Source organism: Vulpes lagopus, chromosome 6 (assembly GCF_018345385.1).
Source record: "Vulpes lagopus strain Blue_001 chromosome 6, ASM1834538v1, whole genome shotgun sequence".
NCBI classification, from domain to species: domain Eukaryota; kingdom Metazoa; phylum Chordata; class Mammalia; order Carnivora; family Canidae; genus Vulpes; species Vulpes lagopus.
In genome coordinates this window covers 129,916,192-130,060,370 of record NC_054829.1, presented here as the reverse complement: position 1 = coordinate 130,060,370, position 144,179 = coordinate 129,916,192, and the positions used below count along the sequence as shown (strand labels likewise).

At 36.6% G+C, this 144,179-nt stretch overlaps 1 protein-coding gene across 1 annotated transcript; it reads left to right on the top strand.

Moving 5' to 3' along the window:
* The first annotated feature begins 35,883 nt into the window (after nucleotides 1–35,883).
* SLC7A11 (solute carrier family 7 member 11) lies at nucleotides 35,884–112,621 on the top strand. The gene is made up of 12 exons (XM_041759376.1): nucleotides 35,884–36,512; nucleotides 40,056–40,182; nucleotides 43,580–43,695; nucleotides 51,736–51,861; nucleotides 55,545–55,644; nucleotides 63,149–63,193; nucleotides 92,131–92,254; nucleotides 94,334–94,437; nucleotides 95,455–95,551; nucleotides 97,093–97,242; nucleotides 98,461–98,638; nucleotides 111,938–112,621. Exons 1-12 carry the CDS (start codon nucleotides 36,236–36,238, stop codon nucleotides 112,003–112,005), a joined length of 1,512 nt encoding a protein of 503 aa, XP_041615310.1. The 5' UTR covers nucleotides 35,884–36,235; the 3' UTR covers nucleotides 112,006–112,621.
* The last annotated feature ends 31,558 nt before the right edge of the window (nucleotides 112,622–144,179 follow it).

The window sequence follows — 144,179 nt, the reverse complement described above, 5'->3', positions numbered from 1 at the left end:
GACATTTTATCAAGCTCTGAGCTTTAATTGCCTCATTCAGCAAACCTGAAATTGGTAGGGTACAAAACATTAATATGTTTTACTTTTTCTCCTTGTCACCATTTAAAGAGATTTATGTAGACTCTAGAACTTTCCCAGTATCATAGAAAGGTCCAATCTGATCTAGAATAGTTTAGCAATTTAATCTGGTTTCTGATCTAAAACTCTCTTTTCTCCTCTGCTTACTGATTAGCCTAAAAAATGGTGTGTGAGGGTAAGGGTGGGAAAGCTCTGATTCTGAGACACTGTAATTCTTCAGCTTAGGTTGGGCTGTTAAATTTATAAAAACTCTAAACAAAAAAAGCAAAATGTCTAGTTATATTTGAGTTTTGGATAAACAAATTATTTATTTATCCATGAGATATACACCGAGAGAGGCAGAGACACAGGCAAGGGAGAAGCAGGCTGCCCACAGGGAGCCCCATGTGGAACTCGATCCTGTGGAACTCGATCCTGGATCAAGACCTGAGCCAAAGGCAGAGAGGCTCAACCAACTGACCCAGCCAGGCATCCCTGACATTCAAATTTAACTGGGCATTCTATATTTTACCTCGTGACCTTATTGTTATAACCTCTGGGTCTTCCAGAGTGTTGGTGCTTGGAAAAGCGGGAAGAGAAAAATATCTGTTGTGTAAGTGAGCACGTGATTAGCAATTTCTTCTAGATTGCTTCCTTTGGTTCTACTTTGCATCCCTGAGTGGCCGAAGCTCAAATTGGGATCCTCTCACAGGAGCAGATGCATAGTTCTTAGGAGGCTCCCCTGGCGACTTCCCAGTGTTCAGTACTGTGACCCAGGGAATGTGTTCTTGTGTGACCTCTTCTAAGTCCCCTCAGGTCCTGCCTCTGACAGGAGACCCCACAGGAAAGACAGCAAGTCCACTGAAAAATCAGAAATCCAAAGTCATTCAAAAACCCATTTCCCCTATTGACTGATATCTAATCCCTTTGAGTAGTTTTCTTGGAGACCTCCTCACTTGGTTTTGGTAGACATTAGTTTAAGTGACAATAAGAAATAGATATCACATTCAAAATGATCAAGTGAGAAGTTTACAAAATTTCAAAAGGGACAAAATAACTTTCTTTTTACTTTCAATTTTTTATATTCATGTAGATATGTATATACACCACATTTTGTAGTATTCATCTCTTGATGGGCATGCATTGCTTCTATGTTGTAGCTATTGTAAACAATGTGTTAGGAACATGGGTGTATACACATCACTTGGAGACCTTGCTTTAAATTCTTTTGGGTGTATGCTTAGAAGTGGAATGGGTAGATCATATGGCAATTTTATTTTTAATTTTTTAGGAGCTGCCATCCTGTTTTCCACTGTGGCTGCACCATTTTATATTTCTATCAACAGTGCACAGGGTTCCAATTTCTCCATGTCTTCACCTGTACTTTTAAATTATTTTTGGTAGCCATTTAATGGGTTGTAAGGTGATATCTCATTGTGGTTTTGATTTGGATTATCCTTAGTGATTACTGATGTTGAAGAGCTTTTCCTGTGCTTGTTTGGTCGCTTGTATATCTTCTTTGGAGAAATGTCTATGCAAGCCTTTTGCTGTTTTTTGAATTGGAATGTCTGTGTTTTTGGTGGTGAGTTTTTGTAGTTCTCCAGATGTTCTGGATATTAATCCCTTATTGGATATATGATTTATAAATATTTTATACCATTGTATGAATTGCCTTTTTAGAAACAGGAAGTAAAGTGGTGGTTGCCAGGCAGTGGGAAGAGAGAGAAGAGAAAGTTATTGTTTAGTGGGTATAGGGTTTCAATTTTGCCAGATTTTATGTAAAAGGTTCTGGAAATGGATTATGGTGATGGTTGCACAATGATACAAATGTACTTGAAACCACTGAAATCTATACCTAAAAGTGGTTCGGATAGTCAATGCTGTGCATTGTACCACAAACAAGAAATTAGAAAACAAAGCCTCACCTGGGTAAACTTATGAATGAGAAAGTAAAAATTTAACTTGTTATAAGATAAGCAATAAATTTCATGTATTATTTAAAAAATGAGTAAAAACATGTGGGAGGGATATGAGAAAATCAAAAAGAAAAAATTCAATAATTTTGAACCCTTACAGTCACTATCCCTTAGACCGAAATACTAGGGAGAAAGTGGTTCTTGAAGCTGGAGACAGCTGTGTGTAGAGGAGGCTGCCAAACATGAGTTGTGTCCTTCACCCGCTAGGTACCGTCAGCTTTTGGTAACACCATACCTCTCCTTCCCTTGCCAACCTCCTGTCCACTAGCCTCAAGAGTGGCACCAGCAACAGCCAGAGGGCATGAGAACTCATCCATGCAGCCCACACTGGTCAGCCTCTCCAGGGTGGGGGTTTTGAGGGGTGGGAGTGAGTAGGGTGGGGTGGAGAAGGTTTGGAAGGTGAACCTGATGGGGAGAAGAGCAGCACATTACATTCTCTCCCTAGGTGCATGACTCTGGATTCTTCTTCATGCACTTTGAATTTTTTAGTCTGCTTTTATAAATGTCTGTAAGGGTGCGTAATGTTTGGAGCTACAGACAGAACCTTTAGTGGGCACATGGAGATGTGCATGTTGGCAGTCTCTATAATGTGTGACATAGAGCTCTGATAGTCCTCAGCTTTGGCATATTAGTAGAAATCTCAAGCTATTGGAAGAGCTATTCAGCATCCTGATTCAGGTATACATTAAAAATATATATATATATTATTAACATGCCACTTGGAGGAAGATGGAAGTTTTGCGGAGCCTGAAATTTATCTGATTTGGTAGAAACTCTTTACAAAAAGGGTACAAAACTATGAATACAAATTTAGCTAAGACAGAAACTATTGGTATAGAATTCAGAAACCACAACGCATTTCAAAAAATTGACTAATGCCAAGGACGTCACAAAATCCCCATACCATTGAGATATCGAGCTGAATACTCTGAACACATCTTTATGCGCGAAATATTATACAGGATTTTCTATAAAATATTGAAAGATAATTCAGCCCTTTCTCTGAGATAGTCGCTTAAATTTTGTTTTATTGATATTTTCACCACTGACTATTGATACTGTCATGCCAGTTTTTAGAATTTAAGAAAACCACCATAGTGTATTTATAATTGTGTACATGGATCCATCAAGCACGTTCTCAACATAATCGATTCTTTTTTGACTAGATGTCAATGTGAATCCAATTCTCTGCTTACGATTTTAATTATCAAAGGATCAGAAAATTTCCTACAGTTCTACCTTCTGTGTACATTTCACATCTTGCTTCTTCTCTGCCCAAATGCTCTGGTTCCAGGTGCTATAGAATTTGCTCACATTATGACTTGACCTTTGAACCTGTATGTTTGTGTTAGGAAACTGGGTGTGTCGACATAAGGGTGTGTTCCGAAAAGTCTCTCCCGGCTGGTGGTAACCTAACCATCTAACCACACGTAAATGACTGAGAACCACAGAAATATATCTCATTAAACTCCATGTAAATGTGTTCCTGACTCAATTTCTATTTACTATATTTCAAACCTGCCTGTGGCTACTCCAACTCCAGAGCAGCCCGGGATGGAAAAGAGGTGATAGTCTCTAGTGGTGGGGGCTAAATATCTTATTTGTACTAAATTTCCAAAAATTCATGACCACATAAACAGTTCTTTAGACCCGTTTAGTCAGTTAAGGGCCCTTGAAGCTTAAACCTCATTTGCTTCATGATAAACCAATCTCTGTTTCCCGATCCTTTCATCCTGGAGCACTCAAAGTTCTTCCTGTGTGGTTGGATGTGGTGAGTTCTCCTGTCACGCTCAGGTCATCTACTGAAATCCAGCGTCCTGTGCTTTTTTGGCCTTTATAAAATAAGCTCTCTCAGGGAATTCGCATCTGTGAATATTGGGTCCTTTTGCCCCCCTGGTCCCACTCCCATAGGCTTTCGTAGGCATTTAGAAAGACAAAGTTATGTTTCATTTTTCCTTCAGGAGGCATCTCAGCTCTCAGGTAAACCTACAAGTATAACTTGATGCTTGGGGGTGAAGTCACCTATACATTTGAGTCCTAATCTTCTGTTGTCCAGGAAACCCAGACACATGATTAACATAGGAAACCTCAGTTTGACTGGGATCAGGATGGCTCAGACTGTGTCTCTGCTCACTTGAAGACCATCAGTAGTGCCCTCAGAATAATAGTGGCCAACATTGCTTATATATTGCGCATTTTTATATTAATTTCACTTTTAGTCATCTGGATGCAGATTTAAATCCTGCAATCACTTTTGGACTGCTGATAATTTTACCGTCAAGTCACTTAAATGAGCTGATGATGCTTGTAATTTTAAATGAGGCCAGCATCTAAGGAACCTCAGATTAAAATTGTTGTTTCTTTACTCTGCCAAATTATGGATGGAATACCAAAGTCAAAAAGACATGTCTTCGATTCTGGGAATAGCATGTCCTCATCATATTGAGTTCTGCTGCTGCTTATTTTGCATTTTTAAATTTGTAATTTAAATAGTGATATCATACATACATATGCAGATATGTACTGCATAAATGATATGCATATAAAGGATTTCTATTTTTTCAGGCATTTAAACAAAACCAATATCATGTCCTTACTAGCAGTGTAGTCTTCCCATATAACTGGCTTTACTAGTGTTCAAGTATTTAAAACAGAGATCAAAGTTAGATTCTAATACTTCGACTGTAACTTGAGACACATATAAATATAAAGTGAATTTTTTATGACTTCCCTACCAGGTTAAGTTTAGACTTTTTACTTTCATTGTCATGAGAAAAGAAGCAGCACAATGCTAGATGACAGCAGGGAGAGAAATTGGAATATAGGGGATGCTTAAGGCATATGATAATCATTAGCTTACCTGTAATGTATGGGTATTGTGACAGCCTAATAAGGTGGAGTACATTAAAACATTTTGGAAAATGTAAAATGCTATAGCCAAACATAATTGCATTTGTGTTTTACAATTCTATTTCTCTCTATTTAAATATAAATATTGACCCAATAATCTGTGCATAGCAGGAGTTCTTATTTTAAAAATGCACCAAGATTTAAATGGATTAAAAAATTTCTTGGAAGTCTCATGGTTCTAATTATTCCCATTAAGTTGAATAAGTTTTCTAAAAATAATTCACTTTAGAACCACGCAGATTTTAGCAAATAGTATGTTTGAAGACAGTTTTTACTGGAAAAAAAATAAGGCCAATAAAGAAATACTCCTGAACAGGCTTGAATAAACCCAGTGGAATAAAATGCAAGATAAAGATTTAGCTTAGGTTTTACCTTCTTCTCCCTCCCCATTCTTATCTCTCTGTTTGTTATAATACTGACGATGATATTTACCCATACATTTTATTTAAACTTTTTCCTCTACTATGGAGGCAGTGTACCTTTTCTTTCCAAACTCTAATATTCTGAATGAATTTCACAGGATTAATATTAGAAGAAATAAAGAAAAAAACTCTAATGCTGATTATTATATATGTTTACTTGTGGCTCATAAACTTATAAATTATTAAACTTTCTGTTTAGCTTACAAACTTTGAATAACATACACACTATATAACTTTTAGTGTGCAAATAATTAAAATATTTAAATGTGAATGAATATATATAAACAAACAATAAATATCAGTATATTTGTGTATATATGTTTTTAAACATTGAACCATAAAAAGACTAGACCTCTATTTTGCTATCCTAAGATGATATCCCAGTTGTAACAATAAGGTATAGTTTATAAACAAAGCATCTTATTTATAAGATTATTTGAATTGTTAAGAAATAATCCCTTTGCTTAAAATTATTGAGGTCTAACACCTGTAAATACTTTTTAAACCATAAAAAATATAACAGAGTTGCTCTCACAGCTGAAGATCAAGGGCATGTATCAAACTAAAAAACAGACATCACATCTGATTTTTAATTCTAGCAAGACACAGTCCATATTTCAGTTTATGTCTTTTCTGATTGATTCAGCAGGCCTGATGCTGAACAGCATATAATATCACAGGCTTGATGAGGTGTGACCTGTCCTAAGGTCACTGAGTAAATGAAAAAAAAAAAAAAAAAAACCACACACAAAAAAAAAAACCGTGCACATACGTTCCTAAATCCTGGGCTTCAAAATTGGACCACGTTACTTGGAAATATATTAAAAAATAATGTTGCCAAATGCTATGCACTTTTAAGGTTTACTTTGCTGAAAAGAATATTCTTTGGAATAAACAGCGATATTAGAGTCAGAATCAAGGAACATTCGTAATAGGAAATATTGAATTACCGCAGTGCAGCAACCAATTTTGCATTTCATTAATGAAACAAAAGTTCCTTTGCTTTAAAATAGACAGTTGAGTTAGATAAATATGTCATTTTGTTTCTAAGTCTAAAAGTCTATAAGTAAACAATAAAGATCAATACCGTAAAGGGATTAGCAGTAGAGCCAAATGGAGGCTTTCTTCTCATACTTTGTGATTTGGATCTTTGTTCTGGCCTTTCTTTCCAATCATGTTTTCATTCAATGTATTAAGTATCCTAAACAGGAATCATCAAGCTTAAATCAAGCAAAAACTTAGTAGTGAGATAAACCGGGAAATATCCAGAAAGGTAGCTGATGTGCTTATAGTCATATCATTCTTGTTCATTCTACTTTGAAAATGGAGTTATTTATATGTCAGTAGCAAATTCCTTAGCAAAATAACCTCCGAATCTGTTTTAAAGCGGTTGAAAGGGAAGAGCAAAAAATAATTTGATTTCCACTCTCTGTTATTTTCCCTTCCATTAAAAAAATCCATTAAAAAAGTGTTTAAAAGCTCTTGTTTTTGACAGCCACTGCAAAGGCAGATCCTATGGCTGCACTCTTGCATGACTGTCAGACAGCAGAACCCAGGAGCATCTGGTTGAATAAATCTCCAGAATTATCCAAAATGATTATTTGCAAGAAGTCATTTTTCCTCCCTGGCATCCTGGTCTTCAGTGTTGAATGACTTTCCTGTCTGAATATGTTTTCTAAAAGCATTGATAAGCAGAGGTGATGTGGGCAGAGATCATTATAAAGAAACATAACCTTCATAAAAACTGTGCCAATATCCATGCTTGGAAATGGGTATGATTTATTCTGATATATTTGTGTTTGCTTTCTGGTATGTCTCCTAGTTCATGCAGCATTTCTAAGTTGAGAGTAAAAAATAGAACCCCAGAAGCAAAAGGGAGGAGAATTTGGTAGGAAAATTTGCATCCTAGTAAATAGAGTAAAACGCCTCTGCCTCTCTGAAATGTGTTTGAATTTTTGTAATTATTTTAAAGAAAGAGTTAATTAAAAAAATACCCAATGGAAAGTTATGTGCAACATTTGTCCATTATCAGTTTTTTCTCCAAAATTTTCTTAATAAAGAGATTATTTTTCTATAAAGATCAAGGAAATACTTATAAAAACATTGAGTTGGATCAATTATAGAACTATTAGAGTAGCATAGCTCAAAATACAATTTTATCAAGAATGTAGCACCGTAGCATTAATTTTCGATTATGAAAGTTTCACATACCGTGTATGAACATCATAGATATTAAATATACAACCTAATAACTAAAGTCATTTTTGGGATATTATTTCCCAAAGATCCAAAGATCCACCAATCTTTGGAAAATTATACATAATATTTAGGAATTTTTGATAGGATTTAGAAAGGAGTCTGGATTGTGTCAACCCACCCATTTTGTAGATGTGAAAATTGACATGAAGACAAGAGAAATCATACGCCTCATATCCCATCAGTACTTGGTGTCGAATAGGCAGCTGGGACTGTTGTTCATGGATCACACTCACTCCCTACCGCAGGAATCCTTCTAGGATGTAAGACTGACCCTATAATATGCATCATATGTAAATCCACTGCTGGGAAATTTCTACCTAACTTCGTATTGAGAATGTGTGTAATATTTCACAGTCACTCTGATGTACCATGGGCAAAATATCTCATGATTCTAATGAAGGTTTTGATTCATGGCACAATACTTTCTAAATATTGAGGTGATTTATGATTTGAACATTGTGTACTCTCGTGTCGTTGCACGCTCTACTTCAGTTATCAGACACACAGCATATAATGTATTAGCGGATAGAAGGTATGCTTTTGCTTTTGAACTTCACACCTGTTCAAAGGAGAGAAAAGAAGTAATTTCACAATTATACACTATTTAGTATAGTTAGGAATTCAAATATTGTAATCAAATTTTAAAAATCGTTTTGTTTGATAAGAGTATCATTTTGGGAACATACTGGCCAAATGGTAGCTTCCTGATGCAGGCATTGTCAGAGACTTACAGTCTATAATAAACTGGGGCCTTGTGGGGAACAGCAACTAAGACTTCACACAGTTGCTACTTCCTAAGAATTTCATCGAGAGACTAACAGATGTGTTTCCAAGCATACTTCTCAAGACAAAGGGGAAAAATGAAGAATATTAAGAGGTCAGGGACTATGGTAGGTAAGAGATTGAAAAGAGATGAATTAAGCTTCAGAAAATAGATGGATGTTGAAACCAACAATTAGATATAAGATGCAATATGCTTTCCTGGCAGTTGTTCCAGAAGAAAGGAATAGTTTCTGCACAGGCTCAAAGGTCTCTGAAGCCAGGAAACGTATTGTCAGAAAGGGTACAAGATGGAGATCAGTGAGGAAAAAATATCATGGGAATAGAATTAGATATTAAGGAGATGCGTGTCCTCTATTATGCTCATGATTTCTAATTTCATACAATTCACACTAGACACAGAATTGTGGACAAGAACATGGATTCTGGTAACTTAAGGTTTCTCTCTAACTTTAAAATGTGGATAATAATTCCACTTACCAAATAGCACTTTCTGACATCTTGTTATGAGTCAGGATCTAAACATTTTATATACATCAACCCCATTAGACCTTAGGATGACTCCATTAGGAAAGTTCTACTACTCATGTTATGAGGATTAAAGGGACAATTAAATGCCATGCACATATATGAACATAGCAAAATTGCCCAAAAATTAGCAGTTGGGATTCTCTTAGTGAGATGGTCTTCAAATTAAAATGGATGTCACCTGCACCCCGATGTTTATAGCAGCAATGTCCAAAATAGCCAAACTGTGGAGGAAGCCTTGATGTCCTTTGACAGATGAATGGATAAAGAAGAGGTGGTCTGTATTTACAATGGAATATTCCTCAGCCATCAGAAAGCACAAATACCCACCATTTGCTTCGACGTGGATGGAACTGGAGGGTATTATGCTGAGTGAAGTAAGTCAATCGGAGAAGGATGATCATAATATGGTTTCACTCATACAGGGAGTATGAGAAATAGTGAAAGGGAATAGAAAGGAGGGAAAATGAGTGGGGAAAATTAGAGAGGGAGACAAAACAGAGGCTCCTAACTCTGGGAAATGAACAAAGGGTAGTGGAAGGGGAGGTGGGCAGGGGGATGGGGTGACTGGGTGATGGGCACTGAAGAGGGCACTTGATGGGATGAGCACTGGGTGTTATACTATACGTTGGCAAATCGAACTTCATTAAAAAAATAAAATAAAATGGACATACGTTTAATCCAAATCTAGTAAGTCATTGATGGTGATATCGCCAATGAACAGTTACAGCTGGAATTATTTGTGAATTTGAGCTTCATTACAGTATCTGAAGATCAAAATAAATCATCCCATCAATGTCATGATGCTTCACATTTGTAGGTCAACTATTTTTATTTTTTGGTCTTTGTTTTTCAGGAGGTGCCTATTTTCACTGTGTACAGATAGGCCTTAAGGGTAGGTTTCTAATGAACACATTTCTGCTTTTGGTTAGTTGGTTCTGTTGAAAAGAAGCGTAGCTCGTAATAAAATCTGTTAACATTCTGGTGGAATTTAGTTGATCCTTTAAGGATTTCCACCCCTTGCCCACAGTAGTTGTGATCGTCTTTTCTCACTGTTGCAAGGCCTATCAGAAAATTCAATCGTCATAACGGAACTTTGCAGAAATCATTTGGGCCAAGGTTCTTTGATATGTTGGAACAGGTGCTGGTTCTAAGGGAGTGGAAATTAATGTCTTTAGCTGAAGCTGAGACTCGCTTCCACATCTCCCTGGTCTGTGGCATAGAGCAATTCGGATTAAGTACGATTGGTATACTGATTCTCCTGGAAGATATATGAACTGGGGCCTCTATCAATTGCAAATGAAGAAAAGGGCAAAGGTCAGTTCCTTCTGAATAGTCACCCTAGATAAGAAAGAAATAGATTTGTCTTCTCGTGTTAGATTTTGTGGTTTTTGATTGAGGTATAATCCTTACCTTAGAACCCTTAGCTTTTTGTAGTTTTCAGATATCTGTATATTATCATTTAGTCAACTAAACAGTTATTAATCAGTAAGTGTGGTGTGAAGTACATGATGAAGTGATTTGCCAATTAGGCACATGATTACTATCCTCAAGAAAACTATAATTGGGCAAATGTTAGGGATATATTTTAGATTTTTTTTTTTTTAACTAGGGGAATGGTATGAATTCCTGGTTACAAAATATCCTTGGAGATTTTGGGAAGTGAATTTATGCAATACATTCGACTCAACATAATGGTCTATTTCTGTTATGATTAGGTTGCACTGTTTTAGACATAACTATTAAAGATAACATGCTAACCTGAAGAGCATATTATAAAAGTGGAGAAGTAGAGGTCTGATGCTTTTCAGAAAGTCAAAAAAGGGAGAAGTGGGAATACATTTTGAAAAATGTTTGCAAGACTAAAATAATCTCAATAAAAATGCAGGAATAAAATATAGGCTATGCTCCTATAAACTAGTAACCCCCTTGGATGCTCTTTCTGATTGAACATTTTTTTCTTTTTTTAAGATTCTACTTTTTTATTCATTCACGAGAGACACACACACAGAGAGAGGCAGAGGCATAGGCAGAGGGAGAAGCAGGCTCCATGCAGGGAGCCCGATGTGGGACTTGATCCCAGGACCCCGGGGTCAGGATCTGAGCCGAACGAAGGCAGACACTCAACCAGTGAGTCACCCAGGCATCCTGAGCATTTTTCTTTAACAAGATGCAATATAGACATTGACTTCAACCCCTCTAGAATCCACTGGTGGCGATTCAACTCTTAACTCAGAGCATTATATGACGTCTAGTATTCCTCATCCTGAGGCTTCTTTTTCACACACAAGATGTTTTCTCCATTTTTATTTTAGTTTCTAACTCAGTAGAGGGAATCTATGTTAACTCAAGTGGGCTTTTTTCTACCCTTCTTTTGTTTTCAGTGTTGTTTATATTCTTTTGAGAGTGACTTTCTTCCAGATGTTAACTCAATAACTTAGTTTTACAAATCAGTTTCTACTTGGATACAACTTAAATTTTAAATTCATATCCTGATTATTTTTATGCCATCCCTTTAACAGCAGAACTGATGACCACCTTCTTCAGTGATATATTTTGCTGCAAAGCTCCATTTCCAGTTTGTATATAAGAAACAGGAAAACAAAACTTTTGTCTTTATGGGAAACCATGCAGAATAGTAATACTTTCACACATATTTCAAATACGAATTTGTCTCTAAGGATTTAAAAAATAATGTGGTTTTAGAATTCAAGCTTCTTTGAAAACAATGTCTAGTCTCTTCTACAGTTGAAGAGGCCATACAGCAGAGTACCAAGAACTTGGACTTTGGAGGGAGACATCTGTAAGTTCAAAACATTCCCCATGGGACTTCCTGGCAGGTTCCTTAAACTCTCCAAGACCCTACTCCATCGTATGAAAATAGAGATTGTAGGATATCCTCCATAAAGTCATTGTGAGCATCACTTAGCATGAATTAGAAACCAAAGGAGAGACCTAATAGGACTCCACATTTTAACTACAATCACTCTAGCTTCAAGTTCTCAGTGACCTGTGAGAGTGATAGGACAGATGATTTATTTAAAATCTTAAAATCTGTGGGGCACTTAGGTGACTCAGTGCATTTAAAGTCTGACTCAGGATTTTGGCTCGGGTCATGATCTCAGGGGCATGAGACTGAACACTGAACTGGGCTCCTTGCTCAGCACAGAGTCTGCTTGGGATACTCTCCCTCCCATGGGATCCCTGCCCCTTCCCATGCTCATGCTCTCTCTTTTTCATATAGATAAATAAAATAAATCTTAACATTTGAAACTGAAGAGTAAATGATGAGAATAGTAGCACATATTTGTTGAAAGATGTACCCTCTGGTTAAATCTTGCATTGATTTATTGTTACATAATCTCATTTAATCCTCACTAATGTAAGAGGCAGTACATACGTTTTCCCCATTTTACAGATGGGAAAATGAGTTAATAGTTCAAGCAACTAAGATCACAGAGCTAATGAGTCACAGGGAGAAGGTTTGCTTCTAGAATCAAGACTTTTTTTAAATTTTTATTTATTTATAATAGTCACACAGAGAAAGAGAGAGAGGCAGAGACATAGGCAGAGGGAGAAGCAGGCTCCATGCACCGGGAGCCCGACGTGGGATTCGATCCCGGGTCTCCAGGATCACGCCCTGGGCCAAAGGCAGGCGCTAAACCGCTGCGCCACCCAGGGATCCCTAGAATCAAGACTTGAATATGTCTCTGTTCCTAGGACATTAGGTGAGATTTTAAAACCTTATGTGTGTGTATGGATTTATGTGTGTTTGTATTTGAAGTTTTCTCTTTAAATTTTATCTTCTTCATTCTATGAGGACTGTTATTAGTTTTTAATAAAATACATTAATGTCTAAAATACATTAGCGACCATGAGTATATGAGAATATCTTCACATTTCCACCTACTGTATTCTGTAGCAAGGACTGAAGGCTCGCAAACAGTTTTCTGTAAATCATATATTACTTAAACTAATGTATGAATTCTCAGCAATGGGAAAATATGTAAAATATTGATTCTTTAATATATGCTTTTTATGTCTTGACAGTTGTTAGCTAGTACAGGTGAAACAGACATGCTGGTTTTTGATGTAAAGTGTATTCTTTTTTTCATTTTGACACACAATTTGGCATCCTAATTAAGCCTTTCCAGGAAAACAGCAGATTTTGAAATGGATTGCAATGAATAGATGTTTGCCTTTAATCTAAACTTCTCATCTTTCAAGTGTCTCTGCTCAGGCTCTAGTGATATAGTTAAAGTCCAAAGTGTAGTGACTGTTTACAAAACACTAAACATTTTTGGAGAACCCCTAGAAACTGGTTTAGTTTATGTCCTAGTGAAAGCATGAACTTAATAACCAATCATTAGCTTTAAGCAAGTGGAAGGCGTATCTTACTTTGCCTGTCATACAGAAAGGTTCGTCTTCGTGTGCTCCCTCTGGTAGGCTGCATGATACCCCCCCAAAGATGCCCATATCCTAGTCTGACCTTGTAAATATGTTACCTCACACTCCAAAAAGAACTTTGAAGATGTGGCTAAGGATTTTAAGATGGGAAGATGATCTGGGTGTATGTAGGTGGGACCAGTGCAATCACAAGGGTCCTTACAGGAGGGAGGCAGGGGATCAGAGAGGAGTAGTAGATGTGAGGACCAAAGCAATGGAGTGAGACACAGAGTAGCCACGAGCCAAGGGAAGCAGGTGGCCACTAGAAGCTGAACAAGGTAAGGGAGATGGATTGTCCCTTGCAGCCTGCAGAAAGAACCAGCTCTGCTGACAGCTTGAGTCTAGCCCAATGAGGATGTGGAATTCACTTCTGGCCTCCAGAAACGTGAGAGGATAAATTTGCATTGCTTTAAGTCAGTAAGTGTGTAGGAATTTGCTACAGCAATCCTAGGAAACGAACACACTCCCGTATTCCCTCCAGCTTCCGTTCCAGTGTTCTCTTGCAAGTGAAGCTTTCCCTGAACCCTCTGTGTAGAATAGTCACGCTCTTCCTACCAACCCACCACCTCTGTGGCACCCTTCCTCTTCGTGTGATACTCTGCTGTTGAATCTCTCCTTGGTGCAGGGCCTCATCTTGGAAGGCAACTCCAATTGGTTAGTTTGAGGAGTCCGTGAGGTGTGGGTAACTCAGCACAGTCACACCTTACTATGGTCCCCTTGTTCTCAGCCATAGACTGGAGCCTGCAGAACCCACTCGACATTTTGGAGGCTGTTTATAGCTGGCCCTACAGAGTGTTCCAGTGACTACTTCTGGGTAATATTTGGTTTCTCCAGTTCTCAGGGCCCTCAGAAATCCCCTGTGCCTTGCCTCTTATCTTCTTAACAGTTTCTGATGCTATGTGATTCTTTCCACGTATGGTGGCTCGCAGCCACTGACTAATATTTTGGGGTTTGTAGGGATACTCTGTTACTTAATTTTGCTGTTGATATCGTCTGTGGGTTTTAAGTCTTTGCTTGTTGATTATAGGGGATTCAGGGAGATTCCAATGCTATGCCTCCAATGCCATCCCTTCCCAGAATCTTCTAGTGTCATTATAAATATTCACAAATCTGGGAATGGAGCTCTTTGTTTTGTTTTTATTTTTTTAAAAAACCGTTTTTGGAGAAACAAGAAATAACAATGATACATTACTTAGGGATTTTTGAAACTAGAATTTTTAATTGACATTTACTAAATAAACTATTGGCCCAGTATAAACTTCTACTTAACACTTTCTCAGGATAGACCTCTCTTATTTAGAAGGGAAGTCAAAGCTATTTCCTTTACTATATGTTAGGCACCTTGCTGAGTAATTGGTGCACGTTTGGTCAAGTATTCTACGTCGCCTTATAAGGATATGTTAGCTACGTGAGACAGATAAAGAAATTTGGGCTGAGTATGTTTGGTTTGCTCAAGGCGCTCATAGAACACAGGTTTCCGAGTGCGATGCAAAGACAAGGGCTCCCAAGAGAGAGATAGTCAAGGTAGGACTCTCTAATTATAGTAGAGAAGATGTGGAGAAACAGGCAGAAAATTATTCCCATGGGCTGGGGGAGCATGTTATGGGTTTGGAACTTTAGAAACAGGATGGGTAAGTGAATGAGCAGGAGCTACTTTTGCTGGCCTTTGGGGGAAATAGGACAAGGCTTTCTCATCCTATCTCCTGAGTGAGTGAGGCTGAAAATTCACTACCTGTCTTCGGTAGCACCAGGGTCAAGAGAGGGAAGAGTGCTCTAGAGACAAGACAAGGCCAGTATGCTTCAGAATGATACAACCTATTAGAAAACCTATTGATTTGGAATAAGACTACTCTTCCCAGAAAAAGCAAGAGATGCTTTGAAAGTTTCCATGCCAAACAGACAAGCAAAACAAAAACAAAATGAGTCAAGTAGACAAAAACATCTTCCTACACATTCCATACCATCAATTGATTTTAGTTAGAAAATATGCCTTTGACCTTTGGGCTTGTATCAGCCCCATGCATACTTAGTATGTCTTCAGTGAGATTGCTTTTTTTTCCAAAACATAACAAAAATATTCAGCTAAAAATATGGAAAAGGATGACCAAAGGATGCTAGCAATAAATTTTTCCTAATTTACCATTTTCCTAAGTGTGTTATTGGAAATGTTCTCTTTGGAAGACTCTGCATGCCACAGATTGCCTGTACTTCATCTTTGAAACCAAATTAATTTGGTTCTTCTTTCTTAAAATGCAAAAAAATGTACTGACTCTGTTAGAAAATGATACATAACACCAAAAGATACAATTTGAACCCTTATTTCTTTGGCATTGTGAATACCAAAACTTCAAAGCTATAATTGGTCAGATTTCCTAATCATTCTTATCAAGAAATCCAAGACACCCAAATGGGTCAAATAACGAGTTATACACTGAATGTTGCAGCTGGGGACTTCATTGAAATGGCTGCATTCTGACTTGATGTCAGTGGAAGGAAAAGGCCTGTTTGCCAAATTAAAATCTTGCTTCCAATTTAGAGCTTTGCAAATTTAAGTCATTGTCAATCATGCTGCATTTGAGTATGTAGTCCCTAAGCACAGATAACTACCTAGGTTAATTCAAAATTTCTAACACGCCCTGAGTCAGTTTTATTTCTCATCTTCCTCTCCTCTTCAACTTTCTTAAAAACACCTATCAGGTCTTTAAACATTTTTCTTTTAACATTTTTCAAAAAGTATTGGTTCCAGATTCATTGACACTTTCCCAGGGCATGATATATGTTTTTGGTTAATTCCAGCCTGGCTTGCTTTCTTGGTTCTTTCCCAAGACATTGTGCATTTGATCATTGTAGAGTTGGAGGGGACAGACTGCTAGGTTGTAGTTTGCTCATTAACTTGGCCAATTAATCAATTCAGAGTTTCCATGGAAGGTAGAACAAATGTATCAGATTGATATGTTTTGTATGGTTGTCACTTGAGTGGCTACTTTAGTTATTCTCACATTTACTATTCTCACTTTTTCAACCAACACCTCTCTACCAGCCACCTCCCCCGCACGCCCCACAGACTTGCACCATGTATTTAACTTCCGGGAGGCATAACTATGCCTGCATTTGTTAGGTTTCTGCTTGCCTGTTAGCCAAAGTCTTAACATTCTTTTTCCTTTGTCCGCTTGCTGTGTTTTGCCATATATTAGACTTTTCATTACTATTTTAGAAACTAATAGACACACACAACACACACACACACACATATATATATAGTGTTAGATATAAACTTGTATTTATTAGAGGGAATTCTATGATGACCATTTTAATAAAACACTGTTACTCTATGGCACTGGGCCGGAACTTTTAGACATATTTATTTCAGCACATTTTACCTTTCAATATTATTCCTTTCAGATTGATTTGTTTGCTTTTGTTTGATTTTTATTTACAATTATGCTTTCACAATTGTAACGAGGAGGAAAAAAGAATCTTTTAGCTTCAGAGCAAGGAAAGAATTCCTCTGCAGTGAAACAAATGAATTTCTTGAGCATTGTGAGGGACCATTTGGTTTCTGGAATGATGTATTTCATACAAGAATAGTCTAGGCTGGGGGGGGGGGGCGCATAGGCGGCTCAGTAGATTAAGCATCCAACTCTTCAGTTCAGCTCAGGTCATGGTCTTAAGGTTGTGGGGTTGAGTCCCGTGTCAGACTTTGCTCAGTGTGGAGTCTGCTTCACATTCCCTCTCCCTCTGCCCTTCCCTGCTCAGATGCTCTTTCTCTCTCTCTCTCTCTCTCTAGTCTCTGAGGTGAATAAGTGAAATCTTACAAAAAAAAAAAAAAAGTCTGGGCTAGGAGTGAGGCAAAGGCAAACCAGTTGCTCTGAATGGCAAAATAAGAAGTTTGAGTTTCTCTAGGCAGCATGAGAAGGAGACAGAAGATGAAAATAGGTGAGGGAAGATAGAACAGTTAGCAACTTCCTATATGGAAGGAGGGTGGCCAGACAACGTCCCCAGTGTCAGGAATGGCTACGAGATTTGAAAAACCAGTATGCCTAATGTTTAATTTCAAACTGTTCTCTATATTGCCCTGGTCGGTAACCCCCACCTCCAACTCTGATTGCACCAAAATTTTACCCTCGTCTGCTGGACACATGTAAATAGATGACTTTAAGTGGTTGTTATTTGAAAAGGTGAGGGGAGTGTCCAAAAGGGATGAGGTAAAGAGGGGAGGAAAATCAAAATAATAAGCAAAGGCAGAACAGGGATATAAAATTGAGCAGAAGTAAACAGTGGCAATGGCAGTTGGCAGAAATGTGAGTGCTGCCCTCTTCTCCCGCCAAATCTGTAATAGACCTGAGATGAGCGGTTTGGCCAGCTTCGCTTAAGGGACAAGGCAACCTCAATACCATGGAGCATTTATTGCACTGGGGGCTGACTTTTGCATTATGGAGGGAAGATATCTGATTCTATTAATGACCATGATACAGGTTTTAAATTGTGCATGTATGTGTACTGATAGCCACAGGAGATAAAAAGGAACACAAGGAGAAAGGTGAAAGGAAGTAGGAAACGAACAATGGGAGGGAGAAAAAGGCATGTCAAAGTTCTCCTGTGCTTTGAAAATTGATCCTGAACTTTCTAGTGATGCCTTTCTTTCCTTCTCCTTCTTCTTTTTTCTCTTCTTTCATTCTCTCCCCCTCCGTGCCCTTCTGCTCTCATTTTCTTCTTTGCAATAAAAGAGAACAGATTGAGAGGTGGGAGTGGCATGTGAGAATTTGGGGGAAAAAGGTAGCTTTCCATTGGCAACTGGTTTTACTTTTGATACAAGGAAACAACCACGTGAGTGCCCGGATGAGTCTTTGCACATTAAATGGATGAATGTATTTGCCAACATTTGGAGATGGAGGCCAAGGATAGGCTCATTACTGAAGAGTAGACCAGGATGTGGGGAAGAAAGGGGTAAGAGGGAGGAAAGGGCTGAGTAAAGTCCATAGGGGTACACCATTGACTTCCAGGGACAAGATGTTCTGGGCGACTGGAACAAGGTAAGGTGATTGCTAGAAACTGAGAATGTTTCTGTGCCTTCTCAGGAACATCATCTCTGACTCAGACCATCTCCCTGTCATTTTGACTCTCACAGGATTCCTTTTTAGTATTTATTATAAGTGTAACCAATTTATTAGTTGTTCCTTCCCTACTAGTTTGTAATCTTCATGAAAGTAGGGGTTGTAAAGTGCTTACACAATGCCTGGACATAACATCATCATCATCATCATCATCCACTAGATATTCCTGCCTAGGGTTATGTGTGGCACACAGTGAATATTTATTGAATATTTGCTGGAGGAAGAACTGAATGGATAGAGGTACAGGAGGAATGCATAGACGGAAGAGGTCAACGAGTTGGATTAGGTCTTCTGAAGTGGATGGTCCCCTGTAAGGGCTGTATATAGTCAGGGATGGAACCTTGCATAGTATTTATATGCCTTCAAAGGATGTTCAAAGTGAAAAAGGATTTGTTTAGCAAAATTAATTCAAATATTTACTAACACAAACATATTTGAAAGATAATTCAGTTTTGGCAAAAGAATTTAATATTCCATTGGTTTTACCATTTATTTGTAGTTCTTTGCGACACCTGAGAAGGTGAGTCAACCAATTTATAGAAATTGCTTTGGTGAACTCTGGTCCCGAATTTTACATTGAGATTTTCATACAGCTTGTGGCTGAATTAACTTGGTTTGATTTCACAGTTCATTAGTTGTTTTGCTTAATAGATAAAGCATGTAAATTTATTTATGTTAGAGACAGGATTCCACCCTTCCCTCCTTTCAGGAATGCTTTTATTTTGTTTGCAAGTATTCTCTGGCAAATTTCTTTAATAAGCTTTTTCCCCCCCAGTATGGAGTATGAAGTATAGAGCTTCTAAGAAATTATTGTAGTGAAATTTGACATAAACCATAGTGTCGAGATGCTGTCAGTAGTAATGAAGGCTGTATCCTTTACAGACATTATAAGATTTCCGGCTTCTTAAAAGAACAAGGAATGGAAATCCAAGTTGAGACTTGCCCATAGCTTTATTGTGATGACTCAATATCATGATTGAAATCAAGGCATACAATTTTTTTTATAGCATCAGTTCTTGAAATGGAAATACCATAAGAATCATGGTAGTTCAGTTGTACCTATGACCCATATTTAAATGTATAAGTTACATTAACAATTTTTCTTCACTGTTTCTGAAATTTTCTCTGGAGCTCATACATTTTCAAAAAAATCTCAGTACAAAAATTTGAAGATTTTAATTACTCTAAGTGTTCTGAAATTACTCATATAGGAATGATTTTAGTTTGTTTAGGTTTAATATAACTTCAACCATCTGTTACGAAAGAATACTTCCTGCCATTCCCTGATGATTGATAAAAATTTATCTTATAGGAGGGTAAGTATTCTTCCCAAAGTCTCTTTCATGTCACAACTTAGGCTAAATTGAGTAAAATAATTATAAGCAAAACTGGATATATCGTACCATTCCAAGGATTACAGTGATACCCTTATATGTGTGCTGTGAATTTTTACGGAGCAGATGGTGCTCCCTGGACTTTGGGTACAGTTTGAGATGTCAAATTATTTTGTTACAAAATTCAATTAAATTTTATTGTTGAAATAATTCAAACCTACAGAAAAAGTTTAAAAATGTAGTAAATACAGGGTACACAATCTGGATTCAATAGATATTATTTTGCCACGTTTCCTTAAGTTCACACCTTATTTTGTTTGAAAGAAATGAAATGTTAAAGATCTCCACAAAACCTCATCCTTGTAACCCTACTCTTCTGGAATTAGCTATATCCTCATATGTGCTTTGGTTTTTTACTACTCATGGAATAGATTCATTAAAAATATGTAAAATTGTATTGTATGCATTTACAAATATTTATTTATTTGAGAGAGAGAGAGGGAGAGTGTGTGCAGGGGGAGGGGCAGAAGGACAGGGAGAGAATCTCAAGCAGACTCCCTGGTGAGCTCAATGTGGGGCTTGATCTCATGACCCTGAGATCATGACCCGAGGTGAAGCCAAGAATCCACCTCGCAACAAACTGAGCTGCCCCAAGTACCCCTGTATAAATTTTACATAAATGGAATCATACTGTGTATATTCTACTGCAACTTCCTTTTTCTCACGTAAGCTTGTTTTGTAGCCTATTAATGCAAGCAAATTTAGTTCATATATCTTATCAGTTGTATTAATTTTATAGGGATAAATTACAATTTATCCATTTCCTTATGATGAATATATGGGCGTTGCCACACTTTTATGGTTGTAAACAGGAGTGCAGGGAAAGATCCTTGTACTTATCTCCTTGAGCAGTTGTATGGGAATTTCTTTAAGACTAGATATCTGGAAATAAATTTATTTATTTATTTATTTACTTATTTATTTAGATTTATGTATTTATTCATAGACACAGAGAGAGAGAGAGAGAGAGAGAGAGAGAGAGACAGAGACACAGGCAGAGGGAGAAGCAGGCACCATGCAGAGAGCCTGACATGGAACTCGATCCAGGGTCTCCAGGATCACGCCCTAGGCTGCAGGCGGTGCTAAACCACTCCACCACCAGGGCTGCCCTGGAAATGAAATTTATAACTTATAGAGCAAGTGCAACTTTCAAGCATTTTTAAGTATTTCTGCATAGTTCTCTAAAGTTGCTGTTGTATGCATTCATGCTCTCAGATCAACATTAAGGTTATTTTCCCCACATCCTCACCACCATGTGGATGTTGTCCATCTTAAACATTTGTCAGCCTGGGAGGGGTGAAACATTAACCCCTCTTTATTTCATTTTCCTGCATAAAATATCTGGTTAAGATTTGCTGCTATGAAAGCAGAAGATGCAGTTACTTTCCTTTATTTCCTTTAGGATCTCAGGCAGAAGGAATCACATTTATTATATTCCTGGGTTCATGATGCAAAAATCATTATCAGTCCATGCATGATCATATTTTTATTTGCCCATGTATGTATGAATAATGTCATGGACACCCCTGAACTTTTAAACCTCTCTCTTTGCCTCCTATAACCCTGAATTTTAAGGTGTTTATCATTTCCTCGCTTTTTAGGAATTGCGTATTCATGTGTGTGTTTGTTTTTGCTTTTTGAGCTTCATGAAGAGAGTATCGTACTGAATGATTTTGGAGCCTTTATGCTACTTAACATTATGTAAGATCCATCCGTGTTCTTTCATGGATGAATAGTTTCTTCATCCTCACACCCCACTGTGTGAGTAAAACAACTTTAAAAATATTCTCCATCAAAGGGAATTTGAATTGTTTGTAGTGTTTTGCTTTCTGATTGTTCTTGAGGACTTCTCATAGGGCTCACGTGAGAACAGTTCTCTTAGCTAAACCGCTATGAGTAGAATTGTGGGTTGTAGGGTATGCAAGTTGCCAACTCTAATAATCTTGGAGGTTTTTCTAAGACTCATCTATAAAACCATGTTGAAAATGTTGGAGAGGATGCGGAGAAAAGGGAACCCTCTTACACTGTTGGTGGGAATGTGAACTGGTGCAGCCACTCTGGAAAACTGTGTGGAGGTTCCTCAAAGAGTTAAAAATAGACCTGCCCTACGACCCAGCAATTGCACTGTTGGGGATTTACCCCAAAGATTCAGATGCAATGAAACGTCGGGACACCTGCACCCCGATGTTTCTAGCAGCAATGGCCACAATAGCCAAACTGTGGAAGGAGACTCGGTGTCCATCGAAAGATGAATGGATAAAGAAGATGTGGTTTATGTATACAATGGAATATTACTCAGCAATTAGAAACGACAAATACCCACCATTTGCTTCAACGTGGATGGAACTGGAGGGTATGATGCTGAGTGAAGTAAGTCAATCGGAGAAGGACAAACAGTGTATGTTCTCATTCATTTGGGGAATATGAATAATAGTGAAAGGGAATATAAAGGAAGGGAAAAGAAATGTTGGGAAATATCAGGAAGGGAGACAGAACATAAAGACTCCTAACTCGGGGAAACGAACTAGGGGTGGTGGAAGGGGAGGAGGGCGGGTGTTGGAGGGGAATGGGTGACGGGCACTGAGGTGGACACTTGACGGAATGAGCACTGGGTGTTTTTCTGTATGTTGGTAAATTGAACACCAATAAAAGTTAATTAAAAATAAATAAATAAATAAATATATTCTCTAATAAAAAAAAATAAAATAAAATAAAACCATGTTGATCTGTGTTACTCTCTCAAGCTTTTGCAACTCTCCAATTTCCTTAAAAGAGTGCCATTCACATATTTTATGTCTTCACAAGTTGGTTTCGTTAGGCTAACGTTCCCTAATAATTTGTTCTAGGTTCTCATTACATTTGAATAAAGTTGTTGGTCATATTCACTCATTATCTTTTTAATGTCAGTCGCATTATTAGTATTCTGTCTCCTTTATCAATCATACTATTTATGTGTCCCCTGTCTCTTCCTATCCCTCAGTGTAACCAGAGGTTCACTTCTATTTTGTCATCGTTCAAAGATCCTATTTACAGCTTATGGAACTTCTCTATTTCATCTTTCTAATGATTTCCTTTATATTCTTTGGGCTTATTGTTTGTTTCTAATTGTTTATGTTTATATGTTTGCCCTTTTAATTTTTTAGTCCTCTTTTCTAACATGAGTTAGTGAGGTCTTACCCAACATCCCTAAATTTAAATATTGTTTCTAATTTTTTATGTTTATATGTTTACCCTTTTAATTTTTCAGTCCTCTTTTCTAACATGAGTTAGTGAGGTCTTACCCAACGTCCCTAAATTTAAATATAGCATTTTGACTTTTATTAATCTCTACAAATTTTAAAATTTCTTGTCACTTGTTTTGTGACCAGTGAGTTCTTAATGGGCATTTTATTTTTCCTATGTGCAACCTCTAACTTAACTGTGTTGTGATCAGAGTACATGACCTATTTGATACCTTTCAACTGAAAAGTTGTGAGATTTGTTTTATGGCCTGGTGTGTGGTCAACTGTGGTAATCACTGCGTGTATATTCAAGAAGAATGTGTTTTTTCTTCTGACTGTATTTTGGAAAAGTCTATGTTAGCCTAGGGTGAGTGAGGAAGTTGAATGAAGTTTGTTCATGTTTAGGTGTAACTTAGGGTAACTTGCAATCAAATTGTAGCTTGTATACTTCTGAGATTGATGAGATAAACCTAGGCCAGAGGAGATGGTTTGGGCACTTACCCAGATTAGTAGAATTAGTCTAGGATTATTTATACCAGGTGAGGTCTGGAGCATGGATGTCATGCTAACAGAAAGTCAGGGGGACCTCACTCATTCATATGATATGTTCTGCGACTAGTCAACTGGAACCTCCATTGCTGTTGAAGAATGTAGCCGAGATCTCTGAGGGATGTCTTGAGTGTACTTGCTTCCTTCTCTGTGCTTTAGGGAGGTAAACCTCATTCGATTTTTCCAAGTGGACTGGAAGTGGCACATTTATTCTTTGTTTTTTTGCTTTGTTTTGGTTTTTTTTTTTTGTTCTTTGTCAGTAAAGTGGTTGTGCACCTAGCATGATGCACATTTTCATGTTTCTTGCCAGGTTGATTTTCTTTTCTGTGAATAGTCTGATTAAATCCTACCTTTAATTATTTTTCTTTTCTTATAGGTTTGCACATATCTTTACATATTCTGGGTGTTAGGCCTTTCTCTTAGGGCGAATGTGAATGTCTTTCAATATGGCCTATTCTATATTTATGAAGATTATTAGAGAACAATTTCAAATATTTTATTTTATTTTATTTATGATAGTCAGTCACAGAGAGAGAGAGAGAGGCAGAGACACAGGCAGAGGAAGAAGCAGGCTCCATGCACCGGGAGCCTGATGTGGGATTCGATCCCGGGTCTCCAGGATCGCGCCCTGGGCCAAAGGCAGGCGCCAAACCGCTGCGCCACCCAGGGATCCCTAGAGAACAATTTCAGATCATTGTGATAAATTTATAAATATTTTTCCTAGGGTTTTTTTAAAAAATATTTTTATAGTTCTACAAATGTTATTAAGAGAATACTATGTACCAGGTCCTAGATCTTGGGGACAGAAGAGTGAACACAGTAGACAAAGTCCCTACTCCCATCTCAACAATAGGAATAATTTGCATGATGACAAATAAAACAGGGTAATAATATAGACAATATTGAGCATCAAGTATAGGGGCTAGTATTCTAATCTGGTGGCTAAAGAAGGCCTTTATGATAAGATGACATTAGAGCAGAGAACCTATTGAATAAAGAAACAAGCCATGGAGATATTTGTCTTGTGTAAGAAATCTTTCACTATCTGGTGATATACATTCTCAAAAAATATTTTTTTAATTTGCTTTTCATTGTTTAAGGCTTTATCTGTCTAAAATATTTGTGTGTATTGTGTGGTGTGTGTGTGTGTGTGTGTGTGTGTGTGGTGTGAGGTAGGGGTATAATTTCAACTTTTTCTGCCTGGGTATCTGTTCCTACACTGTGCATTAAACAGGCCACTCGGTCTCCTCTGTTCTGTAGTGTTACCTGTCAAATACCAATTCTCTCTATATAATTAAGTATTTTGTATTAGTGCTCTGTTCATTTCCACTGGTCTATTTGTTTTTGTACCAATATCACATGAATTTATTTACCATGTTTTTGTAGTAAGTCATGATTTCCAGTTGGTTGAATTCTCTTCTAATTTTTTTCTAATGTGTTCTGGATATTCTTAGCTTTTCATCATAACATAAATTTGAGAATGAGCCATCTAGTTTCATAAAATGTTAGGTTTTGATTTTAGTTTGATACACAATTCGTTGATAATTGACGTCTTTAAAATATAGAGTTTTGCCATGCAAGAAGAGGGTATATATCTGTTTAATAAATCTTTTTTGTAAGTCTTTCAGTAAAGACTACATTTTTTCTGAACTTTGAACTTAGGATTCTGAATCTTTTAAAAAATTATTAATGATACTTTTTTTAAGAAGCCATAACCTGGTATTTCACTTTTGATCATTTGCTAGATGGAAATAAGATTTATTTCCATATGTTAGCTTATTTAATTCTCTGCCACAGACTCATCATTTAGCAAATTTCAATTCATGATACTTTTTAAAGGATTATATTTTATAATTGTTTATTGTTTACGTTTAAAAATGTAATCTTTTTATATAGTTATCTTATATCCAGCAACTTTCCTATTACTTTTAATATATATATATATATATATATATATATATATATATTGGTAGGTTCTCTTAGGCTTTCTATTTAGATAGTAATGTCCTCTATGAATAACAAGGATTTTTAAAAACTAATTCTTATGCTTTTAATTTCTTTTTCTGGCCTTTTTGTGTTGGTTCAGAATTCCAATAAAATATTGACTAGGATATGTATGTGTATATTTAACTATATATGCATACATAAAAATAATATATATAAAAGATACAAAATTTATAATTTTTAGCATCCAACTAATTACATAATTTAAAATTTGCACTTATTTTTCTATTGTTAAACTAAGTTTACATGATTGAGGTAACATGATTTGATCATAATGAATGGTTAAATACATTATTGAGTATAGTTTACTAGTTTTTAAATGATTTATGTTAATACTTTAGCATGTATTTATCTGTGTTTCAAGTAAAACTGAATCCTCATTTTCCTTGTTTTTACTGTCCTTCTATATTTTGATATCAAGATTACACTAACTTAATAAAGAGAGTTGAGATTTTTTTTTCTCTCTTGCTACTTTGGGTAACAGATAAAGTATGTGTTCTTTGAAAAATATAGATTTTTCCTATAAAATCACCAGTATGTTTTTTGTTCATTTGTTATACATGATTTTTTAAATTGCTAATTAGTGTCTAACTATTAAAAAAATCAAAAATTCTATTCTTGAGTGATTTTGGTGATATAGATTTTTCTACAAAGTTGTTTCATGTGATTTTTCAGATGAATTTGGTTTGAATTTGTACCACTTTATTGGTTTTTAAGCCTGTATTTTGTTGATAATTATGACCCTTATATTTCTTTTACAAAGATTTACTTTGTCTGGTTTTACCTTAATCCATCTTGTCAAAAGTACATGTAGTTTGTCAGCTTTTCATAGAATCATGTTGTTTCTTTTGTTTGTTATCATTTTTATACCGATTTCTATTGCTTCGTTATCTTCTTTTTTCTACCTTCTTTGAGCTGTCTCCAATGTTCTTTGTTAAAAGTGTTGTTATTGTTAAAATAGGTATTCATTCATGGTGATTAAATATCAAATAGCACTAAAAAAGTATATAGTGGAAAGTTCTTTCCTACTCTGACCCCATCTGGTCAATTTCCACGTGAAGATTTTATACAGTCATGTTTATGCACACACCCATATAATTATTGTTCTTCCTTTATTACTTAATAGTGTATATATTTTAGAAGTCCATGTATATTGACATTAAGAAATTTACAGGTTTTGGTTTTTTTTAAATAGCTGGCTTGTTTAACCATTCTAGTTTGGATGGGCATTGATGTTTTGAAACATTTGCTGCCACAAACTATGACACAATGTTAATATTTTACTGTATTTAACTTATCTCTCTTTACATATATTTTTGCTGAACCACTTGGAAGTCAATTGCATACATCATGAAACCTTACCCATATATACTTTACATACATCTCTGAAGAAAAATTATTTTCTCCCAGGTAATCCTAATTTCATTATCACACTTAAGAAAATTAAGAAAAATTCCATATATTATTTAAAACCCAATTCTTATTCAAATTTCCTCAGTTGTCCCCAATATATTTTTTATATCCCTTTTTAAAAATCTGAACTTGAATTATGTTTCACAAACTACCTTAGGTTATAATATCTTTTTAATTTCTTCTAATATAGAACAGTCCTCCTCCTGCCTTGTTTTATATCACACTGATTTTTTTTAAAAAGCCTAGGCTACTTGTTAAAAAATATTCTCTGATTATGTACATTTATGATTTTTGGGTACGAATTCTATAGGTAATATTAGATTATCAGTATTGGTTACATCAATAGGCACTATTGATGGTATCTACTTTGATCACTTAATTAAGATAGTGACTGAGTCATATCTCTGTGTTATAAAAGGTCTGTTTGCTTCTTTGAAAATTATAAATAATTTTTGGAGAGATAATTCAAGCTTATGTAAATATTCTCTTTTTCAAAAAGGTTTTACCCTGTGGTTTTGAAACTCATTAATTATTGATCTGAATCAATTATTGTGTTGAATTGAAAAATAATTGATTTTCTAATTCTTCACTCCTTTTACATATTAGCTGTGATTCTTTAAAGAAAAACTTTCATTTTTTTCCTGCCTCTCCCTTCTCTCTTTTTCCCCTAGGAAAACTATACTTATTTTTTTAATTATTTAAAAATTATTTTAAAAATTATTTTTCTTTACAATTATTATTTTTCATCATGCTCAAATTATTCCAAGTTTGGACAATAAGAGCTGCTTCAAGAAAGCTTCTCTTCTTGACCAGCTTTACTTATTATTGAGCATATCCTTGATTTATGGAATTACATTTCTCTCAATATGAGTGGGCCTGAGCATCTTTTCATATGCCATTTGTATTTCCTTTTCTGTGAACAATTTATTGATATCCTTTGCTAATTTTCTGTTGGGTTGGATATCTTTATTCCCTATTGATTTGTATAAAATTGTTAAATTTAAACAATTTTAATATTTTGCTGTAATATTAGATTATCGCCATTTTCATTTTTGACTATGATTCTTTTGCCACACGGATTTTAAGTTTTAAAATTTGTATTCTCTTAATATTATCATTTTTTAATGGCTTCTGGATTTTGTATCACTTAAGTAAATCTTCTGCAGTCTTAGATTCTACAGGAATTCTACTATGTTGTTATAGGACTTCCATAATTCTGTTTTTACATTGATACCTTGGATCTATTAGGATTTTATTTCTGTTGTATGGTGTGTAGGACTGATTCAACTTCTTGTATTCTCAGTGGCTATCTATCTTTCCTCACTTCATTATTGAATAGTTCATATTTTCCTCTCTAGTTTGAGATGACACTTTCATCATTTGACAAAGTTCTGCATGTATTTGGGTCAGTTTCTGGGTTTTGTATTCTGTTCTATTACTTTGTTTTTAAAATACTGATGCCTCGAAGCTTTAACTACTGAAGAATAAAAATACAGCTTGATAGTAAATGCTCTTATTTTTCAGGTAAGAAACAACATTCTCATATAATTACAGAATTACCTTTTCTAGTTAAACAAATTTTTGGCATTTTCATTTGGATTGTGTTCTATTTACAAATTAATTTAAAAAATTGACAGCTTTATATTAGTCTTTCTATCCAAGGACATAACATACCTTTTTATTTGCTCAAGCTGATTTTTTTTTTCAAGCTGATTTTTTTAAATACAGGCTTTCCCAATTTCTTGTTAATTTCAGTCTTCAGTTTTAAATTCGTTATTGGTATTATAAGTGACATAATTCTTTTTTATTATTTCATATAATTGTTTTTACATATAAACACACATATATGAAATCTGCTTTTCTATTCATTTGTTTTTGTTACCTTATAACACTTTGATTATAGTAGGAATTTTTCATTGTTGTTGTTAAATGTTTTGTTTTTGACAGGTAATTATAAAATAGAAGTTTTTCCTTCACTTTTTCATTTTTTTTTTAATGCTTGAGTTCTTTTTCTTATCTAATTGCAATGCCTAGTTGCAAATAGATAATAGATAATCTGAAATGATAATGGTGACATGAATTTATCTTATTCCTGACTTTGAGGAATGTTTCTAGTGTTCCCAAATACCAAAGAACTTGCGCAAGACAGTGCATCCCTTTTCAACTGTGTTTTCTTCTAGTTCACCTCAGGGGAAAGTCTTAGTAATTGCAATACAGCAGCCTGACAGTGGCTATTAGTATTCTACTTGGCACTAGTGTTGGGGTCCTTCCTGCTATTTGACAGGTGAGTGAGTAAATTACAAATCTCTTTCTTAGAGTTTGCATTCTAGACTACTTTCAGTATCAACCATCTTTGGTCAGATTCTCCAGAAAAATACTGTGCGTTGAAGAATCACATGCAAATGATCTACTAAAGAATGCTTTAATGACTACTGGTAAGGGAATACAGAAAGCAGGTCAGGGGGGATAAAGAAAGTAAAGATACAACTTCAGGTAAAATCCCAGCCTGTTCCTACAGGAAGAATTCTTAAGTCTCTTAAATAACTTCTCTAAGAAAGGAATTATTTCATGAAAATTCAATAGGTCTTACATGTAAACTAAATGAGGCCTAATTTTTGTTTATCGTTATTGTTGTTTAGATTATTTGGGTCAAGCATGTCCTTGATTACCATTTTAAATTGTTATTCAATTTTTCTATTCATTCAATATTTTTATTTCTCCTTGTGCCATTTCAAATTCTAATATTTGTTTTCCACAAATATGTCCATTTACACTAGATTTTCATAGTATTTGCCATATAGTTGTCTATTATATCCCTTTATTATTTAAAACCTGTCTAGCTTTCCGAAATATTTCCTTTTTTTATTCTAGATTTAGTTAATTTCCTAATGTTTCCTTATTCACTCTTGTCAGACTTTTACCTATTTTAGTCTTCCCAAATAATTACAATTTGCTTGTGGGGATATTTTCTATTGTCTTTTTGTTCTTTCCTCACTTCTGGAATTATCTTCTTCCTTCTTTGAATACAGTCTTTTTCTCCCCAAATTTTGTGTTGGATATTTGGCTTATTTGCCCTAATTTTTTTTTAATTTTTTAAATAAAAAGTGTAATTCCAGTATAGTTAACATACAATGTTATATTAGTTGTAGGTGTACAATATAGTGATCCAACAATTCTATGCTTTACCCAGTGCTCATCTTGATACGTGTACTCTCAATCTCCTTTACCTATTTCACTCATCCCTCTTCTTACTTCCCCTCTGGTAATCATCAGTTTGTTCTCTATATTTAGGAGTCTGTTTTTTGGTTTATCTCTTTTTTATTTTGTTCCTTTGTTATGTTTCTTAAATTCTGCATATGAGTGAAATCATACAGTATTTGTCTTTCTTGGACTGCCTTATTTCACTTAGCATTATACCCTCTAGATGCACCCATGATGTGGAGAAGGCATCATTTCATTCTTTTTTATGGCTAATTAATATTCCATTATATAATATATATAATATTATGTATATACTATATTACATCATATATACCACTATGTATTAATGTGTATATATATTAATATACCTCCTCTCTTATCCATTCATCTATTGATAGACATTTGGGCAGCTTTCATAATTTGGCTATTGTAAATAATGCTGCAATAGGCATAGAGGTACATATATCTTTTTGAATTAGTGTTTTCATATTCTTTGAGTAAATGCCCAGTAGTAGAATTACTGGATCATATGGTAAGTCTATTTTTAATTTTTTGAGGACCCTCCATCCTGTTTCCCACAGTGGCTGCACCAATTTGCATTCCCACCAACAGTGCATGTGGTTTCTTATTTTTTTAAATTAATGTAACTTATAGTTTTACATTTTTTCTTTATTAATTTTTTTACTGAGTCTCACAAATTTGAACACATACTTTTTTCTTTAATTTCCAGCAATTTGTGTATTTTCTCATGTTTCTTCTTTAATGTAAAGATAAATTGATAATATATTTTTAAATTTCCAGTCATGCAAGGTATACTTTTTTAGGTTTATAATTGTTATTTTTAATTTTGTTGCATTGTGATAAAAGTGTGTTAGTGTCTGTGTTAATTCTTTGGAACATAATGGGGTTTCCTTTTATTGTAGATATGGCTTCTTTTGTGAAAATTTCATATATACTTTAAAATAATCTGTATTTTCTATCTGATGGATAGGAAGTTCTCTATAGAGCTACTATCCGAAGTTTATTAATCCTATTCTTCAAATTTTCTATTCTTTTGCTTATTTATCTGCTTGATCTGTTTTTGAGAGGGTATCATAAATTTTCAACTGAAATGCTTATTTTTTAAAAAATTGAATTTTAACATAAATACAGTAAAGTATCAAAATACAAGTGTACAGCCGAGTGATTTATCGCAAAGTTAAAATACTAATGCAATTACTACCCCGGTTGTTAAATAGCACATTACTAGAACCCTAGAACTGCCTTTGTGTCCCCCCCTCAATAACTAGAATCCAGTTATCTCCAAAGATAATCATCAGAGTTCTTACCCCATAGAATCATTTACATTAAATATGTAAACTCAATCATATAGTATTTTATTTTGCATATATCTCTAATATTATTGAGAGTACTGCATATTTTTGTACATATTGTTCCTTTTTTATTTTATTTATTATTTTTTAAAGATTTTATTTATTTATTCATGAGAGACACAGAGCAAGAGAGAGAGGCAGAGACTCAGGCAGAGGGAGAAGCGGGGTCCATGCAGGGAGCCCGATGCGGGACTCGATCCCAGGACCCTGGGGTCACAACCTGAGCCAAAGGCAGATGCTCAACCACTGAGCCACCCAGGCACCCCAGTTGTGCCACATTCTTACCACTCCAGGTGTTGTCAATCTTTTTTATGTGAGCCACTATCATGGTGGGAATTAATATCATATTGTGGTTTTAGTTTTAATTCTCCTAGTGACTAATATGTTTTTTCAGTTTTTATAAAAATGCATTGGCCATTTTATCTAGTGTCTGTTAAAATTTCTTGCTAACTTTCTGTTAGGTTGCCCGTCTTATTCCTGTTGATTTGTAGGAATTTATTACTTATTCTGGATATGGGATCTTTGTCAGTTGCAAATACTTTCTCTTATTTTATGGTTCGCTTTTACAATCTCTTAATCATATCTTTTGATGAACTGAAATTCTTAATTTTTTATATATTTCAATGTATCTCCCTTTTATGATTGGTACTTTGTATGTCCCTTTTAAGAAATCCCTGCTTACACCTATTGAAGAATATATTTTATGTTTTCTTCTAGATCAGCACCGTATATTAGAGATATAGTGTGAACCAGATTTTGTACCATAGACATAATTTTATTTATTTATTTATTTACTTACTTACTTATTTATTTATTTATTTGAAACAGAGAGAGAGAGAGAGAGAGAGAGAGAGAGAGAACACAAGCAGAAGGGGCAGAGGGAGAGGGAAGGAAAGAGAATGTTAAGCAGAATCCATGCCCAGCACAGAGCCTGACACGGGGCTTCATCTCGACCCTGAGATTGTGACGTCAGGTGAAATTGAGAGTTGGTCACTTTAGGGACTGAATCATCTTCGATGGCCCATAAAATTTTAATTTCGAATAGCTATGTTAAAAAAATAGAATGAAACAGGCGAAATTAATATGAATAATACAATTACTGACAAGGGTTTTTTGTTCTTTTTCTAAAAGAAAAAGATTTCAAATTCTGTGGCTATTTTATACTTACTGCACATTCTAGTTGGAGTAGCCACATTTCAAATGCTGATGATCACATGTGTCTAATGACTATCATCAGCCCATTTTAGAAGCTTTGACAATACACCATTCACATTTGGCTCTACCACCCATGTTGCTGTTATCTGGTGTGACACGAGGTACCATACCTCACAAGAAAACTATGTAGCATATGATATTGAAGGAAGATCTTCAGGATCTAAAGCCAGTCTGAGTTCCCTCCTTAGGAACTAAATCAGGCCTTGATGATTCTGAGATTTTGAAAGTGCCTCTCACCTCTGCATATTCTCTTTTATTTCATGAGGATTTACTCAACATGGCAAGGCACCAGTTGTTCTGGGTCACATCTTTACAACTTCCAATAGTTGAGAAATGATCAATCTAATCCTATTTAGTAATGTCCTGGCTCAGGTCACATTCCTTATCCATGGCAGCCAGGAAAAGGATATTTTTGGCCAGGATGTTACATGCCCATATTTATAATCATGGAACAGAAATTATGACCAGAAAAGGGAAGCCACCACACTATATCACATCTGGTCCTTTCATAAGATACTTTCAGAGAGTGGAGGTGATCCCTTATGCACAGAGGGCACTAGATAAACATTTCTAAATAGCATTGATCTGACAGGAATGCGTAAAATGAGGTCTGAAGCAAGGGGAAGAATATAAATGCACTTGCTTAGAATTCATTTTTGTGATACACAAATATTTGAAGACTATAAATTCTGAGTTTATAAGTTTAGGACTGTTGATTATAGGGGTTTGTTAACATTGAAGGTAACTCAACATCTTCTTTGTAACCTGAATTTTCTGCAAATGTGTGGATGGTTGGGAAAGGTATGTGTGTCTTTGGGGACTAGGTGTGGCTTTGCAGAATTTTTGAATATGACTCTCTTACGGGATTGTACTATTCTTTTGGCCATTAGTGAGACTTCAAGTTTTCTTCAAAAATACTGTCTTAAATACTGCAAAGGAGGAGAATGTTATTTGGTATTGAAAGAACATTGTTTCTTCTTGTAGAATCTATCTCACTTCCTGTCTGAGTGGGGTCCTTAGTCTCAATTCATGAGTTTAGTCATTTAGCACCAAATGTAAAATCGAAGTGTGGTTCCATGTGAGGTAAGGATGAAAAGTTACTCCCTGGGATTTCTAGTGCTCTACTTTTTAACTCCTATTTCTTCAGCACTGATCTGTTCTCCTTTTAGGGAAACAGAGACCTCTCCTCTCACTTGTGTGAGGGGAAGGACACTAGAGGGAGAAGTGAAGAAGAAGCTTCTTTTAGCTTCCTTTTTTTTTTTTTTTTTTTTTTTTGAGGAGTATCAACACGATTGAATGAGGGACCCCACCCATTTTTACTTTATGAAAAGCATAACAACTGGGAAAAACTATTTATTTTGGCTGTATAAAAACCCTAACTTGGGATACCCAAAGCAAATTATCTAGGATTTAGGTGGTAATATAAAAAGGAAATGATAGAGGCTCAACTATTTGGATGGAAGAGCCTGGGTATCGTAGAATTTTCTCAGGTGCCAAAATAACAGAAATGGTTCTAATCTTCTCTGAGCCACTTTCCCAGCGGGTGTTTCTTGGTTCCTCGTGAAGCTCCCACCCACCTCATTCTCACTTCTCACACACAATTTTTTTGTTTGTTGTTGGGACATTTAGAAATGTATTTAATGGCATTTGTAAGTATAGCTGCAGGGTAATAATGTTCAATTCTTGTCACTGAGTCTAAAACCACCTATGACCACAGCCTGAAGTGATATATAGGATTCCTTTTCTTTTGGTATTTGTTCTATAGACACTAGATTAAGAAAGTTAGTAGGGTTTGAAAATGTTTTGTCTTTCTTACTGTTTTAAGTAAACATTTTAACCTTAGCTTATATTTCTAATACGTTTTATTATTTTATTTTATTTTATTTTATTTTATTTTTATTTTTAATTTATTTTATTTTATTTATTTTTTAAAGATTTATGTATTTATTCAGGAGAGACGCAGAGGGAGAAGCAGGCTCCCCACAGGGAGCCCGATGTGGGACTCGATCCCAGATCCTGGGATCACACCCTGAGCAGAAGGGAGATTCTCAACAGCTGAGCCACCCAGGCATCCCTCCAATTCATTTCAAATTTATAATCATGATATGACAATAGTTCATACACTCCAGAAAAAAAATCATATGTAATATCAACGCCTTCCAAAACTATCATCCTATGCATTCCTTTTCAAGTTTTTGGTATATGCACAGTTTTTTATGTCCTTGTAAGCATTGCTTAATTTTGAATTGAACTTTTTTGGTAAAGTCAACGAAACAACATGCAAATGAAGATATTGCATCTTTTACTCGGTTCAGGAGATCACCTAGAGCCGACGAGAATCAGAAAATGGCTATTTTCTGGAGTCACGGTGATTTTTACATCCGTCACACTCAGGTGATGCTTTTAAATACGCATTTATTACAGGTTCCAAGAAATAGTTTTTGTTTTTTACTGTTGAGTAAGTCTCCCAGTTGGCATGTGCAGGACTGTGGCTACACAGGCTCATTCTAGCTCTGTAAATCCTAGATTTGACTCTATTACTCAGAGACCCAAAAAAAAAAACAAAAAAAAAACCAAAACAAAACCTAAGCAGGAACTCTTATGAAATCTTAAAAATCTTTTTTGCTGTGAACAATGCAGCTTTTTGGGGTTGTGTTCCATTATCAGAGCAGCTGCATGTGCAATGTTTTACGGGTGAGTTAAAAAAAAAAAAAAAGCAAACTCCTTTACAAAGCCGTGATCATTTCCTGTTTCATTTTTCATTTTCTCTTCGAGTGAAGCGCTTTTGTCCCTCTCTAGGAGTTGCTTTAAATCTCTGGGAAGGTCTGTTCCGAATTTACTACTTCTGGATTGGTTAAGATCCCTTTTAAGTGTGTGCTTTGTTCTCTGAGAAGCTTAGGTCAGTTGAGCAACATGCTGCTAATGTTTAAAAAAAAAAAAAAAAAAAAGAGCTGAGTAATGCTGGAGCCTTCTCATGTGGCTGATGCAAACCTGGAGAATTTGCATCATCATTAAGCTGGAATAAGTTGGTGTGACAGGCAGGAGCTTAAATACCAGCCCATGAGGAAGCGAGCGGTCTGTAAGGCTAGGGCAGCAGCAGCAGCAGCTCAGCAGCAGAGCTAGTGGGAGGTAGGGGAGGAGCGGGAGCACCATGAGCACACAGGTGTTTCTGAGCAGTAATTAGATAGCTGGGAGGGAGCAAAGTACCCCCTTGGAGTCCTTACCTGTGCACCCAGTAGCACTGAGACAGACAACCTGCAGGCAGAGAGGAAGAGATTTGGGTCAGTCCCCCCAAGAGACACCAAAGTTGAAAGTTGGGGGGGGGCTGTTTATTTTTTCCCCTCTGTTTCACTTTTCCCTGAGTGTCACTACCATGGTCAGGAAGCCTGTGGTGTCCACCATCTCCAGTGGAGGTTACCTGCAGGGGAATGTTAATGGGAAGCTGCCTTCCTTGGGTGGCAAGGAGCCCCCCGGGCAGGAGAAAGTGGTGCTGAAGAAGAAGATCACTTTGCTGAGGGGCGTCTCCATCATCATTGGCACCATCATTGGAGCAGGAATCTTCATCTCTCCTAAGGGCGTGCTCCAGAACACGGGCAGCGTGGGCATGTCTCTGGTGATCTGGACAGTCTGTGGGGTCCTGTCCCTGTTTGGTGAGTGCAGCTTCTTCTCCGGGGGGTTGTCTGTGGCACTGGGCGGTTGGCTCTCTGGGAAAGCAGAGGGTGGTTCTTCATGAATGTTTGGAATGAACAACACGGGCTCCATCAGATTTTCTGAGGCTTGCTTCAGTGTGCAGGGGACCCAAACACTGTCCGCTCCTGGCAGGGCCCTCAATTCTTCCCAATTGCTTCCTGCTGCCCTCACCCTCTTTTCCTGGCCAAGACAGACTATTTTCTGACTTTCTCTGGGGTGGTGAGAGCCAAGGCTGACTTCTGATGACCCAGGAAAATACAGGCGAACTTTCTGCAGCAGGCAGTTTGCTTAGTTACGCGTCTTGGCAGCTGGCACCCTGAATGAAACACCTGTGAAGTGAAAGCCGGCGTGGCCTATTTAGACACAGAAATGAGTATTCAGCAGAAGTGTTACGGTGTTTTTATTGCCAAAACAAACCTGGGGAGGGGGGGGAATGGGGTGCAGTCTTTTTTCTTTTTAACTTTTTCAGTTGGTGTGCTTGTCCTGCCATGATATTTTTTTCAAAAGTCCTGCCATGATAATGTGTGTTGGTGGCACATAACTCAGTTCCTGTGATAAGTGGGACTATTGCAAGGGTCCGAGCATATTTCTTTTTTTTTTTTTCAATCTTTCACCTCTTCCTAACACCTGTAAACTTTTGCGATATAAATAGTAAAACTGGAATTGGGTGTTAGCTTGCCCTGCTTGCCCAGATCTGTTTCCTTCATTTATAGTTCGCTCGGTCCTCGGGGACGTAGATACCTTGTCCACCTGCCCACTGAGTCAGTCTGAACAGACCTAGAGGTAGAAGTATGATTCTCAATTATGCTTCAAAACCTAGATCTCTTGTGTGGATCTGCTGTTAATAGCAAAGAGGTAAAAAATACCTTTCATGGGGTGGGCAGGTTACTAGAAAGCTACCTGAGTTAGTTATAAAGGTGACAAAAACTGGTGGATGCTGAAAAAAAAATTAAATTTGACTTATACTATGTGGTAAATGAATAGGACGTATTTATTTGCTCTTTTGTGGCAGGTAGTGTGTTTTAATTCTGAAAGGCCCTATTCTTTAAAGGTACTAATACAAAGCTAACTCTAGGGTTAAGCGTTTACTCTTGGCCCTACGTGTACCAATCCATTCATTCTTAAGGCCTTGTGATGTTTCAGTGAATTACTTTGGGTGTGCACCTAGAGAACCCACATTTCCATTATTAGGAAGAAGGTATTTCAAGTAAAACTTGTTAAAACAAAGCCTTAGTATAGAAAGATCTGTAGGACAATTATTTTTAGGTTTTTATAAAGAGTTTGTGGTCTATAGGGTTCTGGTGTACACATTGAGACTTTGTGCCCCTCAGTCTTTAATCTTCTACAAATACTTGGTAAATTGAGAATAAATCAATGTCTAATAGGGACAACCATAGCCTATTTCCTGGACTTTTCATACTTACATACATGCAGCTCCCACTGTGTGATTTGATGTGCGTACACAATAAAAGGTTCTTCAGATATGGTAAAGGGGATTGGACTGAGGATTAAACTAGTTAAAATGCTACTGTACTATGAAAATATGGTTTTGTGCGAGTAATTCAACTTAAGCAGACACTCAGGAAAAAAAATTGAAAAGGACTAGCTAAGGTTACACTTGAGTTGGTATCCTTTGATTGCTAATCGCAGGGAGCATACTCCTATATTAATCTACTTATCTGTATTTACATTTTATTTGTCATTTAAGTTCCTAGGAGCTTTTGACAGGAGCGCCTTCCTAACCGGAAGCAAAGCAAAATGTAAGGAAAACAAATCCTTTCTCTCAAAACTCTAGAACTCTGGGACTAAGAGTAAAGAATCTGTATATTTGGTTTACAATTTTTTTTTTAAAGCCAGGGTCAATACATGGATTTTTACATCCTGTTTTGAACTTCTTTCATCGGGGTAAAATGGTTATGGAGCTTGAGACTTTTAAATGAAACTCTCATTCCTCCAGAACTCAATTTAAACCTAGGGCAACCGTCCTGGAGTTTCAGCAAAGCGTACACAGGTCTAGGTATTGATTCTCTGGCAATAAATTCTGAGGTACTTAAGACTTTCCAATAACATTTTATATTGGAAGCTTTTTTTTTGTTTTTTGGTTTTTTTTTTTGCGCAGGCTACCAACGTGGCAACTGGTTTCCAACAGAGTGAACAGCAACTAGTTATGATCATTACAAATAGGCCAGCTACGTATTAGTGATCCTCAAATATCAACCTGCAAGCTAGTTACTTTAAAATCACCTGTACAAATTTTTAAAATAATGTATTTCTTTGGATCCCTCTCTTGGAGAGTCTGGACTTCCTTGGTAGAGAACAAGTGTGGGGTATGGCCTAAGAGTCTCTTCTTTGTGTTTAAATAAAACAATTTACTTCCAGGTGATTCCGATACAGAGCTAGGCTAAGGACTAGGACTAATGATACTCAGATTTCACTGAAAATACAAATTTTACTCCTGTTGGACAGCTCTGCCTGAAGCTTTACTGATCAGTAATAATTTCCCCACACTTGTTGTCTCTGCAGTAGCTCCTCCCAAAATTATGTTCCATTTGAGTACTTGGTAGTATGGATAGAATTTTTCACATAGTGTCAAGATGTGTTTTTTTTTTTTCATTTTCTTGACAGTTCATTGCTCAAATAGTAAGTATATTTTGTGAGGTGTTCTCTGTGTATCAGGCCCAGTCCTGTCCTTGGCACCCATTATCACATGTATACACACAACTCCCTTATGGGGTAAGAATTGAGATCTCCATTTTATAGAGGAAGAAATGTAGGTTTGGGGAGCTTCTAGACCTTGTTCAAGTCCATGTGAATTGTACTGCTGAGTGTTAAAATTGCTGTTTATCATGATTTTTACTTAATATACATAACTTATAGCATCTGTTTCTAAACAGTATGCTGTTTCAACTACTCAGATGTGTGCACTTCAGAAAAAAAAAATCCAAGAAAACCTTTTCTAGAAATAGAATATTGGGGTCAAAATTCATTTTGTCGACAAACCATATCCTACAAATTAAATGTGGTCTCGTGAGGCCTAGAGTCTATACTTTTCTGAAGAACAAATAAATCTTGTTAAATTTGATGTGCAACACAAATATCATTTATTAAAAAGATTCTTAATATAATGAGGTCAATTTGAGATAATTCCTTGTCTTGGTGTGTAGTTCCTTTAAAAATAGGTTAGTATGATTGGCACCTGTCTTCTCTTTTCCTCAGGGTTGAGATTCAAAATTCTTAATAGTATGATACTATTTTAGAAGTCTGTCTTTACCATTTTAAATAAAATTATATTGTTTGAATACAATGAACTGAATCTCAAATGTGAGGAAGTTATAAGGGGAATTTGGTGGCTTCTAACAATCAGATGACTGTTTTTTCTCTTGAAATAAGGACCTCATTCTGACCAAATGATACAGTAACATAAACACTATTGTATCAGTTCTTCTATTGGATGAGTTGGTAATTTGTTAATTATATACCTTTTTACCATGGACATTTCACAGGAGCCTTGTCTTATGCTGAATTGGGAACAAGTATAAAGAAATCTGGTGGTCATTATACATATATTCTGGAAGTGTTTGGCCCATTGCCAGCTTTTGTACGAGTCTGGGTGGAACTGCTCATAATACGGTAAGAGCATAGATTAAAAAAAATTAAGGAAAAATAAATCCACTCATTATACCCTTCTTTAAATCATCTTGATCATTTTTGACTGATTAGAAATAGGCATGTCATGTGACCATGTTGTAAGCATGTCTATTTCAGGATTTGAAATCTGTGATGAAACACTTCTGTCAATTAATGTTTTTATTAATTTTATTTTATTTATTTTATTTTATTTTATTATTTTCAATTAATGTTTTTAATGCAGTTTTGTCACTGGCAGGAGTTCTCCATCCATGCCAGATTTGTAAAGTGTCTGATTATCTTTAATATTCAATCATTCACTAGCATTTCTAGAAAATCTGTTGACCTGAAAGGATATGGAGCATAAAAAGCTACCTTAATAAATCATGCCTTTTGACTGGCCAGGAAAAATTAAATGTTAAGCCAGTAGTTGGAGTTTTTCTTCTTGTGGATTGCATCATCATTTAACTTCACTCAATTGTGACTAGGAAACTTCTGTGCCTAACAACTTAGTGTGTCATTGAGTTTACTACTTTACGAAAAGAAAAAAAAAAAAAAAAACAAGCCAAACCATGAATGACTCACTTCCTCTTGTTAAGCAAATCGGTGAACTGTAATGGAAAAAAAAAAAAAATTATTGTTGTAAGACTTGTTCTCCTTTCTAATTGTCTGGGTTTAAAATCAAACCAAATAGTGCTAAGTCACTCTGAATAGCAAATTTCCTTTGCCTTTGTGGGAAATTCGTGATGTCATATGTGGAGTTTAGAGTATCACAGTTCCTTAAAGCTAACTCCTACCGTAGAGTGTGACTTGCACATTCTGATTGTAGAGTGTAACAGACATAACTGGAGAAACTTGCTCTTACTGTAAACTTATCAGACATACACAGCTGAGAGCTCCTGTGAGCTTTTAGCCTAATATTTGGGGCATAAGTAGCAAATGCAGACCTAGTAAATATTGACTTAACACTAGTCACAATTTTTATAGTTGTGGGCATCTCTTTTTTAACAAGAAGCTTAGAGTAGTATTTACCTCTATATGTCTGTTCTCATGCTAGCCAATTCTGCATGATTTAAAACTTGTTATAATGAAATAATGATAAAGAAGTATTCTGGACCTTTTCTAAAATCTGGGATTTGCCTGGAATGTATCACCTGCTCTTTTTAGATTTATCTGGATATTACTTTTCAAAGGTTAACCTAAATCCTATCTTTTCCACAGTTAATTTCCTGTTTTCGCTAGTTTATACTTATTTTCTCTCTTAATTCTTCTGAAAAAAAAAATGCAGTCTCTCTTTCTTACTTGACATTCAACATGGTATCTTGTATTCTTACTTAATATTTCAGTTGTTGTTTCCTCCATTAAAACTCCAGGCATTTTAAATACACAAAATGTATTTTATCTCACACTTTTTAAAACCATTATACTCCTTAATCAGTATCCTGAGTATCATAGATAGTAAATTCTTTTTGAGCAGCAATGTATTTGTTGCATGGCTTTGGCTGATTGCTTGGCATTATGATAAGCATGATCACTCTGTTCATAATAGCACGGATACAGTGCTCATTCACTTATTTTTTCATTCCTTAAACAGCTGCTGAGTGGTGCATGGTAAGTTAAAGAGATCTAAAGTAGAATGAGCCTCAATACCTGTACTTAAAATTATGCTTCAGACTTGCCAGGGATAATCTGTAGCACACAGATTTCAAGAAAAGAAATATCATATATCAGTACATAGTGGGGATCATTAGATTGAATTCACATAGTAACCATATATTCAAATATTTACTGGGTTTCTACTTAGGATAGATACTATATCAAATACTGGGGATAAAATAGTGACTAAGATGGACATAGTTTGGAACTCATGTTGCTCATGGGCACATGAGGGAAATAGTTATCAATCAAGAAATCACATAGTAAAGATAAAGCTGCTACTGTGATAAGCAGTGTGAAAGGGAAGCCATGAGACTCACTAAGAGAATGTACCTGGAGAGCTCTCACCTAGAGGGTTAAAAGAATTTCCTTGAGCAAATATAGATTGAACAAAGATACGGGGTATAAAAAAAATATCAATGATTTAAAGGGGCTTCAGGCAAAAGGTATTCAGCTCCTTCTAGTTGGAAGAAGCAAACCAAAGGAAGGAAATGCTTAGACCAGATGGAGCCATAACTGAAAGGTTTTGCGTATCCTGAGCATGTTTTGAAAGCACTAAAAAGACGTGATCAGATTTTAATTTATACATTAAAAATTTGCAAGTGATGAAGAATTGGGGGTAGAAGAAGAGAGGGTCTTTAGGAAATGAAAATCAGAAAATGTATGGTGCTTTCTAGTATAAGCCGGTCAACATTGGAACATAATAGTTGTTAGTTTTCTGACAATCTAGGTATTGAACATGGGTGCTGAGTAACTATGAGAAGAGAAGCTGAGGGCAAAGATTGGCAGGAGAAATTATATAATTCTATGAACTTGCCTGTGTATGGAAAGACTATGCATTTGTATAGAAATATAGTTAGAGTCACACGTCATTTTCTCATAGAAATATTAGAAGAATTAGAGTAGAATGGTTTGTTACCTATTTTACTATAGACCTGAACTTACTTAATTTTCTACTCTCATGCATGTTTTCTCAATTGTATAAAATCACAACAGTGTTTTTATTTTTCAGCTTATACTCTGCATCTAAATGTTTTTATAAAATTAAGAATAATTACTTGGCTTGTCAAGTTTTTGCTGTACCAGAAAAATAAGAGGAATACAATGTCAAGGACAAAAGCGTATATTTGCAATAAACACTTATTAATAATAATTTTTGAAGTTGAATTTTGTGTTCATTTTCCTGACTGTGCCCCCACTCATTCGATCTGCTCCCTTGACCCATTCATGCTGCAGCTGGAGTTTAGTTGTTGACTTATTGGGAGGACTGCTTCTTGTAAAGCCCAGCTTTGTCAAGATCTCAATAAGCTAGATTTTTAAGAAAAAAAAAAGTCAAATCCAGAAGAGCAGTGACAAAATTGATAGCACAAAGGCTTGCTTCCATGGACATGGGAAGTTAAAAATAGCCACTGAAGTTATAGGCAATATTTTCTTTGGAATGTCTATGACAACCTACTCAAATATGGCATTTAGAAAATTTATTATTTATTTATTTATTTATTTATTTATTTATTTATTTATTTATTTATTTATAAAATATTTTATTTATTCATGAAAGACACAGAGAGCCAGAGACACAGGCAGAGGGAGAAGCAGACTCCATACAGGGAGCCCGATGTGGATTTGATCCCATAGACTTTTATACTTAGCATGTTCTTTATTTGAATAACATTACCTCAAGTTAGAGAAAGTTCAGTAAAGATGCTACTTATATTTCCCTTTGTTAACCTAATTTTTTTTCCAGCCCTGCAGCCACTGCTGTGATTTCTCTGGCATTTGGACGCTATATTCTGGAACCATTTTTTATTCAATGTGAAATTCCTGAACTTGCAATCAAGCTCATTACAGCTGTGGGCATAAGTGAGTATCATTGGTACAAATATGAAAAAGAAAAAAAAAGCAAAAGTAATTGATGACAAAATTTCTGTAGACTTTTCGCATGATGGGATTGCTGTTCACATCATGCTCTTTTGGTGTTCAGTTCCTTGCCCAATTTGTTTTGGAAAATAAAGAAAAGAATGAGGATTCAGAATGATCTCTGCTTTATATTTTATGTCAGTTTTACACTGGGTCAATAGATATGATGGCTAATCTTTTGATATAGGCAAACAAAAACCACCTTATTAGTAAAATAATACATGAAGAGAGAATTTTACAGATGAAATCCCAATTATTTTATGGATTTTTGAATTAGAAATTATCCTTCTTCCCTGATAATATGTTGAATGATAACTCACTTATCCTCCTAGAGTGCTCCTCATGTGTTAGGTGTGTATGTTGTACTCAGACATTTTATAATGTTAGCAAACTGTCACTCCCAGTGTTACAGTTTTAGCTGTCCATTGATGGTCATGATAAAAATCTGCTTTTAATATTTGATTATTGGTAGCACTTCTCAAAATAGGTCTCCAAATTAGGAATTTGTTCCTTTTTATCAATGTGCTCAAATACTAGACATTTTTTTAAAAGACATGAAAAAGAGGAATACACACAACATTACATAAGTGGTATGAAGCCAAACCTTTGAATATTATGGAAAACAATAACTTAATTCTAGATGCAAATTGAGCCAATTTTAAGAATCAATATAATCATGTTTGATAAGTTCTATTTGGAAATGGAAAATGACACAGGAATAACTGAATTTCATACCTAATGAAAAAATTTTCATTTATACACCGTTATGGTATTTCAATAGAACACTGAAGAGAACAACACACATTTACTGGTAGGGAAGTGAGTGCCTTGTTTGCAGGAAATAACTAGGAGTTCGACATAAGAATATCTCTAGTGTAGATATATATATTTTGAACATAGGTTCATTCTGGATTTTCTATCTTATCTACCAAACATGTACACACCATTATCCTGTGAAATCTTTAAAGAAAGATTTCTGAGTTCTGGAGGGGTGATGGCAAACTTAACTCATCATGGTCCCTAACAGACACTACAGATATGAGACTTAGGGACAAATCATCAAAGCTTTCCACACCTCAATGTTCTTACCTGTAAATCCTGCAGAGTCTCATAGGGTGTTTTGTGAAGAGTAAATGATATTAGCTGAGACAACAAACATATAGTATTTTGGGTGATGCCTGCAATTTATTAAGAACAAATTACAAATGGTAGCTGTTGGTACTCTTGTGGGAAAACATCATTTGAAGTTCCATGAGACCAAGGGCTCTTTCGCTGCTATATGTCTAGACCTTCACATGGTTTTTGTGTGGTGTTTGTGCTCAATAAATATTTGTTGACTCACTGATTTTGTGAGAAGACTTCTAAGAATTTTTCTCTGTTAGAAAAATCTACTTGTTAAGCCTGGAGGATTACACATCTTCAGTTTTCTCAGGTAGTAGGACAATGGCGGTAAATGAAATAGAGTTTGTTCAATGTGATCTTCAGATCTAATACCATGAGCTTTTGTGGGATGAACTATATTAGCATAGTAGTTACAGCTCTGGCTCTGAAGGCAAACAGCCTGGAATTGAAACTTATTGTGATAATTTCTTAGTTATGTGATTTGGAGCTAAATATTAAACCTTCTTAAGCATTACTTTTATTTATTGGTAAAATATCTGCAAAAATATAATCTGTCTTGGATGGCTGCAGAAAGATGAAATTACATCAGGTTTTTAAAGCCTTAAGCAAAGTGCCTTGCCTGTAGAAAGTTCTTGATAAATTGGGATCCCACTAAGGGACTGGACTAACAGCCATTATTATAACCATGATAATTTTGTCCCTAAAATGACTGAGGCAGAATAGTAGCACGGTTATTATATTCGAAAAGGAGACGGAGGTAATGTTTTTGAGAGATTTGTAGATTTACAATAGGAGTTTTAAAAGTTATCTCTAGTGTAGGCATGTGTATTCCTCAATTTAATTAAGAGAATTAGCAAACTTTCAGTAGATTTTATGTAAACATTTACAAGTTCAAAAATTCTGCCTCTTTGGACTTCAAATGAGATGGATGATCATGACATAGTGCTATTTTGGTAAGGTCTGGATGGCTCTTTTTCTTTGTCTCAATTCTATTCAATATTTATTTATTTATTTATCTTTTATTTATTTATTTATTTATTTATTTATTTATTTATTTATTTCCTCTGGTTGAGAACCCCTGCTTTATATCCAGCCAACTGTCTTTTCTTTTTAAAGATTTTATTTATTTATCCATGAGACACACACACACACACACACACACACAGACAGAGACTGAGAGAGAGAGAGGGGCAGAGACACAGGCAGAGGGAGAAGCAGGCCCCATGCAGGGAGCCAGGCATGGGACTCGATCCCGGGTCTTCAGGATCACACCCTGGGCCAAAGGTGGCACTAAATAGCTGAGCCACCCGGGCTGCCCCTATTCAACTTTTTGAAGGGAAAATTTGTATTTTGGAGGAGAGAATGGAAACTCTTAAAACCAAAATTTTAGTACAGTTATAGGTAAAGCTAACTAAGCAAGTTGTGCTTTACCAAACTCCTGTAGTAGAGATTGGTGATAGAATAGGTCACAAAGCCTGAGTAAATCTTGGATGAATGTAGACATCTTCTTCATTTTTGCCATTAATTATAATATTAGCTTACAAATTTTGATGTTCTATTTGCAAACTTGAGGTTCTGAGACAATCCATTCCTGCAATCCGAAACAGTGAAAGAGAAAACAAGGTATTGTTAGGACTCAGTGGTAGGTAATATAAGTTAGTGGCTTACCTGGGAGAGTGAAACTATCTTCTAGAAGGATTTAGCTTTAATGGAGCAAAAGGGTGGACGTGGAAATGGGGAAGGAGAAATTTACCTGGGGGCAAATCTCTCTTATTCTGTATTGTTGAAAGTGAGTTTGGGTGATTTTCTGCCTGCCAAGGGTGGAAGGTTAGTGAGATGTGGAAAATAGAGTTTAATGGCACAAAGTGCTTCCGTGGCTTCCTTGGGGAAGGAAACAGTTTGTGATCGCTTGAAGTCTCTAGTTCAAGTGTAGAAGAAGAGCAAACCAGAAGGATCTTGTCCTAATCAAGTCACAGAAAAAAAGGAATTTCAAGGTTTGTGAAATGTTAACCAATCACTTGAGAAGTGACGGTGGGGTAGGAATAGGAATTTACTAAATGCTAATTTATCTGCCCTTTGTTGAAAATACTCGATATCATTTCTGGCAATTTAATAAAGAGAAAAAGTTTTTGCTTATCCAGAATCCTGTTCATTCAGGTAAAATGGCAGGCACAGGGAAGTCTAGCTGGGAAATCTTATCTATTCACATTAGGTGTTCTCCTCTAGCCTCGTCTGGACATCACATCTATGCAACATGAGCAAGTTTCACTGTCCACGTAGCTTTGGTAAGCACTGAAGGATGCTCAGTCCTTACAATGGTATCCAGTCTTTTGTTCTGGTCTCCTGGAACTATTCCCTATACAACTATACATTTAGATGGCAGAGCATTATAATAAAAAATACTTTTTTTTTTCAAAATATGAAATCTACCCCGAGATCTATTCCTAACAATCTCTGAGTCTCAATATCCTTCCTTGATTAGTGTCTATAGGTGAGTAAAGAGCCCCAGCCTGCTTCTCATACCTTGTGGGAATAATTAAGAGGAAGCAAAGAAAATCACACTTGTGACTGTATTATAAGAAAAAAGTAGCCAGTTCCATTACTACATCACTGTTCTTACTTTTCCCACATTATTTTCCTGGCGTCCTTGAATTACATGAAAGAGAATCAAGGATCGGTTCTGGGCTAGGATTTCGAATATAGCCTGTGGGGTGGTTTTTGCCTAAATATTCTGAAGTCTGGCTCCACCTCTTCCTTTTCGACCACACCTAGTTTACCAAGACAATGAATTCGTAGGTAGAAATATATGAACACTGAAAAACAATAACCATATCCTTCAGGGGAACAACAAATAAAATGTAGGATCAAAGTATCCTGAAATCCCAGCCAACATAAACATGAACCTTGGCAGGGAGGCAGAGCCACCAGGAGTTTGAGAGAACTAGTGAGATCATCTATGTCTTTGGAGCTACTTCCTCATTGTTACCTGTGAGCTAGGGGTAAAAGTGTGGACTCTAAAGTCAGTTTACCTAAGCTCCAGTCCTATCTTTATGCTTACCTGTGTGAACATAAACAAGTTAAATACTATCCCAGGGTTCAGGTGGCCGTTTGAAGAATGCAGACAATGATGGTGACCCCAACATAGAGAGACGAGGATTAAATAACATTATCCACATAAAGTCTTTGTTCAATGTCTGCCATTTAATAATCGTTCACAATTATTTAATATTTACCATTTTTATTCTCAATATCGAGATCCTAGATATAGACCATCTCTCTTTTTTTAAAGATGTTTATAGCTGGAGGTGTTTATCCTCTCGGAAATCAAGAAACTCGGGAAATGAATGCGAACAAAGGGAAAGGTAACCTAGGCAGCTGTTCTAAAGAACTGTGGAAGGAGGGACTTTAACTCACCACATTAGCATCCCTGCAGCATCCATGTATTTTATCAATTTAGCATGAAGCAGTCAGAAGTCAGAAACCAGGCAGAACCTAAACCTGGGAGGACAAACTAATATATCCAAGCTTAGTAATCTTACTCAGCAAATCCGAAGACAGGCTTGAATTCTAGAAGTGCAGAAACACTTGTTGGTCCTTCACATTTCCTAAACAACCCTCTTCAGAAACAGCTCCATTCAAAGACGTATTTCTTATCTCCCGGATTTATACATATGGCTTTTGTGGTTGTGTTTCAGTTCTTAGAAAACTGCACTATAAATAAGTAAATAAAAATTCTATGTCCCTGTATTTTATTTTGGTAAGGAAAAAAAAAAGCAAAATTGATATAAAGAGTTTCTAGCATGTAAAATTTACAATTATTATTCGAAGGAGGTAAAGCTAGGTAGGACCACAGAACTTACTCAGATTTCTTTTATTACAATGTGGGTAGTTAGTCTATAAAAAATAGAGTAGATATTATTTGTTGCAGAAACTCAGAAACCCAGTGCATTTAGTGAATCCCAAAGCCCCTTTTCAATATTGTTGGATAAGCTACATATGTAGACTTAAATTTCTGTGTAAAGACACGAGATGAAACGGCGCTTCTAGTAACTTGAGGAATTTTACCGTGCATCTGTACTGGCTTCCTTGTTACTTGGTAAGTTGTATCCTTCAGGGTCATTTTTGGTGTACCAAAAAATGAGTGTAATGTCTGGATATTCAGATAAAGTGGGGTTTTGAGAAACCTTTAAGAGGAATCAGTTTTAACTAGAATTTTTACTTTACCTGCCTGAGAGGAAAGCAAGGTGAGATTATCAATTTATAATATTTACTTGATTTTGTCTTCCATTTTTCTAAGAAAACTTTACAAAATAGAAGAGAAAACCCCCGAATGCTCATTTTTTTTCTATTTCAACAGGCATTAAGACACACTCTGTTTGAAAATAACAAATCCTCTTTCTTCTCAATTATAGAAGTTCCCCAAATATGAATGCCTCTTTGTCTCTCCTCTCTCCTTTCTCTTCCTTCCCTCCCTCCCTTTCTCCTTTCTCCCATCCACCTTTCTTTTCTCCTTCCTCCACTTCCTTCCTTCCTCCTTTCTTCCTCCCTTCTTTCCTTCCTTCCTTCTTTTCCTTTTTCTCTTTCTCTTTGCCCTTTTATCCTCTATAAAGAGAAAAATTGGGGAGTACTTTCAGAAATAGTGTTTTAGGTTTTAGGAGCTCTATTTAAAAGAAAACAGTGCTCTTTTGTTGGTAGTAGGAACATGAGTCCAATTTTTTTCAGGCCAATGCTGGATCTCCTTAACTAAAAAAATCATGCTTTTTATATGATGACTCATTTATCACAGAATCCTTTGCATAAAAAAAAGGAAAGAATAACTGGATGATGAAGTGGAGAACAGAGTTGCATTAAATTATTTTCAGTATATAAGTGCGTTATATTGGAGAAAGAAAAAGATTTTATTTTTTATCCTTCCTCTGATAAAGTAATGCACTTTGCTATTAACAATAGCAAATGCTATTAACAATAGTCCTGCCTTTTAGCTTCAAGCACAGGTAAAATATTTCCCTGAGCCTCCCGTGGAGATTATTTGGGGTTCCAGTCTTCCCTGATCATTCTCAATCATTACTCCTTTGAAACATTTCTTCATTAGTAGCCCCCTATTTAACTTTATATGGGATCTTCTGATCCCTTATTTTCCCATCTTTGACTTTTTCAAAAATGAAAATTGTTTTATTGATTTTTTTCACTAAAAATACTGCATATCTGTTATTAGAATTATTAAATACAAGAAAAGAAATAAAAATAGAATATTCAGTATTCTATCATCTATAGATACCTTCTATAGATGAAGTGTTTGTTAGTGTTTTGATAAACACTCTTTCAGATTTTTTCCCTTCATTTCTTTCTGTCTTTGTGTATTCATCCATCCATCCATCCATCCATCCATCCATCCTTCTCTCTGTAACTTGCTGTACTGGTCAGTAATATATCATGAACATCCTTTCATGCAATACATGTTTAACTGTATCATAATTTTAAATGACTGCATAGTAAATCATTAAAAAGATATACCTTAATTAGCCTTCCTTTAGAAGGCTTCCTTTAAAAAATTAAAAAAAAATTTGCTTGTACTAATTCTAAAGTTCTAAAATGAGCTAGTGATCATACAAGGCAATGGAAACTATGAAGATAAGGGATGATTGTATAATAGGAAAACTTCCTATTGCAACTAGAACGATAAAAACCGTGTTTTGTTTTGTCCCCTGAGAAATATGTTCATTCAATTGGGTAATTTGTTTAGGAGGGATATACTTCTCTAAAAATAAAGCTTATAGATAATAACTGCAAATGTCAGGTATGAGCAGCTTTGGGTAGGGATGAGGGGGTGTGTAAATACTTAATATAAACTTCTGGAAAGAGTATAAAGTTGAAATCTGTGGTTTAGAAGAACCTGTAGAAGTCATTCCAGCCAAGTATAGGAGGCAAGTTCTTAGAGTATCACCATTAATTTCATGCCTTCTTGGCTGAAGGTAGTTTTTTTAAACTCAAGATCCAATTCATTCATTTATTCAACAAAATTGTGTTGATTATCTTTCTGGGCCAAGCATGGAGCTGGACACGAGCATACAGGGATAGAAAATGCTTGTTCTATCCCTAGGGTTCTCATGGGCTACCATTGGGGGAAGACTGGATAGTTGAATGCTTCTCAGGAAACTGCAGACGGCATCATTAAGAAAGGGAAATTTGATGGCTTCAGAACCAAGGTGTGTCCTAGTCTGGGATCTTTTGAACTCATTACTTATAACTTTTTTTCTAAGTCCCCAAACACATCTCAGAAGCCTATATTTTTAAGGTAGGTTGAACGTCAGTCCTTCCGGTGCTAATTGGAACATAGAGAGGAAAACCAGAGTGCTGGCTAGGGCTAGTTCTGAGAGTGAAGAATAAGGTACTAGACAACTTTTTGACGTCTTACCATTTCTTGAGTGATTCCATATTGGCAGGTGCATATGTGTAACATCATTATAGGAGGAAATAGTTGCCTGACTTACCCAGCTGGAGAGTCATATTCAGCAATTTGCATATTATGATGACTTCAGGATTTGGTTAGAAGGTATTTATATCTGATTTTTAGAAAACTACAGTATATGCCCACTCTTACTGACATATACAAGGACCGAGAGATGAATTTTTACTGTCCAGGGGTTTTATCTAAGCTTCTTCAACTTCAGTGTGCATAAAAGTCACCTAGACATCTTGTATTTAAATCTAGGGCAGTGCCTGAAATTCTGCATTTCCAAAATGCCTCCAGGTAATGCCAACTTTGCTGGTTAAATGGATGGCACTTTGAATAGCAGGGACCTAAGGTGTCTTCATGCCAATGAGAATTCACCTTTTGTAACTTCATCTATTTGTTTGCAGCTGTAGTGATGGTCCTCAACAGCATGAGTGTCAGCTGGAGCGCTCGGATCCAGATTTTCCTAACCTTTTGCAAGCTCACAGCAATTCTGATAATTATAGTGCCTGGAGTTACGCAGCTAATTAAAGGTATGGACTGGAAAGTAAATGCTTTTTAAAATACGTATCTGCTTTTGATCTTCCCTTGCCCTAACTTTCGCTTGTCCTAGCAGAATCCCTTAATTAGTCTCTGTTTCTGGAACTTAGACTCTACACTGTCATCTAATTGATTTGAAAGACTGCTGCATGGTGGTGGTGGGGGGGGGTGCATTGGTATTTACAGCTGAATGGCAGCAAGAGAATTAAGACTGGGCCAACCAACAAAATAAGGCATCAGTGAATTCTATCCATATAAACTCTTTGGAGTGAGAACTTAAAGTGGAAAAACAAATCTGCCATTAGTTTTAACTACTGACAACTATACCTCTTACATTTACTTTAAACTAGTTCACTAATAATAATATAATAATAATAATATTAATAATAATAATGACTAAGGAGAAAGGATATCTGGAAAATAATAAAAGATGACCATAATTCTTTTACTCTATGGCTATAACTGCTTTTACCTTGAGAATAGAGTCTTGACAGAAGGAGAAATTATATGGGAAGAGCATTCCTAAAAACCAAATATTATCTGACAAAAAAGTTGTAAAAACTTAATTTTTATTGTTACATTATCTTTAAAGTAGAACATTCATTTCTATGAGCAATAGAAGTAATATTATTTGGGGGGAGTATTTGCCTAATAGATTTGACTGTTTAAGAGGAAAAGATGAAATGGTTGAAGAGGTGATGTTATTTAGAGTTTCAGTTGTTCTAGGGAAGAAGGTACATGTAATTGCTTGGATCCAGTGGAAGTTGTTGGAAAAGTATGAGATCCAGGTGAGTTATTTAATTAGCACTGGACCTAACAGTAGAAAATAGGAAAGTGAGATGAAATTGTGAAGGAGTGACATAATTTAGGAATGTTAAGTATTTAATGTTTACATTGGTATTGTCCATTCCAGGAAAGGGAATTTATAGAGAAGTTTTATGAAGTTGCAGAAGAAGAATTACACAAAGCAAAAGGAAATGCCCAAATCCAGCAAAATCATCACTGATGGTAGAAGCCTCAAACAATAACAAACATTGAAAGATCCGTCACTCTGTAGCTAGGGAAAAGGAGCTGCTATTGTCCATTTACTAATGGAAGATCTTAGAACTCTCCTGGCTAAATGGTTGAATCAAATCCAGCAAGTTCAGCCAACTCAGAGTAAACACAATAAAGATTGTAATGCTATGCCCAACACCAAAGAGAAGAAATGAGCTTGCTCTTCTAATTCACATTGGCCACCACAGAGCTGGCCTGCTCATTTTATCTGATCCATTATAAATATAGAGAAAATAACCTATTTTGTTAGTGCTTTCTTTTTCTGGCTAACTCTTCAGTCTTTTCTAAGGAGTTTCTTCCATTTTTGGAAAGTGCAGAGACCCTGAGTCATTGACCCTACCTTAGTTCTAGTTTAGGTTCCAAAAGATGATATACTATTCCTTAAAACTAAGTTTTTTTTTTTTTCTTTTTGATGTAATGTAACACTGTAGTCATTTTTTTTTTTACCACCTATTTATATATGTATGTGAGATGAGGTGAAGTTTTCCAAATGTTATTTTATTGGAAATTCCTTAAGAGCAGAGATCATAATTTATCTTTTGGATCTTTTTCAACACTTAAAATAGAATGATTCTTTAATTAATATCTATGCTATCAGTGCGTAATATGAACAGGCTTCCTTTTATAGCTCACCTAATAGAGAAATGCAGTAAGAATATTACCACATCTAAAGTGAATTTTAATATTTTAGAGAGCGTTTTTAGCAAGTAAATTTACTCTATTAGTACAAAGTGTTGATTTTTCTTTCTCTCTAACTTAATCACATATTTTTCACATTAATTTGTAACTCCAGGAAGAGAAAAGCTTTACTAATACAGAGTGTGCATTTATTTCCACTCTAATCAGATCCTGAAAACAGCTGTATGTTCTGTATTTACTTATGAGGATTTGTTAAATTTTCCTTTGACTATTATGACTTTCATATTTCTGAGACTTCTGTTATATAGCTAAAATATCCCAGATGTTTAGGAAAGCCTCTCTTTTGTAATACTTTCAAAATGATACTTTTTAGGATTTCTGCTTTAGGACCTGATCTTTAATAAACGTTGGTTTTTCTTATTCAGTCCTGTACTCTTAGAATATTATCTCTTTAGGCCAAGGAGACCACAGGTCATGAGAAAAGAATATTCAACAGATGTTTTTATCTGAGCTCCAGTATTTATATTTCCCTTCAATGAGGACACAGAGATGTTTTAGTAAAACAGGCATTTCTGAATTCACTGTGTCATTTCTTTTTAAATGAACTATATTTTGGAACTGGATACTTTGAGGGAAAAATTATTTAGTGCACAACTCAACCTTCTCTATATTTTATCTCAAAGCAGATTATATTAATATATATTGTTGTCTGGGCAACCCAGGCAACTACTGAGATTTCAGTGAAGAGAGAGGTTCATAATCACATAGATCATCCACCTCTTCTATCCTTCTTTTATTTCCTTAAGTGAAGACCAATTTTGAAACAAAGTCATATTTCCTGTTTGGGTGATTTCATTTGCCTTTTTCTTCAGAAAAGAGACACAGAAAAGGAGACTTCAGAAAAGGGTCTGGCTGTGCTCCAGTGAAATTTTATTTACAAAAGAATCTTCTGAAGGGCAGATTTGGTCCTTAGGACTTTCCAACCACTGTGGGTATTTAATGGACTACAGGGGAAAACAGAGCAGAAAGAAAGTTAAATGATATGTGAAGGTGGTTCTTGGGTTTTTTGCTACCTCCTCTTTGACAGTAGACCTGTGGATATTGCTTTCCGAGTGTAGAGGCCAAGGGCACTCTGCCTCAAGATGTTTATGCCACGTTGACATAAACATTATTTTGAGTTAAAAATAATCAAAACCCAGCAGATTCAGGAAAAGCTCTTTACCTCTCCTCAATTGCCTGCATATGCCCAGAAGAGAGCTATTAACAGATTCCTCTTTACCAAAGAAATTCATCTTACACAATAGGACAACTTTTGTTTACACAATAGGACAACTTTTGTTTTCTAAAATCTCCTCTTACCTTCCTGTTAATGTTCTTTCTCCTCTTTGTATCCTCAGAAACTTACCTTCCTTCTTAGCTCATGTAACTCATATTGCCTCACTCTCTTTAGAATTTCCATGTCTGTGGGAGTTCCCCGTACATATGCTATTAAATTTGATTTTTTTCCTGTTAATCTGTTTCATGTTAGTTTAATTCTTAGTCCAGATAGAAGGACCTTGAAGGTCAGAGGAAATTCTTTCTCCCCGACATGAGCATTATATTATCATTATTTAAAAGAATTCTATCATACTCCTATAAACCATATCTTACAGAATGTTCTTTAGCCTTTTTTTCATGCTCAAACTTTTTAAGAGTAGAGGCACACTCAAACAAGGAATTGCTTTGCTCTTTGCAATAATTTTATTACAAGAGAAATGTGAAATAGTGTTAGTAGTGATCAATATACTCTTGGGACTCCTCATCTAGACTGGATACAGTATTAATAGATGAATCCGGCAATGAGCAAGGAGTGAGAAATCTGGACCTGAAATGGTATAGTTTATCCCCAACCTTCCCATTTCTTTCTCCATGTTTACGGTTAAAGAATGAACAATAACCCAATTCTTTAAAAAGTCCTTAAATCTTTCTGTTGTCATTGCAGGGCAAACACAACACTTTAAAGATGCTTTCTCAGGAAGAGGTGCGAATATTATGGGGTTGCCACTAGCTTTTTATTATGGAATGTATGCATACGCTGGCTGGTAAGTTGATATCTCTAGATCTAGTGGTTTGTATGGTTTATTAATTCTTTCATGTACTTTGGTTAAGTGCCAAGCAAGGTGCTAGACAAGTGTGAATAGCTACAATCCAGCACAATCTGCTTTACTTGAAGTGAGAAAGATGGTGTGGCTCCCTCCATCAGGCCAATTACTGTGTATATGATTTAATGTAAGTGTAACTGAGTTTTTCAGTCAAGTTGACCATTAGATTTAGCCTGATGTTATAAAAAAACAAACACATGTGGGTCTTCATGTTACCAAAAGATCTACTGCAGCCACTAACTCAGAAAACAAATGGGTAGTTCTTGGTGCCCATTGCCAGAGCCAACTGCTCCATCCTGGGGAATCCTGAGGGGGCCTAGACAAATAGAAAGTACAGCTCCTGGCTGGGCTTGCCAATGCTGTTGCTGAATAAACTCAGATGAACTTGTTGCTAGAGAAGCCAACACCTCAAGTGATGAGGGTTTGGAAAAGGGAAAGAGAGAGATTTATTTCAGATGCTGCCAGCTGGGGCAAGTGGCAGGCTCAAGCCTTAACAATCAACCTCTCTGCCTGTAAGATGGATGCTTAGAGTTTTATAGGGAAAGGTTTGGGGGTAAGTGCAAGAGAGCAGACAGGGTGCATGTAATCATGGTTGGGGTGGGCATGTGTTCAGCCTATGATTATGCATAGGGAAGGGGATGTGTGGGGTGTGGTCTTCTAGGCATTTTGTTGCTATCAGGGTTTTTCTGGTCCAGTGGTTAGTATGTTCGGTCATTGTAAAATGTCTCTGTGCCTCAAGAAAGTGCGATAATAAATAAGCACAATGGGTTTTGGTTACAGCTCGAGTTAAGTGTTCTTGTCTATTTCTGGTTTTAACTGTTAGAGTCTACAATTAAGCAAGAGAACTTGCTGACATTAAGAACCAATACAAATCACTTATAAGTCTGTTTCAGTGAGGACATAATAGTGCCATGAGAAATTAAAGATTAATTCTTTGCTGTCAAAAGGCCTTTCACCTGAAGCTCCAAGGTTGTTTGTGAATAGTAATTAATTGATTTTCTCTACTTTCCCATGAGAATGAAATAATTCGGATATAGAAATAAGTAAGATGTTCCCAGGAGGTAAAATGATACTCTAAAAGCAGGGTAGGAAAAACTAAGATAATGAAATCAGGTATAATAGACAGTTTGTTATATTTTAAAGGCTCTTACAAATTCCTCAAAATTTCCTCAACATTTAAGAACAAAATATGCAGGAAAGATGATTAAAATCACTATGATATGGTATATTTCCTTTGTGTATGTTCAACTGTGATAACCATTCTGGTTGGAGCATTAGAATTTTATACTTATGCCTTATTTTATTCAGAAGCTTGAATAACAATAATCATGGATAAGAGTGGGATTTTTTACTAGGTACATTTTATTGCTCTAATATTCAGTGGAAATGACTGTTACAAGAAAGCTACTGGGTAGAAAAGTATTGCTTAAACATCAAAATCATTGTAGTAACCTTAAATTTCACTGTTTTGGGGTACTTAGTAGCAATATATCTTTAAAAAAATTATTTATAGAGCTAATAGTTGTACAGCTTTACCTGTGAGAATGGTCTATGAACATAAAGATAGTATCAGGAAACCACACTAACACAAAAATTATATAAATGCATTTAATATAAATTTTATTGACTTCTGCTTCTTTAGTTTTTAGAATCTTATCTTCCAGTGAATGCATGGAATATAAAGATATATTTCAAAATAAATGGAGTATTTACCTTATTGATCTCATGGAATTGTGAAAATATAGCATTAGAGGAAAATTAGGAGGGTCTAAGAACTTAAAATTTTAACCTAGTTTTTGAAGCAAAGCATGTTTGAAAGGCTTTCGAAGATTGTAGCTCTAGGTAGTTTAGTGTAGAATATTTGTATATTCGAGAAATATTCTTATAACCATTGTCTGTAAGTATTAATCTTGAACCACGCAGTATATTTGAAGTCTTCTTAGTTTTGTCCAAATCACAATGTGGTGCTGGACAGAGAGAAGAACAGAATTGTGATCACAGGGTTAGTAGCAGAATCAACTGTTCTATGGCTATTCAGCTTGGATCAAAGCTCTGGTGCCCTGGGGCAGCAGCCAAGCTACTGGAAGGGTAACCCAGAGACCAGAGTGAAGTGGGGAGGTGGTAAAAGCTTTCAGCTAGAGCCAAGTGTTGGGAGCCCAGCAATATTCAATCAGGAATGTGGAATGTGGAGATAGTCACAAGGGAGATTTGATTAATTCTATTGAATAAGGTTTCTTTTGCCTGTGAGGACCATGCATCTGTTCCCACGGAATCTTAAAATATTCTTGTATCCAACTCCGTCTCCCACTACCGGCACCAAATATTCAGGTCACTAGCATCATGGAGAGCAAATCTCCTCCACTTCTGTAGGCTTTTGAGGGCTGATAGATTTTTCCATTTTTTTCACTCTTTTCATTTTGAATTATCTTATTATCTTAATATCTAGTTTTATTGATGCTGAACCTAAAATGTCACTCTTGTTAAACTGATTTTAAAAAAATAATTTAGGTGGCATAGATAAACTTTATTTAACAATTCATGAAGTGGGCAGTCTGCTTTCAAGTGTCCAGAGAACTGCAAAATGGGATGGAAGACAAGAAGCTTTTTATAGGAGGAGCTTTTACAGAATTCTTTCCAAGAATAAGAGACAAGGAAAGGAAAAATAGAAAAGGAATAAGGAACAAGGAAATAAGTATAGACCCCAGAGTTGGTGTTTGGGGACTAAATGGCCCCATTTCGGGCCTAGACATGTATTTCAACGCTCTGTTTATAGGGAAAGTGGGGTTTGCATGAACTTTTGTTTATACTTTTACTCATTTGATCCTTCTCTCTATTCCCTCTTTTAAAGAATAGAAAACTTGATTTTCTCATGTTCTTAACGGGGGTTCAATTATAGTACTGGAAATGAAGGCCAGGATTTTAAGTGGACTGTTATCTGATACAAGTGTCTTGTGTAGAGACAGATAAGTAACTGCTTTTCTATAACAGGGCTGTTCTGCTACCTGAATGCTGCTTTGTGGATAGGTAGAAATAATGTGGTGGTTATTCTGTGGCCATCAGTCTTAGAGAAAGGAAGCCATGTCTAGAAGAAATAAGCAGTTGGTTCAGAGTTCCAGAGGGAAAAAAAAATTAATATCTGATTGAAAATGGAACAAGATGGAGATTAAAAGAGTTCACAGAGAGGGGTATTTATTCCCTTTCCAAATGTGATCCTGCCTCTCTGACCTCTCTCTGTCGTTCACAGTATCATGACAAGATTAGGTGGTGGAGTTATAAATGGGGCACTGTGAATGGGTCTCCACTCCCTGTGCTGCTGCTGTGACAACGTTTGCTGCAAACGAAAAGTGTGTGTGTGTGTGTGTGTGTGTGTGTATTGCAAATAAGTCAGACAGAAGCAGCTACTGTCATCAGAACTCAACCACCTAGGGTGTAAGTAGAAGCAGCAAGACCTTTGTTGGCCAAGAGGCCTTGCTCTGTCAGCAATTCAGCTTCTACATGGTGAATCGGAAAAAGACCCTGCCAAAACTTGGGTCTGAATAGAGTAGGCTTTTGGCTATGAGAACCTTTTTAGAATGATGAAAACTCCTTCACAGAAACATGATTGGGGGAAAGAAATCATTAACCCAGCCAGGTCACAGAGTTGGGGCAGAGCAACTTTAATATTATTGCCAATGTCTGCATTCAGAGAGATATGTCTGCCAGTCTTCCTTCTGGCCCAAGGGAACTCAACCAATTTCAGTCCTATATCCTGATCCAAAGCTGAATATTGCTTGGTGGGTATTTTTTTTTAAACTGTGTAATAGAAAGTTTTTCAGTGTCTTTTTTCTCCCTTTTAAATCCTATCCTCAGTGGATTTAGACTTTCTAAAGCACCTGCTGGGATTATTTTGTGCCATTGTTGTCAAATCTAATCTAAAGAATAAGCTTCTTTTTAAAATAATTCACATAGTTGGGTACTGGAATGCATTGCCAGCTTTGTGGTGCTTGTTATACACAATTATGGAAAAGCTGAAACAATAGATCTTGTGAACATTCTCTAGAGGCCTTGAGGAGATGTAAAGCAAGGAGAATGCTATGGACTCATTGCTGGAGACTAGGAGAGCATAAAGGTGTATTTCCCACAGGATGTGAATGTTTGGACCAAAATAAGAAGCTTTCTCCTTCACACCCCAACCCTGCCCCAAGCCCTTTCCTTTTCTCTATTCTCTGGAGCTATGGCAAATATTTGAAATTGTGTTCCTTTTTTCACAAATATTTCCTCTCTTGCTGTAAACATTGTTGGAAAACACCAGTTTCTGAAACAACTGTTGAGAAGGAACTGGATATTTTTGACATGAGAAACTGGGAAACGTTTCTGAGTGTGTATGTGTTCTATTTGATATTTTGGGTTTCTTTTTTCTTTCTTTCATTCTCCCCCCACCCTGCATGTTCTTCCTGTATTTCCCATTGCTTTGGCCTTATAACAAACACATGAAATTGCTTAAAGTGCATATCCCAGATATAAGTATTGATTGTTGCTTGCCTTCCTGGTATAACTACAACCTTTATTTTTAGAAACTTACTTTCTAGTCATTAAAAAATATCCTTGACTGCTAACTTTTTAGATCACCTTTTCTACTACTGTTTGGTCAGCTATTCAAATGTTTCTACTTAAGACAGTACTTAAAATATTAGATGTCTTAACCTTGTCAAAAGATAAATTGAAGCAGGGCACCTGGGTTGGTTAAGTGTCTGATTCTTGGTTTCGGCTCAGGTGGTGATCTCAGGGTCCTGAGACTGAGTCCCGAGTCAGGCTCCATGCACAGTGTGGAGTCTGCTTCAGATTCTCTCTCTCTCTCTCTCATTACTTGAAATAATAAATAAATAAATTAATTAATTAATTAATTAAATCCTTAAAGATAAGCTGAAGCATATTAAAATTGTTAATTTTAATTAAGAGTTTATTTGAGCAAAAGGTGATTTAATCCGGCAGCATTTAATTTAGCAGATAGAAAGGAGCTCTGAGGACTGTACAAAATGAGCCTTGTATAGGCAGAAGGGAGGGGAACAAAGAAGTTAGTGTAGGCAATAAAACAGGTTGGTTTTGACAAGGTTACTTTCATTTAAGCAATAGCAGGACCTATCAGGTGGATTACCTAGCTAGTACTAATCAAGTGATTCCTGATTGGCTTAAAATACCATTACTGGGAGAGCAGAAACTATAATTGTCTTGGTTTGGTGTTGGAGGGCTTAGTATAAGTAACTCTATTTTGGACTTGCTGTCTAGTTTTTAACAACCATGAACATAGACTTCCTACTTGTGAATTTAGATGGGTTATTATCAAGATGAAATAAGACATAAGACAGGTATTCTCTTTCTTGTTTTAAATTTGAGATACTCTAAGTATGTGAAAGTCTTATTGGGCTAATATTCTAGCCAATTGGTTTTAGGTAATAGAAAATTGGTATTTATAGACCCAAGCTTCTGTGTACCTATGTAATGGCTGTTTTACCTCCTAAAGAATAATAAGAGAACAGAAGAATATTTTGAAAACATGCCTTTTTTATTTTGTGGAAATGGCCTAGCTTATCAAATGAAATGTCTTTGTCTTTATATGTTTCGCTCTTCCGTTATGATCCCTTGGTTTTCCCATCTTCACAATTCAGCCATCTATGTATGCTTATTTGAGGATGGAGTCTGCCTCAATTGTATGTCTTAGAACCTTGAAAAAGAACTGTAAACGCTTTAATGAGTCACCAGCCATCCATTTGGATTAGAAAAATAAGGATGCAAGATGGGCAGACATTTCTAGGTGGGATAAGTAGCATCACAAAGTAAAAGAAAGGAATCTGGATTTCTCTAGGGCCATAATTTTAGGGTAATATTTGTAATCCTATGAAACTTGAGAGTGAAATATTGTGTGCCTAGAATGCTTTTAATGTCATGTAAGGAGCCAGAAAAGTGTTTGGAACTTGGGAAACTTTTCCAATATGTTTTGCTTTTTAGTTATCCACCAATAGTGTAATGATTAACAGTGTGTCAAGAAAGCAACTTCATAGTCTTATGATTTGAGGTTATTTGGATGGGCATATACCAGAAACCAGTGAATTGAAAGGAAGAGGTGCAAACTGAGAAACTGTTATCTTTGATACCATTGTCAGTTCTACTTGCCCTTTTGTGTTTATATATGGCCAATTCCCTAAAACCACGAAATGCTATTGTCAGACTTCTCTTGCCCTACAAGCTCTGATTGACTTGTCAACACAACTAAAATCTGGATTCCTGGAAGCCAAAGGCCATCTGGTACTTAAATTCTATGCTTATGACTCCTGCTGCACTTTGCACTGCAAAATGATAAAGTGTTGCTCACACCCCTGTGCTCATGTGGTATACTCAGTCTGGAATGTTCTTATACCACTTCACTAGGGCTTGATGTTAAGCATTTCTGAAGACTCAACTTGAATGATGCCTTCTCTAGAAAAATTTTCTGACTTACCAGTCAGGGTTACACCTCACCCCTGACTCTCATCGTGCTCTGTGCATGCTCCGGCACTGCTGCTTGTGCTGTGTTGCACTATTCTATTGACCATTTTATAAACTATGAGCTCCTTGAGAAGAAATACTGTGGATTTCCCACTTTGTTTGCCCCAGTCACTGAAACATGATAATCTCCTATATTGCTGGGAGTGAAAAAAATGAGAAAAAATAGTTTGATAGTAAACATACACCTACCCCATGACCCAGTGATCATATTCTGAATATATGCTGAAGAGAAATGATTGCATGGTCCGCAACAAAACATGTACAGGCATATTTGTGGTATCTATCCATAACAACTCTAAGTTGGAAGCAATCCAAAACCATCAACAGTAGAATATATAGTGTAATAATATGATAAACAGCATCAATAAAAATAATGAATTATTGCTACATGTAACAGCATGGATGAGACTCACAAACAAAATTTGGGGGGAAAAAAGCCAAATACAAAAAAATAATTATTGTATGATAGTAATACAAGCAAATATTAGTTTATTGTGATGAAACAAGTAAAACTAATTTATCAAAGGTGATGAAAGTCAGACTAATAGTTGCCTTTACAAGAGAATGAAAGAGAGTATTGGCTGGTAAGGGCCATAAGGGAACCTTCTAGGGTTCTAGGAATGTTTTAACTCTTGGTCTTGTAAGTTCCATAGGTGTATAAATATCTAAAAATTCATCAAGGTGTGGATTAAGATTTGTGCACTTTACATTCATATGTTATACCTATATAAAAATATTAAAAAAAATAACTATACACAAGGTTTAATAGAAAAATGATTTGTGGGAGCTTTGATTCTTGGAGATTTTTATCTTACAATAAGTATTTGTTTTTAAATTTTTTATAATTCTGATTTTGATTGTAAATGTTTGGATTATAATCATAAAATGTATTGATAATTCATAATTCATTTCATCTTTTTAGGTTCTATCTCAACTTTGTTACTGAAGAAGTGGAGAATCCTGAAAAGTAAGTGGCCATATTTAATCTGAAATATTTGTGAGGAATAAAATGTAAGGTTATACAGTTGAAAAAGCAGACCCAGAAGGTACTCCGTGTGGGCTAATTTAACTTTAGCATTATCATCATCATCATCATCAAAATTTGTTTGACTTTACTCTAAATTAGATGTAAATAACTTTATTATATATTCTACATTTAACGCTAACTCATCTGATAACCTGAAAGTATAAAATAATAAAGTTATATTTTAGGTAATCCATTTTATAAAAGCCTATATACAACTTAACGTGGACTTTCAGCTGTCCACAAATGTTCCATAAGACACGAGCTCCAGAAACTGATTATTTCTAAAAATTCATATGAGTTTTTTCATAACTATTCAATTAAAGAGAATAATGTATTTAATAAACAATTAGTTATGGAAGCCTAGAAGTAACTGTGGAATACTTAGAGCTTACACATTTTAGTAGCTGGAAGATTGCTTTTACTTTTTGTGTGTTAGGTAATACTTTTGATGGTTAGGTAATTTGATGATGATTTACATAATGTTCCTAAATTGAATTATTTTTAACTCAGAACTTAGACAAATGAATTTTGTGATTTGCATAAAAACATTTGACTTTATACAGGAAAGCAACATAATCTATGGGCAAAAGAGGGACATTTTTAGAAGTGCAATGTAAGAAATGGACTGAATTACAAAGTAGTTTCACTTATCTGGCAGTTATCAAACATCTACCATGTTTCAGTCATTGTGCTAGAAACTTCTTATATGATGAATAAGACTTGTATTCACAATTTTGTGATCTAGTCAAATGTGTAAACAAATGAAAGTAACGTAGTATGATGCTATAATAGATTACTCAGTTTGACAGAGAGTAAAGGAAGAAATACTTAACTCTGTCTATGGGGATGTGCTTATTATATAGATTCTCAAATAATGAACAGATGTTTTGAGGTAAAAAAGAGTGAGAAAGCGTGAGAGTGATAAATAGAAAAAGGGAGAGAGATGTCCCAAAACTGGGGGCACCTGGGTGGCTCAGGTCATGATCCCAGGGTCCTGGGATTGAATTCTGTATCAGGTTCCCTGCTCAGTGGGGAGCCTGCTTCTCCCTCCCCCTCTGCCTCTCCTCTGCTTGTGTTCATGCTCTCTCTCTCTCTCTTTCTCTCTCTCTCTCTCTGTGTGTCAAAGAAATAAAAAAAAATATTTAAAAAAGGAGACATGTACAAAGGTCAGTATGAAATTGCCTAGGTATCAGAGAATAAGCTCAAGTGTTCACAATTCACATTAAGGTAGGCAAAGAAATTCTGGCACTAAGTATATCAGGAGGTAGTAAGCCAATTGGATCTGGCCAAGTACCGGGGTCATCAGCATTTTGAACAAGGAAACCAACAATTGAGGTTAAAATGATGTTTCATACTATCTGATTCAACTGTTATGCAAATCAATATGTAATTTAAACATGTGAAAGGGTTATTTTATTGAGAAATATGAGAAATTTAGGACAGTACTCTCATATTTATAACTGGAATTGTGGTAGAGAACATTCACTTAGCAGGAACTAGTCTCTTCTAGCATTATTTTGAAATAAGCCACTTTATGACTCTAAATCTATTGATTACAGAAATAAATAGATTGCCCTGTTTTTACTGTTTTTGAGAATAGTGTGTAAGTGGTAACACAGAGAACAGACTGCTCTTACTAGATTTTATATATATATAAGTAGGTACTGAATTTCCATTGTATAAAAGAGATTACAATGGTTTATGTCTTTTAAGTCTAAAGAGCCCAGTTACTAAAATCTAATATCAGATAATATTTCTTATGGAAAAAAAATGGCAAGCTGTAGGTTTGTGGATGGAACCTATAATGTGACATTTGTTATATGGTACATCAGTGGCATAGTTTAGATTTTATTGTAATGGTATTTAGCAGTTTAAGTATAGTTTTATTTGCTGTATATATAATACTATTGTATATATTAAGCTATTTTAAAATTATTTATGCCATGATTACCCTGATCTGAAATTCTGATGTATTCTGTTCTGTATTTCTGAACAGTATGCCAACCAAAGATTCTCTCTCTCTCTCTTTCTTAATTTAAGGGCCTTAGTTTCACACATTGATAATGTCTATGATTTAATATGTGCAACTACGAAAGAACAGTGTTGTATTGACTCAGTGTTTTTTTGTTGTTATTGCAAAGAAGTTTCCTCATCTCAAAAAAGTGAGGTTAATTATAGCACTTACCTCACTGAGTTGTGGTAATGAGTTAATATGTATAAAATGTTTAGATTAGTGACTGTACTTTTTAATCTCTATATAATTGGTTGTTGTTATTATACTCATATTCCGATTTTAAGAACAACATAAAATCTTACTCATAGGGATCCCTGGGTAGCGCAGTGGTTTAGCGCCTGCCTTTGGCCCAGGGCACGATCCTGGACACCCCGGATCGAATCCCACGTCGGGCTCCCGGTGCACGGAGCCTGCTTCTCCCTCTGCCTATGTCTCTGCCTCTCTCTCTCTCTGTGTGACTATCATAAATAAATTAAAAAAAAAAAATCTTACTCATATAAGAGTATTTCCTCGGTTACAATATCCTAAGGAATTCTCCTTCTTCAGTATGTTTGAAAGAAATATGAAAAATTATTTCACACCATATTGAAGCCTGTTCCACCATCTTTCAGCACTGAAATTGAATATGCATTTTATGATCTCTCCTCTTCTTTTGTACAGATTTCATTTAATTTTGTAAAAAGATTTTATTTATTTATTAGAGAGAGAGAGAGAGAGAGAGAGAGCACAAAGGAAGAGGGAGAAGCAGACTCCCACTGAGCAGAGAGCCCAATGGTAGGCTAGATCGCGGGACCTTGAGATCATGACCTGAGCCAAAGGCAGACTTTTAACTGACTGAGCCACCCATGAATCCCTAATTTTTTATATTTAGAAAAAATAAATATGTACTTAAAGAAAAAAAACATAAGATATGAGAGTTTCATGATAATTTAAAAGTAACTATCAAAATTGATTTAGACTGATTATCATCACTGGTTATGCCAGATGAAATATTTTCATTTTTTGGAAATCATAATTCTGCAAAATTCATTAAGTATTTCTAGAATACTTTTAATTTGATATTTTAAGGTCTTAAACTAAGAAATTTCTCAGGAGAAATTAAGTAAGAATCTATGGAATTTTAGGTCAAGATAATTAGTAACTACTAAGACTTAAATTGAAGAAAGAAATCTCTGGAACCTTTCTGTTCTGCTGTACTAGATACTCCAATATTCAATTTTTACCTGAAAGATTCTGTATAAAACTTAGTTAACATGTTTTATCTTCTCGAAATCAGAATATGAGAAATCCACAAAATCCCCTTAATGGAAAGCAGAGATTAAATTTGTACTGTGTACTTATCAATGGGAGAAATTCAGGATTTTAACTAACTTATTCAGTGTCTTAATTTTAAAAACAATATTTCCCTATAATGTCAGCAATCAGTCCAGGTCTCTTAAAACTGAATCTTATTTTTTAAACACAAGCAACAATTTGGGAAATACTTATGGTTGAACATAGAGAACAGGTGGCAAAATTATGTGAACCTCGTCCAGATGTGTAATTTGTATGATTTCGTAGGTAGATACAGCTCCAAACTATCTTTAGTTACAAGGGAGAATAATTATAATTCCATCTCCTTTGTGACATGCCGAGATAAATGTGTTTCCCGATCAGTCACGGGTGCATGTGTCCAGGTGTGCTGCAACGTGTAACTTTCTGGCAGCTGGTGAAATGAATCATCAGCTGAACATACAACACATTTTACTATCCTCCTCCACCTAGGCAATAAAATTTTGCTAAAATTGTGACCTAATAGAAAAAGTGATCATTAATTTAGATCACTGAAAATAACAATGTGATTTAAAATACATAGAATGTAGAATAAGGTTTCATGCTCACAATTGACTACCCTTTCCATATAATTTAATTTCAGTGGAAATCTTTCAAATTATCTAATGTCACTCTATGGAGTAATTTCAGGACTGCCATTATGAACATGACTTAGGGAACAGTTCATTTAAGTGCAGTAACAAGTGAGGGGTAAACTGGGAGATGAATAAAATCAAATAACTGGCTCATGATTTCTTTTATTATGATCTCACTTTCTCTTTAAAGCTTGCAAAACACTAATCTTAAAAATTGGAGCAAAATACCTGCTATAGGATTGCATTTATAATGCTAAAAATGTTCTCAGTGTCTTTTTGTGCTGTTTTCCTCTCTAAGAGTAGCTTTGGATCTATGGAAGTAGGAATCCTTTAAGAGAGATTTAACATATTTATGAAAAATGACAGTAATTATCATTGAGATTTTCATAGCATTCAGCAATTATCTATAGCATGGTGGTTGACTCCATGAGAGTAAAAATAGTATTTTGAGGAGCAAGAATGTCCAAAGGTTGGACCATAAAGATGAAGGAATCTCACTGAATTTAAAGTGTCTTCCCATCAAATGAAATGCCTGGTAGTAGTAAGGATCGCTAATATGTACTTTGTTTTTAAAAACCAGTGTTTTTCTTTGCAAATATAATGAGTTTTGCCTATGACATTACTTGTATGGCCACTGTGCAATCTATCATTGTTCCCAAAGTTACACAGTGCAAAGAACATATCATTGAGATGTATAATGTTTGTAATCCTGCTCTGCGATTGATCAATCATGTCTTGGGTTGATGAAAGCCAAGAAATGAATTGCTTTACTTTGACCTTGGGGGTCTGAGATTAGTCGGTTTGTCTATTAGACTTGTTCCAGTGTTCTTTTCACTTCATTTATTCCCTCTGTCTTGAGGAGTTGGAAATAGTAGACTTGGTGGAAGTCAGTAAAGCTTGATACCATCAGTCATTTTTTAAAGAACAGGCTATCAACATGGTCTGAATAATCAACTTTAATAGAAGGTTTAAATAATCAGAGTGTCATGTTTAATTAATACTTTGTCTGCTTCCAATTTATATTAATTGATGCCTGAAAGTCATCACACCTTGTCCCAACGATAGCTTAGAAGAAGAGGAATTTGACTTGAGGAAAATGCCCGAAGACCTTGAAGGTGGTGTGATCGATCAGACCGGTTCATAAATGGTCTATAATCGTGTTATTTGCATTCAGTTCAGATACTGCCGTCTTACATTCTTAGTATATGTGTTTCTATCCTCATTGATTTGTATTAAGTCAGTGTAAAAGATTTTCTTAGTAACATTATACTGTTTTATGAGGCCTGTTGCTTATAGGACATGTGAGACAGTTAACCTGATTAAAAACACAGCAAAACAAAACAATCTAAAAGCTTGCCTGAATGTGTTGTAGCCAAGTGGCATGACAGAGCGTTAAAGGTTGATTTGAGGTCTTTTATTTTGCATTTTGGCATTTTAAGGATGCAGTTTTCTGTGAGAGACAAATCTTCATCTTTATGTACTTTGTAGCTTCCTAACTTAGCAGTTGCTGGAAAATAGCATATAATGTCTTGACTATGTATGTGTAGATTACAGCAGTATTATGTGTCATGATTTTTTTATGACAATGCAATGCTATCTGCATTCTTAGAATATTTCTAAAGTTTATTTTACAAATACTAAAGTGATATATGTTCTTAAGGAATGCAAACTAATTTTCACAGAAAATTAGCTCACTGCAAATAAATACATATAGAAAAATCTGGATTATTAAGCAGAGTTAATTTGTAAAAGTATTTACTAAATGGATTTCATCAAAATGATGTCTCCTGATTGAGTTAATTTATAAAATTGAATTTATATATCCAAGTTACAAAGATTTCTTTGGCAAAATAAGACATCTCTTTAGGAATGACAGGAATGTTTAGAATTACTTAATATGTGGCAGTGCTTCTCTTCAATCATTGAAATTATTATACCTAAACTCAAATCATTCTATTTTGTGCATTTCTTTTGGAAATATGTGTAAAAAGTCTGGCATATACATTTTTAAATCTGTTTCAAATATGTGTATAATTGTACTGGTTTAGCCACTGATATCACAGGGATGGTCCCGTGTTCGGAGAACAAGGTCACCAAATTACTCTTCCTGCCTTTGTTTAGTCTAAAAATTTCTCAGTGATGGAACATGTGGTTGAAGTATCCTAGGATCAAAATTCTTGCATTTCTGAGCTTCACATATGCATAAAAAATACATTTGGCTCAAACACAGTTTGTTCATGTAAAGTTGAAGTGTCAAATAAGTGGTGCAGAAATTATAGGATTATATTATAATATTTTATCAGGCAGTAATCAAGGAAGACAGATATTAATCCTTCATGTGGTTTGTGGGAGCCATTTAGTTTAGTTTTTTTTTTAAGGATTCTAACCCCATTATGTGGCAAAAATTTGAAGGTCAATGCTTTTGACTGTTTTATATCATATTACTTGTTTCTAAATTTTAATTTTAATTGCATTGAAGTATATATTTTGAGTTTAGAATCATGAACTAATGTTTTGGGTGAAATAATAGTGGCTGATTTAAATTTACCCTATGTTTTTGTTTCTCTTGCTTACTCATAAAATAAGAGACCACAAATAGTATAATGGGTAGAATCAAAAAAATTCAGAATAGAGGGCTTCTTGGACACTATGTAATTTAGCTTTCCACCAGATGCATTACTCTCCTCTATAATATCTTCAGATGTAATTTTTATAAAACAAAATGAGAAACTGAGTCTACCTTCCTTGAACTGGGCTACCAGTATTTTTTGCTTTCACGTGTTGATTAGCAACCTGCTAATTTCTGTGACCATTTCAAGCTTTGATACATTGTTAGTTGGGTGGCATAAAGAGGATAGGGGCAAACATTTTGACTGTAACAGGTACAACCCAAATGAAAAATTAAATGACACACATCAGAGGTTACAGAGCTAGAATCCTTTTATCTGAAAGGAAATACCTTTTGCAATCAGAAGTAAATGTCAGTCATTAGATTGTCTCCTGCTTTTGAGTTCACACTTTAGTGACTCCCCTCATTCATATTCTCATTTATGCAAATCAGCTACTTTACTCTGTGCCTGGATTTGAATGTTAATGATTGCACCCAAAAAGTAGCTCATAAATAAATTTTACATTCTGGGCTATACTTGGTGAAAAACTTCTTAGACCACTAATATCTAGCCTGCTGTTTGGCATTCATTAAGATTCAGTGTTGTTTAAGAGTCTCACAAAAAATAGAATAATATCCCATGTTGTTCTTTATGCACAGAGACAAGATGTATCCAGGCCATTATATTTACACTGGCCATGCTCTGGAATAATTTTGATAATTTTGTTCTAGTCATAATCAAACATTGACTCAGCTTATCGATCTACTCAGGAAAATGAGTAACTTTTGAATTTGTATAGGCACAAGCTAAAACTGTATTACCAGTGTAAACATCTAAAATGAATCAAATGAAGTCGAGTCTTTCCAGTAAAGAAAGATTTCCTTCACTTTTATGAACTGTGAAAATATTTACTTAGTGAGTCTTTGAAAATAGCACTAGTTTAGGAAATCAAAATTCTAAGACTGTCTCCTCTTAACTAGCTATTTGACCTTGGACAGGCTTCTAAGTTGCTTCTGAATCTTTGTTTACCAGTTTTAAATAGAGGGTGATAATCCCCATATTAGAGTTCTCATGGGGTTGTAAGGATAAAATATGTGAAATTCAAAAATGTTAATGAGCTTGACAAGTAATATACAAATGCCATCTGCATCCCAAACCTATATTCTTGAAAGATTAGAATTTTTCATAATTTTTGCAAAAAATTAGAGGATTAGCATAATTGTTTTATGAACAGGGGTGCCTTTTCTATACAAATGATCTATTAATCAGCTTGAAAAGTTGTTCTGCATCATCAGCAAAGTACCCAATTATTAGTAGTTAAAAGGTTCAAAAGATGAGAACTGCTTTTTATTTAGTAGTCTCTAATCTCCCTTAGGTGGCAATATGCTCACGCATTATAATCAGAATAAATTTCTTGGCAGATTTTTTTCCCTTCGAAACCAAATATTTATATGTCCACAGAATGGGTGTGGGCCCATTCTGTCACTGGCACGCTGTTGGCTTATAGTGCTGATTTAATGGATGGACTATTTGTACTTCCACTGCATTCACTTTTTTTTTTTAAAGATTTTATTTATTTATTCATGAGAGAGAGAGAGAGAGAGAGAGAGAGAGGCAGAGACACAGGCAGAGGGAGAAGCAGGCTCCATGCAGGGAGCCCGACGTGGGACTCGATCCCAGGTCTCCAGGATCACATCCTGGGCCGAAGGCAGGTGCTAAACCACTGAGCCACCCAGGGATCCCCTCACTTTTTTTTTTTAAGTTTACTTTCTTACCAAGATACTCATTTATGAAATCTGACAAACAAGGGTTTGAGCTGAGTGACTGACATCATGAATTTAAATTTTTATTCTTATTTCTAGAAAAGGAGCTATTGAGTTGGTATAAAACAGGAGAACACATGAGTTAGTTTACCCCCAAATGTTTTTTTTTAAGAATTTTTGCCTAACATAAAAATGCATAGCCTTTATTAAAAATATAAATGGTATTTGTTATCTGAGTAATAGATGGATTACAAAGTAGCACTTCAGATTATTTTCAGGAATATGATGTATATTATTTCCATTCTTTTTTTTTTTTAACATGGTGTTCAAACTCATGGCCCCAAGATCAGGAGTCAGATGCTCTACCCACGGAGCCACCCAGGCGCCCCTGTTTCCATTCTTCAGTTGAGAAAATTAAAGCCCATAGAGGTGAAGCAATTTTTCATGGCTGTGTAATGAGTGAGAAGACTAGGATTATAATCCATGCTTGATATAATGCATGCACTGTTTGGTTTCAGAGCATGTACTCTTTCTAGCATGCCAACTGGTCTCTTTGAGAAGCAAAGCAGAAGTGACTCATGGGTGTACAGTGTTGTATGGCTAAGAAAGTAACTTTGCTGTGGAAGAGGAAGTTGGGAGAAAAGTAGGATTTACAAAGGTAGAATAAAGAAGTAAAGCCATCTCACTGGGGGATGTGCATGCACAAAGCCATGGTTTCAAGAAATGGTGTGTAGACCTCTCTAGCTACAGCAAAGGATTGTAAAGAAGAGTATAAGGTGAAATGGTAGTAAGAGGTGGTTGCTGTCATGGGGTGAGCCTCCATTAGAAGAATTTGGGAGCTGATCCAGTAGCCAATGGGATGGGTAGGTCGGGGGTGTGTTGCAAGTTTTGGGTATATATGAAATGCTGTTTAGAGAAGATGAACCTGATGGTAGTTTCAATGGATTTTCTTTTTGTGATATATGAACAGTTTAAAGAGAGTTATAATCCAAGAAGTCACATTTCAGTCTTCTTTTATATGTTTATTCTCAACAAAAGCAATATCTTTGAAACGTTAATTGCCTTCTGGGCCTGACAAATCATGTGGCAGAAAATTCTGGCAAATAGCACCATAATGGCCACATTTTCCCAGTTCAAAGATATGAAGTAAACTGCTTAGGGAAAATGGATGAGTCAACATGGTGCTCACATACTCTCTTAAAAAATAGTTGTCCTTTTTATTTTTTAATGAAAATGATGGGATCATTTATTCTCTATGCCGGAAGAAGAGCAAATAAAATCAAGTTAAATGAGAAGAAAGTTCATTTTAAGATAAAATTATATTTATAAGTATCGAAACAAGAGAATTTGATTAGGCATCAGGAATCCCAAAATAGAGATAAAAGAAATGATCATTTAGCCATGATTCTTTAGATAGACAGGTGGAAAAATGAGGCAGGCCATTGCTTAAGCTTGCTTTTAATTCTATAATATTTCGGTTCTATTTTTAGGTTAGTGAGTATATGGGAACCAATGTGGGGAGTCAGGTACTACACCATAGGTCTCCGTTACTGGGGGAAAGTGTCACATGCTAGGAAGATAAAGGGAACCCTTCCTTAAATTTTAAGGTCAAATAGAATCCTGAGGCAAGGCTTGGAAATATTTCAAATAAGATGTGTCAAAGATCTGACTTTCAAACATTTGGTTTCTAGGAAAGTGTGGGTTAAGGAGGAGAGGGGAATAGCAAAGCCAGGGCAGGGCAAGATTTGGGCTGGAGAGCAACTGACCCCACCGAAGCACAGGAGATTCACATTGGTGTTGTGGAAAGAGCTTTGTACTTAGAATCAAGTGACGAAGGTTCTACTTCTAGTTCTGGAGATATGTAAATTTGTGACCATAGCTATCTCCTTTATCCTCTCTGAGCCTCTGATTTCTCAGCTGCAGGAAAGGAATGGTGGAGTATCAAATTCTGAGTTTCCTTTCAACTCTAGTATGATTCTAATTGATGACATGCGAGTACCCAGTTTGACATGAAGATATCCTTTGGGAATATGGCCAAGGGAGAGAAACTTAGACAGATCTGTCTCAGGAAGACAAATAGACCCAGAGAAAGGGATTTTGTAGCCAGTTTCTAGATATCATGATGATTGGGAGATTGAATGGGCCTAAAACTTTGAGTTATTTCAGGAAATGTATAAGAAGTTTGAACAGACAGATGGTGGGGGTGGGGGTAGGGTGAGGAGTGAAGCCAGATTGACATCCTACCTCATGGGAGCTTAATCATTAGATATGAAGATCTAGGATTAGATCCAAGCTGTGGAATCTAATCTACTGGGGTCACCTGAAGTGTAGAATCTGGAATACACCAGGAGGGATAGAGGGCGGTGTTAATGCCCTCGGGGAGATCAGTTATGTGTGTCATGATGGGTCCTGGATTCTGTTTACTGTTTTTATCACACGTGCCTAACAAAGGTGCAGAATGGTTTCTAAACTTCTGTGGTGCAGGATGTCGTTCATACTAGTCTATTTCTGTGTGTTTTATATTTTTCTCAAGAAAAATTAGACGTATATGGTGACGGAATTGCCTATGCAGAGAGGTATCTTCTCTGATAGATCTAATAGGTCAAGCATTAGACATTTCTAATAGTCTGGTTAGGATTTAATGAATTAATTTATAATAATAAATATTTATGTTGCCCACCTAAGAAAATAAAGAAGGAAAGGGTGAGGGAGACTGAGAGAAAGAGGGAGAGAGAAAGAAAGATTGATTTGTAATAACTTTCAAAAATGTATATTCATTCCTTTAGCCATCTTTTAAATGGACATTCTAATGCTTACCTTGCAGAGTTTTTGTGAGAATTGGAAATAATATACTGAGGTGTCTGACAATACTTGGCTCATAGTAGATACTTAATGGCAGACCATTTATTTTTTATTTTTTGTTATGAAACATGTCATTAGCTCATTTGAAATCTAAGAGGGATTATCAGATCAGGACTTATGAATTTGGAAAGTATTGCTTTGGGTTGAAATGTTGGGTTTGAAATCCATTATGATAAGGCAAAAACACTCTTATTTGAAGCATCTTGCCAAAGGAAGCAGAAATTATCTCAGTCTCAGAGGTAGGCTTTCCTAGTCTCATATGGTTGTTTTTCAAAAACATATAGTACTATGTTGGTTTTTCTAAGGAGACAAGCTCAGAGCTTTTAACAGTCAGATGGTTGTCCCAGTTGTTTTCTACTGTGTCATTTTCTCACTTGTCCCTTTTCTCATTCTTTCTCTCTTTTAAGTTTTGTGTTTTTTTCAAGATTTATTTATTTTAGAGAGAGAATGTGTATACGTGAGCATGAGGAGAAGCAAAAAGAGAGGGAGACAAGCAGACTCCACACTCAGTACTGGTGGAGAGCCTGACACAGGGCTCGGTCCCACGATCCTGAGATCCTGACCTGAGTGGAACTCAAGAATCAGACACTTAACTGACTGGGCCACTGAGGTGCCCCCCTTCTCTCTTTTATTTATTTACTTTTTCCCCTCTCTCTCTTTTAAAGTTAGATAGGGGGACACCTGGGTGGCTCAGTGGTTAAGCATCTGCCTTCAGCTTGGGGCGTGATCCTGGAGTCCCGGGATCGAGTCCCACATCAGGCTCCCTGCATGGAGCCTGCTTCTCCCTCTGCCTGTGTCTCTGCCTCTCTCTTTCTCTCTGTCTCTTATGAATTAATAAATAAAATAAACTAAATAAAGTTAGATAGGTGGAACAGATCGGGAGAGCTGCCTGTGACAAAAGCTTAATAAAAATCAATACTAATGCATATTAGTTGAGAATGCGGTGATCAAACACCGTGGCCACTGGTTTATATAGTAAGATAAGCAATATTATATGGAAGATCGTTTATAAAATTAAGTCTATACCATACAGCTCAAGTATTTCATAATATGTAAAACTAAAGTTTACAACATTTACTCATATGACACAAAATAAGAGAGACTAAAGACTATCATGCATGACTTTCTAAGCAGAGTTGTTTCTAGAGGCTCATTGGTTACCTATCACAGAGTTTTTGTTTGTTTTTGTTTTTTTGTTTGTTTTTAATCACAGAGCTTTTTATAGGCATCTCATGTCTTACCTCCTCCAAAGTGTGTCTCCTGTTGGTCTTGGATGATGTCATTTTTTTCTCTCTCACTGACATTATCCCGTCATGGTCAATCTCTTAGGGATAGATAGCAAAGGAGGTGAGGATGTTTATTAATTTCTAAGTTGCTTCAGTGTTCATGTTACCTGTGTATACAAATAGTTCTCCACCCATTCACTTTCCTTCATTCACACATTGGCATGGCTGGCCTAGTTTATTAGACTAACTTCCTAATATAATTTAAAACACGGTGGACTTGACCTTGAGGAAGTATATCACAAAAGCCTGGCATTTTTTTTAATAATAAATTTATTTTTTATTGGTGTTCAATTTGAGCCAGGGATTTTTGAATTGGGCAGGAGGTAGCCATCAAATTTTCTATTCCTTTCATTGTAAAGATAAAGAACTGAAGTCAGAGAGATGGATTAATTTGTCTATATTTACATTTGTTTATATTTAAAATACTGATCCCTTTCTAGTCCTCCTTTCAAACACTTAGCGTTGTTGAATAAAAATCTAAGAGTGATGGATATGGCAAGATTTTAGCCTCGAAATTAGCTGGGGAAGAATGTGATCATTAGGAGTGACCTGTATGTTATTTGAGAATGGAACAAAACTGCTTTTAAAAATGTATAAAAGCATTAACATTTGCCTGCATTCAACTTTCTAAAGCTGTTTTTCAAACACATAATGAAAGGGGTCCTGGGCTAGCTGAATTAAATAATCTATTCCAGGTTGTTTATTGAAGGTCAGTCATCTGGTCGCACAATTAAAGCAGACACTTTATGACTGGGAAATGTTGAAATGTTAGGATATTGTAAGGAAATAATTGCTTTTTATTTTCTTTAAGATTTTGACAGACACCCTGATTCTCAAAATAGTTTTTATATCTCTTTGTGGGGGGTGGGCGGCAATATTTAATTTTTCTGTATCGACATTATCAAACAATCAAGATATCACTTCCCATATTCTGGCCTGAGGCAAGCAAAAGAGAAATTGATATAGAAGACACGATTAATTTTGTTTTGAGCCAGAAAAATGACAAAAGAAATGAACGCGATAGATGGCAAGAGGAGGTCATGCTTTCAAACTACTGATTTGTAGCTGCTCAGGGTCTGGTGGAAGAAAGGTTAAATGTGTTTTAAATGTATGGAAGTGCTTAGCTATTTGATCCTCTTTGTGCCATGGCCTCTGGCCAAGGAGAGGCAACTGCAAATCGAACTCAGTGATGTCCCTCTCTGGTGACTCGGAGCCCTTTGTGTTTTTGTCGAGCCACAACCTGAACTCTGAACTGCAGCGAGGGAGACAGCTCCACCTGGATGTGTAGGTGCTTTCCAGCCCTCAAGTTTCAGATGCAAGTGTGACCAACACAGAGGCAGGGTTTCCTGTTCTCGGAAAGATAAGGCTACTTCTGCTGCTGTTGTTGCCACTTCTAAGGCCTTTCCCTGCAGACTTCCCTCCCCTCTGAGCCAGGCCTCCCCAGCTCCCCAGCTCACAGCAAGGGGCACCTGGGAGCACGAGACATCCTGGTGGGCTGGTTCTCCTATTTCTCCCACCAGACTCATCTTGTTCATACCATTTTTTAATGACCAGGATGCAAATTTCCAACTAGCAGTTATGGTTTAATCAAGTTATAGAAAGGAAAACTCCTATGGTTTCTATACTCTGCCAGAAAGTAAAAGTAAAACTTTATGATTTTCATGGTATTTTCATAAACCGTACATGGTCTTTCCCTCTCTGTTTTAATAATAGAGGATAGTCGAATTTTAAAAGGCCAAAAACTATGTAGAAGAAAATTAAAAGCACCTGTTATCTCATAATCACATCAAATAGAAACTGTTATTATTTTGATATTTTGCTTCCCCCCCCCCCGCCGGGTGTGTATATATACCTATGTTTGTGCCGTGCGCATCTCTATTTCATTATATTACTTGAGATAAATGTTAATACACATTTTTTTTCATACACATTTTTCTTCATCGCTTTGGCATTACACTATGGATTTACTTATTTATTTACTGTCTGTTTCCTTTATGAGGGCCGGGGCTCATTCATCTGTGTCATTCATTGCTGCATCCCCAGCAGCTCAAAGGCCTCATGACGTCTGTCCTGCCATTCCAGATTTGTTGTATCTCGAGCTCGGCTCTAACTCTTTTTATTCATCTAGATCTATCCTGCTTTTTTATTTAACATCATTTCATTAGATTTTCCTTGATCTCTAAAATCTTAGTAAGCACCATTTGTAATGATGGTATAGTATTTCGTTGGGTAGCTGTACCAGCATTTACTTATTTTCCTGTTAGACGTTGAAAATGTTTCCAATTTTTTTAGTGTGATAATGCTGTGGTATAATTTAATATATAAATCTTTGTACCTATTTAATTATTTTCTTAGGAAGATTGCTGGAAGAGAATTACTATGTCAAAGGCAATAAACTTTTTAAGTATCTCTTTGTCTTACCCAGATGCTCTCCGAGCATGTACATCAGTTTCCTCACTCAATAGCAATAGTTAAGAATACTTAATCAGCATTGGGTGTCATTATTTACAAAAATCTTTGTTAATTGTAAAGCAAAAGTTATGCCTCATTGTTTTAAATTGCATTTTTAAAATCATATATAAGGCTTAATCCTTTCCCCATGTTTAGTTCTATGTGGTTGACATTTTGGGGCATGAATATTTGTGACTCAAAAGAATTTTTTGTATATTATGGGTACTAATTCTTTATTATATTGATTGCCAAATTCTGTCACAGTTTTTCACGTAACTAAATTTTCTTTATGATTCAGCTCATAGAAGTGTGAATTTATATATCATAATTTAATTAGTTAATATTAGTTATTTAAATTAGTTAATTTTTAAGTTTACTACATTTAAATATAAGAGTTTAAAATAATATAAGAATTTAAAAGTATCTCTGTGTATGGCTTTTCCACTATAATTTTTTTTTGTATTCCTAGATCATTTATATATCACTCATATTTTCTGTTTGTTTTTTCCTGACTTCTTTTGGACATTAAGCTTTTTAACTTATCTGGAATGGATTTCTTTTAGTATGATATAATGTAGGCTTTTGATTTACCTCCAATTTTTCAATATCCCAGCATTTATTGAACAGTCATATTACCCCTTAGTTTATGATATTTACTTAGTTTATAATACTTCTCATAAATTATGACAATTGCTGTACTTTGATTTTATGTTATATACTATTTCAAGGTAATTTTAAGGTATTTCAAGGTAATTTATTCTGCTTGACTTAGTCTTTCTATTGATACATCAGCCAATTACTATATAGTTTTTATTGAAAGTTTAACATCCTTTCTTATCTGGACAGAAAAGTGACCTTAATTACCACTTTTTCTCTCTGAATAAATTAAGATTCTGTATAATTTATATTTTAGGCAGGCAGTTACTCCTCTTGGCTTTTCATGAATGGGAAGGATTCCCATGTATAATGCTTTGAAATTTAACACTCATAGTTTTTCTGTCTATATAAACATATACTCTACATGTATAGCTAAATCCTTCATAGTCGAATTATTTCCTTTCCTGTATCTGACAGTTAATTACTAAATTATTTTCTTCTCTTTCTTCTTTCACATTTTGAAAATACTAATTAAAATAACCTTAAAGGTATTTGTCAGTAATATTAGCCTTACTCTTTTCCCCCTTTCGCCTTTCTTTTTTAATCTCTGAACTCTAACAGAAGGCCTTTTATGATGATTTTCTATTTCCCAGAATATTTTTTTTAACAAAACACCAAATGCTAAAATTTTAATGGAAATAAGCAAAAAATATTTCCTTATTATCCTTATAATTGTTGAAACTGCTCTGTAAGGGATTAAACATATATGCAGTTAATTATTTTATATGTATATTTATACATTATGTATTTATATTATATTATATTATATTATATTATATTATATTATATTATATTTGAACTAGTTGAATTCATATTCCTGAGAAAAATCCTTTACCACGTAGGTTATAAATGTGGTAATAAACACCATTCATAAGTAAACATACATTAGAAAAAATAGGCTACTTTTTCCTTGATGTCCACATATCCATTGGAAAATATTTGAATCACATTTTTATACATATTTTAGCTGTCCTTTTCTTTTACAGAACAAAAATGGCAATGTTGGATTATTTCTTTACTAGGTTTTGCTTTCTTGTGGTGGTTCCCAATCACCTGGAATATTCTAAGTTCATGCATAAAATTCAGCACAAATGCACAATTGTGTTGCTCACTCAAACCTGTCAGTCGGGAAGCTCAGTGTTGTGACCAGGAGTGTGGGCTGGCTGTTGTTGTATATTTAGAAATGAGTCTACCCAAAAAAAAAAAAAAAAAAAAAAAAGGAAATGAGTCTACCCTAAGCCCCCTTCCTTCCTCATTGACATGGGTTCAGTCTGTGGTCCCTTTCCATTGGCTGTTTCATCTTGATTGCAAGGCCTGGTCCCTCCCATGGTTCCAACACCCTGTTTGTTTGTTCTGCTGACGCCCCACTGATGGCTGCCAGCCGATCGTGCCCTGCTGTGTTTGTGTTTTATGGGGAAATGTTCATGTGTGGCTGCTGTGTTTGATATTAAATCTGAGACGAACTTCAGGAGGTTTCCTGCTTTTTATTAAAAATGATTTTGGCTAGGGGCTGTGTTATCCAGTTCATAAATCAGGTGTTCTCAGAGATTTAATAATTTAGAATTCTCATGAGGATTTGGTGGAATAAACATTTCTTTTCTCTGTTAAAGCTGCCTCTTAACTATTTTTTTTCCCCTCATTCCTCTTCATGGCTTCCATTTATTTATTTTTTTAAAGTCTTCTTTTGGGAGGGTTGTGCAGATTTATCGCATGGCTGTGAGAATAATGTAAAAGAAAGTTGAAATGATAGCTTCGTTTGGTTTTATTTACATTTGGTAAGTTTTATGAGTCCTCCCATCAGTATTGTAAACAAGTTCCTATTTTAAAGATTTCTTAAATCCCATGTCGTATCTTTCAACCTAGTTTACTTCTCTCCCTGTTTTAATGAACCACATCTCCTAGAAATAAGAGATTGTTAAAAAGCAAAAATAAATAAATAAATAAATAAATAAATAAATAAATAAATAAAATACAAAAAGCCAAGGAGGCCAGTAACTTTTTCCATATGTGGTTACAAGCTATATGAAAAGCAGAGGTATCTTTGAGGGTGACAAAGAGTCCGGTCAACTTCTCTCAAAAATGTTTGTGCTACAGATTTCTTTCTTTTTTTTTTATTTTTATTTTTTTTTATTTATTTATGATAGTCACAGAGAGAGAGAGAGGCAGAGACACAGGCAGAGGGAGAAGCAGGCTCCATGCACCGGGAGCCTGATGTGGGATTCAATCCTGGGTCTCCAGGATCGCGCCCTGGGCCAAAGGCAGGCGCCAAACCGCTGCGCAGACCCAGGGATCCCTGTGCTACAGATTTCAAGGAAATATTTTGGGGGTACTTTATAATGCTCAGTGAATGGCCTTAAGTTCTTTCTAGAATTTGGTGAGTAAGAACAGATGCAATTGACAAATGACAATTACTACAAATGACATTACTACAAATATTCTCCTAAAATTCAGATGATTTTTTAAAAATATATTTAGAGTAGCGTTCTGATTAAAGTTGAGACATAGGGGCACCCGGGTGGCTCAGTGTTTGAGTGTCTGCTTTTGGCTCAGGTGGTGATCCAAGGGTCCTGGGATCGAGTCCCGCATCAGGTTCCTCACAGGGAGCCTGCTTCTCCCTCTGCCTATGTCTCTGCCTCTCTCATAAATTAATAAATAAAACCTTAAAAAGAAAGAGCTGAGACATAAAATATAGTGACTTGCAAAGACATTATATGAGTGTCTATGATAAAATGGTCTTACGATGTGGCCTTCCGGAGGTCTGACTGGATCTGCATATACCGTTTTAGAAACTGGAAGAATGGACAGACCACTTTTCCTTTAAGTGATCTTTACTAATGATCAATATTTTCAGCCAGGCTGATACTTCGAAGTTGAAATGATAGAAGATGCTTTGATGTGCTGGTATTCCTGGTTGAGAATAGAATCATAATCTCCAGAGCCCAGGAGAAGAGATTGTAAAGTCAGCATCCTATTCTTTCATCTGCATGACAGAATGAGGCAATGAGAGACATTTCCTCAGAATGCTCTGGTACATCAGCAAGTGCTCAACTGAGTTTTTAAAGAATTCTGTTGAACAATCTTTATGGATTAGTTTTATTTGCTAAAGTGGTTGATAATGGACTTTCAAGTGATACGGACTTTAGACTCTATTCATTCAATACCCCTTTAACAAAAGATTTATCAATTTGTCTGAGAGAGAGAGAGCCCTTGAGTATGCAAGTTTGTGCATGAGTCAGCAAAGGTGCAGGGGGAGAGTCTAGAGCACACTCCCCACTGAGCATGGAGCCTGACTCAGAGCTCAAACTCAGGACCCATGAGATCACAACCTGAGCTGAAACCAAGACTCTGAGGCTCAACTGACTGAGCCACCCTACTACCCTAATTCAATACTCTTTTTAACTGATAAGGAAGTGTAAACCTGGAGAGATTCAGTGATCTCTTTGAGTCCCTGCAAGTGACTGGAATGTGACTACACTCAGCCTTCAGATTGGAGTCCAGAAAATTTTTCAAAATTCTGTGAACTTAAAACAAAATCAAAGGCAAAACTCTGGGGAAAAGATACTGTGAAAAGACAGTTTATACCTGGAATATTATATATATATGATATCTGGTGGTCAAATAGATACAATATTAATATATTATTATATACTATATATAAATAATTATATATAATATACCATATACTCGAGTATGCCTGTATACACATATAAAAATATATGTATATATATATACAAATACAAATACAGGTATATACAAATATATGTATATATATACAAATAAATGTGTATATATATATACATACACCATATACCAATATATATACAAATATATGTATATATTTATATATACAATATACAAATATACAAATATATGTGTGTGTGTGTATATATATATATATACACACACACACATACTCGAGTATGCCTGTTTGTGCATGAGTCAGCATAGGGGCAGAGGGAGAGAATCTAGAGCAGACCCCCCGCCGAGCGTGGAGCCTGCCCCATAAGGACCACTTCTGTTTTATAGTCCCTCAGCTACTGCACAGTATATTTGACTTGAGAAAATTATGCCTAGAGAGAGTGTGCCTACGAATCCTTGTAGCCTAAGAAAAGGCATTAATAAACATAAAGCACAAAGCTTATTGTTCAGAGAGTTTAACTTTTGAGCTGAAAGATAAAAGATCACAAAATTTCCATTTCTGCTGCGAGTATGAATCTTTGCAAATGGGCAGCCTGCAGAGAGGAGAGGGAGGGCTTGAAGGAGGTGCTGCCATTTTCTGGGCCTTTGTGACCTCTTCAGGGAGCTGTGAACCATTCCAATCAGGCGTCTTCATCATCGCTTTCTTGGCAAGGACATATCACCTCTCTCAACTGGCAAGGTTCTTGGCCCATCAACTCTACTTCTTCTCATCTTTTCTTTCTCTACCGCTTCATCAGCCTGCTGTGTCATGCTCTCTGTGGCCCTGCCGTATGGCTTTACCAACTTACTAAAGCCGGGGCATAGCTCTTGGCGCGTCTGTTGACTTTGTACTTTTCCTACAAAGAATTACCCTAGGAGTATAAATAGAGACTTGTTGCAGTAAAAAAATTATTTTCAACTTTATAGGGTCAAATATATGCATACGTTAATCATTCATATATAGCAGCTTTACAAAACGAATTCATGTTATTTTCAAAATGGTACTTTAGGAAGCCGGTATTGGGTCCAAAAAAAATGATCTGAAGACATAATTTGACTTGTAGAATGTAGAGCAGGGATTTTAAAACTATTGAAACCCTCAGTTGTATTGCAGAGTATCAATGAATAGAACAAGGAAGAGAGGACCGATCTGGTTGACCTGAGTGAGAACAGGGTGGTCTGTAACCTTGCCTGTTGTCCAGTTTCTGTTCTGATTCCCAGAGCAGCCAACTGGAGAGTCACTTATCTATTTGACCACCAGATATCAAAGTAAAATTATTACTAATAATTAAATTTGTCGTCGTTCAGAAATGTTGATGGCAATTTTTGGTGGTAGGAGCGGTAGTTATTTATCATGGTTGAACATCTCCACATTTACCTGTTCTGTTTCTTATCACGTGGCTGATCAGAAATGTGCCTGGACCTGGTTTATGCGTATATAGTAGGAGAAATGTCATCTGTTCCTTCCAAGATATGTGCTTATAGCCTGAGGGAATTTTGACTCTAATTTCCATTTACTATGCCAAAGTGGGTATATTTATTTTATGTTGCCTTGTTCTTGGCATAAGAGTATTTTTATTTAACATTGCATTGTGTTATCATATGTCCTTGGTCAAAACAAGAGGCTATTGTGCTTTGGTCTTTGTTGGATGGGTGACAATTGTTAGAAGTGCAGGAGATTTTCTTTTTTTTTTTTTTAAGATTTTATTTATTTATTCATGAAAGACAGAGAGAGAGAGAGAGAGAGAGAGGCAGAGACACAGGCAGAGGGAGAAGCAGGCCCCCATACAGGGAGCCTGATGTGGGACTTGATCCTAGATCTCCAGGATCACACCCTGGGCCAAAGGCAGACACTAAACTGCTGAGCCACCCAGGGATTCCCCGAGATTTTCTATTTTAAAGTAGCAAACAAGGAGATCTATCTTTGTTGCATTTCTGGGAAGTTTGAATAATGATTAATTTTTAATCTTCTCAGATATGATTGTTTTAATTTGTGTTTTGTAAGTTGGGACAGTGTTTTAAGAATTTTATACCATATACTGGTCTTTTTTAAAACAATATAATATATGACAGAATTTAATGAGGACTCATTTTAAGTCTTATATAAACTAATTGAGATCTTGATATAATGAGGCCTTTCATTCTTTTATTGGTCAGGGTAATGCCAGCTGCTACAACAAACAAACCGCAAGTCTTCAATGGCTTTCAACCATCAAAAATTTAATTCTTAAATCACGTAACAGTCCAGTGGCTAACTGGTGATGTGATGTTAGCCAGTGATGTCCCTGGCTAACTGGTGGGCCTTCTTATACATGTCGATTCTGTGACCTAGATTCCTTTCACAGTGTGGCTCTGCCACTCTATAGATTTTCTGTAACTAGCTGTCAGGCGAAGGGGGTAACGAGGCAGCCCGCTTTGGCCTTTAATTGCCCCATCAGTTGAGATCGAGGATAAGTCACCCTCTCACCCAAATACAAGAGAGTCTGGCAAATGTGCCCCGTGTGGGTAGCTTTGCCCAGGAACAATTTATACTTTGGAAAGAGGTACATAAATGTGTGGTGGGTGGTTATTTCATCCATACATCTGGATTTTAGGGACTCTTCCAAAGAACGGTTCCTGAGATGTTGCATTATTGTAATGTATGCCAGGCTAAATCCTGAGGAAAATAATGAAATTTTAAAAGGCATATCATAAAAACAGTGTAACAAAAATACGAATTGAACATTAGTGTGAAATTTAAGTTATTAAGATATTTTATCTTTTCAGCTATTTAATTTCTAACATTTTACTAGAAACCAATTTTTTTCCTCCACTCAGACTTGCCCACTAATATCTTTATTATACCCATGATAAATATAAATAATTGTAGTATATCTGGAAGACATACTCTAAATCTCTAGAAAATGAGAGAAAGTGAGATGTAGCCATGTTAATCTTTTTGAATGAAACTCAAGCAAATGAAAATTTATTCTCAAGCTACATTTTGCCAAATAATTTTGCTTAGCGATGAATTTATTCTAATAGGATAAAAAATTAAGTATATTTAGGGATTGAACATTTACACTAATGCTTCTGATTGCTTATCACCCTGTGTTTCTGAATTGTGAGCTTTTGTTTTAGTTCTTTGTTCTGTCTGGCGTTGCTGTGCATTCTTCCCTCCTTACATTTTCCCGGGAGCTTCCTTCAGCCCTGCAGTCTTTTAATCTGTGTCTGTTCATTTCTTACATTTCTCTACAGGTCTCTCTGTCTTCTCTTTCTGTTTATGGACTTCTTCATCTGTGGACAATGGAGAATGGTGAGATTTAGATTAGACATCAGTAGATTTGAGATTTAAAATGCCTCAGTGACAACATCCATAGCCTTGCCATGATCCTGTAAGGAGCAGAGGGCAGGTGTTTAATGCCTGAAATCAGTGGGATCACCGTGTACCTTTATGTGACAATCTGTTTGTCACATCTTTGTGTTCATCCTTGGCCCAGAAATTGTGATTAAGTTAGAACTGAACATGATTCTTCCTCTCGCTGTGTTTTTTTTTCTTTCAGCGACAACCCACACATTTCCCCTAACTCCTTGCTATGTCTCCTCAAGTGCATTTCTTTTCTGTCATTAACAGCCCAATTCCTACTCACCATGGATAACTAGAGATATAGTGATAGCACTAAATGACAATGAGGCAAAATCACTGAAAACACACAAAAGAATTTGTGAGTCCAGCCATCTGTAATCTAATTGTTTCAAGTCTGGAAAACTATCAAAAACACTTATTTGTAATTCAATTTGTGCTAGAAATGTCAGAAAACACATAGCCAGATAGGATGATTCAGCGCCCAGGGCTCTCTGGAGTGTTCTGTATGAGCAAGAGTCAGGGAAAGTATGTAAAAATGTATGGAAAAAAATCATGTGAATGAAAAAATATAGATTGATTTTCTTTAAGATATACTATTATCTTTTTGACTGTAACACGTGACCGAAGTTCTAAGAGTGACAAAACTAACAGCAGTATATAAACCGTGAATCAGCAAAAATTAATCGATTGATAGTGGATACAGAAGAGAGAAATAAAAGAGATGTTTGAGTCATTTCTGTGTCTGAGCTATAGAAAAGCTTTCAAGGTCTTCATAGGGTAATTATAAATAAAATGTTAAGAATGATTCTGGAAAAAAACTTGGAACCAAGAGGTACTTAGTATAATTTTAAATACTTTGTGTTGAGATGAATCACAGTTCCATTTCAATTATATATGAAGAAATAGTGCCTAGTTTATTAATAGAATTGAAAAAAATTAGAAAATTATTTACTTTCTTTTTGTATCCCACAAATTAAGAAGTTTACCATGTTCTTGCTCTTCTTAATCTTTCCTTCCCCCCTTTTTCCTGAATGTCACATACATGTGTTAAAATATTAATGATTTTTAAATAAAAACTGTGACATGGGATCCCTGGGTGGCTCAGCGGTTTGGCGCCTGCCTTTGGCCCAGGGTGTGATCCTGGGGTCCTGGGATCGAGTCCCGTGTCGGGCTCCCTGCATGGAGCCTGCTTCTCCCTCTGCCTGTGACTCTGTCCCCCCGCCCCTCTCTCTGTGTCTCTCATAAATAATTAAAATCTTAAAAAAAAAAAAAGAAATTGTGAAACATCATTCACTTACCTTAGAAGATTCTTGAACACAAAAAGAGCAGGCTTTAAGACTGTCATCATGCCCAGTCCCATGGCTCAAAGACAATTTTAGATGCCCCAGGATCAGTGCGTTCTGTGGTCTCGATTGTATGCACCGCAACACTGAGGATTGTGTGGAACTTCTTTTGGTTCACGAAATCAGAAAATTTTGATCAAGTTAGAAAACAATTTTAGGAATATTCTAAATTCAAGTGATTACTAAATTACTCATATGGTTTGAACCTCAGAAATCCCTATAGCTTCAGGTGTCCTCAGATCTCTGGAGAATCAAGCTAGGTTTACTCATTTGGTGTTTGTAGCAAGAGTCAACATAAACCCTTGGAAACAGCGGTCATTTCTGATGCTCTATCACAGTTGCAGAGCACATTAAAAAATGCATCTCATGGTATATTTATTATTTGCAAGTTTATTCATGAGAACTATGTGGAACCTAGAGAAATACACTTGGCTCATAACGTGTCACGTCGTTACATTCAGTTTTCTGATATTTGTATCATACAGAATAAAACACATGTCTGTCAGCGCCTGAGAATCCCGGGGACCTCGTGCGTGGAGTTAGAGCAAGTACAAAGTAGGGGTGATGTGGCGAGAGATATATGGTAAATGTGGAGCTTAGAGCTGACAGATGTAGGCTCAAGTTTCAACCCTCCCAATTACTATTTTTGTGACCTTGACCCCATCACTGAACCTTTCTGAGCCTTCCCGTTCTCATGTTTGAAAGGGGTGGGAACAATTTCGACAACCTCTTATTTGGTTGTTGAGAATTTTGTTTCTTATTCGTCTATACTCTCTCTCATTCCACAAAGGATTTGGAATGACGTGTGTGTATTTGAAGATAACATGTATTTGTCAGTGCTTTGTAGATTATACAAATATAAGCTACCAGACATTACTTTCTGGACCTTTTGGATTCCACTTCATTCCTTAGAATGAAGTGCTTTTAAGCAGATGTTCCAGAGACTCCCATTTAATAATTTCTAAGAAAACAAGTATTTATCCATGTGTGACATAGACTGGTTATAGGTACCGATTTAAAATAAGCCCACATACCCTCGTGTGTTTGCATCAGGGAAAAAAAATAAAATAAAATAAATAAAATAAAATAAATAAAATATAATAAAATAATAAAAAAATAAAATAAAATAAAATAAAATAAAATAAAATAAAATAAAATAAAAAAGCCCACAGGAAAGGAAGACTGCCCAAGACCTTTTGATTGAAAACTAAGGGCAGCTAATAAAATTATTGGATTCTCACATACTTAATGGCCTTTAATTGAAAAGACTTTGTATAATGACTAGAGGTCTTAAGGATTAAGTAACTCTTTTCAATGCATCTGTATCTTGTTAATCATAACAGGCATGCACAAACATTCACAAAAGAGTAGAACTCAGAGGGATGAGTTATTTTTATTCAGCTTAAAGACAAAGCTTTCGGTGCACTTGGAATTGGAGGATACCTCACAGTAACACAGAGGCTTTGAAATATCAGTGGTCTACTAGTCCCTTTAATTCATTTTATTATCACGTGCCATTTGCCTTAATCTTGAGTTACTAACTGTGCTTATCTGCCCTCTGCATCTAAAGCCTCCAGAAAGATTGCTCTGGCATGGCCTAATAGCTTTTATCAGCTCACCCAGTGGCTCTTAAGCTTTGATGCTTGAAACCCAGGAGTTAACCACATGGTGCCAAGCCCTTCTGAACACGTCAACTGCTTTCCTTGGTAATTGATTGCTGTTTATGCCAAGGCAGCCGCAAGCTCTTCTCCTCCTTCCCTTTGTCAAAATGCAATGGAACTGGAGCACAGAAGACATTGGCTTTTTTGCCACACCCCCTCCAATTCCCATGGCTTAATTTTCTGAGAGAGGAATTCCTGGGCATGTTGTGAATTGCAACAAGGTTGGACCCTTTCTTACTTTTGTCTTATCGTTTAAGTTCCTTTGATTTCCCACCCCCCGCCCCCAGAATCTATATAGTGTATCTGGCTGATAGTAGAGTTGTTAATAATCCATACATTTCAGCTTCTCTGACAATCATGCTTGCTTTTCCTCCTCTTCTGCAAAAATTGTCTACGGAAATTTATTAGGTGAGCTTCTGTTGTCTTTTAACTCTACCCCCAAATTTCCTAAACATTGAAACTTTTTTCAAAAGTTCATCCACTTTCTCATTCATTTGGGGCATATAAAAAATAGTGAAAGGGAATAAAGGGGAAAGGAGAAGAAATGGGTAGGAAATATCAGAAAGGGAGACAGAACATGAAAGACTCCTAACTCTGGGAAACGAACTAGGGGTGGTGGAAGGGGAAATGGGTGGGCGGTGGGGGTGACTGGGTGGCGGACACTGAGGTGGGCACTAGATGGGATGAGCACTGGGTGTTATTCTGCATTTTGACAAACTGAACACCATTAAAAAATAAATTTATTAAAAAAAAAGTTCATCCACTTGACCTTAAAGCTCATGTTGCACAGAAAAATTGTAAAAGTCATGGAATAACTTTTTTCCCTCCTTTATGGTAAGTAAAACTGCATTTTTTGGTCTTGATAAGAGCTTTGCAATATGATTGCAAACAATTATGATTTCAACAATTATGATTTCTCTGAAAATTAAGAGTTAAGAGATTGAGGACCCACATGCATGAGAAAGAGAGTACATCTTAGTGGTTAAAAAGCTGTGACTTGAGCTAGGATTGATCAGCTGACTTCTGGGTTTCTACTTACCAGTTCTGTATCTTTAAACAATTATTTAGACTCTCTTAGACTTAATTTCCTCATATACAAAATGGTGATGATGCTCCTAACTCACAGGATTTTCTGAAGGTAAAATGAGGCAAATATGTAAAGTACCTTATAAAATATCAGGCACATAACAGCCACCAAGTTAATGGCAGTAGCTAGTGCTATAGTTTTTGTCATTGAGAAGTGGAGAAAAAAAAGTTGGATTTTTTTTTTAGGATTTCCTTCTGCTAAAACCAATTCAGAAAACATCCCTCAGACATACCATTATTTTGAAGCAGGAAGTGGGGAGGTTGCCTTGGAAAGGCCCAGCTGAGGCTAGATTCTATGCTGGGAGGGTCACAGCCCAGATTTCAGACTGACTTCCCCTGCTAATTTGCAGCGTCATCTGATGGGACTTGTCCTGGACAGGCTAGTTACTTCACTGCACTTAACAATGTCACCTCAGTTTTTATTAACAGAAAACTTTATACTTCTTAATCCCATTCTTGCGAGGAATAGAGAGCCTCTCTCTCCCCACCTCCCTCCCTGCTTCTCTCCTCCAGAGAAGGAGCTTAACACACCATTTGCGATGTTAAAAAAAAAAAAAAAACAAAAACAAAACAAAACAAAAAAACAGAAAAGATTCAATTTTAAAATCACACAGTGAATGTTTGAAAAGCTGCACATATACCTGCAAGTTCGCCTCCTTAGCCCTTTGCATTTACGTATAGTCTTTCTTTCGAAGAAACAGAATTCGTCTTTAGTATGCCTTATGCCACTCAGTCCTTTGTATTTAATTGGCCTAGTGATTTCCTCTGCTGAAATTTAGCATTTATCAATCACAACTAGCAATGCATGTTACGGTGCTAACAGAAAATTCCACAGGACCCTCTTCACACTGGGGAAGGGGAACATCTGCTACTTTTATATCAGGATGCCAGGATTTAGAGGTCAATGTGTTTCCCCATCAAGGCTTCAGGCTTTGGGGATCAGGGGAAGTGTCAGGCTCCAAGCAGCATAATGAATGGCAGTTGCTGACTGGCTAGCTTTGCCTGTTCTCAACAGGGGATAGTGCTGTTCAGCATAATGAGCTGGGACTTTGTGTGCTAAACATACCCAGCTTGGGGAGTGAGGCAGGCTGTGCCTTTTTTCCCCCCTCCCAGCTCTGAGCTGTATTTTCATCTTGGAAGAAATTATATTGAGGTCTTCATTAGTGGCACCCAGCAGGGTCTAAGGCCCCATGAGGGCTGATAAGCTGTATGGCTAAAAAACCCATCAGCCTTTGTGCAGGGAGCTGAAGGTTTAAGTTGCTTGAACTGGAAAGAGTCTGAAGAGGTGATTATGTTAAGCAAGTAATGTGTATCGGTAACATGGAATCAAATTATTAGGGTCAGTAACTCCTGGCTTTGCCAGTGCATTAAATGAAGACATAACATTGCATTTGTGCTGGGTACTTCTTGATGCCACAGAGTGTCAGCACTGTCCGGTCATATGTACTTCACAGCATGTCACCTCTAATTTCATGGGATTATCTGCACTGTTGCTTTAATAGATACTCATGATCTTGAGCTTCCTTTGAACTCACAGCAGGGCAGTGCAAAGTCATTACTGTGAGCGCTTCTGTGCTTTTTGCGTTATATATAAAATTATCATCACTATCATTTAGAATGGTAGATCTCTCTTGCTCTCATGCATCCCAAAGCGTACGACTTACTTGCTGATAAAGGAAGCTATCGAAGGCGGAAAGCTGAATGGGAAAGATCTACTTGGGGTCTAGCATTAGAAAGGTGTCAAGGCAGTCAATTAGTATTGGAAAGGTATATAGACCCGTGGTTCTCCAAGCGCGGCCCCCCAGCCAGCAGCAGCACAATTGCCCAGGAACTTGTTAGAAAGGCAAATCCTACTGAATCAGAAACTCTGAGGTGGGATCAGCAAACTGTTTCAACAAGCCTTCCAGGTGATGCATGATCGAGTGTGAGAAACACGGCCGTAGCATTTGTGGAGTACAAGAGTGGGATGGCCCCATATGTTCTGAGGGTAGCGCAGTAGACAAGACAAATGAAGTACCTGTTCCCATGGACCTTATTAAATTACAAAGGACTGTAGCACTTCACCCTGATAAAATATGCGCACTCAACAGAGGCTATAATTATCATACATACTATTTTATTCTTTGTTTGAATTAGCCCGTTATGGCACCGTCTTTGCTTTCAGAGAATGACTAACAAAAGATAACTAATAAGCAATTCCTTTGTGCATTTCAGAACCATCCCCCTTGCAATATGTATATCCATGGCCATCGTCACCGTTGGCTACGTGCTCACAAATGTGGCCTACTTTACGACCATTAGTGCCGAGGAACTGTTGCTTTCAAATGCAGTGGCGGTGGTAAGTCCAAGTTGGGAAAATGCCAATTTGAATTTAGGTTAATGAGTTGATGCAATTTTATAGTAGTTCCCTCCAGCAGAAAGTGTTTTGAAATTCAGTAATCTCTTCTTGACCTGAATGATAATGAGCATTTAAAAAATTTAGAAGACACCTTAGCATATTCCATTTAACTGATCTAGCCAGAGTCCTATATGATTTCTTGGCACTGTTCATTTCATACAAAACGTTTCCCCATATTCATGCTTGAAAACACATTTCCATGTGTGCGTGTGGAATAGAGGAAACATTCTTCCCACATGACTTGCAGGATAGGTGGGCAGTTACTGAATTTAAACGAATGTATTTTTTGGTCTGCAAATTGCAATTTATTCTGTACTCCTTCCTGTTTGTAAACTTTTTTTTTTTTTAAAAAGATTTATTTATTCATTAGAGACACAGAGACAGAGAGAGAGAGAGAGGCAGAGGGAGAAGCAGGCTCCCTGCAGGGAACCAGATGCAGGACTCGATCCCGGACTCCAGGATCACACCCTGGGCTGAAGGCAGGGGCTAAACCGCTGAGCCACCCAGGATCCCCAGTTTGTAAACTTTTCAAGCTTAAAATCTTTTATTGCTTCCCCGCAGTGCCACTTAAGAATTTCCAAGGGACCATATGTTTGTTTTTTCTACTATATCCTTTTGAATACCAATAATGGGATATTATTAATTTTTGGAAATACTGAGTTATTCAAAGTTAAACAGATGTCATTGCTCTAGCACTTCTCAGAATATTAAAGATGCTAATGTGCATTTTTAACTCCCTAAGAAGTGGAGACTCATAATTTTACAGCATTTTCCAAAAATTTACTTGACCCCAGGACCATCTTTGCCCTCAAAGGTCATGTTATGAGACTGTCAAGCTGTGACACATACTTTTAGTTTTGTATAAAAACTTAACTGGTAAGAAAGCATTTGTTCATGACCTCATAACAATGAAGAGTGAAAAAGTAACTTCCCATCACCAGATGTCAGTTCCTTTTAAAAGAGTCACTATTACCTCATATGGGCAACATCCACAGGGGACAAATTATCTCATTTCATGGGAATCTATGTACGTGTTAACTGTATTAAAAAGAGACTTTCCCGCTGCCATAAGTCCCACCAGACAAGCCAGTGTCCAGAGCTCACTGATGTCGGGTCAGTCGTCGCATCTTACTAGACAAAGGGCAGCACTTACTTTTAGAGGGTGATGCGGTCCATTAATTACACAGCACCGGCTGCATCAAGGACAACTAAAGAATCCCACATAGTTGTGTGTGTGTTTTTTTTTTTAAATACATCCTTTATGGAGATTTGCAGTATTGTATATGCCATGGTGGAAAAGGACATTTTGGAAGTCTCGTTTATCTTTTGTATTTTCTGTGGCTCGATTTTCGCAGACCTGTATATGTATTCCAGCCTTTTTTTTTATGGGAAACCATGAAAGGAATTGGCGGATCCCTGAGAGGGAGAGAGTGGCTCAATACACAGACATTCAGCTGATGTGATTATTCTGGACAAGAGATTTTCAGAACCGCTTGTATATGCGGTATAAATGATTAAGTCATCGATTATGTCTCTCTGGACCTCCGTGTTGTAACAGGGGGATTGGTAGATGAAACAAGTATCTGTGACACTTCTCAGGGTACATTTGTACTTCGCTGTAAAAATGTGGCTTTCTAGGCTAAAGGGAAGGCATTTTACAGAAGGATTTCTGTCTCTAATAGGAGAACTTCTGAACTGAGCTTTTCCTACTTACCAGAATCAGAGATGATAGATATCATAGTTGATAAAGATTCAATAAATGGATCATCGCATTATGAAGGTAGAGAGAAGGTGCTTGTTTAGACTCTTGCCCATAGTTTTGCAACAAGCAATGCCATGGTGCCTGCTTTTGATTATTGTCCAAGAAGTCAGTCTGACCCTAACCAAAAAAGAAAGATTATAAAACGCACACGTATCAGCAGGCCAAGAGAAAGTCATAGAGCGAGTTTGGCCTAAATTGTTTCATTTTATTCCACTTTCTGGCAGAGCATTAATTTGCTTCATTCTGTCTTTCACTAGACCTTTTCTGAGCGGCTACTGGGAAATTTCTCATTAGCAGTCCCGATCTTTGTTGCCCTCTCCTGCTTTGGCTCCATGAATGGTGGTGTGTTTGCTGTCTCCAGGTGAGTGAGTTCAAGCATTTCCAGAAATGCACTTCTGTTTTTGAGATTGGCTGTGATGAGGGTAGTTTTAAAAGGAAAAGAAATAGTGCCTGCAAAGCTGTTGTTTTTAAAGAGACATGTAAGATTGAAGTCTTCGTCTGAGCATCGGTAGCATGGCTCATTCTGCCCATTAGAGGGCACTGCTTGTCTACTCATAGTCTACGCTGCAGCTGGGCATGGAGCAATTTTTCTTTTCTTTTCTTTTTTTTCTTTTCTTTTCTTTTCTTTTCTTTTCTTTTCTTTTCTTTTCTTTTCTTTTCTTTTTTCTTTTCTTTCTTTTCTTTTCTTTCCTTTTCTTTCCTTTTCTTTTCTCCTTTCCTTTCCTTTCTTCTTTCTTTCTTTCTTTCTTTCTTTCTTTCTTTCTTTCTTTCTTTTATTTATTTTTTAAATAGAATGTCTGCAGAGTTCAACAACAGCATTTTATTTCTGGTGATAAAATCTTTTGTTTCTCCAAAGGTGACAAGAAAAAAGTAAAGTAAGAGCCACCAGAAATCACCCCCCCGCCCCCGCCATCTGTATCCCTTTGGTTTTGTTTGCTGCAAAAGTCCCTTCTATTTTACCATAAGATTAAGATCCAATCAGAAAAATGTAACTGTTCTGTGTGTGTACACGTGCATGTCTGTGTGTACACACATTTGCATGTGTGTGCACATTGGACTGGATTGGATTGACAGCACACGTACGACACTCGGAACCTATTTATACTATTATATGTAGGGAGAGCTATGCTGAGTCGGATGTTGCTATTGTTTCTCCTCAAAGAATAAGATAAATGTTGGCAGATTTTATAAAATTCGAAGTCAGGTTTCTTTTGATGCTTCTCTGCCTTACCGGGACAGTGGAATCTGAATAATCACCTGAGAAATGTCAAACCAGTTGCTATAATAGTAGATGCAAGTTTTCTCTTAGATTTCTGGATTTTTCCCTTTGAAATGATCAATTTTACAGTCAATTCCACCCACATTTTTCTCCCATCAGGTTATTCTATGTTGCGTCTCGAGAGGGTCAGCTTCCAGAAATCCTCTCCATGATTCATGTCCGCAAGCACACTCCTCTGCCAGCTGTTATTGTTTTGGTAATGCATATTAAAAAGTATACCTAGATATAAGCTTGAATAACAGGTTAGCGAAGAGGATTTCAAAGCAGAATTTAGATCGCGCTTTACTTTCCCGTTCATTGCTAAATTGACTCTGTGTATACCTTGGTGGAGTTTGGGAGGCAAGATATTTTCCATCGCTTCCCTTTGTTCAGTATTTCTGATGCATATTTGATGCTTTGGGACCCATCACTTCTTTTTCCCCTTTGTAGAAACTCGCGAGGTCTAAGGGAAATGATTACCTTGGCTCCTGTCCTCGACACAGAGCCTCACAGAAAAGGATGTAGAGCAACAAGTCCCAGTTCTGCATACTGAAAGTGAAGCTGAAAGCCCCAGTCCAAAAACACCTAGAGGTACATCGTAGTATCATAGGCACCTTATAACGAGTTGCATACAAAATCATAGAAAAAAAAATCGCTGAAGCCCTAGGCACTGCGGTGATTCTGTGATTAAAAGTGAGATATTTGAGAGCAACTCTAAAGGGAAGAAGGAAAAAGCACCACAGCTGAAATCTGAGTTGTAGAATTCTTAACGCAAGGTGTCCAAGAGGTGTGGGACGCACATGGCTGTGTCAGGTGTCGAAGTCCTTAAATACCCATTGGCAACGTTCTGTTCAGTTTTACCTGCTATTTGGTAATATTTTTGTCAAGTGGACTCGGCTGTCAGGAGCGCCATAGACTATTTTGGACATTGTGTTTCATGCATTTGTGTCATCACGTTTCCTTGAAAGCTCCCCGGAAAGTGTGCGTCCGCTCTGTGTGCGGACTCTGGAAGTCAACGTCACTTGTGGGAACAGAATGTACTACTCCGTGCAGAGGGTTTTCATGTTAAGCCTCTGCTACCAGTGGAGCTGTCCTTGGCATGTGGAGCTGCAGAGACTTGCTAGGCTGATCTCTGGGCTTCCCTGTTTTCTGTGGTCTTGAGGGTCACACATGGCAAGTGCACGGGGAGAGCAAGTGTTGAGGAAGGGGAGGTCAATAATTTGCACTCAGGAGACGCCAGAGTCACTGAGAGGTGGCCCTGTTTCCTGAGTGTGTGTAGCCAAGGGCTTGTCAGGAGCCGTTTACAGAGCTCTCTGAATTTTCTAATTGGGTACACTTGACTTTCAGTCTTAGTTATTCGCTTCTCGTCTCAGCCTCTGGGTCTTTAAATGTAAGTCAGGGAATATCCTGTGTTTTACACTTTGGAAACACGTTCTCTTCTCTCGGATGAAAACACACACACACACACACACACACACAACCGCACAACGGAAAACTGAACATCTGTATAAAATTCCATCTGATTAAGTGGTAATGATGATGCTCTTCCCAGGCTGTTACTGGCGCGTAATGGGGTATAAGAGCAGAATATAGATAGGAAGTCAGTCGAATATAGGTTTTTTAATCACTGTCGTAGTTTATCCGTATAACTAATCCTATGAAAAGGGTGATCGTAACGTGTAGTGATGTTATTGCTTGTTGCCAGCTGTGTTCTCTTTTGACTCACCGAGCATGGTTTGTCTCCCCCTTCCCCCTTAGCACCCTTTGACGATGATAATGCTCTTCTCTGGGGACCTCTACAGTCTTTTGAATTTCCTCAGCTTTGCCAGGTGGCTTTTTATTGGGCTGGCAGTTGCTGGGCTGATTTATCTTCGATACAAACGCCCAGATATGCATCGTCCTTTCAAGGTAACCTCAGTAATCTTGATGGGTTTCCATAAATCTTTCTTCTAATACCTAGTCTTCCCGTTGTCATAACTTGATGATGGGGAGCTTGGGTGGGGGCCGCATCCTCTGGGATCAAATGTTTAACTCTCGCAGTTAGTGCCTTGATGTTGGATTTATGTTAGCTTGGAAAAATAACTCATCAGGTCATTTGTGTGATGTATACCCAACTTTGTATGTCACTTTTCTGAAAAATGTTGCTTTTTCTTGGATGTGTCTAATGACCCCACGTGTTCAAAGTGTGGGATATGGGATACTCCGTGTCTGTCCGCTGAGTAATTGTGGATAGGCCTGCTGAGCCGGGGCGGCGGATACCTACAGAATTGCCACTAATTGAAACTCTAAAAAAGACCCTGCTTTACAAAACAGGCATTTTTAAAGTATTCTTAAATGTTATGACTTATTACGTTGTTCTTTTTCTACATTATATGGTCTGGAAGGAATAAGAGGGTGAACACACAGGGCGTGTGAAAACGTACGAACGTACCGCTTAATGGAATACCCTTCACCATCGCGAAGCTTTCCTTTTGGGAGGGCTGACGAGTGTTTCTCGTCTCTAGCTGCAAACGTTCATGGATTGATCTGACCTCACTATTTATTTGCTTTTAAGAAATAACACAGATAATGTCGTCAGTCATGTTGTCAGAATTTGTTTCTAATTACGTCTGTAGCCTAATGCCAGCAACATCTTTATTAGCGGTTGAATAGGAGTTGGTCTGTTTTATTCCTGTCAGTTCTTATTGTGAGTCTCCAACAGAAAATCAATATGCACTGAAAGGCTGTAGCATGTAGCAAGCAGCCCGTGCTCTTGACTCCACATTAAAGCACATTCTGATCATAATTATCCCAGAGCCAACCTTTTAAAATAAAAAACGTAAGTCGTAGTGGTACTTACCTAGTCAAACAATTCAAACAAAGCATCTCCAATGAGACATGCTTATTTATCCTTAGGTTTTATTCTATTCCAAATTAAAAAAAAAATTAAGAGAGTACGGTTGCTCCATTCTGTGTGCCCTGTTAGAGAGATGTTGCTAGTAAGGTAAGGTAGGCTGGTGCCTGTCACCGCCTCACGCGGCTGGTGGGGATCACCCGATCCAATGACTGATGAGCTCCTCTTGAACCCACCTTCTGTCTCTGGAACTGTTTGAAATGATTTGTCTTCCCCCCTGTGCTTTGTTCCAGGTGCCGCTGTTCATCCCAGCCTTGTTTTCCTTCACGTGTCTCTTCATGGTTGCCCTTTCCCTGTATTCGGACCCATTTAGTACAGGGATTGGCTTCATCATTACTCTGACGGGGGTCCCTGCATACTATCTCTTTATTATCTGGGACAAGAAACCCAAGTGGTTTAGAAGACTGTCAGGTAAGACTTTTACACAGTTTCGGGACCTCTTGAGAGACCGTGTTATAGAAAACCCAGTCTGTGGGTACACACAACCACACCCCCACACCCCCACACACCCCTTAATGTTCAACAACGTGAGCAAGGCAACTGCTCATTGAAATACATTTTTGCATTTTAATTAGGACTAGCAGAAAAAGCAGGAAGGATGTTTGGGTTACAGCCGTTCCATCCTTGCAGGATATTTTAGTTTGAGCTGCTCTAATTACTTCTTAAGAGAACAGCTTCTTTAGATAGAATTTTATCAGCAGTTCTGGAAATGACCTCATTGCCTTCCTGACTCCCTTACTAACCTAATTATTTTTTACTCTGGGTCGAACTCAGTTTATTGATTCTATATCATAACATGCTACCTGCCGAGTGATGTGAGATTGGGTAGGGAGTGAGGCAGAGACCCACAGAGGTCCTACATGTCGTGATTACGACACAACCCTGGTTAATGGGCATAGTGAACCGCAAAGGGTCCTAAGAACAGCAAGAACACCGAAGAGAGGAATAACAACACCTCCCATGGATTGTGTGATTTCTGTGCGTTAGCACATATTTGACCTTATTTAATCCTTTTAACAGTGTTCTGAGTTGGCAAAAGTTTATTATCCCTGTTTTATAGATTTTGAGTCATAATGTGGGAGAGTTTCTGTGCCTTGTTCCAAGTCACGCAGCCAGAATTCAAACTCAAGCGGTGTTGTATTTTATAAAAATCATCCTGGGTACAGGGAGGGTGGATTAGACAGGGTCAGGGCTGAAGAGAGTCAAGACTGGTAGTTACCACGGTAACCCCGCACAAGGATTAAGAAAGGTCTGACCGAGGACAAGGCCCGCAGAATCCAAGAGAAAGTGAACCATGTTAAAGGGGGAGAAAGCAGAAGGGCTTGGTGACCTGGTAAGTTGGGAGAAGAGGAAATATGGGATATGAGGAGGTAGAAAGGGTGCTTGGGAGCAGCCTCTGTGGAAAGCCTACCCCTCTGGAAGGGTCTCTGCTGAGTAAGACCCTCCTCTCACATCATCTCATGTCATCTCATGTCATCATCCACAGGCTCTGAGAGAGAGAGAGAGAGAGAGAGACAGAGAGAGAGAGAGAGAGCACATTTGTTCTTCTCTCCTCAATGGGAAACTGGGACTCAGAGACATAGGGAATTTATTTCTGCGTGTACAGATTTTAAACCATTGAGCTAGGATTTACACCCACAGCTGCTGGGCTTCAGAGTCTATGCTCTTTCTGGGGCACAAGGGAGAAGTAAAAAAAAAAAAAAATGTAGCCAGAGGCAGTGTTTTTGCCTGTGAGTTAGGATGAGTGTAGTGAGTTTAGAAAATGATTGTTCTTAGCATGCATTTTCATTGACTTCTCTGACCATAATCCATTCTTAAAAGCCCAGCAAGAAGTTGAGGGAGATTTCTGATATTTCTGATAGAATTGTTAATAAATAATGTCAGTGTTACTAAACCTAAAAAAAAAGCAAAAGCCCCTCAAAACATGTATACATATTGACTCACCAGTGTGCTCCACAAACTCATTTAGAAGTCAGCCATTTAAAATGGACTTTTGCTAAAAAAATAAATAAATAATAATAATAAATAAATATATAACTAAATATATAACTAAATATATAACTAAATAAAAATAAAATAGAGTCTTGCTACTGTTCTTTATTAGCTTTTAATTGGTGTTTGGTATCTTTAGACCTTATGCTACTATTTATATCTAAATTTTGTTTTCTAGCCAGCAGCACTGACTCCCTGAGGAGGTGTTATTCTAAAAGTTGGGTTCCTTAAGGCTAACAAGGGCCCACTGATTGTCCCGCAGGGTATTTCACTTCCATTTCCTATTAGGTCACACTCGTTTTCTGTGGAGTATTTGTAGTTAGATTTTCTCTGTTGTAGGCAATACACACAGAGGCGTTTCTGAAAAGGGAAAAGGATCTTGTTAACCAATAACTGCCCATAGGGTTGCTGTCCTCATTACCAATGCCTGGAACAGACTAGGGATCATCATTGTGAGGTTTGTGTGTCTCAGACCCCGGTGAGAGAGAGTTCAATTCCCCGAGAGCCATGGGAAAGCAGGTGAACCAAGGGAGAGAGGGCTGGTAGCCCTGGAGTTGGGCCATGATGAGGCGGAGCTTGATGAGAGAGCCGATGCCATGCTTTCTCCCGCATAGTAGGCCTTGCGCTCCGCCCATTGGGAGGCAGCCAACTCTGAACATCCCTTCCCATCGCTTCCACATACATATTTTGCACCATTTCTTTGTCAGTGCCTACCGACTTCCAGTTTTCACACTAGATCCTTCTTTGACAGTTTTCCATGCTTATGTGATCTTGAAGTTTTTTGTTGTTTTCCTGTCTCTAATGATGTCTCAAACATCTCCAAGGACTCCAAATTTAGTGTAGCCATTTGCGAAAGCAGCCGCGATGCAGCAGTCCCATAATGGTTATTCGGATCTCAGAAATGCCATTAAGTCTTACCAGGGAGCATGGCAATTCTGTCTTTAAACTGCGAGCCTTGTAACCTTTTATCTTTATAGCCGCCTTGAAAGTGAGGAGCAAAAAACAACAATCCTCCATAATTTTGTTTGATTTTCCTCTTAGGCAGCATTCTTGTAGTAAAATAAAGAAAATTCATAATATTTATTGCTGCAATAGCAAGTGTTTTCCTAGCCTTTGGCCAAAACAAAACACTCATACATGGACCCACAGGCAGCTGAGTCTTGCCCACCACCTCGCCTCCTCTCCCAACTGCCTCCTTGTTAGGAAAAAAGCTCGGTGTGAACGTGCAGAGCTTCTGTGATTTCATATCAAATGTTGTTGTTGTTGTTGGGTAACATTCTCTAGACTTTCTATTATCATTTATTTTCACCCTAATATACACGAACCAGTCAGCCTCCTGAAATGATAGTTGATCAAAATACATCTTACCTAAGGTGCCTTCACAAAGGATGCGAGGTGACTGACCAGCCTTCAGAAAATAGTGAAAAGCTGCTTGGTCCAGAGAGCCAGGAATGTTCAGAACCCAAGGATCTGAGATTTGCAGGGATTTGATGAATTTCTCTGGCCACAGGATGCCAGTATTGAACCACGTTTTGTCTGATAGCGTTCCTAGGGTGAAAAGAAAATGTGCTCTTAAGGGAATAGTCAGACACACAGAACACATTTTTCTGCCATCTGCGACAGAGTCGTGAATTTTTCTGGGTATTTATTTATTTATTTATAGAAACACGAGCTTCTCACCAGGGAAAATGGGGCAGACACCCCACTGACCGACTCAAATACCTGGGGGTAGCTGGAGCTGGCAAGCTCCGGTGAGGCCTGGCGGTAGCTGTTTTGCTTGGCTGCCTCCATTTATCAGCCAGACTGTGTCACAGCCCAGATGACTGGGTTGACTGGGAGTGGATCCCTCTTGCTAAAGCAAGATATGGCAGATAGTAGTGTTGAGGCAACACCTTTGATTACAAAGCATCACACCGAAGAGCGCCAGGCAAAAGCATCACAGTCCATCTCTGTAGACAATGACTTTGCAGTTGCAGGGTCCTAAAAGCATATGCTGCTTACGGTGTGGCCTTACGATGCCTCACTGAAAGTTGCCTGATGGCACGTGACTGGCTCTTCGTGAAGACTGTGGTACGATATTTTAAGTTAGCTAAGCTGGACCTACATTTCTTAGGGGCCCGAAGCACCTTCGTTGTAAGGATAAATAAAACGAGACCATGCGTGTGAAAAGATTTGGAAGACTTTAACAAAAAAATATGTGCTATTAGTTTTACTCTGACTTGTGGGGAAGATTGGTTTTGTTCTAATACTTCACAGACTTACTCAGTTTTGGCTGCAGGACCCATGCTTGTACCAAGTGTGGTTGGGTGAATCGGATTTTGCAAAGTCACTTGTTGTTTCAGCCGAATTCAAAACTACTGAACACGAAAAAGTAAAGCTGCAAACACTGCAATTGCTGTTTGCTCTTCTTGTAGCTTGCAGTTCCTGAAAACACCAAGTGTAGGCTTGTTGGCTCCACTTTACCTAAAAGGATGATGTCATGGAGGAGCACCTGGGTGGCTCCATTGATTAAGCGTCTGTCTTTGGCTCAGGTTGTGGTCCTGGGATCTGTTGAGCCCTACATGGGGGCTCCTGATCAGTGGGGTGTCTGCTTCTTTCTCTGCTTCTTTCTCTTCCTCTGCCTCTCCCCTTCTTGTGCCCTCTCTTGTGCTCTTTCTCTCTCAAGTAGATAATTTATATATGTAAATTATATAAAACTTATAAATTGATAATATAATAGTAAATATATTATTTTATATATCTATAAGCATATATTTATTTATAATAATTATATTATATTATATTATATTATATTATATTATATTATATTATATTATATTAATTTAGAGAGAGAGAGTGAGTAGTATCATGGAGTTGATTATCCCCAAAGTCAAAAGGCTCATGTGATCATAAGAGCGTGGAAGCAGCTGAATGCCACATGGTCCACATTCTCTGTGGGCAAGCAGGAAGCTTCCACAGAGGCTTGTTGGGTTGCTGAGAGTACCCCTATCTGATCTCACCTTTGGAGGTGACCTAGAAGGAAAAGCTGGTGTAGTTCCAATGGCTAAATCAGGACCACAGTCAGTCACTCTGGCCGAACCTCCATTATGAGGAGAATTATTTAAATCTCAGGATCCCAAGAGCAGATTTAAATCATAGGAGAGAACGTAATAGGACAATTTGAACACGGAAGAAGAGAATGGGTGTGCGGAACTGGAAAACAGATTCTTTGGCCTCATATGTCCTATTAGAATAGAAGACCTAAATGGAGCTTTCAGAAAGGAGAATGTCACAAAGCAAAGAATGTCACTAGCAAAGCATCAGGATCCCTGAGTTGCTCTTCTTTTATCTGGAGCTGATACAGTTCTGTGACATGGGGAAATAAGATGTCTGGGGGTCCAGAATGCAGAAACAGACATTTGGGAAAGGCTTTTGTTCGGGAGATACGTGCATGAATAGTCACACACACACACACACACACACACACACACACACACAGGCACGTCAATCATTGTAGGGATTAGTTCAGGGAGGAAGAGATGGAGAGGATGTAAATTTAACCCCAATGCTTTGCAATCCACCACTGAAAATGCCTAAAATCTCCTACTGTTTAACCTATCGGATAGCCCTGGCTCCTTCTCTGCTTACAAAAGCCATATATCCCATACTGCTGATTGGTACTTCCTTTTCAACAATCTGTTTTTCTTTTTTCTTTCTTTTTTTTTAACAATCTGTTTTTCTCAGATAATTTTACCACTTCCCTTTTCTGTAAATGTGGACTTTTATTACTCTTGAGCACTCACTTGTCTTCCACATATATCTCAGTGTAGAGCAGGCTGTAATACATATAATTTATTCAAGAAACATTTACAGGGAGTTTACCATTTGCCAGAATTGTCCCGAGCTCTTTATAATTAATGTATCTTACGAAAATGAGTGTGTGGAGGAAAACAACTTTGGGGAACACTCTTCTAAGGCAGTGGATGAAAAATATACCTTTTTTTTTAAGTGAAGTTAAATACTGCTTCTTGGAAGGGACTATTCCAGGTGACAAGTCATGAAAGAGGAGGATGATTGTGTGTCTGGGTGAGCGACGATGCGGGTCTGACACTATCGAGAAGACAGGCCCTAGAGGCTCCAGGACCCGTAGCAGTCTGAAGAGGTTCTATAGGGATGGATTACAGAGATTAAGAGATGAACACGAATGAACACCCTGGGAAACTAGCATCACAGAATTCTAGGACTGCCAAGATAAAATGACCTTAGAAATCACCTAGCCCGCTGGTTTCTACATTTTAGTGTCTAGCAGAATCACAGTCTTGTGGGCCTCCTACCTTTAAGTTTCTGATTTAGTAGGTCTGGGATTGTGTTTTGAAAAGTTGCGTTTCTGATAACTCAGGCTATTCCCAGTTCAGGGATTACACTTTGAGAACTACTTTTGAATCCAAGTCCCTTCTTTTTTTAAAAAAGTTATTAATATTATTTTTTTTGATGGAGATGTGATTTACATTATGACATTATAGGAGTTTAAGGTGTATGTGTTGGTCTAGTACATTTGTATATCGCAATATGATTACTACACCAGCATTAGGTGTGTTGAGGACGGCTCAGAGGTAGTGTCTTTGCAAGTTTGTGATTTATTGTACTGTTGACTGTCATCACTACGTTGTACATTAGACATCCATAACCGAGGTTATACTCTTAAACAACATCTCTCCAATTTCCTAGCCCTCTAGTCCCCGGTAATAATCATTCAACAAGCTCATTTTTTTTTTTTTAGATTCCATAATGTAAGTGCTATTATGCAGTATTTGTCTTTCTCTGATTTACCTCACTTAGCATAATGTTGTTGCAAATGGCAGGATTTCCTTCTTTCTCACGGATAAATATAGTCCGTAATAACATCTTCTTTATTCATTTTTCCGTTGATGAACACTTTGGTTGCTTCCATATCTTGGCTTTTGTGAATGATGTTGCAGTTAACACAGCTTGAAGATACACCTATGCCTTTGAGATACTGACTTCAACTTCTTTGCACACATAACTGGGAATAGGATTGCTGGATCACAGGTAGTTCAATTTTTAATTTTTTGAGGAACTGCCATTAGGTTTTCCATAATGGTTATAACCAATTTACATTTCCACCAGTAGTGTATAAGGGTTGCCTTTCCTTTACAACCCCACTAATATTTTTTTTTATCTCTTTTTGGTAAAAGCTATCCTAACAGGTGGAAGGTAATGCCGCATTATGGTTTTGATTTGCATTTCCCTGGTGATTACTGATGTTGAACACCTTTTCATACACCTGTTGGCCATTTGTATGTCTTTTTTGAAAAAAAATGTCTATTCAGGTTTTTGGTCTTTTTAATTGGATTATTTTCTTTCTTTCCTTTTTTTTTTTTTTTTTTTGGTATTGAGTTGTGTGAGTTCTTGATCAATTGCGGATAATAGTCCCTTATCAGACATATGATTTGTGAATATTTTCTCCCACTTTTATTTCAAATTATTGAAATAAATAATTTTCTCCCACTTTTGTTTTCGAATTATTTTATTTCACAATATTTTTTCAATTTGTTGTTTCCTTTGCTGAGCAGAGCTGTCTAGTTTAATATAGTCCCACTTGTTTTCATTGCCTGTGCTTTTGATGACTTATCCAAGAAATTATTGCCTAGACTGATGTCAAGGATCTTTTTCCCTATGTTTTCTTCTAGGAATTTTTTTTTTCTTCTAGGAATTTTATGATCTCAGATCTTACATTTAAATCTTTGATCCATTTTGAGTTAATTTTTGTGAATGGTGTAAGGTGGGGGTCCACACTAGAGTTTCATTCTTTTGCATGTGGATACCCAGTATTCCTAGAACCATTAATTAAAGAGATTGTCCTTTCCCCATTGCATGTTCCTGGCACCTTGTCAAAAATTAGTTTACTATATATATAAGGGTGGGTGTACATATATGGGTTTGTATATAGGCTCTCTATTCTGTTCTTCTAATCTGTGAGCCCCTTATTATGCCAGTACCTTTGATTATTGCGGTTTTGTAATATGGCTTGAAATCAAGTATTGTGATGCCTCCAACTTAGTTCTTCTTTTCAGGTTTGCTTTGGCTATTCAGGGTCTTTTGCAGTTCCAAACAAATTTTAGGATAGTTTTTTCCTATTTCTGTGAAAAATGTCATTGGAATTTGTTTGAGATTGCATTGAATCTGTGGATCACCTTGGTTCATGTGGACATTTTCACAATATTAATTCTTCCAATTTAGGAACATGAGATCTCTTTCCATTTATCTATATCTTCTTAATCTCTTTCATTAACGTCTTGTAATTGTCAGTGTGTGGGTCTTTCACCTTCTTGGTTAAATTTATTCCTAAATATTTTATTGCTTTTGATGCTATTGTATATGGAATTGCTTTCTTAATTTCTCTTTCAGATAATTTATTGTTACTGTATAGAAATGCAACTGATTTCTGTATGTTGGTTTTGTGTTCTGCAATTTCATGAAATTCATGTAATAGTTATAACAGTTTTTTTTAGTGAGGTTTTTAGGGTTTTCTTTTCTTTTTTTTTTTAAAAGATTTTATTCATTTATTCATGAGAGACACACACACACACACACAGAGGCAGAGACACAGGCAGAGGGAGAATCAGGCTCCATGCAGGGAGCCCGATGTGGGACTCGATCCTGGGACTTCAGGATCATGCCCTGGGCCAAAGGCAGACACTAAACCCCTAAGCCACCCAGGGATCCCTTTTTAGGGTTTTCTATGTATAAGATCACCCATCTATGAAAAGAGATAATTTTACTTCTTTCTGAAATGAATATGATTTGTTTCATTTTTCTTGCTCAATTGCTCTGGCTAGGACTTCCAGTATGCGTTTGATATATCCTTGCGTCCCACAGATAACTCCCGCTTGACCATAGGTAAATTATCCTTTTATTATGTTGTTGAATTTTACTTGCTAATATTTTATTGAGAATTTTTGCATCTATATTCATCAGGAATATTGGTTTATGATTTTTTTTTCTTATAATGTCTTAGTCTGACTTTGGTGTCAGCATAATGCTGGCCTCATAAAATGAATTTGGGAGTGTTCCTTCCTTTAGAATTTTGTAGAACAGTTAGAAGGATTGGTGTTAATATTTCTTTGAAGGTTTCCCAGAATTTATCACTGCAAGCATCTATTCCTAGGCTTTTCTGTGTTGGGAGGTCTTTTTTATTACTGATTTGATCTCCTTACTTGATATTGGTTTATTTAGATTTTCTCCTTCTTCCTAATTTAATCTTGGGAGACCATATTTTTCTAGGAATTTATCCATTTATTCTAGGTTATTCAGTTTGTTGGCATATAATTGTCCATAGAAGTCTCTCATAGTACTTTGTATCAGTTGTAATGTCTCCTTTTTCTTTTTTTTTTAGAGAAGGAGACAGAGAGAGAGAGAGAAAGGGGTGGTGGAGGGGCAGAGGGAGAAGGAGAGAGAGAATCTTAAGCAGGCTGCATGCCCAGTGCAGAGCCCAATGCAGGACTCAATCTCATAACCCTGAGATCATGACCTGAGCTCAAATCAAGAGTCAGATGTTTGACTGAATGAGCCACCCAAACACCTTTTCTTTCTTTTTGACTTTATTTTTTGAGTCTTCTTCTTAGTTAATCTAGATAAAGGTTTATCTTTTCAAAGAATCAGTTCTTAATTTCATTGATATTTTTGTTTGTTTTTCTGTCTCTATTTTATTTATTTCTGCTCTGATCTTTGTTATTTCCTTCCTTCTGCTAACTTTGGGCTTTGTTCTTCTTTGTCTACTTCCTTGAGGTGCAAAGTTAAGTTATTTGAGATCTGTCTCGCTATAAACTTCCCTTTTAGAACTGCTTTTGCGGCATCCCACAGGTTTAGATATGTTGTCCTTCTGGGTTCTTTTATTTGAATATATTTCTTGATTTCCCTTTTGATTTCTTCTTCAACCTGTTGGTTGTTCAGGAGAATCTCTACATATTTGTGAATTGTTTAGCTTTTCTTTTGATTCGGTCAATTCAACCAATTTTCTTTATTGATTTGATCTTCATACTGTGTGGTTGGAGGGATACTAGGTACAATTTCAATCCTCTTAAATTTGCTAACGTGTTTTGTGACCTATTATGTGATCATCCTGGAGAATGTTTTGTGTGTGCTTGAAAAGAATGTGTATTTTGCTGTTGTTGGATGGAACGTTCTATGTATGTCTGTTCAGTCTGTTTAGTCTAAAGTGTCATTTAAATCCATTATTTCCTTAATGATTTTTCTGTCTGGATGATATATCCATATTGAAACTGGAGTCATCGGGCAGTCCGGGTGGCTCAGCAGTTTAGTGCTGCCTTCAGCTCAGGGCACGATTCTGGAGACTCGGGATAGAGTCCCACGTCGGGCTCCCTGCATGGAGCCTGCTTCTCCCTCTGCTTGTGTCTCTGCCTCTCTCTCTCTCTCTCTCATTGTCTTTCATGAATAAATGAATAAAATCTTAAAAAAAAAACTGGAGTCATCAATTTCCTCACTATTGCTGTCTATTTCTTCTTGATATCTATTAATAATTACTCGATATATTTAAGTGCTCCAGTATTGGGTACATAGATGATTATGACTATAATTATTATATCTTTTTGATGAATTGACCCCTTTATCATTATATAATGACTTCTTTGTTTCTTTTTACCATTTTTGGTTTAGGATCTGATATAAGTATAGCTACCCCTACTCTCTCTTGGTTTCCATTTGCTTGAATTATCTTTTTTCATCCCTTCACTTTCAGCATGTGAGTACCCTTAATGGCTAAATGTGTCTTATAGATAGTGTACAGATGAATCTTTTTAAAAAAATCAATTCAGCCACTCTGCATCTTTTAGTTAGAAATTAAGACATTTACAGTAATTATTGATACATAAAGACTTGCTATTGGCATTTTGTTAATTGTACTCTGATTATTTTGTAGTTCCTCTGTTTCTTTCTTCCTGTGTTGCTTTTTTTCTTTACAAGTTGATGATATTTTGTAATGGTTGTTTTTATTCATTTCTCTTTATCATTTATGTATCTATTATGGGTTTTTACTCTGTGGTTACCATGAGGCTTTCATCTTATAGATATAACCATCTACTTTAAGCTGATAACAACTTTTTTTTTTAAATTTTTATTTATTTATGATAGTCATAGAGAGAGAGAGAGAGACAGAGACATAGGCAGAGGGAGAAGCAGGCTCCATGCACCGGGAGCCCAATGTGGGATTCGATCCCGGGTCTCCAGGATTGCCCTCGGCCGAAGGCCGGCGCTAAACCACTGCACCACCCAGGGATCCCTAAGCTGATAACAACTTAAATTCAATTCCATAGTAAAGTTTTACTCATTTACTTGCCCCCGCACACAAAATTTATTTTGATGTCCCAATTTTCATGTTTTTACATTGTATGTCCATTAACAAAATATTGTACCTATAGCTACTTTCACCACTTTCATCTCTTAACTCATATGGCAGATTTCAAAGTGATTCACACACTACCATTGCAATATAAGAGTTGAATTTGACTATATATTTGCCTTCACCAGTGAATTTTATACTTTCACTTGTTTTTATGTTACTTTTTTTATCTTGAAGAATTCTCTTTAGCATTTCTTGTAGGCAGGTCTATTGGCTATAAATTCCCTCAGCTTTTGTTTGTCTGGGAAAGTCTTTAGTCCCCTTTGTTTCCAAATGATAGCTTTTCTGGATAGAGTATTCTTGGTTGACGGCAGTTTTTTTTTTTTCTTTTTTTTTCTTTGAGCACTATGAATATATCATCCCATTCTCTCCTGGTCTGCAATTTTTCTGCTGAGAAATCTGCTGATTTCCTTCCTGAGATTTTTTTTTCTTCCCCCCATGGAAGGAAGTTCTAGCTAAGGAGTCACCATTGTGACTCCTGGTGGTTGGAGGGAATACAGCAGTGGCAAGGGTTCTGGAATAACAAAGTGTTGTCGTAGAGCAGTTTGAGGATGTGGGTGAAAGTCTCACTTCTGGCACCAGTATATTCATAAGGTAGCAACAGCACAACTCTGGTAGTGATCTTTTAAAGGCACATGTAGGGATCTGGACACAGAGCAGTGGCAGCCCTGCCTTGGCAATGACATTTCAGAGCTCCAACTCAGGACCTGAGCAGTAGAGTTAAAGGCAGCAGTAGCCTTTTTCCAGCAATGATAGGTCAGAGCCCCAACTTGAAACCTGAGGGGTGGAGCCTACAGTAGTGGCAGTGCCCCTAGCAATGATGGGTCAGAACTGTGACCAGGAACCCACAGGATAGTGATTAAGGCAGCAAGAGCCCATCTCATCAATGACAGTTCAGAGCCCTGACCTGGGATGGGGTTCTCAGGGCAACAGCAGCACCGCCCCAGTAATGGTAGCCAAGGTGTGACTTGGGAAACAGGAAGTGAGTGACTCTTAGGATAGTGGCAGTGCCCCTGGCAGTGATGAGTCAGAGCCAGGGCCTGGAACTGAGGGGTAGGAGTAAGGCCAGTAAAAGACTGTCTTGGCAATTATCATTCAGATTCTTGACCTGGGAAGGTTGTTGGAGGGGGACTCAGGGCAACAGTAGCATAGCCCCAAAAATGACAGCCAGAGAGTAACTTGGGACCCTGAGGGCAGGGCTCAAGGGAGGAGAGGTTTCCTCAACGATTATGGGACAAAGCCCCAGTCTGGGGCTGGAGTGGACTAAGAACAGTGGCAGCTCCAGTCTTGTGTGTGGTGATGTGCCATGGTGCCCCATCCTTGAGAGTGGGGCACATCAACACCCAAGGCCCCATACAGGCAAGTCTCACCTCAGCACGAGCCCCAGCCTCTGGGAGCAGATGTGGAGTGGGGGTGCTCAGTGCCCCATCAGCTGGGACCATCATCGAGGAGGACTGTGGGAAGCCTATGTAGCTAAAGCTGCACCGTTCCACAACACCAAGCCTTGGTGGGGTCCTCCAGATTCTGACTGGGGGAATAGGGTGATGCAGGCAGAATACTTTCTTTACATTTCTATGTAAGCGTCCTCAATTTTTTTTTTTTAGCTCTGCTAGATTTTTGTCCCCTTTTCCTTGTTGTTTAGAAATTTCCCCAATCTGTTTTCTTCAGTTTGTAGCTATTTATTTACTGTTATTGGTTTTTTGTTTGTTTGCTTGTGTTTTTGTTTTGTTTCATTTTGTTGTTGTTTTTGTGGTGAGACAAGTGTTGGGACCTCCTAGCCCTCCATCTTGCTGATGGACTCCCAAGTCCCTCGTTCTGCAGATGAGATGATAAGGCCCTGGGACATAATGTGTTTTACTCAGAAATATGCTACAAGTTTGAGCAGGATGTTAGAGTATGAGTCTTTTGCTTTTTCTGAGGAATTGGTTGTAATCTCATAGGTACTAAAACAACAAACCAGTTTTAAACCGAATATGGAGTATATTTTTGAACATTTATTTATATCTTGGTTCTATTGCCTCAAAATATTTTCAGCCCCCTGGCTTCTGAATAAAAGTTCCTATTTGAATACAAAATATTAATGTATTCTTGCTAAGAAGCCATCATGGGAAGTTACAGAAGTGACAAATAAATTAATTGAGCATGATGGGATTCTAATGAAGTAAATAATTCTTGAAAGTGCTCATGAAATAGGCGGTTGTATGTTTTCAGTATTCAACTCCAAATAATTCACATTTTGCTGTCTTTACGCATTCCTGAGTTCTGTGCATTTTTAATTTCTCTTCTTTATTTCTTTGTAGACAAAATAACCAGAACATTACAAATAATACTGGAAGTTGTACCAGAAGAAGATTGTGATAAATTATGAATTAATGCATTTGAAATCTTGGTGATCTATGCATGGCCTTGTTTCTGCCCAAAAGGCTAAAACAAAATGTGGATCTTCATTTCATGAAAATCTAGAGGATTGCAACTTTGGTGATGGACTAAAGGAATCTGTTATTGCTATTCATATCTTTTAGTGTATTCAAGCTGGTTTCTAAGAACTTTAGTTCTAACTCCATGTAGTTACTGAAAGCTGATATGCAAGCATTCCATGAGTTCACATAATTTTGGAATCCCTGATACCTACATGAAGTTGGAAGAAAATGACTACAGAATGAACTATTACTTTAGTGGCCTTTATAACATATTTTATCATGAACACTGAGATGTTTTCTGTATATATGGCTTTTATAGAAACAATTTTTATATGCTGTAGATGACTATACTGTGAAAAGTGTTTTCTACTCTTTGGTGGGGGGGAAGCATACGTCATCATTATAGACTGAGGAGGGAAAGAAATTTATTTTATGTTGTCATTGCATTGCTTCCCTTAGATACCAACTTAGATGTCACTCATCTTTTAATGCATTATAGCTAGAGCATTTTGAACAAAAGACAGAAGGGATAGGCCTAATTTTAAGGAATATATTAAAGAAGAGCTTCTAGAGGCTATTGTTTATGAGAAAAATCCAGGAATTATGTCTAAAAATTCTTGATAATTGATTACATTAAGATTTTTTTCACTCATTTTCATTTCACTCCAAGGTTATGGGCCACTTTGTCTTCATGGCAGCCCATTTGACTAGGAAAAGATGTATCATCTTTCTAAGAGCAAAACAATACTTCAGTTTGGTATTAAAGCCTCTTATGTACAATTACAGATAATTTACTTCCTTGATAATATATCTAAATATATGCATTTTTAAATCTTCAAATTGCAATGTTCATATAAGACAGAAGTCAACAAGAGAGAAAATACCCAAAATATTATGCCCGATCCTATAATCATATCTATATGCAGTGTTAGTAATTAGGAATAATTTTTAAATATAAGTTATTTTTACATCATGACAAATTTTGATAGTTTGTATGTTTTCTTTATATATTTTATATTCTGTTAAAGTATCCCTTCAAATGAAACTGTCCAGATTAATTAGGAAAAGGCATATATTTACAGAAAAAATTGAGGAAGAAATGTCACTGCTAAATAAGATTTACAACGAGTATTTCTAAAAATTTTCCACTTCTTTATCTCAGCTTTGTCAGTAGTTTCCTTACCTTAATTATCATTCAACTTGAGAAAGAGATAACTGATAACAAATTCGTCAAAAGGAGAAACTGTATGTATATGTATTCAGACAGATGTTTTTATGGTAGGTTTAGAAAATATTATGGAATTTTGAATGTAATATAATGATGGAATGTGTAAACTGTTATTTACATACCTCCAAGATTAAATAGTCATACCAGACTGTTTCATCCCCTGATTTTAAAAGTAACAAGTTTTTAAGGAATTTTGCTGATTAAAATCATTAAGAGCTGATAGTTCATAGACAATTGACCAAAACAGAAATGATGATTTATAATTTGAGGCAATTCCAATTCACTAATTTCAGTTTTTTTTTAATTTCAGTTTTTGATCTCGATAATATTTAATACGCATCCAAGATTGACATTTTTTTCAGTCAAACCTAGTATTTGGGTCTCTAAGTGAATTCATAAAAATTCTTTCCTTTTTCTCTTACCATATGGTTTTCAAATTTGATCTGTAGTCTCTGCTTCTTCTATCCATTTGTCTACATCTCTTGCCACTCTATTGTTGCTGAGGTAAAAATAGATTGTCCTTATGTTGTTTTTTTTTCCTACAGTCTAAGCCCATGTAATATAAACCAGCAAACTCTTCTTGAGGTTTTTCATGGGTTTTGGTTTTGTTTCGTTTTTTTTGTAGTGAAAAAAAAAAAAACAGTAAAATCTTATAGAGAAGTTTGTACAGGTCTTGATTATTCCTGAGAGTAATGTGCTTATATCTACAGTGGCAGGTAGGTCTCATTTTATTTCTTTATTTTTTGTTTTAATTTCTTTTTAAATATGACATTGTAAAAGCCAGCTAGAACTCATACTTATTTTTTCCATCATTTTCAAAAATGATTTTTGCATTGTTAAATTTCTAAAGCTACTGTAATACCATTTTAACCAGACAGAGAGTTAGTTGGTCAATAATTTTTTTTTTAAGTGATAAAGATTAAGTTGTACTTCAACTTACTTGCACGATACATCACAGAAAGATGCAGGGTTTCTATAATCAGGAAATTAATATTCATAATTTTTATTCAGATGGTATTGCATCAAACCATTCTAGTTGAAAACTCTCCTGCACAGTAATATGTATGTTTTATTTATACTAAGTAAATTTTTTTTTCTCATATAATTAAAATTATGTATATAGAGAATTATATATAAACCATTACATGCAATATACTTGCACCAGTGTGGATATTCAAATGTTCATATACATATTATGAGTTTATTATACCACAAAAAGTAAAAGTGGCCAGTACAGTTTAAGACGACTAATATACTATTTTCAAATGTACTGCTTTTTGGTAACATGGTGTCTCCAGTATTTAATTGAAAATTAAACAGATTTAGTTAAAGACTTCCAAAGCTAAAACAATTTGATTAAAAAATGGACTGATTCTCCTTATGCAATTATAAATATTTCAGTAAATTTTTGGACTCATTTTTTTAAATGTTAGATTATTTTCCCAAGATTTTTCTTTGGTTGATTGTGGAAAACTGGACTCTTATAAATGTTTAGATCAACTGGAAATAGAGCCTATTCTTGTCTTTCTTCAGGAGATTAAAGATTTGTTCTAGAAAAGATGGCAGACTCCAGTACCCAACATAAATGTTAGGCCTGTGTACCCACAAATATACATATGTGCTTATACTGTATCTTTCCCATCTCTGCTGGCACAGGAGTAGGATAGATTATTAGGTTACATTAGCAATGCATAGCATTTTCTCTAACATGTACTTTGAAACACATTTCTGGGTAATTTTATGTGTCTGGTAAAATTGTGTCCCCAGTTGCTATATTAACAGATAGTTAACCTGAGTATAATTACTTAACATATTTTTTTATGAACTGTAATCAGTCTTCAGGAAACTCATTATTTTATCTCTATTTGTAGATGAATGTAATGCCAACCACGAAAGAGGGCATCTTTGCCCTATAGTGGATTTCTTATAATTGAGTTATAGGTTATGAAAAGATAAAATACTGACGGTCAGAGTAGCAAGAAATGAAAGATAGCATGTGACTGGAAGTAATGATATTTTGATGTAACTTATTATGCAGCAGAGTCAGAGAAAAATTAAAAAAGAACTGTTGTGCATATGTGGATGTCCTGAGTAGCTGATGGAATGTAGCTTCAGTGCCCCTCGCTTAGATATGCCCCTTCCAAGGTCCTGTACCTAATGTTGCATTAGAAAATTTGTATTTTGTTTCTTTCTTGAAGAAGATCAGAAAAATTGTATACATTTCTGGCTCTACAAAATCTGTATCGGTCTCTGAGAATATGGTAAAATAACTTCCATTATTTTTTCTAGTAGAAATAAACATGGGCCATTTATAGAATATATTTTTAAATAATAAAGTTTTGAGTTAATTGAAGTATCTAAATATAACTATAAATGGTTTTCTCATAATATATATCTTGTGACATATAAGGAGAGGGGTCACTTCTGACATATTTTATGATTAAGTTCTGAATGATAGAAAAACAAAATTTTTTAAAAATATTTTATTTATTTATTCATGAGAGACAGAGAGAGAGAGAGAGAGAGAGAGAGAGAGAGAGGCAGAGGGAGAAGCAGGCTCCATGCAGGGAGCTTGATATGGGACTGGATCCTGGGACCCCAGGATCATGCCCTGGGCCAAAGGCAGACGCTCAACCACTGAGCCACCCAGGGGTCCCTGTAACTCTTTTTCTTACTTAGGAAAGAAACATAGCGAGATTGAGGATTTGAATGCAGGGGCCTAAAAGATTGATTTTACTTAAATATAATCTTGCTTCATTCTACCCTACACGACATGCTGTATGTTGGTGCTGACAATGTTTACAGAGTCATATTTTACTTTGCTAACAATTTAAAGTCAGGAATTAAAGCATGACAATGTGTAACTGGCAAGAAGAAACTTGTAGCAGATATAAATTAGAGAGAAGATAATGAGACATCTTGACAGCTTCTGTTTACATAATCTATAAGATAAAAACTTATTACCTATAAATATATTTTAGGTTAATTTTCTCATAAACAGTATTTTTAAATGTATATCAATATATATGATACTTAAAAGTGTAACCTCTGGTAGTTTTAGTACTGTACTTAAAAAGGTATCTTAACCAAATTTTGAAGATAATTCTTACTTCTTTTTGTTGCATTTTCAAATCAGTTGATTATGTCTAAAAATAAATGCTTGGTCTATTCTTAGATACACTACAAATTCTCAAATGTAAATCCTAGTCTCATAAAGTTCACCAGTTTTCCATGTTGTGAGATATTGTCCTTTGCAATCTCCTAAGGATATTAGCTTGATCTTTCTGAACCATTTCTGTTTTTGTCTTTTAGATCAATCAATTGTTTCCTTTGTTTTATTTGTCCTATTTGGACATGGTATCCTCTAAATGGGAGTGAATCTTAATTTGAATTTATGTTCAATGACTCTAGATATCTTTAGCGTGAAACTGCCACTTGGTTTACTTCCTTGGGAGTCCTCAGCTCTCTTTGTTACCATTGGCTTTAAAATATCACTGGGGGATGGTTATCTCAAGTAGTTATCTATTACATGTGTGTATTTCAACTCTTGGATCAAGGGTACATTTATGGTACCAATAACAGCCTTAACAGTTTAATAAATATTCTCTCAAGAAAACTGTGGAGTAGTAGGCCTTTGAGAGCCATGCAGATGGATGCACTGGTTTGAAAGTGGACATACTTGTTTTTCCCTCAACATACACACTACTGACTTTTTTAAAAGTATGACTTTCAAGTGAATTAATTTATTGGTTAGAAGATTTGTTTGCTGAGTCCTTATTACCTCTTGAAGTCTTTAAAGGTCATGCTGAAAGCTGAAGAAACAAGCAAAAAAGACTGATGCACAGTTAATGTCTTTTGCAGAAGTGACTATTTTGAGCACCTTGTGTGACGGTGTACCTTGCACAGAATCCTGTGGCAAAACATATTAGGCCGTTGGATGTTACATCTGTATCATTGGTTGCATTGTGAGGGATCTTAGATGATGATTGTGAAGATAAGACCTCACTTACTCCTAGTTAACAGTCTTCAGTACATGCTCAGAAGCTCATTTGTGTTACACCTGGAGGCAATGCAATGTGGTTCCCTGGTTGTAGGTTTGAGCTTATTTCAAAATATTTATGAATTATTTTTTCCCTAGAATTTCTCCTTCATTCCAAATTTCCATTTACTGACTAATGTAATATAAAGAATATTATATTAAAGTAAAATAATACTTTTGGGGAATAGATTGTTTGCAATGAGCGTATGCTTTTAACAGAATAGGAGTGATCTACATTAAGCTACTGTTGTTTTAATGATTTTTCAAACACTACCATATAGCACTTTTTAATTTCTCTGGAAGAAAAAAAAACAATATATATCTATGGTTACTACACAAACCACAAGAATCCTCTAAAGATTTTAAGTGGTCTTGGGTTGTTTTTGATCTTCTCCCTTGGAGAAATTTTTTACCTAATAGTTTTCCCTTGCAAATAGTACGACTAACGCTATAAATCTGGAGCTAAACTGTTGATAACTCACATCTTGAAAACCAGATTCTTCTTTTGACATTATCCATGAGCAGAGAGTGATATATGACTTTCCTCTTTGAGGATATCTGGGGCCAATGTTATTTTCAACACAGGCATAGGCTTCAAGTTTCCATTTCTTCGTAGAAATGTTGCAATATAATAGTAATGAGTTTTCAGTGGTACCCGCCCCCCCAACATTTTGAGAACTTTGCAAATGTAAGCATCAGATGTGTTGAGAGTGCATTGCTCAGTACCATGAAATATAGAAGTCTTCTCTCAGTGCCAAATTGGTGAACAGACATGTAGATGTGCTTTATAATAAATACAAATCAGAAAAAGGTAACAAATGGGCTCTTGTATTGAGTCCTTGACAAATTAATTTGTCCTACTTTTCTGACAAAGATTTGACTCCAGATTTCAGAGTTTTTTTTTTTTTTAATATGTACTTATTTTAGTATGGATTAGCTAGTAGTGATGCACTGGTAGAGACGGTATTTAGCTATTGACTCAGAATTCATTTCATGATGAGTTTTTCGTGTCTTCTTATCATATGTATATCTGTATTTACTTTGTTAAATATAGATTTAGTGAGCTTCGTGTTAAAATCTGCCTAGGAATAGTGACTTGTTTTTCAGTTATCAAGGGATAGAAAATATATGTGCTGGTATGTTCATATCAGCATATTATTAGGTACTGTATATGAACGTATTTAAATGCCTCTGACATTCTATGGCAAGCATCAATAATTTGCATCCATGGAGTCAGGTTAGCCCGGTGGGAAAAAATGGTAGTCAGAATACTCTGGAGGGTTGTGCTGTCAGCCATCTCTGATCTATGCTTCAATTCTAATTTATAGACCAGCTCTATCCCCTTAACTTGACTCTCGAATGTTTGTCATGGCCTTGTACCATCCCCCTAACTGAGGGGCAGTATCCCCAGTGCTCCTCATCTGTGGTAGGGTTTCTTCACTGTGGCATTATGGTGGAAAAACACGGTAAAGGGGTCTGTGTGTATTTTGTACAAATTTTACACAATGTCTTATATCGATAAATTCTTAAACAGCAAAATTCCTTTTATGCATCTACATTCCAACCATATTAGGAGTAACGATTTATTTAGATATTTAACTATGAAAATATAAATGGTGCAAAGGGACTTTCATGTGTGGATTGTGTTGTGTTTCTTAAGGTCCTCTGGCACTGATGTCTATACCATCATGTGATATGTGAAATAAAAAGGATTTTTCTACAGCTTAATGATTTCCCTCTGGGGAGAGTTCTTGTGCAGCAATCACACTGCCAGATGGTGTTTATGGGCTATTTGTGTAAGTGGTAAGATATTATGAAATAAGAGTGCTTTCATCTGATAGAAAGTCTTGACACATGTGTTTTTTGTATGGAATAAATTTTGGTGCAATATGGTGTCACTCAATTTTGCAATGAATTTGATATCGATTGTACTTATGTATATGCATACCCGTCATGCTTCTAGTTGCTTCAACCTTTGTATGTTTTTTTGTCCATATTTTTACTTGAAATATTTTAAATGGAAATGAAATAAACATTTGATAGTTTACATAAGAAAAGTCATGTATTGCTTTTTTTTCAAAAGTCAGTGTATATACCAATAAATTGAAGGCGTTGGTTTTATTTATTTATTTATTTATTTATTTATTTATTTATTTATTTTTAAGGCTTTGGTTTTAATGACTGGATTTATCTATCACTGATTCTGTGTACTTGTTGGCATATTCCCCTTAGCATCATTTTCCTATAGTAAAAACTGAAAGTGTGGCAAACACTACAGTAAAGACCGTAGATACTTTTCTTCCTCATGGCTTATGTCTGTCTATGCTCTGGTCTAAAATATTTACTAACTTCTCTCTTCTATTGTTACCTGTCAGTTCAGTCTTATTTCTTGCCCTTAACAAAAGTTTAATGTCCTGTCTACCTGTATTTCAGCCTTCACATGTTTCCCCAGAATGTTCTTTCTGAAACACAAATATAGTAAAAGTCTTCCACAGCTTTACATTTACTTATTTTTTTTCTAGTTGGATAAATCCAAACTCCCCTGTATAACACAATGCTTTGCATAATCTGCTGTCCTTTCTCCAGCTATAAATGAGCACTTCCACTTTCTCTGCAACCATATTGTCTTTTTAAATTTTTTCCAGTAGTTTGACAACAACAACAACAACAAAGATGCTGTTATTTCATTTGACACACTGTGGATTACGGAAATTATATTTTCCCTGCCCATTCCTCTTCTACTTTCAACATAACAAATTTCTACCCAACATTCAAGACTGAGTTCAAAAGTCCCCTCTTCCAGAAACCTTCCCCTGATCCCTGAATATCTTGACCATCTTGGGTGCACCTTTTTTGTAGAACTCATCACACCATTGGAATCGATGTACTTGACTCCCTTCTCTGCCTAGATTTGAAATTTGTGTGTGTGTGTGTGTGTGTGTGTGTTTCACTGACTATAAGCAGAGTAGATACTCTATGTTTATTAAATTAATATATTGAATGAATGAATGGCTTTTTATTCATTAGGTTTCATAAGTTTCTCTTAGATACAGTTTCTATTACTTCTAAATTTAAGCAGTCCATCAGATTCTGAGGAAAGAATATTTCCATGGAATATCTTAACTTTAGAATGTAAGAAAGCTGGGAAGTTTCAGTCTCTGCCCTCCCTCTTCCCCCCTCTCCCCTCTCATTTTTCTCTTTCACTGCCCCCCCCCATCCCCAGTTCATGTCAGTAAATGCATCTTGACGAAGGAAATGAAGTCAAATGACCTACTATGAACTTTTCCTGTGAAAAAACATTTAAGTTTTTATATTTTCAATAAGGTATCATTTTAATAACATTAACTTGAGAAACTGTGGAGGGAACCTAAAGTTTTGATGACCAAAATTCTCTTTGAAGTAGACACAGGAGGTTGAGTAGCACTTTCCCCTGGTGAAATGCTTTGGGAGAAGAATAAAAAAGCAAACTAATAACTTTGGCACCTGTTAAATTTAAACTATTTTGAAAAGAAATATAAACATATTTCTTACATATACTTATTTTAAAATTAATGAGTGTTACTGGGAATGTGTTGAATAAAAATATGCAGAAAAACTAAGATAATACATAATGGCTAATAATTTGCTTTTAAACTATCATAAGGCGCTTTAAACATGCTGGTTTAGGTTCACAAAAACTTTTGCTGCTGAAATACATCTAATAATCTTCTACTTGAATTTTCAGGCTATGTCCCATTTATAAAGATTTGAGATCATTATATATGCTGGGATGGGGCGGGTGGGCTATGGATAACTACTATTGTTTTTGCCTCCACATGCCCTAAAAATTATATTTGCACACTTCCTAGAGATATGACTTTGAAGGTCAGGTCTTTATAGCCACTTATTGTTTTTATAGTCTTAAGCTTAAGAACACCTGGTCACCAGCAGGCATTGGCTAATTCTTTCAAAAAATGTTTGATGTTTGAAAAGAATTCAGAAATAAAAATGTAATTAGGATTCAATGGCTTTTAAAACTTTAGCTTTGAAGATTTATTAATCTCTGAGAGATGTGAAACAGGATTTCAAAGCTGCTAATTCAGGTTAAATACTACAAAAATTGAAATACCCTGCAGCTATAATAAAATAACAAAGTATAAATGAGTATAACCCTAAGAAAAATGCAAGCAAGCCAGTTATTTTTCTCTCATTTTAATTTTTCTTAAAAACAAGAGAAACTAATCTTACTTTTGTCATAGTAATTAACATTGTGATTATATAACTGCATGTTCTTTTATCATCATGCATTCCATTTCCTAAAATCTAAAGACACCATAAAAATGTCTTTCATGTTCTTAATTCTGCCTTAAACTTATGGTCGCTTCTTACTCTCACGTTGTTATGTTACTTTCAGAATTTGTTAAGGAAGTAAAGTCAAAGTTTTAAGCACCTCCTCAGTGCTAAACCATATGATGGGTGTTAGACTTACAAAACGGTTAACAGTCTGTACTGCCTCTGCTTCATGGAGCTGGGGCGACAAATCTTTTTTCTCTTAATCATTCAAATGTATTGGTAAAATTAGGGTCTTAGGTCCTAAAAGCAGTCTACCCAAATGTGATCTAGTGCTAGGACGTCAGGGAAGGCTTTCCTAAAGATGTTGTATGAATTGATATTGAAGGATGGGTGCACATTCACCAGAGAGAGTGGAGGCTGGGTGAGGAGTGTTCTAGGCAAAGCAAACTGTGTGATCAAGTCCCTGAACCAGAAAACGTAGAGTTTATTTAGGGAAATCAATGCCGGACCAGTGGAACCAGAGCACGGGGACAACATACCTAATGTACCTCTAGAGAGGAGCAATTGTAGAGCAATTGACTAACATTAATAGTCAATGTTCAAGACCTTGGTTTTTATCCAATATTTTGCAGATGGCATAGACAAATGAAAATCACACATAATATGAACATTGAACTTTATCAAAGTTTCAAATCTTACCCTCTTCTAATATATCTGAATAGAATCATTTGAAATAGTAAAAACTAATTTCCATCTTACTTCTTTTGTTATTATTGTTATATTTTACCTAATTATTTTACACTGACCAAAGTGTAAACTGCAATAAGCTCGAGGCATTTTTTTTTTAAACAAAGTAACTGGAAGAATTACATAATCAACCAATGAAGGAAATCTTTTTTTTTTTTTCCCAGAAATTTTATTTTTGTCTCTCTTTAGCATACTTTCCCTCCTCTCTTTCAAGTTAGAGTACATCTGACCTACACTGTTGAGTGCTCACCACCATTCATCTCAAGGACAATTTGTAATTTCTTTTTTTTTTTTTTTTTGAGAAATATTCTTCTGATGCTCTCATTTTTAACCTAATCATAATTTCTAAAATGTATTCTTTTGCACATGTGAAAACATTAAACAGTACCTTGCATGACATGTTATTAAACAGAGTTATTATCTTAGAAGAAAAGAAATTCTTCATTTGACTATAATGGTTTAATATGAAAAATGCCAGTACAGTAAAATTATTTGAATTTTTTTCTAATTTTGTATAGATAGAATGAATTTTTCATTTTTTCACTCTTTATAATTCACAATGGATGAAAAGTGACTCTTCTAGCAAGGAAATATTTGTTTAAGGGATTAGAGAAATGAAAGTTATTAGAGAAATAAAGAAATAAAGTTTATTTAAAGAAAACTTATGTGGAAAACAAGGAATTATCTGATACAGTTCTCCCCATTCTAGCTTTATTGAGACATAATTGACAATAATGTGTAAGTTTAATGTATATAATGTGATGATTTGATATATGTATATATTGTGAAAACTATGACCACATTAAGATTAGTTATCACCTCACATAGTTACCACTTTTTTGTGGCAACAACTTTTAAGATTTACTCTCTTAGCAGATTTCAAGTATAGATTTTCATCATCCATTCATCTGCCATTGGACACTTTGGTTGTTTTTATATCTTAGCAATCGTGAATAATGCTATAATGAACAAGGTTATATAGAATTGTCTTTGAGATTCTGATTTCATCTCCTTCAGATATATAAAGAAGTGGGATTGCTGAATCATATTGTAGTTCTATTTTTTTTTTTGAGGAATTTCCACGTTTTTCAGTAGTGACTGTTCCTACCTACATCCCTACCAACAGTGTGCAAGGATGCTCCTTCTCCACATTCTCATCAATACTTGTTATTTCTTGTCTTTTTGAACTAGCCATTCTAACAGGTGTGAGATGGTATCTCCTTGTGGTTTTGATTTGCATTTCCCTGATGATTAAGGATGTTGAACACATTTGCATGTACCTATGGGCCATTTGTCTATCTTCTTTGGAAAATGTCTATTCAGGTCCTCTGCTCATTGAAATTTTTTTAGTTTTTAATTTTTTTTTCTATTTTGAGAGACAGGGAATATGAGTGAGGAGAGGAGCAGAGGGAGAGCAGACTCCACGCCAAGCATGCAGGCAGACACAGGGCTTGATTTCACAACCCTGAGATCGTAACCTGAGCCAACATCAAGAGTTGGACACCCAACCAACTGAGCCACTTGGGTGCTCTTCTGCTCATTTTAAAAGTGGATTTTAAGATGTGTTTTGGGGAGGTTTTTTAGCTATTGAGTTATTGGAATTTCTTATATATTTTGGATATTCACTCCTTATCAAATATATGGTTTTGAAACATTTTCTCCTACTTCACAGGTTTCCTTTACATTTTGTCAGTTATTGCATTTGCTGTGCAGAAGCTTTTTATTTAAATGCACTCCACTTGTTTAATATATTTTGTTACTCGTGCTTTTGGTGTCATCTTCGTCAAGTTATCGCCAAGAACAATGTCAAGAAAATTTTTCTTATTTTCTTTAGGAGTTTTATGGCTTCAAGATTTACATATAAGTCTTTAATCCATCTTGAGCCAATTCTTTTTAAAGATTCCATTTATTTATTCATGAAAGAAACAGAGAGAGGTAGACACGTAGGCAGAGGGAGAAGCAGGTTCCCTGCAGGGAGCCTGATTTGGGACTTGATCCCAGGACCCCAAGATCACCCTGAGCCAAAGGCAGACACTCAATCACTGAGCCACCCAGGCATCCTGAGTTAATTTTTTTAAAAAAATTTATTTATTCATTTGGGAGAGAGGGCAAGCACGAGTGAGGGGAGTAAGGGGCAGAGGAAGAGGGAGAAGCAGATGCCCCACTGAGCAGGGAGCCAGACATGAGGCTTGGTCCTAGGACCCTGGAATCACAACCTGAGCTGAAGAAAGGTGCTTAATTGAGCCATCAGGTGCCCCTTTCTTGAGTTGATTTTTGTGAGTGGTTTCAGATAGGGGTCAAGTTTCATTATTCTGCATGTGATTATCCAGATTTCTGAGCACTATTTATTGGAGATTGTTTTTCCTTATTGAGCATTCTAGCTTTCCTTGTCAAATACTAGTTGGCTGTATATGCACGGATGTATTTCTGGGCTCTTGATTCTACTCCATTGGTCTATGTGTCTGCTTTTGTGCCACTGCCATACTATTTGATTACTATAGCTACATAATAAAGTGAAATCAAGAAGGGTGGTGCCTCCAGCTTTGATCTTTCTCAAGACTACTTTGGCTCTTTGGGATCTTTTGTGGGTTCTATACAGATTTTAGAATTTTTTTTTCTATTTCTGTGAGAAATGCCATTGGAATTTTGGTATGGATCGTATTGAATCTATGGATTGCTTTGGGTTGTAGGAACATTTGGCAATATTACTTCTTCTGATCCAATAACATGGGATATCTTTCCATTTATTTGTGTCTTCTTCAGTTTCTGTAATTGTCTTATAGTTTTCAGTATAAATTTTTCATCTCCTTTGTTAAACTTACTAAGTATTTTAGTGTTTCCAATACTATTGTGAATAGGATTATTTTCTTTCTTTTTCAGATAATTTGTTGTTTTCAGATAAAATGCAACTGATCTTTTATGTATTGATTTTGTATCCTACTTCACTGAATTTGTTTATTAAGTCTAATAGTTTTTGGTAGAGTATTTTGAGTTTAATGAATATATATGATCTTGTCATCTTCAAACAAAGACAATTTTACTTCTTCCTTTATGATTTGGATTCCTTTTATTTTATAATAAAAGCTAGGACTCTAGCTAGGACTCCCAGTAGCATGTTGAATAGGAGTGATGAAAGTCATTGCTGGTCTTAGAAAACCTTTCAACCTTTCACCATTAAAGGTGGCAACTATGGTTTGTCATATAATAGCTTTTATTATGTCAAGATATGTTTCTTCAATATTCAATTTGTTGAGAGTTTTTACCATCAAGGATATTCTATTGTTAAATGCTTTTTCTGCACTTATTGAGATCATATGATTTTTATCTCTCATTTTATTGATGTGGTATATGACATTTATTGATTTGCATATGTTATATCATTTTAGCATCCCAAGAATAAATCCCACTTGGTGATTGTGTATGATCTTTTTCATGTACTCGTGAATTTGATTTGCTGGTATTTTGTTGAGAATTTTTGTTTTTTTAAATATTTTTTTTCTTTATTTATTTATGATAGTCACAGAGAGAGAGAGAGGCAGAGACACAGGCAGAGGGAGAAGCAGGCTCCATGCACCGGGAGCCCGACGTGGGATTCGATCCCAGGTCTCCAGGATCGCGCCCTGGGCCAAAGGCAGGCACCAAACCACTGCGCCACCCAGGGATCCCTATGTTGAGAATTTTTGAATCTATGTTCATTAGGCTTGGCTCCCCAGCCATTATAGGGTGCTACTGGCTAGACTCAGGATTCAGACTGGACTGCAGGCTGGGCTTTATGATTAGGCAGTCCGATGGTTATGATCTACTCTTTGTCAAGGCTTCAGGCTGGGTCGCTAGTCAAGCAGGGCTACCAGCTGTGCCTTACAGCTGGGTGGGGCTGTTGGTTATGCTCCACGATTGGGTGGGGTTGCTGTTTGGGCTCTGGGTCTGGAAGAGACCACAAGCTGTGGGTGGTACCATTGGTTTAGGCCCAAGTCTGCCCAGAGTCACTCTTTGGGCTCCCTTGCAGACAGGGCCAGAGGATATGCTCCGCAGCTGAGCAAGCCTGCTGGCTTGGCTTAGCCTGAGCAGGGCTACAGAATGGTCTTTATAGCTGCCCAGAGTCTCTCGCCAGGCTTGCTGGGGAGGCAGGACTGGAGACTATACTCAGGAATTGGATGGAGCACTGACTTCCTTCCCTGACCAAGAGGCTCTAGGATGTGCTTGATGTGGTTTTCTATGGTATCTGGATAAAATATTTGAATTCTTTGCCTGAGTTTTTTTCTTGATTGGAGGAGACAGATAGACTCTGGTGTTGTAGATCAGAGGCCAATGCCTGGAAGAGTGGAAGTATTAATCACATAAAGTACAGAGATAAGAAATGGAGAAAGAATGTTGCCTGGTTTCCTGTAGTTTTGCAGTTCAAGATTTTTGGAGCCCTTTCTGAGGCCAAACTGCATTCCTGATAAATGGTTCTTTAAGACACGGCTATTTTCTTACCATATTCCCTCTTTTGCTTTAATTACTTGGATTGGTTTCCGTTACTTATATCCCAAAGTTTTAGATAATATGACATAATACATCACAATGAGGTTGTTAAGGCTGAAAGTACGTTTTTTTACTGCTTCTGGGAACAGAAGACAATACGATACAGTAATTATTGTTGGACACATTTTCACTTACCACATACCTGAAAGTATAAAGTCCAGGATAGCTGCCAACTTGAACAAAATATGAGAAATAGATGATGGCATCAATAGAATGTAATATATTGTGTCATCATCCCACACAGACGTTCATCTTACATCCAAAGTCTTAGTACGTTCCCACTGCTTTTCCCTTTTAGTGCCCCTGCTTCATTCCATTCCTCCCCAGACCATGCAAGCTTACTCCCTGGGGGCTATGCTCTTCTCTTTTACACTCTCTTCAGTGGAAAGCATCAGTTCATGTCATCTTCAACTGCCAATTTTATTTGCTCACGTAATTAGGAAGTATTTGTTGAGTAACTGAGATTTTCTCGCCACTGTGCTTGAGTTAGATTATGGACACAAAGCGCAGAAGACATGTTTTCTGAACTCAAGGTGCATTTTTATGCAGAGTACTCCTAATTGTGATGGGGTGGGGGAGAAGAGGAGATGGTTCTTTTTTTATACCTGATATTTACTTCCATGTGGAAGGAGTCATGTTAGGAAAACACTCTTAACCTCATCTTAGAAGAGGCGTGTCCTAATTTTATTGGTGAATTTGGAAAGGGGGAAAAAAACTAATTATGTGTCTTTTCTCTCTCGGGAGCCATCCTGACCTCAGAGAGCATTAATTCTGCTATTCTGCTCCATGTCTTTCCAGAGTCAGAAATCCTTGGGAAGAGGTCTGAAATGGCACAATGCTTGCAATGGGTTGGGCAAATCTTTCTAATCCTAGAGTTCCATATTAGAAAGCCCACTTGCCCTTAGCTAGGAATCACATTCTTCTCCATTAGCTGTTTCAGCAGTAAAGGTGATGTTTTTATGCCCCTATCTGCCTTACAATTTTGACTGATGTCTTCTTGATTTATAATTCAAGTGTGGAGGAGAAATAATATTTGTCAGCCTCCCCAAGAATATTAACAATGTGTATCTTGAATCCTCTTCTCTCTCTGTAGCTCTTGCCAATAATCTGATGATTAGGAGCTTTATCCAGATGGAATTTTCACTACCTCAAGTTCAGCACTTCATAAAGGTAAATGTGCTCAGATTTCCAACTACTTCATAAAAAGAAATCAGAGGTTTACCACCAAACATGCCTACTTCAGTCAACATGCTCCTTTATTCATCAGCTCATTCAGGCTTGAAACCTAAGAGTCCCCTTGGACAATGACTCCATTTCATCCTCCATAATAAGTCAGGCACCAAGACTTATTGTTTTTTTCTCCATAATTTCTAATCCATCTGCCCTTTTATCTCTGATCAAAATCTAGACTTTATGCCTATTTATTTTAAAGCTCATCAGCTAGATTTTGCTGATCCCAGATTTTGCCTCATAAACCCTCTAGCAGATCTGATGATATAACCTTGCCCAGTAGCCACTTTGACTGAATTATTCCCTTCAGAAATGCCTTCAGTGGCTTTCATCTTCAGATCAAACTCACTTTCCTGGTTTAAAGGCTTTGCCACAGAAGACACGAGAGAATCAACTCCTCTGAATTTACTAGCCTTGAATTTACTCAGACTTAACTCCTTTAGAAACCAAAAGCATTGTATGCTTGACATACATATCTTTTCTCAAATTGCAAACCACGTACACACAGCATTGAAAATGAGCATCTACCTTTCTGACCATCTCCTCCAAGTGCTTGAGGACCAATGCAAAGCCCAATACTCTTATCCTTTGGTGCATTTACAGTTGTAACACACAGTTTTACAGTTAATCATATGCTGCATTAAACTGTATGTTTCTGTGGCTTATTATAGATTCCTCTTTATCCAAGCTGAATTACTATGAGTTCTTAAGGCTGAAGAATTATGGTATATTTTCTATATCCTAAAATGTATTGTTAATTATATAGCAATACAAAATAAATATTTAATGCCTAATTAACCTATAAATAAAACAAAGCCAATCGTCTTCACCTAAGAAATGGTTTGATTTAATAGTCTGAAATTTAAGAGTGACTTGATAATCAGAATTTCTCCTTTGACCTCTTTGACTTTCTCTGTTGCTCTAGGCAAGTCATTTTAGCTATTCTGGACGCATTTTCTTAATCTGAAAATGGAAGCAAGACTTGTCATCTGTCTTATTCATAAAGAGTGGCGAGGAGTATCCTAGTCAATGCAAAGCACATGGCTAATACAAAGTTTAATAAAAATGATAAATAACATCTATTACAAAATTGAACCATTGTTCAATTTCTTCTGCCCTTTCAGTTATTTGATTCAATATTCTCTCACTGAAATCTGAGAGTTTTAATTTGAGAAAGTATTTTACTAATAATCATAGACTTTCTACATTAACCTTTTCTTATCATTAGGCACACCTGGATGATATCAAATTATTCTTTTAAGGAAATCAATATGTCACTGTAAGTGCATAGAGAAACATCTGGTAATGGAACTTCAGGTAAGGCAAACTTGGGTATGAAAAGCTGTATTAGGGCAAGATGGTAAAATAGATGGTTCCCAATTTAAGTTCTCTTCACAGAAGGAACAACTAGCAACTACTCGTAGGTAGGGTGTCTTTGTGAAGATCTCAGAACCTGAGGGTGAGGCTGAAGCACCCCCTTGGGTGACAAAAATCAAGAAAAACCACGTTCAAAGGGTAAGAGGACTGATTTCATTTTGACTGCATCTACCTTCCCCCAGGCCAATGCAAAACCACACATAGGGTGGCCTCCTGGCCTGTGATTTCTCTAGTGGGTGAATGGAAGCCTAAGGTGGACACCCAGTTTGACCAGCATTCTGGGAAGCTTCCTATGAGCCCCACTTCAGTATTGCCTCACAGGGATCGCTGGGGAAGTCTGCTAGTGATAGAGGAGGGGAGCAAGGCTCACAGTAATAAGCATGCAGATTTTGGCAGTGGTGCCCATATGCAGACCCAAGCCGGTGGCCCTGTCTGGCCATGGAGCTTGGTTGGCAGTTCTGCTTAGTTTGGAGCCAAAGCCATCAGGCTGTCTCAGGGCAGAGCCCATTCTATGACTCCACCCAGACAGTAAACCCGTCAGCAGTTCCATTGAACAGCTAGACATAGCTTCCGGCTCCTCCCAGTCAAAAAGGGTCAAATCTTTTGTCTGTTCAGGTACTTCGAGAAGCCACAGGTTTTTTAGTTGCAATTATAGGTAACAAAATTTAACACCAAGCAGAATTCAATAATAGCCCTCTGGTTCCTGCACAAGCAAATGGGTGAATGGTTTTGAGGACTGTACTAACTGTAAAGGGTTTTCTCAAGACACATGTGTCCTGACCCCTACATACATGGATGTACATGCATATAAAGTATGAATAAATCAAGGAATTGGAAAGAATAATAAGTGTGAGATACAGCTAGAGAGAAGATAAAAATAATGTTTAAAAAATGCGTGATAAGTGCCTTTAATAGTGTTCTGAGCACTAAGTAAAAACTAACTCAATGCTCAGGACAGTGTTATGAGGTCCACACTATGTTTTTGTTTTTGTTTTTTTTTTTTTAGATTTTTATCCATTGATTTGAGGAGGGGGCAAAGAAGGAGAGAGGCAGACTTCCCACTGAGCAGGGAACCCAGCATGGTGCTGGATCCAGGACCCTGGAATTATGACCTGAGCCAAAGACAGATCCTTAACCGACTGAGCCACCCAGGCACCCCGAAGATTTATTTTTATTTTGAGAGAGAGAGAGAACAAGTGGGAGGGGCGGAGGGAGAGAGAATCTCAAGCACACTCCATGCTGAGCGCAGATTCTGACTCCGGGCTTGATCTCACAACCCTGAGATCAGGACCTGAGCCGAAACCAAGAGTAAGACAATTAACTAACTTTGCCACCTGGGCACCCCTGAGGTCTACACTGTTAGGAAGAAACTGAGCTAAGTTGGAGTCAAATAATTTGTTCAATGTCACACAGGAAGCGTTTAGTGCATTTTAGGTGTTTTTACAGAAAAGTACTTAAAATTATTCCTATTCTCCAACCACCAAATGTTTTATTTTTTCCTGTTTGTAAGTAATGAAATTTCTTTGCTCACAAGGCAAAAGGAAAAGGATCTTCCATCAATAAGAGTATTGTTGATGAATATCACTGATTCTTTAGGATATCCATAGGTCATGGAACTTATTAGTGTTTATCTGGACAATGCCTTACTTAGCTATGGGGGATGTTAGGAGTGGAAATGTAATTTTGGGCATTCTCTCACACTGAAAAATCCTGCAGAGAGTAAGGTAACTCAAGACAAATTACAGGCATCATTTCCACATCCTACCATGAAGCCATAGCTAGTAAGAAGATTTCACTTCTAACAATTCCGCATTCCTCTTAGTTTCTTGCTTCCAGAGTAGTCTGTTTTTGTTTTTGGTTTTAGTTTTGGTTTTTGGTAGAGTGCAGGTGACCTGTGGACAGAACAACAGGGCAGTTTGGATGAATTACTCATTTTAGTTGGAGATTTTAACAACTTTAACACTTCCTCAGAAATGTGGAAATTAGTTCAAACCCACAAGACATGAATATATAGAATGTTTGAAAATCACAATTAATTATATTTGCAATCATATATTTATATATAATTATATGTATAGTTACATATAGTTATATATAAATTATATATTTATATAGAACATTTATATTTATTTGTAAAATTATGTGAATATATATGTAATACCCAATAGTAAAATATTATTTTTGAGCATTAGTGGACCATTCACAAAAATTGAGTTTCTACTGGGACTTGATGAAACTGACTAACTCTCAAGAAATCAGTATCTTAGAGACTATAGGATATAGCAGAATTGGAAATCAATAATAAAAGGAGAGGTTTAAAAAGTTTGTACATCTTAAAGACAGACTGCTGAGAAACTCCCAGGTAGAAGAAATTTACAAAATAGGTAGAATGAGATGATCATGAAGAAAACAAGCCAGTGCTCTTGGGCTGCAGCTAAAGCACTCTAAGAGGGAAATTTGGAAGACAAGAGGAATGTAGTGGTGGGTACAAGCGGAAAATCACAAGAACAACACAGCATAATAGCAGCGATAACACCAGGAGACTGACTGGCTCTTTCATCCAGATGAAGGATTATGAACCCAAGAAGTGGCTCACAGTATTCTTAAAAGGTGACAGTTTTGAGAGAATTCACTGTAATAATGCGACAATAATGTGTTCCATTAAAATTAGTTTTTTAGAAAAGGAGTTATTTAGCAAGAACTTAAGGGGCACCTTGGGGGTTGGTTAGTTAAGTATCAGACTCTTGGTTTCAGTTCGGGTCATGATCTTGGCGTCATACGATGGAGTCTCATTTCCAGTGTAGCTCTGAGCATGGAGTTTGCTTGAGATTCTCTCTCTCCCATTTCCTCTGTCCCTCCTCCCGCTTGTACTCTCTGTCCTAAATAAATAAATAAATGCACTGAGGAGGGCACTTGATGGGATGAGCACTGGGTGTTCTATGTTGGCAAATCGAACTTCAATTAAAAAAATATATACCTAAAAAAAAGAGATAGCTTCTAAAAATACATAAATAAATAGCATCTTAAAAAAAAGAAAATGATGCTGAAGTGCAATGATAGAAATGTATATGCCAAGGAGATCATTGTCAAGGCAAGTCATGAAATACCCCAACTTTTTCAGTTATTCATGCATCTGAGGTCCGTAAAAGAGAGAGGAAAAAATAAAGAAAAATAAGGATGGTTAATCTCTCTTATCCATAGATCAGTGCACTCTGTCCAGCGAATTCACTGTTGTTTTCTAGATTTCAGAGAAAAACCAAGTGTAGAACAAGCTTCTTGCTGCAGAATCTCTGACCTAATAATGGGCAGTTTCTACGTGGTATAATTTTTAGGTGCTAATATCATATGAATCCTGAGATATGCTTCATAATTTATCTCTAATTCTATAGTAATGGAAGAAGCAAAAAGAAGCCTTGAGTTGGGTTTACTAACCTTTTAACTATATAGTAAGACAAATGGAAAATCATTTCAGACCCTTTCATTTGAGTCCCAGTATGACTATGGATTTTAAATTACTGCTTTATCCTATAAAATCTTTTTCCTTCATTTACCAAACTTGAGTCTTATCTCCAACTTATGAGTACAAAGGTAATTTATACTTTCAAACTGGAAATGCACCATTGCAACCCTGATTTGTTTCATACAACATTTCCTGTCATAGATGAATTTTACAGGTTATAAATAACTGAATGAGTTGTGACGTTTTATAACACGCATTAAAATTTCTTTTACCAGTGACATGTTTCTATCATAGTTCTTCAATATTATTCCAATTTGCTGTTAAATAAGCCCCTTCCCTTTGCTAGAAAATGATGGATGTGCAATATTATGTATTTTAATTAAAAATCTCAATTCATTCAACAAGTAATAAACAACCACTATTTGCCAGGTTGAGTGTTGTGCACTCAAAGGTAAAGCACAGTTTTTCTCAGGTAATTAAGAGTCTAACCATGAAAGAGACCCACAAACAGATACAAGATATATTTTAAGGGCCTGATGGAGGCATGCCTGGGCATTATGGGAGCATGTACTAGTGATACCTAACCCCACCGATGGAGAGTACAGATGAAATCCTGGAGGGATGATTCATAAACAGCATTAACGGCTCAGGGGGCAAAGGGTTATGGGGTGGTTGGGATTGTGGAAAGCATTTCAGCATGTGTATGACCAAGGAAGGGGGAAAGGAATTGTGCAGAGTGCACAGAGACCTCAAGCTGAATTGGAGGCAGAAAGGAAGGCGTACGGCGGGAGCGAAGTAGGCAATAGGGCCACATAGGCTATGGTGAGCATGGTTTATGTGATTCCTTTGGGTGATAAGGAAGGGAGGCTTTCAGAAAACTCTGTGTTGAGTAGGGACTAGATTCTACAGTATTAACACATAAGAAGGGTTACAATGAAGGGGGTCTGACAGCGTTCCAGGTGAGACGTTGAGGAGAACAAAACTAGGGCTGTGGCCATAGAGACTGCGGTAATGCGATGTACTGGTTTCCTATTGCTCCCATAATAAATTACTGCGTACTGAGGGGCTCCACATAATACAAACCTGTTATCTTACAGCTGTGGCGCTCGGAAGTCTGAAATGGGTCTTTTAGAGCTAAAATCAAGGCGGCAGCCGAGCACCTGTGTTCTTTCTAGCTGCTTTAGAGGGGAATCTGTTTCTTTGCCTTTGCCAGCTCTCCTGCATTCCTCAGCTCATCGCCTCTTCTTTGCATCACTCTGACCTCAGTTTCTGTTGTCAGATCTGCTCCAACTGTGACCCTCCAGCCTCTCTCCTGTAATGACCACGGTCATGCTGGATTTGGCTCACCCATATAATACTGGATAATCTCCTCATCTTGAAACTCTTAATCACATCCGCAAAGTCCCTTTTGCTATGTGTGGTATGTATTCCCAGGCAGGAGGGATTGGGATGCAGGCATCTTTGGCAGGCCCTTATTCTGTCCACCGCAGGGAACACATTAAAAAAGTATTTGGAAGGACACGTCATTTATGAAGATGGTGTGGGATGAGTAAAAGAGAAAGTAAGAGTTCCCAGTTGTTTAACTTACCTGACTTAAAGAAATGTTACCAACTGAAATGAAGAATATTGGAGGAAAACTCACTCAGGTGTGAGGTGTGGAGCATGTGGAGGTGGGGGTGCCTGTGGAACTTTAAGCCAACAGGACATGTCTAGCAGGTATGTTGCTATCTGAACCTGAAGTCTGGGGGATCCCTGGGTGGCGCAGTGGTTTGGCGCCTGCCTTTGGCCCAGGGCAATCCTGGAAACCTGGGATCAAATCCCACGTTGGGCTCCCGGTGCATGGGGCCTACTTCTCCCTCTGCCTATGTCTCTGCCTCTCTCTCTCTCTCTCTGTGACTATCATAAATAAAAAAAAATTTTTTAAAAAAAATAAAATTTTAAAAATTTGAACCTGAAGTCTGGAGGAAATCTGAATCGGAGGTTTACATTTTCATGTTCTTAGCCTCTAGACCGTAGAGTTGAATCCATGTTGGCTGGAAATACTCAGGAAGACATCAAAAATAGGAAGCATGAGAGGAAGCTAGCATTTAGGGGTGTTTGGAAAATGGGCAGCTCTCAACGCTGGCTGAGGAGGACTTGTCGGAGATGGAAAATCCATTGAAGAGTCTCATGAGCCAAGGGAGCAGAGCTATGGTGTTCATTCTGTGCTCCCCAAAGTCCCACTAGGTGTCACTGCGCTTCACAACAGAGAGGGGAGGAACTAGGTGGGACACCAGCGCACTCACTAAAATTACAGTAGCTGCTTTCATTTGAGTAATTGGTTTACATTTTTTTGTTAGCTTTAATTCAAATAAGGGGTTTTGTGATAAAACTGCATTTACATCGGGAAAACCTCTCGAGAGTTTGAAGTAGAGTGAATGATGAATGTCACATGGTTGTTTGGCTGGAACATAGCATGAATGCAGCCAAAACAGTGCAGCTCCTGATTACTTTTATTGATCTGTATAATTGATGGTGAGTGCTGTTCATTCCCAGTGTTCTCAGAGCATCTTGGGTAGGGTTTTACCATGGCCCTTTCACACTCTGTTTTCATTTTTGGTTTAACTTCTCTATATCCCCCTGTAGACTGTCAACACACTAAAAAAAGCCTCTCCGGTGACTTTCATCTTTGTATCACAAGTGTAAAAATATCAAGAAATATGTATTCACTAGACCTCATCTTAAAGGAGAAAACTGCCTGTCTTCAGATAGAGAGAGGCCGACCTCATAGGCATGCTCACACAAAATATGATGCTTCCTAAACTGCTAGGCAGGAGAAAGAGAGAGAAATGTTTTGTTCCTGAGGCAAAAGGATAAGGAAAGGAAGAATGAACAAAGAACAAAGGGAAAAGCAAGATTGCAGAAAGGCAGCAGATCTGATGATGCAACTCTGGCCCATAAATGGTCAATAATGTTTCTATGCTTATAAATCCTTCTCTTCAAATTAATAACTGATAGAAGCTATGAATTTTTGGCTAGCTAAGATAGAGCACAACAGAAACAGTGTGTGCAGAGGAGGTATTTGACAAAAGTGCCATGAAAATGTAATTAATATACTGAGAATTTGAAGAGGCTTTGTATTATAAGGCAAGGGGTATTTGCAATAGGATATTTTAGGCCAGTGCTGCCCAATAAAAATATTATGTGAGTCACAAAAACCAGGCCACATATGTACTTTTAAATGTCTTTGTGGTCACATTGAAGAAGTGGAATTCATCTCACTAATAAGTGTTATTTAACAAAATATATCCAAGATATAGTCACGTAAGCATTCAATCACTATAAAAATTAGCAGTGAAATACTTTACTTTTTTTGGTACTGAGTCTTCAAAGTCTGGTGTGCATTTTATACTGGCCATACATTTCAATTTGAACTAGCTACATTTCAAGGCCTCAATAGCCACCCATTGTTAGTAGCTTCCATATTGGACATCAAAGGGAGTAGCTGCTATACCATAATATAGGTAACCTGCAGCCAGTATTAAGATTCCATTTTCAGTGCTCCTCTGGGATTGTTGATCTGAGACCAATTATGGAACTGCATCTTGGATGGTGCTTTTATCGTTTTTGCAGCTGGGCTCTCAGTGATTCCTTATGTTAGTCTGTGGGGTTTTGGAGAATGGAATCTGTGGATGATGTGTGAGCATGGCTTTCTAGGAAATTTCATAAAAGCTATTTGGCATAAAATGCAGATATCTCATAATTAAAAGAGATTCCTTCTGTGAAAGGAGCATGGTTACATACATTATTTGTGACCTCATATATAATCAGGGCCAGAAGGTATTCTGGTATGAGAAAGCATGAGGAGCCATGCTAGGGATCTTAGACTTCTCTTTGTTTTGCCTGTGCCATGGATTATTTTAAGACTCAAAAATATTACTAAAGCTTGCAATTCTGATTCATGTGAGTCTGATTTGATAAATCAGTCCTTTGTATTTTTTAAGATAGATTTATTTATTTATTTATTTATTTATTTGAGACAGAGAGAGAGAGAGAGAGAGGTAGAGACACAGGCAGAGGGAAAAGCAGGCCCCATGCAGGGAGCCTGACATGGGACTCGATCCGGGGTCTCGAGGATCACACCCTGGGCTAAAGGCAGCACTAAACCTCTGAGCTACCCAGGCTGCCCTTGATTTTTTTTTTTTTTTATTAAGAAGGCAGTATATTTAATATGAAGAAAATAGTATCTATGAAGGTAACCCTAATAACTTGGTTGCTAATACGGTCTTGATTATTAAGCAAGTACTTGATTGCTTCCTTAGGCTATAGAGGTGCTGTCCACATGGTAGTCACTAGCCACACATGGCTATTTAAATTTTAATTAATTAAAATTCAACAAAAATTCAGGTCTTCACTTGCACTAGCCATATCTAAGATGTTCAATGGGCACGTATGGCCAGTGGCTATTCTATGAACAAGATGAATATCCAACATTTCCATCACTGCAGAAAGTTCAGTTGAATAACACTGCTCTATAAATTGAGAAACAATTGGGAAATAGAATGTCACAAGCTAGAGAGAGACTTTGTTTTGAGTTCGAACATTCCGATAAAATAAGGCAGAGATGTCAAGCATGTAACAAGGAAAATAATTTGTTTTTGTTTTAGAGATGAAAGTGCAGGAAAGAGAGAAAGGCAGGGAACAAGAGAGCTGGGAGAGGCTGTGTCTCCTGCCATGGCAAAAATGCATGTGTGTGTGTGTGTGTGTGTGTGTGTGTGTGTGTTTCCTGTTAAAACAACCACGTTTCAGGTACATATAGGTCTGAAAGTGGATGATACCAAGAAAAAGTAGGGCTCTGGAATCTCAGCAATTGTGAGAAAGACTTGCCTTGCCTTGCCTTGTATTTTAGAATTTGTGATTCAAGCCCTATATCTAGGTTTCTAAAAGAGACGAGGAAGGTATATTTAATATTTTGATGATATTAGTATGTGACGTGATGTCTGGCATTAAATAAATCCTCAACAAAATGGTCAAATAAATGGATTAATCCAGTACCGGTTGACTTTCTTGAATCAACTTTCCTTCGTAAACAACGAACCTTCCATCAGCATATGGAAGGTTAACACAGCCTAATCTTTGACTTGCTTTGATTTTGCAATGACAACATAAATTTAGGTCAATGGTAGTTCAGATAGAATTACTTTGAGAAGCTGAAAGGCAGACCAGCTTGTCCTGGAGGCCTCTTAACCTTTGGAAATCTATAGTGTTTCTTTATGTTACATCTATTGCTACCTTCAAAACTCTCAAGTAACCAAGTATGCCCTAATCTGCAGCACGTCTTCTTAAGCTTCAGAATGAATCTTATAAATGGAAAAGGACTTTGCAGACACCTTCAAGTTGAAAATGCAAAAGAGTAAGTGATATGAAGAGATTGACCCTTTTGACTCATTCTAAGAAAGACAATTCTAGAAGCGCACCTCAGTTTTGATCCCATCAAACCAGTCCCGAGGTCTGATTTAAGTGCCAAGATTGTCTTGTCTGGAAGCTGGTTTAGATTCAGAGTTACTAAACTGTATAAAAAAGACTTCATTAAGTTGGCTTTCATTCTATTTATGCCTTTGTCATTTCCTTCAGTGTTTAAGTGAAAATGGCACATAGGAAATCATTGCTGACAGGCCTAGAATTTATCTTCTATTATTTATTGTGATCATCCCCTCTCCACCCACCATTACATTCTAACAAGTCAAATATCAGTTAGAGGGATGTTTAAGACCCTGTAATTCACAGCATGGTATCTGTTTTGACTATATTTAATGGGCAGCACTTACTCCAAATGAGTTAAAGCATATTATTGTGTAAGCATTTATTTTCACTACTCTACTGCCTTGGTAAAGCATTTTCCTATTTCTCCACTGCTTTTCTGTTCTTTTGTAAAATTAAATCACAGGATGTAACTAGCTAATGAACAGAATTAGACCCTATACCAACTAGGTTGATAAGCACACAAAATTACTACTATACTGTTGTGTATTATATGTGTTTATCCATTTGTCAAACACCCCATTCTCACATTTTTATGAATGTCCTTAACTATGTGAGACTTTTTTTTCCCTTCACTTAATCCCTTTTCCTTGGGTTGCCCTCTCTTGGAGAGTGGTATCGCCATTTATCTTGCTGCTCATATCAGAGGTTTGACTATCATTCTCAACCATTGCCCCCACTCTGTCTCATACACTACATTCAGTGAATGTAGAATGTAGACTTTAATTTATACAACATAAATTTGAGTGAGGCTAAATTCTCTCCCTTCACCCCCTTTTAGAATTATCCGGATTGCATAAATATGTAATGTTCATTTACAGATGATTAATTATAGAGACTTTAGCTTTTATTTATATCACTTCAACTTACATTACTTTTCTGTTTCATGATTGAATTAATAATGATCTTGACTTTGTAAAGCCACATTGTGTTTAGTTATTGAATAAGGAGGGAAATAGGAATTTGGGTATATCAAAATACTGGTTTTTACTGTTTTCCTTAAATTGTCTTCCAAAGAATTCTGATGAGAACCTACTGGCCATCTCTGCTATATGTAGAATAAAACTCAGTTCACGTGCTAAAATTAGCCTTCCTATAAATACATGTAAATGTTTATGCAGTCAGGTCACCCATATAGAAAATATCCCACCATCCTTGCAGTTGTCCCTATAAGAGCCAGAGAAGAGTATGTTATAGCACTATTTGGTTAGTTGGCTAGTTGTAATTATTATATGCATTAGCTCTGTGTAATTTACTGGAATAAGTATCAAGGGAAATTAAGAGAAAATAATGAACATAATATGTGCATTTGAGCTACAATCTAATGCAAAGGACAACACAAAAAGATATTTTAAATAAGTAAAATCCGTAGTCAACTAAGGTTGTAAAACAAAAAAAAAATGAGTATCAAAGTGAAGACATTTGTTATAGTATCACTGGTGATGGTAAACAATAGAAGACAACCTGTCAATAGCACAATAAGTAAATCAAGGAGATAGAACATGACCATCAAATATGTTGCTTTCCAAAAGTGTTTAAACATGAAAATGCCTCCCAATATCATGTTGAATAAAAATAATGTATGAATGAAAATCAAATACTCAGCACAAAACCCAAAGCTATGCAGCTCCCAGAAATTATCTTTCACTCTTGTATTAAAAAACCAAATCTTTTTTTGCAACTCAGTTCTTACAGCTGTGTAAGAACTTTATTGTTGCAGTTCTCTATTATATCCCCCATCGGGTCCGGAGAGCTTTGGCACCGCCTGTATCCAGCAGAATCGGTTATGGGGCACTGCAGGAATCAAAAACACAAAACATCTTATTAACTTATAATGATGAATATTTATTTCCCTTATGCTAATGTCCCTCATCGTTTAGCTCTAGTTCTCTTGTATTTCCTCTAGAACTCAGGGTAATGGAGCCATCTCCCTCTAGAAAGTTGTCCTGCAGAGAGAAGAGAGACAAGGCAGTCCACACACAGGTTCTTAAAGCCTCTACATCTCATCACCTCACGCCACTTCATGCACACTTAATTGGCCAAAACAAGTCTAAGTTCAGCAGAGTGAGAATGTGGAAGCATCCCCTCAAGAGGGACACTGAAAGAAAAGAAGGAATAACATTTGATCTCACAGTAAACAGAGACCCTCATCTCTTATTTCTTCCAGTATCTCATGTTAAATCATTTGGGCCATTATTCCAATTTTAATTATCCATACTCAAGTCACATCCTATGCTCCGGTTTCAGAGTCTCAGAGGAGCTCAGATCCTCTTTCCCCACACAACCTCCTGACTTCTTATTCAAGAAGAGATGGAAATACTTCACTTAACGAGCCCCTAGAGGATGTGTTGCTCAAAGCCAGAGATGCATTATCATCCACTTGAAAATGGTTGGGGAATTTCTTTGTGCTGAAGTAAAGCGGTTCGGTAATGCGGGCGTCCTGAAGCATCCTGAAGCATCCTCCTTCTTATAGATGATTGGGCCATTTATATTTACCCTCTCTCTTCCTTTTGGATTCTTTCCCCCATATAACCAGATTGGATGGGGGAGTGGAATGGGGATAGGACCAATTAGCCTTCATAAAAATTGAGGTAACTATTCTCTGTCTCCTGAGTAACTTGAATTTTTCCACTTTTTCCCACTTGATTTGAAATGCAAAACATGTGACCATTATGTGGGCTTTGGTCTAGAAGTAGAAAGAAATTTCCTATTTAACACTTTAGTTGAGCTCCAGAACTTTTAGACTTCGATATGTACATAGTAGGGCCTCTCTAAAATGTTGTAATTGTCTCTGGCCTGTGGGACTACCTATGAGCTTTTATTTCTTTGATTTTTGTAGTCTACCAAATTTTCCAAATTTTTATTTTACAATAAATACATCATTACCTTTGCATTTAGAAAAAAATACAGTAAAATGTGCAATAAAAATACAATAAAATTTTTTTTTTAAAAAACAACATAAGAAAAATATAAAATATTGCTAGGAGAAACTGGCATCAAGGAAATCAGAAATGATTACAGGTCATTTATGAGTATATGTAATACCTGGTTCATTTTTATATTTCTCATGATTCTCAGTGTTGAAAGATGTAACTGTGAGCTTATGGTGGTTTTAGTCCTACGGACACACAAATACTCCAAATCAACTAGACAAATCAGCCATTTATTTTGCACTTCTGGGGAAAGAGAGACAGAGAAGCTACCTGGGGAAAAAGATACTACTAGAGATTCTGGGGCTTCAGACTCATACTCCAACATAAAATTTGTATGAGTTATCTTGAACCAAAGAGTTGGAGAATGTTTTAGGTATAGTTTGTCCATTTAAACCGTGTAAGTTCCAGACCCTAGAAGTAAAAGAGACAAATGTCCTGTCTTGTTATTTGCTTCCTGAAGCACAAATGTAATTATGAATTTCTAATTTAAAGCACACCCACCAGTAAGCAGAAGAGAGTGCAGGAAACAAGATATCAAGCCTTGGCTGCTTGTTTCAATGTTTTCTTAGGCGTAGAGAAGCTTTCCATTTTTGCATGTATTTACCTAACAGAAGAAGATAGGGATAGATGAGTCAGTAGAGTCAAAGACCCAATGAGAGGGCAGGGGGTGGGGGTGACGGGGTGATGGGCACTGAGGGGAGCACTTGTTGGGATGAGGACTGCGTGCTATGCTATATGTTGGCAGATTGAACTCCAATAAAAAAAATAAAAATTAAAAATTAAAAAAAAAGACCCAACAAGAGACTCACAGAAGAGGGAGTGGGACAGGAGAGAGAGAATGAAAGAGAAAGATTGATTTTCTCAAGGGGTTTAGGTCACGGGACATTGTTTCATGGTCCCAGAAAGAAAAGGTCTAGAGAAGTTTACCCCCACACGTTCACTAACGAAATGTCCAATAAAATATCCTAGATCTGAGCATTTCATAGCAACACCCTTTCTTGAAGTAAGGTGAAAGTTGTTCAGAGCTTTCTGGAGCCAACACCTGACACAATTGCAGAAGCTAGTCTCTCACAAGAGGGATGTCGAAATGGGTGAAACTTTCACTATTTCAAATTGGTTGGAGGTAGATTAGGATAGTTTTCCTTAGAGATACAATCTTTGGCTTTTATTCATCACAACGTTTACCCCAACCAAATGGAAGATTCATCATCAAATTTTCATGCACACATTTAACGAATATAATTAATAAATCCTCACATTCTCTAGATCTTCTAAGAAACACATATCTGAATTATCGATTTAGTGATCATAAAATGGACAAAGTTAACACTTTGAACATATGATCCCTTATCATAGTGACAGCTTTACTATCACTTGTATTACTTTATAAATAGCTTTTAGGGATGTTATGGTTTTACCCTAACAATACACTTGTATCATCATGGCTTCTCTGGCCGTCACAAAATTTCCTTTTGAAAACACTTTGGAAGATATTTATGACAAAAAAAAATCAGGTGAAATTATTAAGATGAAAACAATTCTAAGGTCAAACCTGACCGTGTCAGAAGTGAGTAAAATGTGGTGTAAGAAGAAAAGTTAAAGCAATCTCCAAGAGTTTAAAAAACTGGCATTTTCGTATAAAAAGAGAATTCTTTACCACCTTAATCCATTATTAAAGGTGACCATTCATCCTCAGTAATCAGATCAATTTGTGCTGAAAATTTAGTTCTATATGTGTGAATTGGAAGTGATCTTATTAGTGTTCTACTACATCAAGTTTGATAAAATCCCCAATCCATTTCAGTTAAGTTTCTATTGATCCACTTAAGAGATCAATTTGGACTTGTTCGATTCTTTTGTCAGGGGATTTCATCTGGCTTGAGTTTAGCATTATGAAATAAATGTGATTTAGAAATGTAAGGTGAAATAAAAAAGAGTCCAGATGAGTGTTGACAATTATTTGAACTCAAGTTTTTGCATTTGAGCACTTGATAGGGTATTGCCACTTAGAATCGGACTAGAAAAGCAATAGGACAAAGGAGTCAAAGCGTGCCTCGCAAAGTAGTCACATCTTCCCTCATCCCACTAGTGATTATGTTTCCCGTGTCATTTAATGATTTGACATCTATTTGCCAATCAAATTATAGTTTTAGTTTTATTCATATGTTTGTTTTACATTTTCTTATACTGATTTTCATTAACTACATATTTCCTTCATACCTGGTATTTTTTCAGTTTCCTGGTATTTTCAGTTTCCTGGTATTTTCAGTTTCCTGGTATTTTCTGCATTTCATTCTATTTTTTTTTTAGAAGACAAAGAATGGATTTAAAATATGCAGAGATCTTTGGGGGCATTTACAGGAGCTCCACCTGATGACCATTTTCCTTCCTTCCTTCCTTCCTTCCTTCCTTCCTTCCTTCCTTCCTTCCTTCCTCCCTCCCTCCCTTCCTTCCTTCCTTCCTTCCTTCCTTCCTTCCTTCCTTCCTTCCTTCCTCCTTCCTTCCATCCTGGATAGCTTTAGGACTGGTCCTAGAAGACAACTGCCCAGAAACATTCCTATTTCATACCTAATTCTATTCTCTCATTCATAGAATAGATGTGGAACTCCTTTTGGTAGGAAGCACCTGATATAAAAACGAGATGTGTAGACTTGCAGTGATTCTGCATGTATTACATCATCAGGGAAGTTTAAAGCAAACAGAACACAGAGATTTAAAGGTAGGGACTAAACAGGATGCAGAAAGACCGGAGATTGTAATTGGAGGCCAACATGCTATGTGATGTCATTGTA

Bases quoted from the DNA above. Each gene is read 5' to 3' on its own strand.
- SLC7A11 (XM_041759376.1), top strand. From the start codon at position 36,236: ATGGTCAGGAAGCCTGTGGTGTCCACCATCTCCAGTGGAGGTTACCTG. The intron at 94,438-95,454 runs GTGAGTGAGTTC...TTCTCCCATCAG, and splicing joins GGTGTGTTTGCTGTCTCCAG to GTTATTCTATGTTGCGTCTC. The intron at 95,552-97,092 runs GTAATGCATATT...CTTCCCCCTTAG, and splicing joins TGCCAGCTGTTATTGTTTTG to CACCCTTTGACGATGATAAT.